The sequence below is a fragment of the Cryptomeria japonica genome, chromosome 5 (assembly GCF_030272615.1).
Source record: "Cryptomeria japonica chromosome 5, Sugi_1.0, whole genome shotgun sequence".
Classification (NCBI taxonomy): Eukaryota; Viridiplantae; Streptophyta; class Pinopsida; order Cupressales; family Cupressaceae; genus Cryptomeria; species Cryptomeria japonica.
In genome coordinates this window covers 799,155,355-799,299,533 of record NC_081409.1, presented here as the reverse complement: position 1 = coordinate 799,299,533, position 144,179 = coordinate 799,155,355, and the positions used below count along the sequence as shown (strand labels likewise).

The window sequence follows — 144,179 nt, the reverse complement described above, 5'->3', positions numbered from 1 at the left end:
CTAATGGGTTAGGATAGATATTCATTAAAGAATGTGTACTCAAAATTTAACTCATTTATATGAAAAGAATCATACTTGCGTTACACCTTCTTCTTATTTTTGTACTTAGTTAATTTATTTGATGAAATATGTTTGCTTATCAAAATTGTGAAATTGTTATTCTGTGAAAGATTGTTTTCAAATAGGTGAAAGTAATGAAATAGTGCTTTATTTATGAAAGTATTAGGAAAGATGTTAATCCTTTTAGTCAAAAGATTGTATTCTTCATGGAAATGTATTCTTGTTTTTTGAGAACAAAGCTAGATAGGCTTCTGTATGGAAAGTTACCTTCCGGGATGAGTGTCGAATATGGAGTTCTAGAGAGAATAGTTGCTTTTTCCAAACTATCTATTTTTGCTATGCATGGCATTATACTCAGCCGAGTAATGAATTGAATTATCCCTTGAAATAGATGGAATTATTTTATTTATGCTCTCTACCATATCCTTGATTGATATTGCTTGTTTCTTAAAAGAATTAGAAAATTGAAAATGCTTGTATCATCTAGGCACACACCAGGTTTCATCTTGTCTTCCAAATTCTTTTGTTAAAGCAATTCGTGCAGGGTCGGGTATTCTTGATTAACCAAGAATTCAAGGGAAGCGTAAGCTTCAAGGTTGGGCAGAAAAAGTGCCTGAATCTTGTTCTCGTCTTCATTCAATGGACTGAAAGGAAGTGACTCAGATTGGAGTTCGACGGATGTATCTCACTCTCTTTATGTTTGTTTAAAACTTAAGGCATTAGAAAGCCTAAGTATGATATAATGATATGTAATGAGAAATTTCTACCTTCCATTGTATATGAAAATTTTATTTAACTCCTTGATATCTATGATTGTTATAGCAATTTATTAAACTTGGTTTATATTATGTATGAAATAGACTTATTAACTGATTTGTGAGTTTATTTATGAATAGAGAGTATATTATTTCATATAGATTAATTTACGTCTTTACACATTACCTCAAGTGACCCTTGCTTGAGGAATGTAGTCTCTGTGAGGAACTACAATACATCGAAACTATAGAATAATAATCATCCTATCATTCTTAACTCATGCTTAGAATAATTAGATAATGATTATGCTCAACATCTCACAAAGAACACAAACTATATTATTTGCATCATATATTCAACTAAAATTGTAAAGGTACATTGATTTTGACTATAAGGGAAAAAGATCTAGACTGAAATGACACTTGCACTATTTAAAGCATTAAAAGCAACTACATCATTAACTTCTCAGAACTAACTATAACCAAATTTGGCTTCTCCCTAACATTGAGGCAACTTATTTTAAAAGGAAAAATAGAAACACTATAGGAGTCTATTTCAGAATACTCTTTTATTAAGCAGTTACACAAAACTGGGAACATTATAGGGATCAACTAGTTTGTGCATTTAGAACTCACATATTTGGTCTTGTGTGTTTGAATCAACTTTAGAATATGCAATTAAAAATGATCATGGTGATATAAGAAGAATTGACAAATTATTTAACAACTAAGTTGGAAATAAAGAAATTTTTCTTGCAAGTTCTAATCCTCGATTTTTGTTATTCGAAAATCTGAGGGTCCCCCACAATTTTTATGCTTATTTATGTTTTTGATGCTAATTACAAGCTTTTCAAGACATTATTGTTGTCATTAGCATGTCTTTTCCCCTGTTTTTTCCATTTACACCAAGTGTGTCCCTTTGGTGTAAATTAGGTTTACAAACTTGATTTATACTTCTTTTTCATGTTTTTCCCATCCAGGTGCAAATCGGGTTTATAAACCCAATTCACACCTTTTAGGTGCAAATTGGATTTACAAACCCAATTTCCACTCATTTATTGCACTTCAGTTATTTAATTACTTGTTTGAGTAATTCTAATAGGAGTCTTTTACTTAGTTCTTAAAAAACACCCTTTTTGTTTTAATCTTCATTCATTTTATCTTGTTTGAAGTTGGGAGAGGAGTTTTCATCGAATCTAGTTATGTTGTTTTTCTTGATTCTTAGGGTTTTGAAAACCTTTATTTATTTTAATTTATATCATTTTATCTATTGTTGTCCATATAAAGGTGTGAGGTGGAGGCCGTAGGCCCACCACACACCACACAGTGGTTAATGGCAGGTTTGCAACCTATGCCCTGCACCATAAACTTGCTTCCTTGTGTGTTATTGTTCTACGCATTGTGGTGTTTGGCAGAGCCCCCCGACCATCACACACCACATAGATGAACACTCTGATTACCACCACCATCATTTCTTTTTACTTGCTATACCATTCTGGTGTTGGGCGAGGTCATAGGTCCGCCCCACACCACATACTGGTGTTTGATAGGTCGACGACCCCAACCACAACCAATTTCAAAAACTGTTCTCTTAACTACCATCTCAGTGTTGGGTGTGGTGGGTCTACAACCCCGACCACCACTGTTTATTCTTTGCAAGTCGAGCTTGGTGGATGGCGGGTTTACAAACCTGCCATACACCAAAAACGGTGTTTGGTGGGTTCGTAACCCTGCCAACCACCATTTGTTCTTCCTTTGTCTTTAGATGTTTGGTGGGTTTCTAAACCCGACCCTCACCTATATCACATTATTGAAATTCCCAAGCATGGTGCTAGACTAGTTTATAATCCTGCCCAACACCTATTTTGTAATTTCAGTTTTCAAAGTGTAATTCGGGTTCATAAACCCAAATTACACCTTTATTTATTTTCCAATGTGTAATTTGGGTTTATGGACGGGAATTACACCTTCATCCACACTTTTTATTAAGTATATTTCTTAGATTATAATCTTGAAGTTTTACTTATCACACATGAAGGTTAAATTTTTATGATCAATTTATCTTAGTGATTTCAAAGATTTCAAAGAGGGTTTTCGAAACCCTAATGGCTGAATTGAATTATTTTTAAAATTTGTTCCGATCATATGAACAAAATGAGTAATGAAATGTATCAATATAATGTTGATGAATGTTTTTTTCTCTCAGTGTTATTATTTTATCAATGACAGAAGCTTCTCCAAAAAAAAGAGGGATGAAATTCAAGAAGCAAGACCCTCATCTGGTTTTTCCTCCTTCAGTCAATTCAAACATTGATCACAAAAAAGATACATAGATAGGTCATGTTGAACTAGCTGATTTTATTAAAAGGATTGATAAGCCACCCTCATACTGTGACATAGAAGTTGTTATCAACAGTGGAAATCATCTGGTGGCCACTTTTCCAATGTCAACTCAGGACCCCAAGTTCATAATGACAGTTGCAAATCACTTTGACCTTGTCAGTAGATGTGTAAAGGATGAAATTGGAAAGAAAATGATCAGGCTAGATGCAGAATTCTTTGACTCAATTTTCAAGTGTCCTAGTATTGAGAGATATATTGACATTAAAATGCAATTAGCCATAGCTTATTTTGATAGAAATTCTTACAAATGCAGAAAGAATATAAATGAAAAATTGACTGAAGACCTCAAGACCTACCATTGCAAGATGGCTAGAAACTTTTTCCAGATGTGACTTCATTAAAGAGGTCAATGATTTGATCTCTTTTGAGCAGAGTGAAAGGTCTACCTACCTCTAATACCTTTTATAAATGGATGTGTCAATACATTCATATGATCAGACAAAACAAAGAGAATATATTTTGGGGAAAACAAATCAATGATGCCATCTATGAACAACTCACCAAGGTAACTACCATGATCAAGTTATATATGACTTCATATTTGGTGCACGCTGCAAATTCAATTAGATATTTTCCTGGATTATCTACAATTGGTGGTAGGAGATAGATTGAGGTACATAAATATTATTCCCAGTTGGTTCTTCAAGATAGCTATAGTCATTTTCAAAGAGTAAATGATGTAGTCTTTGGTTATTATATGGTTATGCTGAACAAGAATTTATACAATAAAAGGGTGTCAAATCATGCTTGGGAAGTGGTTAACCAATATGGATGCATGTTCCTTAAATTTTTGACTATCACATATCTCAGGGTTGGTTGTTTCACTATTGAGCCTTTCATGCTCCCTAGGTATCCTTTTGATAAGATTGTATTGATGGAACTATCTCGTCATATGAATGTTATACATGAGGCCCAATCAAGTTCTCATTAGGCAGGTTTGAAATTTTCTCTTTCCATTGGTAGATACTCCATTACTACTATTTTCAAAGCTAGAGCAATGAAGGAGGAAATGATAAGGGTTCCCATGAGGTCCTTCAAATCTAGGAAGCACTTAAATTACAAAGGAGTGAGAAATAAGATGAAGAAGGCATATGTACATGTGCATCGAATTGAAGATGTTTGAGCTGATTGTAGGTCCGAGCATGATGTAAGGAAACTTGACTATTGTCAGCTGATCATTGAACAAATTGAAAACTTTGTCCTTGTTGATGTTCTTGATGATCTGGAAGAAGACAGAGATATCTTGGATTCTATGTGTAGTCACACAAATCTGTCCAGCTTAATTAAATAAATATTCGCTATTTATTTGATTAAAAAATCCACTAGCCATCAGTTAATTAAATTAATATTTAATTAATTCATCCCCAAACATTCTTCTATTAATTAAATAAATTATTCAATTTATTTTAATTAATTCATTAAATCAAATGCCAATCAATTAAATAAATAAAATCTATTTATTTAATTAAAATCCCCCTATTCCTCTTTTAAATAAATTAAACAAAATATTTATTTAAATCATTATCCCCACCCCACTTGCATTTTCCTACACATGCAACTTGCACACATTTATTGAAATAAATGAATTTTTATTTTAAATAAAATCCTATTTTCCCTCACCCACCAAATCCACTTGCAAAATCTAATCCCCTTCTAGATTCTTCTAACCCCTTCCTAATTAGCCTAATCCATCCCCTAATTATTGTCACATTCCTAAGCAAAGGGAAGTCACTTCTCAAAGCCTAAAAGTCTTTGATAACCATTAAAGGCTTTCAACCTTCAACCACTAAATGTCTCAAAGTCTTGGATAACCTTTGAAAGCTTCCAACCTTCAACTAATTAATCCACAAAGTCTTCAAAAACCATTAATGGTTAACCCAAACCCTCTTACATGGTTAAAACATTTGTTTTGACTCAACCTCTACCCAACCCAAGGGTCTCATCAAGCCTTTAATGCTTTGACCATGATTATCTCTTAATCATTTGCACAAAGGTTTATCCTTGGATTAACTCCTAATCCAGTGGGTAATCCTAATTTAGACTTGACCCTTACCTTCTAGATAACCATGAGGTCTTCTCAGGCATTCAATGCCTCCAACCCCTTTCTTTCAACCCAACCCTATGTTGACACTTGTCACCATTTCATTGGTAAAAATTGTGCACATGGATCCCCAACTTTCAAGCTTGACCCTTGATTAAACCTTTCAATCCTGGCCATCCATTGCTCCATTTTTCCTATAAATAGAGCCCATTCCTTCATAATCCAGATCCTGAAAACTTGTATGCATTTAGGCTATAGACATTTTTAGAGAGCATTTAACATAAGCAATCTAACATCTTATCATTTTGGTTAAAATATATCAATTTAGCATCAATAGATTAGTATTAGCTTTTCATTTCACATTTAGAGCTATACTACAATCTCAATCCTCCATAAGCATCCATAGTGCAAAAAGCTGCTGAGAGCTACACTATTTTGGAACTTGGAGAGGAGAGGAACAAGGGAGAAGAAGCTAAGGCCATGCTAAGAGGTAGTTGGAGATGCCTCATAATCTTTGCTTTGTTTATTAGATATATTAGCATGCTTTTACTGTCTCTTTTGGTATGCCTTTTTAGATTAGTTTTTGATTGACTAACACTAACGGTTTTGTGTCTTTTGTGTTATTTTATCATTGACTAACCTTGTGCCATTTTGTAGGGCATCACTATGTATGAGAAGAATAAAGTTTCTTCTACTCCTTTGCCTCTCATCCAATGTTCACAAATGGAATATACTTCCATTAGGGAATGATTTCAAAGTATTCTTAAAAATACTAATATTTGGTTATCTTTGTATGGTGTTCCCATGAAACCTCTCTTCAGGTTTTGATGATGATACTGTTGACCCAATGGGAAGAAAATCAGAGATTATAACTAAGAACAAGTGGGACCTTGCCACTCCAGCAAAGGTTCCTAAATTGAAGTTCACAGTTGGGTCTAAGAAAGGAAAATCTCAAGGAGAACCCTCAAGTTCTAATGTTAAGGAGATATCCGAGTTAAAATTAACAAATGAAAAAGATGAGGGTGAACATCCTAATGAAGAGTTAATCTCCAATCAAGGAGGTGATCAAGATCAAAATGAATTTGATGAAGAATAAATACCACGAGAAAATGAATCCTTACTTCAAGCATCTTCTCCTTCATCTATGTTACAATTTCATCTTTCTACTTTTGAGCTCGAGCCTCCAATGGTCACATGTATTTCCCCTTCAAGTTTTATTCATGTATCTTGCACTAGTGCTAGCGAGTCTACTTTAGACACACCTCATGACAATATCGAGAATGTATTCTCCAATTTTTCCTTATTCACTGAAGTGTCTGCAACCATGATAGATGATTTTGACAAATTCATGAATGAAGCAGTCCCTAGATCTAATGAATCATCCCTTGAGAATCCTCCTCATTTCATTACCATGACCTCTCCTCTTGTAACCACCACCGTCCAAGATTCTATCAATCTCTCTCAAGAGATGGTAGCAGGTGAGGATGATGATATAACTTTACCACCTTGGTTGATGCCAAATGCGCCTAAATTAAAGAAACAAGTCATTTCTCTTGAAGATTTTGATTCTAGTTAGCTTGTTCCTGTGAAACCCGAGACTGTCAAGAAAGACAAAACTTTGTTGAGGGTAAAAGTTAACAAGAATATGAATAAATATGATGAGATTGCTATTCCTCCACAAGATGCTATCATTGGACAGGTTCAAGACTCATATTTTATCATTCAAAGGATTGATCTAGGTAAGCAAACTCATTATTTTGTGGCACAAGATGCTCAATCCGCTTTGGAGGCTCTATTTTCCAGGTACGACAAGGACAAGGTCATGAAAGATTAGCTTAAGACACGAATTGAGCAACTCACCTCAATTATTATCAAAGTGACCAAGTCTTCAAAAGTATTTGAACCAGAGGCAACTTATTTGGATGACCAAGTTGTTAAGACAATTGAGCATGTCGCATCAAGGAGCAAAGTTGTAGGAGAATGGATGGTTTGAATGTTAAGTCAAGGTACACAACTCCTTATTTCAACTTGCATCATTGACAACAACCTTGATACCGTGAAGACAAAGGTGGATAACACCATATGAATTTTCCCCAAGAACTTGAAATAAAAGAAAAGGATTTTGAATCCTAGTTGAAGTTTGAATATTATGATCCTGATGACCTCATCCAAAATGGTGTCATTCCTTCACGACACATGTACATCAAGCAATGAGAAGCTTTAGAGCACCGAAAGAATATTCTTGAGCACCTAGTTAAGGATATGAGGAAGGCACAAAAGGAATGTGTTGATAAGAAAACTGAGATCGTTGCCAAAATCTCAAAAATCCCATGTGCTTTCCTTGATGAAAATGAAAAGATGCTCAATGAAGATGAAATGATCAAAGAGTTTAGCTTACTCTTGACTGTTGAGGTTGATAGGGAAGACTTCTCTTTGTCCTCCATTGACAAATTACTTGATCTTCAATTAATGTTGGATTTTCTTGATTCACTTCTTAAGAAACATAAGAAGTGTTGTATTGAATTAGAAGATTCTATCACAAGGGTCAAAGTCATCACTGGAAACACCTTGGGATTTGATAGAATCCAAATGAAGAATGCTTTGCAGAAGATCGAGGAGTTCCAAAAGTGAGATTCAGCTTAAGGGAATGACACTTAGTCATTTATGTGTTTTTTCAGTGGCATTTTATTATGTCTATCGACACCTTGGGTGTCATTTTGTAACTGTGCAAATACACATGTTGAGTGCACAAGTCCTAAGTCAAATCAAACTATTCTTTTGACTTAGTCCTATAATTAGTTATAATTTCCTATTTTTATGCTACAAACCTCTCCTATATATATGAGGGTTATCTTTGTAACAAGGATATTTTTTCTATCTTTCTTTATGCAACAAAACTCTGCCAAAGTGAAGAGAAAATTGAGACTTGGTGTTCATTTTGTAAATTTGCAATTTAATCAAGAAAGAGAGGAGCTTGGCATTCAAACTTTGTTTTGATTTCAATCTTTTATGAGGTATGAATGTTCTTATGTCATTGATATCATATGTTCTTGAATGATTAAAGTTGGTTATAGTTATTTGTTTTGAATATTGAAGAACTTTGAGTGTTTAAAAACAATCTTTGAGTTACTTTGGAAATTCAAAAATTTGGAATTAGCTGAGAAGGAATTGATTTATGTCTTTGAGCTTATATAGGTCATCTCTGAAAGTTGTATTTGAAGGATAGAAAGTAGAGTCTTTGTGCTATACAAAATATAGAGTAGAATATCATTTAATATATTTGTGAGTCTTTGATCTGACAATATATTTGGGTCACAGTGGTTGATAGGAATCTTAGTACATAAAAAGAATATTTGAGTTCTTAAGTGTGCAAATTGCCATCCCTAGGTTATTTTCAGAAAATGGAAGTAATGGAAGGCTTTGTTCTTTCACAAACAATTTTCTTTCCAAGTTAGTTAAGTACATGACATTATTACAAGTTTTCAAAGCTTTTTAAGTTAAGGAAAAGTCTATCCTTAAAAGAGATTTGGATATAATTGGTTTTGAAAGAAGAGAACCAAGGTGTTATTGTACCCTAGATTAGTGTAATGTTAGCAGGTAAGAAAAATAGGAAATAGTTGCAGTAGCAAGGGGGAGCCTTCCCTTATAATTAGGAGGAATTATATCATGCCTTATGAGAGATATCGTTCTGTGTGTTATCATGAAACACACATTTTGTGAACCTTCATCAGTTTACAAAATTTTCAGCAAACACAAATAAAGTACATATACCTGGGCAGGAGGGTAGCAACTTCTTAATTGATCAGCTAAACCAACCATCTGTACCAGATTAATGGTCAATTTCTTGACCTCTATAGATTTCTCTTCCAATTCCACATCATGCCTCTCTTTGAGCAACTATTTTTTCTTTTCCCATTGCAATATGTCATTCAAATTTCAAATATTTCTTTCATAATGCATAACCCAATGTAATTGTCGTGAATGGTGCAAGTGTGACATTGTTGATAATAGGAGGATATTGTTTCCTTTGTAACTCTATAATAGCCATGTTGGCTAAGTTTTGCAATTCAATTCCTTCTTGTTGTTGTATATTCAACTGTATTTCTAATTCTTGCACATTGCCCTTTAATCCACTTTCTCTTTCCTTGAATTATGCTAGTTGTTGCACTAAAATTTTGATTTTATCTAGAGTTTCCTATAGCTCTACTTTTTACTTACCTTCGAGACTATACTTAGGACCAACAAAAATATCAAGCTCCAATTCTTCTTCACTATGCTCATGAAATTCATTCATAGGGGGAATAATCCCCTGCTCCATATGACTGAATGGTCTTGTTGGTTATTTCCTAGAATTGAAAGGATCTCCATCCTCCATTTCTTGGTCAAGCCCATGTTGACCAAGTTCCCCTTATTTTTTTTCCTTCTTAGTTTTTGTTTCATGTTTTTTGGCTTTTGCTTTTGAACATATTTTCCCTCTCAAAATCTATATCTTCTACATGGGCAGTATCTTGTATTAGGACTTCCAACTATATTGAGGGTTTCTTTTTATCGAGATGAGTGGAACATCTCTACGAATCTTGCTTCTCTAGAATCCCCTTATCCTTCTATTTTTGTTTCTTGGACTGTCTTGTAGGTCTTAAAGTCTCACATTCTCCTTTTGACTTTTTCTTCTCTAGTTTTCCTATGGACTTGTTTTGAGATTCCTACATACCCTTCTGTCCTTTTTTCATTCATTTCTCATTTGATATTTCAACTGTCGACTCCTTTTGTTTAGAGGTACAGGAGGAGATAAATTCTTTCCTCTTATTCAGAAAATATTTTAGCTTTGAAGATGAAGTGTTAACCTTTTCAGAGGTTATAGGTGTGTCCAATGATGCCATGGGTGAAGCCACCGACTCACTACAACTAGCATTTTCTTGTTCTAAATTGTCTTCTCCATCCAAACTAGGGTTTTAAAAGGGTGAGGAAGAAGCATCTAAATTATCCTTTCCAACTCCTGAGGTTTCCCCCACTAACTCCATTTGGGTGCATTTTCCGACGAACATTTCCGATGAACTATGGGATTTCTTTCGTTTTGTCGGATCTTAGGAGGCAATTTGTGTCAAATTTTTTTTTTTTTTATGTTTCCCGATGTTCGTCAGACTTCCGACAAAACCAATTGTCATCAGAATCTTTCCCAACATTCGTCGGATATTAGGAGGCAATTTGTGTCAAATTTGTTTTTTTTTTTAATTTTGCCCGATGTTTGTCAGAATTCCGACGAAACCAACTATCGTCGGAATCTTTCCCAACGTTTGTCAAAATTCTGACAAAAAACAGAAAAGTAAAAAAGAAAAAAAAAAAAAAAAACCCTTAGGGTTAGTCAAGTAAATAATATAAAAAATCGTGCAGACAATGTTTTTAGTACTTGCGACATCATTTTGCTTGGTTTGTGAAGGTTATAGACCAAATTTTCCATAGCCCAATTTTTTGCCTATGAAGAAAAATCATGTCAGATAATATCAACGAAGAACAAAATAAGGAGACAATTGCTAGATTGTGGTCTAGCTTGAAAAGAAAAGGTGATGGAAAATGTTATTGTCCCTGCAAAAATTGTAAAGGCTTAAAGACTAGAAGACATTTAATCACAACAACTGAGAAACATTGTAGGAAACATGGTCACATTGAAGGGGGCATGATTATCGTCCATTGGTAAGTTGTTCATTATATGTGTTTATATTGATTGCATTTGTAAATGTTTATATCGTTTTAACAATTTATATACATAAAAAATCACATGTTAATAAGATCATGATCATGATCATGTTTATTTATGTTGATCATTTTTATATAGGTGGGGCACCCTAGGGCACATGATATGGACTACCATGACCCAGAGAATGTGGTTTTCCAAGTGGAGGAACATGGAGGTGTGAATATTGAAGCTGAAGATAATGATCCTATGGAAGAAGATGATCATGCACTGGAAAACATAGTTGAAGATGATGGTACAAATACATTGATCTATGACACATTTAGTACTGGCACAACTGATCATGATGATCAAGATGACTTTGATGTTGTTCATGATTTACCTGTACTTGAGAAGGCATACGAGCCCCTTTACGAAGGCTCCCAAACAACTCTTCTCTCTGTTGTATTGTTGTTGGTGAACTTGAAGGTTATGAATGGTTTATCCAACATAACAATCTCACGTATGTTAAGATATGTCATCTTTTTTCATCTATTTTTGTTGTTATTTTATCACTAGTAAATAAAAGGTGAAATGTGTACCATATTTTTTTTATATTAATAAATTGTTTTTTTCGTTCTAGATTGATAGATGATTTTTTGTTATCACCATTAAATATTCTACCTTGCTCATATTGAGAATTATCTACTATTATGAAAGATATTGGAATGGAGTATCAAGCAATAGATACATGTCCCAATGATCATATTATATATCATAAATAACATGAATTTGCAACAAAATGCCCTGAATGTCATATCAGTAGATACTGAATAGATCAACTAAAAAAAAAGGTGCCTCGCAAAGTTCTTCGTTATATTCCCATTATTCCACGTTTGCAATGATTATTTAGGTGTGAAAGCTTGGAGTAATTTATGGATTACCATGCACGCAATAGAAGTCAAGATGACATTCTTCAAATGCCTGCGGATGGTTTTGCATCTACGGACATAGAGTAAAAATGGTCACACTTTAAAGAAGAACCTCATAATCTCAGGCTTTCTTTGGCAGTGAAGGGTGTCAATCCATTTGGAGAATTGAGATCTATTTACTCGGCGTGGCCTATTTTTGTTATCAACAATAACATTCCTCCGTGGATGTCAATAAAGAGGGAGCACATAATGTTGGCAATGATTGTTCCAGGTATTTTTTTCATTTAACAGTCATGTACATTAAATTATATATATTGCAATAAAATGGTTAAATAATTATGTAATGTTTTTGTTCATTCAACTAGGTAAGTACCAAGTTAAAGATATGAATGTATATATTGAGCCTCTTATCGACGAGTTCTTGGAGTTATGGATTGGTATCACTATGTACGACGTCTCTAGACCAATAGGACAAAGACACTTTTAATTCCATGCAATACTTGTATGGACAATTCATGATGCCCTAAGGCTAACACATTTTTGTTGTATTTTATAATGTTCAACTTGTGCACTTTAATAATTAATTTTTTAAAGTATAAATCATGCATTTAAAAAAAAATCCATTCAATATATATAATTATAAAAATTAACATATTTAGTCTAATTATACATGATCTTGCAGGTCTTCAAACAAAGGGAAAATTTGCATGTCCAATTTGTGGTCCAAAGATAAAATCTTGTCATTCAACAAGTTTAGGAAAGCAAGTGTTTGATGCGTATAGGCACTTCCTCCACAAAAATCATAAGTATCAAACTACTGAAAAACATCTTTTCAATGGGAAAGAAGAGATTACATCAAAACCATAAAGAATGACACCTTGCCTATGGAAGTTGGAATATAATAGAATTAATCATCAAGGTAATGTCATTCAATCTAATTGTTTATCTATCATATATGATATGTTTAGAATTTATATTTTTATATTGTGTTTTGTTTACTCATGTTGTAATTGACGATGATTGTCGTTGTTAACTTTTTAAACTTATATGCTTCATGAAGGTCGTCAAGGCATTAATTACCACCTTCCAAAGGGACTAAAAAGTTATCTCAGACAATTTAGTAAGTTGCCCTACTATGAGCAACTACAAATTGTGCATTTGTTTGATACTATGCATATTGGAAAGAATATAATAGAGACATTATGGAAAATATTCGATGGAAGGCGTGACAGAGAAAAAAATATCAAAATTTGTAGTGATATTTAGATATCCAATCATGCAACGAAAAATGTCATTCAATTAAATAGCGATGGAGACCAAATTAATATAGGTTCCCTTCCTTAGTTATTAATGGAGCAACAAAGCAATTCTATAAAAGAGGTCATACAAAAAATTTGATTTCCCACAGGATTTGCTGCAAACATAAACAATCTCATAACAAAGAAAAGTAAATTTGGGTCAAGGATGAAAACGCATGATTGGCATACCTTCATTAAAGTAATTCATGTTCTTGTATATTTTCTATATATTTGTATGATGCATGTACTTTTCATTGTATTATGTTTAGTACTAGTTTTGGAAAAACAATGAAAAGATCATTTTATAATTGTTGCGGTATGTTCTACCTCCATCTCTCCCAGAGCACTTTGACAATGTCAAGTAAGTTATATACGATCTTAGAAAATACATGACGTAAGTAGTGTTATTTGTTCAATTTTTTGTATAGATATTATATTTGTCATTTGTTTTAATTATTATGTAATATATTATATATTACTTTGTTAATTCTCGTTAATATATTTGCGTCTTGAATCACTTGTAGATGGTTGTCATCTAAAGAAATCCATAAAGAAGATATAAAATATTGGAAGACAAAAATTCCTCGTCTAATGTGTGAAATGCAAAAGCGTCTACCTTCAACATTTTTCAATGCACAAGAACACTACCTCATATACCAATTTGAGGAGATTGAATTGTGTAGACCTATACACACAAGGTCAATGTGGATGGTTGAGAGGCACTTGAAATTTTTTAAAGCTTTGGTTCGAAAAAGAGCACATCCTAAGGGTTCTATGGTGGAGGGATATATGGTATACCAGACTATGGTTTACATTACCGAATATCTTCATTTGAGACAAATATCCATGTAGATCGCATTTGGGATCCCAACTCCATTAACAAATTTGAAGGGGAGTACCTGATGGGGAAATGTAGATTGAAGAAAGTGAGAGGTAATTATTGGATGTTCATGGACACTAATCTGAATACATTATATATATATTTTTATATATATTATAGTTAATTAATTCTTAATCTTCAATATACATCAGTTGTAGATTTCTAGTTATTTTTTCTATATTTGCTCGAGAGTGCGATGCCCTACATTTGTATGGACTGAACGATGTCAACAATCTGGTCATACATTAACGTGGAAATGTGTGGCTTCATTGGTTAAAGAAGCTCATCATAATGGAGGTTCCAATGTTACACCAAGGGAAATTGATTTGGCATATGGTTTAAGAGATAAACATGTATGTATAAATATATTAATCACCCATATTATTTAATTTTTTTCAATTGTAATGATGTATATATATGTGTTTGTGTGTGTGTGTGTTATTTTTTGCAAACATTTGACCAAGTATAAATATGTTTATCAACTGGCGATGCAATAATTTTTACATGTTTGACATATTGCAGGTGAAACACCACAAGTCTATGTGGTGCAATGGTCATAAATTTCACATCAAAAAGTTGGATGACACAAAGAAAACTTGTGATTTTCGGGTAACTACACTATTTCAGGTGACTAATGTTTCATCTAGAAGCGACATTCATCCTCAAGTCTCAGAAAATTGATACTATGGGATTTTGAATGATATACTTGAGTGTGAATTTGGGTCCTTCAAATTAATTCTTTTTGTCGTCTAATGGTACAAGCTACGATTGAATGAAAGTGATCCTGCCAGAACTGTTATTGAACATGATAATGGATTTACAATGGTCAATACAAGGTCGTTTGAGTGAGCTGGAAATGAACCCTATGTTCTTTCAAGCCAATGTGAGAAAGGAAGGCCGGTAAAGTATAATGTCATGGAAGAAGAAGATACAAAGGAACTAGAAGATGATGTACACGATGATCAGGATCAACAGTTAGTTGATGATGTGCTCGACAAAGATCTCGAAAAAGAGGAACACGATCACGATGATTTAGGAGTTAATGTTCATGAAGATGACCAATCCTTACAATATCAATTCTGGATCAGAAGATACATACAAAGAGTTGGATGAAGAAGAAGATCAATGACACAATTTAAATTTATGAGGTATGCGATTAGTATATTATCTATTTGATATTTATTTCTTGATATTTTTTGGTGAAATATAAATGTTGTGATTATGTGGGAGGTGTAATACCCCAAAAATGGTCATCTAAACCATGGGCCCCTAATCTGAACAACATCACCAAGGACCTAACCAAAGACAATTAAATAAATCTTGAGCACACAATTAATTTCTTAAATCATCAATGTCACATGGCAAATTAATCACTCAATATTAATTAAATATTTATTTAATTAATTAAATCATTTTAAACAATTATCTTATTTATTTTATTAAATATCCTAGTATATTTAATTAAATAAATCAATTTGCCATTAAATCATCAAAAAGAGGAAATAATTTAAAAATTAAATAAAAATTGTCATAAATATTCAAAAAAGGAAACAAATCAAGAAAGAGGAATTGGAAATTATGAACACAAATCTTCAAAACGGAAACAAATCAAGAAAGAGGAATCGAAAATTATGAGCACAAATCTTCAAAAAAAAGAAACAAATCAAAAAAGAAATTAATTGGGAAAAAAGAATTAAAATTTGAGAAAAGAAATCAAATGGAGATAATCTTGAAAATCAAATTAAAAATTCATAAATAATCTTAGAGAAAGCAATTAAAACAATTAAATATCAAAATTGAATGAAATAGAGAATAAATTAGTTTTTTTTTGTTTTTTTTAATCTTAATTTTAGTTCAATTTCTTTTAAAACTGAGAAAAGCAGCCAATCACATCAATTCACCTGGATTGTGCTTCTTCTGGGAAAATCTTGACCGCTCATCATAATTTGATCTCAGTTGTTGGTTTTTTTCTGAATTTTCTATAAATGCAGGCTCTCATCTCCTAATCAAGGATCCTGGAGAATATTATTATGTTGTTTTTGCTCTAGGTTCACTAACATTTCACATTGATATATTACGTATTAGTTATTGCATCCTTATTAAATCATCTAGCTTAATATTGCTTAAATTCATGTTAGATTAATCATGCATATCTAGCTTAAATCTCGCATTCATCTAGCTTAAATCTTGCATTCATTTAGCTCAAATTCATGCTCATACAGATTAAATCCTTCGTTTAGGTGTTGTCTAGTCACTGGTATAGCATATAAAAATCTGAGAGCAATAATAAACTCCCATCTACTAGAAGGCAATAGGTCACTTTGTGATGGTTTATTATTCATTGTTGATTGATTTACTAACCATGCATCTAATGATTTATTGAAGTGTTGTGTATTCTAGATACAGATACAATTCCACTTTTCACACACACATTTCTGGTGCCCACCCTAGGGCTCGAACCCACGACTACAAGATTTCTAATGTTGCTTGAACAAATTTAATGTTTGGCTTTTATAACTAATAATCATGTGTTAAATTTGCAAATAAAAATCTTTCTTTTTGCTTGTTCTTTTATGATAGTAAAAAATGGTCTCTATTCGGAGGGCATAACTTTTTATTGAACCGTTGGATCTAAACTGATTTTTAATATTTTGTTTCAAACCAAGTTTTATATATTGTCACTAAAGCGATTATCCTAATGTTGTCTTTTGTGAAATTTATGAATGACAGAGTGGAGTAGTATCATTTTACTTATTCTTTTGTGATAGTCAAAAATGGTCTCTATTCAATGGACATAAATTTTTTATTGAACCATTGGATCTAAACAAAATTTTGATATGTTGTTTAAAATTAAGTTTTAGACATTTCCACTGAAGAGATTTTCCTACTTATTTATGTTTGGAAAGTTATAAATGATGGAGTGAAGTACTATCAAAACTATCATAACTAGGATAGTCATAAAAAATGGAAATTCTTGTTAGATTAGTTTAATTTACAGTTTGCATGCTAGAATTTTCTTTTGATAAATTTTAATGTTATTTTGGCAACTAATTTTGGGCTTTTTATGTTTGCAGAACGCTTGTCAAAGAATCTATCAATCAAACATACACCTATCAAAGAATCAAAAGCAAAATGACTACTAATGTGTTGTTCTTGCAAGTTGCCTAAGGAGAATCGCCTAAACATTGTGTATTCATTTAGTATTTCCTTAGGCACTTAAATTGCTGTTTGGTTAATAAACAAATATGTCTTTCGTGTTTTTAGAAAAATTGGAGAGGTAGGAGAGTATGCTCTTGTCTTTTACAGACAATCAGAAATCTAGACCCTCGAAGCTTTTTCTAAATTTTGAGATTTTTATACCTTTAGCGGGCCTGTTAGAGTGGGAAAAAGTAATCACCCTGTGAGAACGACCCAAGTGAGTACATCTAGACCTGAGCATTCCAACTCACTATAACAAATAGGCCTCTGGTGATTAAAGTCTCAGAGGACGAGATTATTTGAGTTTTCTCTTTGAGATCTCTCATATCGAGCACTTTGTAGGGCCTCGTGGTCTCAATCACGTTTACGTGACTACAACTTGTTTTGGTACCTTGTCAGGCTATAGGCCTCAATCATGCTTGCATGACTTCAAGGGGTAATTTCGAACAAAATTCCTGACTAAGAACCATAAGATAGAAGCTACCTGATTCATCTCCGAAAGAGGGACACTCTTTGTGCAAGAGAGATAGTAACTCTCCTAAGACACTTGCCATATTGTGCCCCCATTAGCATTTGGAGTTGGCTAATACGGAAATGAGAATCCATTGTGTGAGACTCAACAGTCATATTTTGATTATCTATTAGGTGTGTACCTAAGTTTTCAAGCAAAGGTTTTCTTCTCTAAGCCAACTTCCGTAGGGTTAGCGTGTTGTGCTTGGAATTATTATACATCTTGCATGTTTTCTGTGTTTTCATCCCTAAAACTGAAACTGAAATACTCAAACTAGAGAAAAAAAATCAACAACTCAGTGATCAAAACTCTATTCATGTCCAAAACTGGTCTTTGTCAGTCATTGAAACTCTGCCTGTCAGAATGTCATCTCTGTCTAGTCCTCTGTCATATGAGTTTGTTGAATTGTCGTCCTGGTACATACATATTGTCATACAAGTTTTCATTGATCCTATCATTTTGTCATATGAATCTGAACAACTATAGTCTGGTCTTTTATAGTCTGTCGTACGAATATACATCACAGTAAGTAGATTATCATCTGGTGTTTGTCCAACTGTCCTACGAAATCAGGCAGCAACTCGTACGAAAAACTGTCTTTATCATCTATAAATTGCTGAATTGTCGTCTGGGTTTGCAAACTCTGTCATACGAATTCCTGATCTTGTCAGTCAAAATAGTCAAAAGTTTCCTAAACTAGTCTACAATGAGCATAAAACTAGTTATCATAATTCTGAGCATAAACAATCTCGATAGTGTACCCGGTCGTTGTGTTGCATGATTTTGTCGATCGTGTTCTAGCTAGTTCAATCAATAATTTATCAAACCTTAGTTAACTTAGATAACATATTACACAAGATAGATCGTTCCTGAAACCAGACCATATATTAGTTACTTCTCTCAATCACTAGGTTAAACGAACAACTAGCTTCAATTTGATATTGACTTCTGCATCACATCCAACCCTCAGTCATATCAGTCATAAATGCCTGTTCAAACCAGAAGTTCTCACAACAAAACTGAAAAAGGTAAAGGGGCATACTTTTCATCACAAGACAATTCATTCTTTGTAGAAGAACTCATCCCAAATAAATCTTCATCGTCACAAATAAACCTTCATCGACCCTTATCTCCCACCATGTCTGGAGAAAGGCAAGAGAGACAAGCTACTAAACGTGATACTTATGACAACCTCAAAAACCATGCTACTGACAGTGATTCCTCATCAGACAAATCTATAGTCTCTAAACCTACAAAAACTAGTATAAATAAATGTCTCAATGATAAACATTTCTGAAAGATGATGAAGGTCATCATGTCTAGAGAAAAAGAAGAGCATTTTCTAGAGCTAGCAAAGCAAGGCGCCAAACTTCCTATTAATTATGACATTGAAACCCTCATCACTAAACAGGAAGAGACACCTTTAGGGCTAGTAAACAAACAATTGCAAGTGTTACAGATTGAAATCACAGAACTGAAAAACAAGGATAAAATATCAAAGCAATATTCTCTCGACACGATATGCCCGTTTCCATTTGAACAAAACCTTTACATGCCTCCATTTCCTTCAAGAGTGGAGATTCCCAAGTTTGACAAATATGATAGAAATGCAGATCCTCAAGACCATGCTAGAGAATTTTGTGCTTTATGTATGCAATTCATGCACGAAAAACATACCTCGTGCGCCTTTTCCCGAGAAGTTTAGGAGGGCAAGCTATGGAATGGTTTTCAAGCCTACCTATGAGAATCAAAATTTTTGAGGAATTAATCTAATTGTTTCTACAATAATACTCCTATAACATTCACCATCCAGTCACTATGATCGAGATTTGCAACACTAAACAGAAAACAGGAGAACCTTTTCTCTTTTCTTCAACGTTGGAGAAAGATGTTCTCTAGATATTTGAGGCCTATTCCAGATTATGAGAAGTCAATAACCTAATCCCTAAATTGAAATACAGAATCCAAATGAAAGTGTACCCTTCAATCAAAAAAATGGTAGATAGCGCCCTCAGGATGGAAGATGTGCTTATAAAGAAATGAGATATTTCACTTTGGAAAGAAACACAACAAGGTTCTAGTTCTAAAGAAAAGAACAAATACTGGAAATATGACAAAGATAACAATAGAAATGTTGTTAATGATGAAGTGGTAGATACTGTTAAAGAAAAATCAAAGTCCACAATATTTAACCTAGCTAGCAGCACACAAGCACTCAAAGTAGTTGAAACTGCAGCAGAAAATCCTCCAAAAAAATCAAAAGCATGGTTTAAAGAGAAACCTTGGCTTTCAAAGCCCAAACGTGATTTCAGTCCTCTGGACAAATTTTATGAATCAACTTTTAAAGATTTATTGGCAAATGAACTGATAACATTGCCAAAATATTCTAGACCATATAACCCAGAAGTTAAACCCAAATGGTGGAGAGAAAATGAATACTGCGAATATCATCGAAACAAGGGTCATGCAACAAACAGTTGCATGAATCTCAAACATGAGATTCAAGAAATCATCGACGCTGGCAAGATCATTGTTAGAAATCACATGACTAATGTTGATCACAAAGCTTTTAAAGATCCCTTACCTTCTTATGAACAAGGTGATTCCTCAAAATCAAAGGGAGGTGCCAAAGTCAATTACACCTACACTAACAATGACAATGTGATCAACATGATTGAATCTGACCAACCTGAATATTGCAACATGATCATAATCAATGATAAACAAAATCAAGCACAAGCTGCAAATGTTGTGACCCGCACTCAAAAGAAGGTTACTCTCCAAGGAGCTAGTTCCTCAACTCCCGCTCAATCAAACCTACCAACTTATTTAAACAATTGAAAAGAACTAACATTCCAATCTCCATTTTAGAATTGCTTAACATCTCTTCTGCTCATAGAGAGATCCTGGACAAATATTTTCTCAATTCTAATGTCCCTAAAGATTTAGATATAGATCGGTTTCAATCTATGGTGGGTCACCTGACTTTGCCTCATTACCTCACCTTCTCTGAAGAAGATGATAACTCACTGAATCACCCGCATAGCCAGCCATTACACATTGAAGCTATGATCCATAAACACTAAGTTAAATATGTTTTGATAGATGGAGGTGCTGGGTTGAATATTTATACCTACAGTCTGTTGACATAGCTAGGATTATCCAAAAAATGTCATTAATCCAACAAAGAAAATAACAATCAAAGCTTATGATGAAGAAGAAAGAATCTCTAAAGGCCTGGTACTATTACCAATTAGTGTAGGACCCGTGGAAAGAGATGTTATCTTTCAGGTACTTGATCTTCTTCTTTCATACAATATCTTAATGGGAAAGCCATGGATTCACGAAATGAAGATGATACCATCTACATATCATCAGTGCTTGAAATTTCCTTATAACAGAGTTGAAGTCAGTATTCCTACTGATACAAGCTATACCTATAATGCATTAATGCAGAGTATTGATGCATTGCTCTTCATAATAGACCAACCTCTATAGCTGAAAGTTCAGAAACTTTGCTGAAAGATTTAGAAAAGAAATTGAAAATCACAAATACTAGCATGGATGGATACAAAATAGAACCTGTACTTTCACTAATGTCTCTTCCTCCATCACCGAGACAGTCTGGAAAACCATCAGAGGTTATGAAGCCACAAACTTCAACTCCAAATGTCATTTATGATGGTCTCTTTATACAGTCCTCTACTTCCCTTGCAGATGAGATAGAAGAGGGCGTTATTCTCAAATGGCTTTTCAAAGAAGATAGTACAAACAAAGAAATACGACATTGTGAAATTTCCTCGACACAATATGGTCTAGGCTATAAAGATGATTCAATGCATGGGATATTTAGGTACCGATCCTCTGGGAAAGCATCACGAAGGTATTGTTGAACCTATTCAGCTACAAACTAAGTTTGCAAATCATAAAGCTAGACTCGAGTACAATCCAAGAAAGTCATCAGATCAAAACACATACTTCTCACCATCAACCTAAGTGGAGGAAAAAGATACTACCTTCAACATCACAGGAAATCAATACTCAACAAACTCGGGAAGAGTATGGAAATGAACAAGAAGAATCAACAATCAAGAGAGAAGAAGCAGCTTGTATGCAAGTTCCAATTGTATCAACAATAACACTACAAGGAGTAGAAGTCCCAAAGGATATGAGAGAAGAGGTAGAAAGAATTAAAGAATTGTTTGCACCACTGAATATTTTGGTTACATACACTGGTAGAGAGCAAGTAGATGATTCAGAAACTGACTCGATTGAGTATGAATGGGGTCCAGATCATCTCTCAGATACACCTACTACAGAAACTCCCAAAGAATCTAGTGATATCATAGATGAAGCACAAGAGGAAATTCGCTTAAAGTTGCAAAAGAAAATAGAGGAAATCAGACTACAAAGACAAGAAGACTATGAACAACAGCTAAAAGAAGAAAGAACACAAGAAAATTCTTCACCTACTATATCTCCCTCTAATGAGATAGAACAAATCAAGTATGAAACTACAAAAGAAGAATTACAAGCTATAGAAGCAGGGCCAGTCATCAGTCCAGAGAAAGCTAAATGGAAAAGATGATAGGTATTATTAGAACTATCAAGGTTATGTCAATAGATATGTCAAATACAAGTGATCAATGAACCAAATCATGAATGAACTTGTAGCATCAAGGATGAAGGTATTGATACTATACATACTTTTACTAAATCACTTGAATAAGAGTCAGAAACTTCATTGTATCTCTAATGACTCTGACATAAGCTCTATTTATGACAATACCTATTCGACATCACACTATGACTACTCTATCATGAATGTCGAGATTTTGTCAGCTAACCCTATTATTGTCGAACCATGATATGTAGTCCAGTCTGATATAGAGGACGGTGCTAGTGGTGGGTCTGTTGATTTAAGTCCTCTAGATATTAACACGCGCTTCGATAATCGTGTTGTAACTCTTCCTAGTCTTGAGATGCTTACGCAAGGTAGTCTTCTAGAGCTCGACTTATCGATCCAAAGTTATGATGATAATACCGTGAACTCCCTTGAACCTGTTCAAACTTTATCCTTGATACATCCTGAACTGATTGACTATACTCTTTACAACCAACCTTTGAATATACCTACCTTCGTGAATGACTACACATTAGCCTGATATCTTAATGCAGTTGAACCAATGAACTCTTCCACCAGTGAGAAAAGTGAGAACATGACTGAGACAAACATCAAGTATCCCAGTCGCAAAAATTAAAAAAAATTTAAATTTTTTTTTGATAACGAAAACCACACTATGGTAGTGTCAGAACAAAGAAAAGTAAAAATAAAGGATGTACCTAAGGGTGAAAACCTCTCTGAGGCACCTAAGGGTGAGATACTTGATATGCTGCCAAGTCACTTCCAATTAAGGTCTTCAATATTGATTGAAACAACTCAACCAATAAATATTGGAAGTCAAGAGACCCCACATATCATTCATTTACCTCAATCACTATCAGCATAAAGATTTCAGCAACCTCTTTTCAAAAAAGTAGATCAACTTTGCATGGACATACTCTAATATGCTAGGACTAGATCTTGATCTCATCATGCATCATCTTTCTATTACATCAGGAGCTTGACTGTAAGATGCATCCTCATGTGGTACTGCTAGTCAAAGTTGAGCTAGAAAAATTGCTAAAAGCTAGATTTATTAGAGTTATAGACTATGCATAGTGGATATCAAACATAGTACTTGTATCAAAGACAGCCAAATCTATTAGGGTTTGCACAGACTTCAGGGATCTCGACAAAGCATGTTTGAAAGACGATTTTCCATTGCCCAACATTGATATGATAATAGATATGACTGTTGGATATGAGATGTACTCATTAATGGATGGATTCACTGGTTATAATCTGATCAAGATAGCTACTAAGGATCAAGAAAAGACAACCTTCACATGTGCATGGGGAACCTTCTATTGGAACGTCATGCCATTTGGACTAAAGAATGCATGAGCGACTTACCAAAGAGTAGCAATCACTATCTTCCATGATATGATGCACAAAAACATGGAAGATTATGTTGATGACACCCTAGTAAAAACTATGAAGAGATCCACACATATCCAAGAACTAGGCCTCTTACTGGATAGAATGGAAAGACTCAAGCTTCGGCTAAATCCTAAAAAGTGTGCATTCAGAGTAACATCAAGAAAATTGCTTGGTTACATAATTTCAAAGAAAGGAATTGAGGTTGATCCTGAAAAGGTCCAAGCCATCATGGAAATACCTCCACCCAAGAATATCAGTCAAATGAGAAGTTTACAAGGACGTCTCCAATCAATAAGGTGCTTTATATCTTAGCTAGCAGACAAAGCTCAACCCTTCACAAACTATTAAGGAAAGGAGTACAATACACTTGGGATGAAGATTGTGAATAACATCTAAAACAAATCAAAGACTATCTTTCTAATCCACCCATACTGATGCCACCAATTTAAGGTAAACCATTGATTCTATACATATCAGCTACCAATACATCACTGGGGGCACTTCTGGCACAACGGGATGAAAATAAAAGGAAAGAGCTATCTATTATATCAATGGAACCTTGGTGTCTTATGAAATGAACTATACTATAATTGAAAAAGCATGTTTGGCATTAGTCTTTGCATCACAAAAATTGAGACACTGCATGTTAGCACATTCTATCAAGCTAGTGCCTAAGATTGATCCGCTCAAGTACCTTCTCAGCAAAGCAACACTTACAGGAAGATTGGATAAATGGGTCATGGTTCTTACAGAATTTGATATTGAATATATAGAATGCAAAGCCATCAAAGGACAGGTTATTGCAGATCAATTTGTTGATGCTCCACTTGTAGATAGTCAACCTTTCCACATAGAATTTACAGATGCATCAATCATGCACCTTACTCAACGATCATGGAAGATGTTCTTTGATGGGTCTTTCACTCGGCATGGTTCTGGTGCTGGCATACGTTTTATTACTCCTCAAAAATATTCAATCCCAAAGGCTTACAAGATTATTTTCCCTTGCACAAACAACATTGCAGAATATGAAGCTTTGGTAAATGGGATCAAGCTAGCTATCTAATGGAAGGTTGTTGAATTACAAATATATGGAGACTCTTAGTTGATTATCAACCAAATCAATGATATATATCAAACTAGAGATGAGAAATTGATGCCTTATAACAAAATGGTTGATGATCTTAATAAATACTTTACCTTTGTATCATTTCAATAGATTCCCAAAGTAGCAGATGCTATGGCTACTCTGGTGTCTCTTTCGCAGCTACAAGAGTATAACTTTCGCTTTGAATTTCTGGTGGAAGAGTTACATTATCCTACCTATGATTATCCTAACTCCTAGATGGTTTGTTCTATTATTGGACATGACTCATCTCGCTACAACCACATTTACTCTTACCTGTGTGACCAAATTATTCCTGCCAATCTTACCCGTAATGAGAAAAGGAGCCTAATCTCAAATGCTTCACAGTACGTCATCATTGCTAATGACCTATTTAGGTGAGGTTTGGATAGTACTTTGCTTAGGTGTCTACAAACTGAAGAGTCCCAATGTGCATTATCTGAATTCCATCAAGGTATTTGTGGATCCCATTCAAATGATCTAACTTTAGCATAGAAACTACTAAGGGTTGGCTACTACTAGCCCGACATGGAGAAAGATGCTATATAATTTTCTAAAATTTGTGAGAAGTGTCAACTACATGGGAACCTCATACTTACTCCAGCAAGGGATCGCATACCCTTCATTACACATTGGCCTTTTTAATAATGGGCGTTTGATCTCATTGGCCAAATATATCTCGCATCATCTAATGGTCACAAATTTATTATAACTGCCATTGAGTACTTCACTAAGTTCGTAGAAGCGGTTCCGCTGATTAAAGCAACTGATAAACAAGTATCTTTGTTCATCCTTAACTATATCATCTGCAGGTATGGGATACCTTCATCCATTGTGATTGACAATGGAGGACAGTTCAAGAACAAAGATCTAGATGAACTCTGTGAAAAATTCAAAATAAAATAGCACCAGTCATCCATATACTACCCTCAAGGTAATGGACAAGCTAAAGCATCTAACAATAATATGTTGACTATCTTACATAGAACAGTAAATAAATCTGGAAAGGATTGACATCTGCAGCTCAATCCTGCACTATAGGCTTATAGAACAAGTATCAAAACACCTATTGAGGCTACACCTTTCTCTTTGGTGTATGGGTCCAAAACAGTCTTACCTATTGAGGTGGAAATACCATCTTTAAGAGTTTCTTTGCAAGGTCTTGTTACTAATGAAGACTACACAATATCTAGATTTCAAGAACTCAAGTTGTTGGATGAACATCAGCAAGTGGCATTTGATCATCTGAGAGCATATCAAAAGAGAATGTCTAGAGGTTATAACAAGAAAGTTCGACAACGAGAATTTCAGGTTGGTGACCTTGTTCTGAGGGAAAATCCTAAAAAATCAACAGTTTTGAGACAACAAAGAGAAGTTTGAACCCAACTGGCAGAGTCCCTACATCGTTACTGCAGTCTTTGGCTCTGGTGCCTATCAACTCTCAACATCGGAAGGAGAACAACTCTGTGAACCGATCAACACCATCCACTTGAAGAAATTCTTCACTTAGTATTCTCTTCTCCAACAACCTATACAACTAAAATGTCCTGAAGAAATTCTAAAAATCAGAAAATATCCTGAAAATATCCTAAAAAGTCATGAAAAAAATCATTAAAATCATAAAATGTCCTAAAAAAAAAAGAGAAGAGAAAAAAAAAACTTTGCCAAGCAGGTGAAAACCTGGTAAACAAGCGCCTCTTGTACTGAAGCACTCCATCTATCAATGCACAGTTGGCATTTCCTGTTTTCATTCCCACTTTCCTGCATCTTTGCTTTTGCTTGTACATATCTTTTACTCACTTTTGTGACATCTTGGTTCTTTTGAACCCTCATGGCTTGAAACCGATCAATGTCCTAGTCTTAGGGTAATCAACAGATCAACTTACATGTCCTAAGTAGTATCAACCAAGTCATCTTTCTGTCGGTAGTACCAGGTCATCCAATCTGAGCCAGTCACCTGTCTCCTAACTACTGAAGAGTTTTATCATTGAGTACACAAGCAAAACAAGACTATTGAAAACAATCACTAAACTGTTTGAGATATGTATGAAATTTTCTTTGTATGTTGTCTTTTACATTGGTTTTTGATTATTATTCCCTCAGAGTAACTCGAACAAGTCTATCTTGACTAAGAGGAGCAAGGATTGGGGGCATAATACTTTTCTTTGTTTCCTGCTTGTAGGAATGAATCCAATGATCTGGAAACATCTAAATCAGCTGGGTGTCTATGATAAGTGCCTTCACATCAAGGTGAAATTGCCACACATACCTCGACTCCGCTTATTTGTATGCTACAAGGAGGTTGAAGTCATTTCTTTGTTTGTTTGATGGAATTTCTTTAATGTGCAATCCGAATGCATGTGTAATCTCTCCAAAAATATGAATGAAAAAAGGGTCATTGCGAACAAGATAATTAATATTGCTTTTGAAAAGGAAGGAACTCTATTTTGCCTACTATGTTTGTAAAATGCTCAGTGATGAAAATTAAGCATTCTGAATCCAGTGGCCAGGTTTAAGTTGCATTCATTCCAAATTTTATGCATTTCGAGTGATTTCAACATGATAACAATGATCTCTTTATCTTCTAAATGAGAGTTTGAAGCATCGTCATTTTCTCAGCTAAATGGTCTCTTTTTCATCATCATTTCTCTGATCGAGTACTTGTATATTAAGATGTTAGCAACATACATGAGAATCTTATATAGATCCATACATTTCATTATATACATTCATTTGCATTCATATTATTGCATGAAGAAAAATAAACATTTGCATTACTCGTTACTCATTTTCATCATTTATTTGCATATGAAAAGAAACAAACAAACATCCATACACATCTCCATTGCATGCATCCATATTGAAAAGATATGCATACATATAGAATAAACCATATAGAAAGACATCTCATAATCAATCAACACAAGTACGATGAAATCAAATCAAGAGCTCGTATATCTCATCATAACCTCAGTGTCCAAGAGTACAAATGATATCAACTATCAAATACAATGTCTCATCGGAGCAAGAATCATATAAAATTGACAATGATGCATTGAACCCCTTATATAACCCAAACCCTAATTTTCAAACTTTTGAATAATTTTTTAATAATGTGGCTAATGTGGCTAACTTCATTCACACAAAATGATCATCTCCTCTACACCTTTGAATAATGTGGCTAACTTCATTCACACAAAATTTCCACTCGCAAGTACCAAACAAGCATCACAACCCCCTAACATTCATTTTGCTACCAATACCCATAATAATAATGTCACTGCATCTACCTACTGATACAATATTTCTAGCATCCCCCTACCTTTAGTTATCACTCATCTACATACAACACACATCCTTTGCATCATGAGTACCATCCCCTTCACCACCAATAAAGCAATAATCCTCAACTCATTGATTTTTCCAAAGAACTTCAAGACATAAATAATCTACTTTAAAATCTAAAGGAGGGACATAGAAAAAATCTTATATCTTTGAAGAAATATTTCCCTATCCTTTTGATAAATCAATCTTTGTATCTCCTTATCCTCCCACCTTTGATATTCTTAAATTTGACAAGTATAAAGGAAACAAATACCCTAGAGAGCATGTTAAGTAATTTTTCATAGCTTGTCAAGAAGTCTCCTATAGTGACATCTACTTAAGATGTATTTTCCCATATAGTCTAGAAGGCCCCTCCCTTGAATGGTTCACCAACTCACCTCAAAGATCTATTACCTCATTCCCAGATATCCCTGAGAAGTTTGTGGCTCATTACAGATATAACATTGAGAGTGAGCTATACATGATGTATCTATGTAATACCAAACAAAGGAATACCTTTGCCAACTTTTTACAAAGATGGTGTCACCTCATTAGGAGATTTCATTGGGGATGTTCTTGAAACACACCAAGTGGAATGTTCATTTGCAACATTTTGCTTGAAATGTCCTTTCAATTACATATATAATGCCTTGATGGATTTTAAGGTCACTAAAAAAGGCTTAGCCTTAAAAAGGGCACTCTTGGAACAAGGTATCATCAAACATTACAAAAGGGACTCCCAAGGTTCTTCCCCCAATGGCAAGCCTAAGTTTTAGGACAAAACAAATATGGTGAACGATGGTGTAACTAATGTTAAGCATGTTTAAATAATTCAAATACCATCTAATTTTCTTAAGAAGACCAATCAACCTCGTAGCCCCACCCCACAAAAAAAATCAACCAAAAAACAATGCCAACATTTCCATTCCCCATGCCCCACCCCGATTCAATAACAAGTCAAAACGTGAGTATACCTCGTTGTCCAACCCATTGACATTGTCTTGCAACAACTAGTGAAGGTAAATATGGTCCAATATACGATCACTTAGCATTATGATGAAAATCAACCCAAACCTGTGTGTTATAATGAGAATGAGTATTGTGAATATCACCGCATCAAAGGTCATGAGACTAAAAAGTGTCTGAAACTTACAAACTATATCCAATAATCTCCTCCACAATCCTTTGGATTTAAACATAAAAATACTACCAAAACATGCTCCCGAAATTTGAGGAGAAAAAGTAGGGACCAAGAGGCATCATCTCGGTCCGACCAACTTTTTCCCAAATTTTTAGGGAAGCAATGTATCATGATTCTAAAGTCAATTCCAGAAGGATGCGATGATTCAAGGTGTTTAGGTATGCGAAATCAATCCTTGAAGGTCGAAATAGGACATAATTAGGGCTTTTGTCAAACTAGTTTTTACCTTTTTTTTGCTTTTATTATTAATTTCACTCTTCTTTGTCATATTCTAAGTGGAAAATAGAAATACATGTATATGATTTAAGATTATTATAATAATTAAAACCTTACTTTATAATATATCAAAATGTATGTATATTTGTATATAGAATTTATTATGAAATATTATTAAAATTCAAAATATTATTGTTTTTATATATATTTGCATACACCTATTTTTATTGTTTATAGCGCTTGTTTAGTCCATTTCAATATATCTTAAATTTATATTTAATTATTCAAATATGAAAAGAAAAGAATAATCCAACCCTAATTATTCAATTGATTAGAAGGCATAATTTCTCTCATCTTTTGAAGCTTTAGAAAAATACATACCTAAAATAGTTTTTTAAGAAAATAAAATATTTGGTCATGGTGGGAATCATATTTGACAAGGAAAGTCAAGATGCAATAGAGGCTATGTTTATTCGATTGTCAAGGCTTCCGCTGAAGTTCTGGAGAGAAGATATTCTTCACTCAATCTCACTTCTTCTTGGTAAACCTGTGGGTTCGTCTTCACAAACTCAAGATCGAAAGGTAATTTCCTACGCTCGTATTTGTGTAGAAGTTGATTTAAATAATCCTTTGCCAGACTCTATGGAAATCTGTTTGGGGACATCTTCTTGGATCCAACAGTTGGACTATGAGACTCTGCCATTTAGATGCAAAATTTGTCATGAATATGGCTATTTACAACGGAGATGTCCCATAAATAAATCTTCTAAATTGGCTATTTCCGATCCTCCTCACTCTATTCTGGGGGAAGATAAGGGGAAAGCCCCTATGCCTAATGGTCCTGCTGATAAAGATGGCTTCATTCCTGTGAAACCTCGAAATAAAGACAAGGGAAAGAAAAGAACCTGGTTGGATAGGCAAAATGATGTCACCCTAAATAGGTTTGAGGTTCTAGAGGATTTGGTTCAAGAGGAAGGAGTTCCAGTTGAAATGTCCTTGGGTGCCCAATTTTAGCATAAGGTGCTGGATGGGGATTCCAAGAAAGAGGGTTGCGCCCTACCTTTGGAGAATCAACAGGATGTTCAAATGGTTACGGATTTGCCTTCCCATGTTTAGGACAACAGAGATCATAGTGAGTCATAGGTCCCTAAAGGTGCACTGGTCATGGCGTCTATTCCTCCTTCCACTATAGTGTCCTCAAGTTTAGTGAAGAGTAACAAAGCCCCACCTATTTTAGGCTTGCAGTAAAAGGTCCTCAAAAAGGGTTCTTTAGACAAACCTTTAAGGAGTGGACGAAAAACATATCAAGAAAAGGTTAAGTTTATTAGTGATACTTTGGTTGAGTCGGGGTCTGTGAAGCCCATTGATTCTCACTTCTCTCAACCACATAAATGATTGTGCTCTCATGGAATGTAAGGGGGTTGAGCAGCATCCCTAGACAAAAGGTTGTTCGTATATTAATTGACTTTGAGTCTCGTGATGTTGTTTTTATTCAGGAAACCAAGCTTTTAGTGGATGGTTTGGCCAGTTGTGCTTTGCATGTCTAGCCCCAGGGCCTTTGGCAGGGAGTGAGCTCTCATGGCAGTTCAGGAGGGGTTGCTTGCTTCTGGAACCCGAGGAAAGTTTCCCCTTTGTGGTGGTTTTCTAGCAGGTCTTCCATCTATGGTCGCTTCTAGCTTTGAGACTGGAGAAAGATGCCTCTTCTCTAATATTTATGCTCCTATTGATCTTGTGGGTAAGTCTCATCTTTGGGCTCACATCAATCTTGTTTGGGCTCAGGATCCTTTTCTCCCCTAGATTTTGGCTGGAGATTTTAATGTCGTTACTAGCTTGGAGGAAAAGCCAGGTGGGTTATTCAGGCTTGATCCTTGCTCAAATTTACTCAGAGATAATATTGGTCTCTTGAATCTCATTGATGTGAAGCCAATTAATGGTGTCTTTACATGGAATAATAGGAGGAGTGGTGTTGAGGCTATTTCTGAAAGGCTTGATAGATTTTTGGTTTCCTCCTTTTGGGTGCATGATAGGTGGTCCACCAACTCAGAAATTCTTGATTGGAGGGGTTCTGATCATTGGCCTATTAAGCTTTCTATTACATCTTTTAGAACCTCCAAAAATCCCTCTTTCAAATTTCAATTGATGTGGCTTCGTGATCAGTCATTGAGGGATCTTATGGTTGATTGGTGGTATGAAGGGGTGCCTACCCACAGGCGGGCTATGTACTCCTTTGGGAAGAGATTACAACATGTAAAATACAGGCTGAAGAGGTGGAATAAACAGTTTTGGGAACCTGCATAAACACAAGATGGTAGCTCAATCCAAGCTAGATGAGGCTTCGCGTCAAATTAGGGATCAAGGGATGACTGTGGAGCTCAGTATGGTCAAGTCCCTTGCTCTAAAGGACTTAGAAGAGTGGGAGTTGTGTGAGGATATTTTCTGGAAACAAAAGTTTTGTGTGGGTTGGCTCCAAGAAGGTGATAGAAACACTTCTTTTTTTCATAATTTTGTTAAGGTTCGTAGGTATGGTAACTCTATTACCTCTCTCATTTCTTCAAAAGGGGTCCATCTTTCATCTAAAGAAGAAATTGTTGCGGAAGCTATCAGTTTTTTTTCTAATTTGTTTACCAAAGAGGATCCTGAAGCTATGGTGGAAGAGAGGGCCATCTTGAATTGTATTCCCCCTCTTCTCTCTATTGAAATGAACAAGGCTCTCTTGCGCCCCATTTTGTTGTCTGAACTTGAGGGGGTTGTGTTTCAAATGAAAAAAGGCAAGGCTCCTGGCCCTGACAGGTTTTCTATTGAGTTTTTTCAATAATTTTGGGAGATTATAAAGTATGATCTTCTAGATGTGGCTCAAGAATCTCATAGGAATAAACAAATGCTCAAATCTATGAATTCTACCTTCTTGGCTCTCATTCCTAAGAAGGGGGGGCTAATAGCTTGGATCAGTACATGCCTATTGCTTTATGTAATGTTGTCTACAAGATAATCACTAAATTGATTGTTGAACGTCTCAAACCTCTCCTCTGCACTTTGGTTTCTAAGGAGCAAGGTGGTTTCATTGACGGAAGACAGATTCTTGATGGAGTTGTGATAGCAATGGAGGCTATTCATTCAATGGCTTCCTCTAAGGAGAAGGCTATGTTTATTAAACTTGACATGGCCAAAGCTTATGATAGGGTGAGTTGGGATTTCTTATAGAAGATCCTTTTGGCTTTTGGTTTTGGAGAAGAGTGGGTGAATTGGGTTCTTAGTTGTGTGACTTCTACCTCTTTCTTAGTTCTTATTAATGGGGAACCCTAAGAATTGTTTAGCGCTTCGCGGGGGCTTTGGCAAGGGGACCCTTTATCTCCCCATTTATTTATTCTCATGGCTGAATGTCTTGGCAGATTTCTCACTTCATAGGTGAGACATGGTCTTATTCAAGGCTGGAGTTGGAGTAATGCTCTACCTCCCTACTCCCGTCTTAAGTTTGTGGATGACATAGGTTTGATGGGCAGGGCCAAAATCAATGAGGTTGTGAATTTCAGGAGAGCTTTGGATATCTATTGCAAAGCCTCAGGTCAGAAAATTAATGAAGATAAATCATCCATATATTTCTTTAATACCCCTCGACTTATTCAGAATAGGATTGCCAGGATCCTCAGATTTCAGACAGGTCCCTTCTTTTGTTGTACCTCGGGATTCCTTTAGATTTGGGGGTTCAGTGCGGAGATTTTTGGCAAGGAATTTTGGATAAATTCCATTGTAAGATTAATCATTGGACTTACAGGTGGTTATCCTCTGCTAGAAGAGTGATTCTTTTGAAGACTGTGGTGCAAGCACTTCCCATTTATAGGTGTTTTGTGCAAGCTCCCCCCTCCAGCTTTGTGAGAAAGTTTGATGCTCTTTCCCGTTAATTTCTTTGGTCTGGTAGTTTTCTTTCTTTTAAGTGGAGTTTAGTTAAATGGGACTCTATTTGTGGACCGAGACATGCTAGGGGTCTTGGCCTCAGATCTATTGTTTTGGTTAGTAAGGCCTTGCCATCTAAGCTATATTGGAGGTGGTGTAACAGTCAGGATCGGGACTGAGCCAATATTTTAACCCACAAGTATCTCCCTGGTGCTAATGATCATGAGGTGCCACGTCTTAGTTTAGTGGGCAGGGGCTCTTGTATCTAAGATACTCTTAAAAAAGGTGCCCAACTTATTAAAGATGGCCTTTTCTAGATTTGTAATAGAGGCTCTGAAGCTCTTTTTTGGTAGGACTCTTGGGATGGTCACCCTCCTATTCTGTCTAGTTATCCACAGCTTCAGCCTCTTTCCAACATTTTCACTGATGCTAGATGGGTTAAGGTGGAGAATTTTAAAACGATTAGGCGCATCGGACAGGTTGAGGTGACTTGTTGGAAGAATCCTCTTGAATGGCCCTTGGGTGGTTCAGATGAAGATCGTGTGGTGTTGGTTAATATCTTGGAGGGTAGGATATGCAGTTCCCTTAAGGAGAGATATTCTGGCTTGGGGTCCTAATCCAAAAGGCAATGTTGTTGTTGTTGAATGTTATGCTCAGCTTGATAGGCAATTGCATGGCCTGACGGATGTTCCCTGGTGGAATAAGGTTTGGAATAGCTTCTCTTGGCCGAAATGCAATTTTTTCTTATGGTTGGTTGCTCAGAGGAAATGGCTCACGTGGGAGAATCTTCATAAGAGAGGCTTCCAGGGACCATCTATCTATTATCTTTGTATGCATAATGAGGAAGACTGCTCCCACTTGTTTTTTCTATTCCCTTTCTCTAGGGAGATTTGGCACAAGTGGTGGGAAGCTTGGCAACATGCTTGTTTTCATGCTACCTCCTTAATTGAATTTTGGGATAGCTTGGGTAGACCCCCAACAAAGACCTCTTTTCTTCAAGTGGCCTAGGCTATTGGGCCAACTCTTATTATCTGGAATTTATGGCTTGAAAGGTATCGAAGGGTCTTTTGTGATTCACATATAGGGAGTCCTCAGTTGTGGCAGAAGATATTTAATAGGCTTCAAGAGACCATCTCAGCTAAGTGCAATTTGTCTGAAAATGTTGATCTGGGTGATTATGCTATTGTAAGGAATCTGCAATTGGAAAACATTAAAATGGATTGTGCTGCTAAAAATAGATCTCGACATGCAAAGTAGCGGATAAGTAGAGATGGAAGGTGGATTCCCCCTCCTGTGGGAATCTTAAAAATTAATACTGATGGCTCTTCCCGTGGGAATCCTGGACATGCAGGTATTGGAGGTATAGGTAGAGGTGATGATGGTTGTGCAGTGTTTTTCTTCTCTATTTATATTGGGCAGCACTCTAACAATCTTATGGAGGCCCTAGCTATTAAGATTTTTGTTGAGCAAGGTTGTTCTTTAGGATGGAGGAAGATTATTTGTGAGTCGGATTCTCAGATTGTTGTGGACATGTTGAACAAACAAAATTTGAATGATGTGAGTTGGCAATTAGCTTCTGTGGTTAGACAGATTTTACAAATGTGTAATACATTGGAATTTGTCTCCTTTTGTCATATTCCCAAGGAGTGGAATAGAGTGGCTGATTGTTTGGCCAAGTGGGCTTTAGAGCATGTTGATGGTTGGGATTTTAGTGGAAGGGATGGTATACCTCCTGATTATCTTGAAACTTTAGACAGGTTAATGCTTGAAGACATGATGATGGAAGAGCACCCAGTGGTGTAGGATCAATTTCCTTTTTATGTTTGTTTCATTTTCATTGTCATTTTTGAGGCCCTTCGAGGCTCTAGATGAGCCTGGTTTTTAGTGTATTTTCAAAGTTGGTGGCCTTCATCTTTCTGAGGGCTTTCCGAAAAGGTATTATCATTGGAAATCTGATGGTTAGATCTATTGCTATGGTCACTGGACTTTGTAGTGGTGGTGCTAGTGGTTCTTTTAGGATCCTTTTAGTTTTTGTTGCTGTCTTGGTGGGCGTAAGGCCTGTTCTTTGTAATTCTATGATTTCTGAATAACTCTTTACCCCTTTTTTTCAAAAAAAAAAAAAAAGATGCAATAGAGGCTACAACACACAAACAGTAGAGGCCACATCAGTAGGATTGAATAGAACAACAATCCTATGGGTGATTTTTTGCATAAAATATAAGCAAATACACTTTTTATAAGGAATAATATCATATTGTAGATTTATAGGAATTGTTACAATAGTCATTTATTTTAGGTAAGTTGTCAGTAAAAAAATTATAACTGCAAGAATTTGTCAAATATAGCCAAGATCTAGAGCACAATGAATAGCGCAAAAGAGAGACAATAGATTTGATAAGAATAAATTGTATTCTAATCAAGATGCAAAATACCATCAACTAGATCATTTGATACAATGTAAGAGGAGTCTTCTTATAAAGGCAAGGCCATATGGATATGTGAGCACACAATCATGACATGTGGCTCAATGAGATACAAAGGTAGGTAGGGCTAGGTAAGAGAAATAATAAAGTATTCCACAAGAGGTGGATCACCCACCGAAGGTGGAATGTAACAGCATGATAAGACCACAAAAGGTGGAATTTATCCTACATGTATCATCCCTATGTGCACACTTCCCTAAGTGTTTCATATGCAAACTAATATGAGATGCATTATCGTAAGTCAACTTAAGTAAAGTGTAATTATGAGACATAATTTACACCAACAATAACTAAAAATATTTTTTACAATCTTTCACAACCTACTAGAAAAAAAGCAAATGAAATACAATCATGAGTCGTAAATGAATTTGATGTGACATTGCTTATATGGTAATGAAACTAAATCAAAGGGAAATTTTGTTTAGATGATTTTTCTATTAAATAAAATAAATAATAATTACAAATTACAAACAAAATGAGCCAAAATAGTTAAACAACCAAAAACTATTGACAACACAATATACAAGAGCAAACACAACATTCACAAATGTAGATATCCACAACAAGCTAAGCATTAAAGACCACAGCAACAATAATAAATATTGAGGAAAAAATTATGTGAATGAACTCCTTCGAACCTTGTCCACCCTCTTAGACTGAATAAAATTCCCATTAAATAGAGCTTCATTAAATGCTAAAAAATCAACTGCCACCAATCCTAAATTGTCAACAAAATAATAAAATTAATGGCAAGGTTCAACGGAAGCTAAATCAAACATGGATTGTAGAATATATTATCCCAAATCGCATCAAATATCTACACCAATGTTTAGATTAGAATATTTGGATTGTTTATAAGTGTCATGTTGGGTATCGAAGACTTCATGAATAAATTTTGATCTTCCATAGCATGTAATTATGCTTGAAAAGACCAAATAGATCCTTCAAAATAAGTTTTGTACTCTGAGATGGTAGTGAAATATGAAAGTCAGGTGGATAGATGATCTTGTGATTGTGTAAAGAAGCATAAATGATTTTTTTGAACATGTCAATGATGTTGCAATTGTCTAGGGTGATTTAAATTTCTTGTCAAGTCCCTTGTAAGGATGGTGTATGTGCATTAAAAACTCTCTAAAATACAATTACCTAATGTTGCTTGAATTTCCCATCAGACATGTTGTGTAGAACAATGTGAATACACTGCTAGCTCTCTAGAATCCACCTTATATGTATAGAAAAAATTGAGCTAGTTTAGTAAACACCCTCTGGAACGCACTTTAATGTCCCTACGACAAATTTTGAATTTATACATGAATTTGATCTCATTTAATGAATTTGACTTTGAGTTTTCCACTTTAAGACCTAACTATTGAACTAGAAATTTATAAATTAAAAAAATAATTGCAAGTACAAAAAAAATTTGGCTAAAGACAAATATTCTAATTACTTTTAGGTGTAGATGCTTGCAATAAAATCCTATCAATTAAAAAATAATATTATTTTTTCAAATGAATTAATTTAAGATTTGCCACTTTTATATTTCCCCACCTCTCCCAAGAGGGAAAACAATGCAAAGTTTGCAAATGTATGTTTCTCAAACATGAGACAATGATGAAAATATAGTAAGTTTCTTGTTAAAAATAAGATAAGAGAGCATTAAGTTGGAAAAAATTATCTTGATATGAATTAAAATTTTGAATTGTTGTGGTGATTCAATGCATATCTCCTAGATGAACTCAGTGTTGACATTGTGGCAAAATCTAATATACATATATTCTCATTGAAATTTGAACTTAAATATGTTGCAATGGAAACTTTTCTAGAGATAGTCTATGTTAAGTAAATCAAATGCATACACATCAACATAAATCAATGCTTATTAATTAATTTAAAACTTTAGAATAATAAAGCGTATACACTAGTTCTTTTAGGAAATAAAATGTAATGGGATATTGTATATTTAGTCCTTGGAATTACAATGAAGATAAAATCCAATATTAAACAAAACTTAGTATTGTAGGTACAAAAATTGGATATCCTTGCTATGCTTCTTTTTTAGAACTTTGTACAATTTTGTGCTCTATTGTGAGTTAATTTCATAACTTTAGATCAATATTCCACCTTGATAAATCAATCTTTGACATGTGGTATTGACTTGTACATCCTACACTTCTACTATTTGATTTGCTAAAAACTTTATTTTTTAATGACAATTAGGGATAAGTCATATTTAAATATATCTCAGTAAAATCACCAAAACAAAAAGCCAAGTTCTCTTAGGTTAACCCCTTTGATTAGAATTTCTTTACAATTGTGACATATATGGATAAATAATAGACAAGCATGCAAATGATAATTTTGATGCGAACTACTCATTCCTTTAGTGCTCTTATTCTAAATATTCCTCAAACCTGTTTTTTTTTAGTGGAAATGATTATTCAATGTTTCTTCAATGTGATTAGATGATGATTAAATGTTCAAATGAATTTCTTTAAATATCAAGACATAATGAATCATCTTGCAAATGTGTATCAAGTTGACTCCCAATGATTATGAGGAAAGGAATTTAAATTATAGGTTAAATGTGGATCATGTGAGATTGCTCCTTGATGTTTGAAAAATGACTTGAGACAAGGAATGTGCAGTGTAGTGACCACTAACCCATTCACCACCACTAATGTGTTTGAAGACATATCAGCACTTCTTTATTGTATTGTCAAACCCCTTACATATCAACACTTATTTATTGTATTGTTAACCCCCTTACATATCAACACTTATTTATTGTATTGTTAAACCCTTACATATCAATACTTCTTTATTGTATTGTACCCCTTAATGGGAGCAATATTGGTGCAAATATGTGAATGGTTATAGCATTGGAGCTTGTATCCCTATGTTGAACATTCATCTTGAAGAATTGAGGAGATAGAAATACTCCCTTAGACTTTTTAGGTCTTATCTAATTTGAGGACATTGGGGCTTTCGAGACAATAGCTAACAAAAGAATGGGTTCAATGTACACCTCCAAAGTTGGATTTCTTTTTCTTGTTCTTCTATAATAGGGAGATTTTCAAAAACAAATAAAGTCCAGGTTTATGTTTAATATGACGTAATTGGCCTTTAGTGTCTTAAAAAATTCTTGTGAGAATTATACTTGGTTGAGCTGAAAATCACTAAGGATTTTAGGTAGTTGAAAATATGAAAACGTTACTGAGAAAGATGGTACCAGAGCATGCCTCTCTTGTACTCTACGCATTATTGACAACATTAAAGAGGTTGTGGAAGGCAATATTTGTTAAAGAGGCCAACCAAGATTCATTTTGATGCTAACCGTAGCATAAACAGAAAATTCCATGCAACAAGTAGCCTTATATAGAGTCATGAATTCCCTAAGGGCAGTAGAACCCTCCCATATGCGCCCTATCCAATATTCAAAGAGGGAGGTTTCCTAAAGTCAAGTAAGCCAAGAGGCTATTGCCTTCCAAATGGGCTAGTTCTAGAGCTGTGGTACAAATATGTACCCTCCTAAAGAACATAAAGTATATCTTCATGTATTCAATCATCATCTGCACTATTTAAACTCGGTTTCCTATTAATCTTTAGAGCTATTTATTCTTCAACTTTTGCTGAAAAGGTACTATTTCCACCAAGCCCTGTAAAGCTTTCTCTTTGAATCTAAATCATGCTTACCAGAAATGATACTATGTGAAGAATTTGGTTACGCAGTTGGATGATTCTTGAGCTATAATCCATACAAACATTATGAAAACCTCTAAAATCTATCCATGAAGATGAAAGATCAATCTTACAAATTTGAGTTACTTAAGTCTAAAATCTTATATTTCTTCCATTTCATCATATTAAGAATATATTTATCTTAGCCACATCTACATCCATTTTTCTGTTAGATTTCATTCTAATTTGTCGAAATAAACTTCTCTCCCAATTCGCCTACAATTTTTATTAATTTTCGTCTTGGCATATACCATTTCACTTATGAATAACCCTTGGTTGTAGGATCTCCAAATTCTTCCCAACAAGCCTTGGTTTCCATCAAATGTTTTTTCTTGTTTTCATCCTTGAATTCGACAAGGATTTGAAATTCTGGCCTCTCCCAACCATAATAAGGAACCTACCAATCAACCACCACTTCGTATCATCCTTATTTTATGAAGCCGAGCAGTTGGCAAAAGAACAGTCCTATAGGTCCCCACATATATCATTCCTTGTAACAGAGATTATGAATCTGTACGTGCTCTAGCAAAGAGGCAAAGGATTATCAAATAGAGCACAAACATCTAGAAGGCGGCATAATACTGCTAACTTCAATTCAAAGAAGACAAGCAGTCTGTTTCTGTTGATTCATCTTGTACAGAGGTTCCTGGAATCTTGCTTTAATCTCAGTTTTGTTGCTATGCTTGGTGATAAGGCCAATAGTTTAAAATATTGTCATGATGAGTTTTTCTACTTTTATCGTGGAATTGTGTTTCATCATGTCTTGTCATGTTTTGTTTTGTGTTTATTCAGTCTGTGCCACTGTCAAAATGTATTAAATCTTCATACAAACTAAATGAATGATTTACATGCCATTTACAATACATTATCAAGAAGCAGTCATATTCAGAAATTTGAGGTATAGTGGAATTAAATATTGATAATCATGTTAAACAATAGATATACATAAGCACACTTTCCATGCTATGCCTCAAATGTTTCTTCGAGCTAAATTTCTAAGGAGCTATACAATCATATGTTACAATTTGGAGGCTCCATCACATATTAACTTCTTTATGCTAACTTGTTAATGCTAATTTCTTATACATCAGATGTTTACGACGTTGCAATGTAAGCAGAGTTAATATGTTGTCTGTCTCAACAACTTTATAGCCAGCTTTTGTGTACATATTGAATGGTGCCATGTCAATCATTCTGCAGTGCAAATACATTTCACCAGATCCCATTTGTGTTACAAGCTTCTCACTTGCCTTCAAGAGCTGCCAACCGATTCCTCTCCTGATAAAACAAAAGATAATTGACCATGAATGTCATCTTGAAAGGATTTTCTAATTACACATAAATCATATTAGAAATTCAGCTATTTTACTTTTGGCCAAGGCATTTTATAATTAAGTTATTTGTTAGACATGGGCATTCAATAATAAGAGTAAACTGCATCTTTTCTAGTAAATCTTTATGCTTACAATACTCATATATTAAAAATTGTCAAATTCATAAACGTAATTTGAAGAAATGCATTGACATATAGATGACATCAAACATTTTTGTTTGAAATTTTGTAGAATTATAAGATTCCTCAAAAATCTGAGTAAACAAAACCTTAAAAGAAATTGAACTCATGGTTAACAATAAACTTTTACGCTGGTTAAAATCAGCTGCACTCTAACTGGAGATATAAAATACAAGCAATAAAATAGTTATTACAATAGTGCTTATTTAAAATGACATCAATACTTACATGATACATGCATTTTGGGGCATGCCATATGATCAATAGCTCTTAAACTTCCCTTCAGCGATCAAATGCTATGGGATAATAGGCCAAGCTGCCTTTGACCTAAATGCACAGGAAAATACCTCACAGGACTCCACCTCATGGCCATATAACATTCAGTGATTATTTAGATCTTAACAATCCTTGTCATCGTGGTGTCAATTGCAATCATCCATGTCCAGGTTGACATTGTTAACCAAACAACTAATTTGAGATCCAAAGGATTAAACACCAATCACCAGGGTTTAGCACACAATAATTTTCATAATATAAAGGTCTTTCTTTCAACATCCAATTTCCACTCTGACTTTCCCCTGCTTACCATTTTAAATCATGCCACATGAAACAGTAACCATACAAGAGACTTTAGGCCTCACCAAGATTCACAACTATAATGGGAGTTCACACATGGCATAATGTATATTAAACCAGTCAACTCTTACACTAGGTAATACATGTTTTGTCTATGTCATCACAGTTTACAAATCACCTGAGGGTTTCAACACTGTAGCTTATGATGTCTTTTTACATGCATAATCCATCAATCCATTCTGCATGTTCACAGCCACCACGTTTTTACCAAAATCATAAGAATATCCATATGCTATACAGTGTTTCTGAACCCATTGATTATATATTGAGATGCATAATTCATGCATAACAGCATAAATATAAAAAGACAAGAAAATGTATGAGGTTTACTGCTGGCCATTGAACCATCAAACTGTGATATATTCAGGCAATAAATACTGAGTTAAGGCACAAATGTCAATAACAGAAGATTAAGCATGTAGCTAAATCAGCATATAAATGTCAAACGTATTGAAAATTATCAATACGCTAACTCCAATACAAATAAATTACAAAAAATACATGGGAACGCATGTAACATAAATAGCATAACAACCTCTTGATATAGCTAAATAGATTCTAATATGATAGGAAGATCATGGATTAAATATGACATAATGTTGGGTTAAAGAAGTTCTGCTCAAATAATTATTTGTACCTATCGGAGAGTAAATGACATCATAGCTATAATGGGTCCCTTCTTTCCTCCAATACCTAATTCATACATAACTAAAAAGTGGTTGGAGCATTTGTCAAGCCAAAAGGCATGATCATGAATTTGTAGTCTCCAAAATGACATCTAAATGTTGTCTTGAGCATGTTCTCATTCCGCACATAGATCTAATGGTTGATATCAATCTTTCAAAAATAGGTTGTTCCATGCAACTCAAAAATCCTACGAATAATGTACCTATCATTAATGTTCTTTTTGTTCAAAATTGTGGTTTTTGCACACCCTCATTGTACCATCTTTTTTCTTTAAAAGCACCATAAATGATGTAAAAAAACTCAAACTCAGCCTAATGTCATCCATCTCCAACAATTCTTTTATAGCCTTTTCTATTTCTTGTTTGTGCATCCACAAATGGTGGTAAGGATGTGTTTGTTGGGATCCAAGAACACTGAGAGGGGGGGTGAATCAATGTTCTACCGGTTAAAATATTTTTAACCTTATTATCAAATCCACTTATTAACCGGTATGCATAAAAGAAAGTAACAGCAAGTAATAGTAATGCAACCACAGAAATCAACACCATAACACAGAGATTTATATGTGGAAAACCTCAAAGAGGAAAAACAACGGTGGGATTGGTGCCCACAATATCTATCCATTGGCCAAATGAATAAATATTACAAGAGGGGCCTGCACATTCAATGCACATGCAGGAAGGCACACTACCTAGAGCACACTGCTCATCACAAAGGAGCCTCACTGACTACAGATATGAAATACTGAATTACAAACAAAATCTGAACTCTGAATGTGCATCTGACATGCTAGATGAGTTCCGGTTTATACTGTAACCTTCCTTACCGGTAACTTAGATCTCTCTCCAATCCTCTAGACAAATAACCAAGATCGACTACAAATCTTTACATTCGCATTCAGTCGATCAAGGTCTCGCTCACATAACATAAAATAACCTATCGCATCTCTATACATCCAAAATGACCTAACCTAACTGACTTATATACCCATTTACATGTATAAACATAAATGCCTTATGTCGGCTTACAATCATATTTCAAAAGATAAGAGACATGTCGGCCCAGACAAAATATAAACATTAAACTATATGACTGTTGCCGCTTCCACGTTTGCCGGATCAATCTCCTATGTCGGCCTTAGAATACCAGTTCCAAGTTTGCCAGTTACGTGCTTGCTGGTTCCCTAAACCGGTGATATGAATGTCAGTTACCTTGATTATCGGATCTTCCTTGAAGTGTGTTGCCAAAAATGACAACACCTAGAACCCGAATGAGTGTCAATTGCCAACAATCTCCCTCTCCCCCTTTGGCATTGATGGCAACACTCATGTGAAAAATGGATCGTTGAAGTTTTGTACCGGTTCCTATCCAAAATTTGATCCCCTAAAGCTAGTCTCAGAAGGATGCTCCCCCTGAGCTATACATTACTTCTTATGTCCCTTAACATTTTTCACATCCAACCTCTCCCCCTGTGACAGCAATGCCAAAGGCTGGGACAAAGAATAAGAAATGAATGAAATTCTGTACAAATCAAAATTGTGATTACCGGATCTAGATGTACTTGAAAATATCTGGATAAGCACCCTTCAAAAATGCCAAATAAGTATCCTAGCTGGTCTTTAAAGTTCCCAAAATTGATACAAATCCGTTTAGAATGTAAGCGTGCAATTCTTCTTCTATTAGGGTTGCCGGTGAGGGCATATTCATCTGTTCCATACATTCCCGCTTATGAAGTAACGAAGTATTAAGTCGGGGACTTACCAAACCTCTTAATTCTCTGGCCCGTCGGATTAACTTGTCCTTTTCTTTCTCCAAGGCTGAAATTTCCAACTCTAAAAGCAAAATTTGACCATCAACAGAGCTGGTCAATGACTCAGTACCATCAAAACTAACTACAAGTTGTTCCAACTTGTCCTTATCCGCCTTAATTTTATTGTCCATCTTTGCTATTAGTTTGGATGTATTAGTGCAAGACCGGTATATACGACTACATTGGTGAAGTGCTTCATCAATCCTTGTAATTTCTTTTGTCAGCTTAGCTTTGTTGGATTTGATCATAATATCACAGGTGACCTTCCTAGCTGCGTTATATCTTTCCACCAACTGTCAGTTTGACACTTGTTGAAGAGTTTTGTACTCTTTTGCAATGTGCTCAATCAAACCTTTCAACCCACCGAAGGGACTTGCAACCTGATCTATCTTGCATTCCGGTGCAAGCTGCTACAAAATTGGAATTGCCTGCTCAATAACTTGCTTATCCTTCGATCCTTCTTTCTTCAATTTCTGAGCTGCAACAAACATTAATTCAAAACTGCTCAGCTGCTCAATATTCTTTTTCTCAAAATGACCAAAATCTTCTTGACCGAATGAGTCAAGTGCCAACAATGAGGGACCAACAGCCGGTGAAGGTGTCAGTACCCTGACTTCAATCTGCTCAACCCGTTCTTTCTCCTCTTCCTTCTGTTCTACTTTATCCTTTACCTTATCCTCAGCGCCGGTGGCTTCGCCACTTGGTGCAGTTATTTCTACTGCCTCTACCTCATGAATTTCAATTGTATCAACATCAATTACTAGAGGAAAATTGTCCTCAATATTATCTACCGGTTTGTTGATCTCTACATCTTGTACAGGTGTTACTGCCAGAGGAATGTCTTCAGTTATTTTCTGTTCCAAAACCGATGGATCTTCACCTAGTATACCTTTACCCTTAGCATCGACTGGGATGTCTGGAATGTCAGACTTAGGAGGTACATCCGGTGATGTAAAGAAACCTAGTTTATCAACAAAGAATTTAACCCATGCCTCGTGAGTTTCCTTGACTATTTCATTCACTTTGCCCACCATAAGACTCACATGCCAGTGTCTACTCCGGAAAATTGTTTTATTAAAAAAATCTAGACATTGTTGCATCTCATCTCTAGTAATAGCACCACAAACAGTCAACAATTCTTGAACCTTTATATGTTTATCTTCCTCAATAGCAGATAATCTCCTAGCATCTAACTCATTATATAAATCTGTCAATATTTGCTTCTCAATCTCAATTAAAGCTTTCTTATATATATCTAAGTAAAACAAAACTGCTTCTTCTATCTCCTTTTGTTCTTTATCATCTATATCGACATAATAATGTTGTATATTACTCAAAATACCATCCTTTGTAATTTGATCAATTAATTTAGCAACAAAAAGAGGACCAATAACCTTAATACTTTTGCCGGATTCAAGAGCTATATCTAGATCTGATTTCTTCTTCTTAATGGAGGTGGGAGCAGACTCCTTGACCAGTTTTCTTTTCTCAGTAGACTTCTTCTCCTTCAAAATTTTCTTCTGAGTTGCTAGAGGAGTGACTTTGGTTTTCTGCAGCTTCCCTTCCTCAAGCTTCTTCCTCTGAATTCTCATATAGATCTTAGGAATCTTCAAGGGTTCTTCCTCAGTCTCAGAACCAAATGCAACAAGGGCAATGGTCTTCGGTTTCTTCCTCTTCATTATACCCTTGCCGGTTTCTTCTGCTGGAGGAGATGTCTCTGCTAAACTAATGATTTGTTTAATCTCAGAGGACATCTTCTAGACAGCCTGTCCAACCTTCTTTATTTGTCCTTCCCTTTTCTTCTTGCCGAAACCTATCTGCACTTTTGATTCCTTCTGCTTTGCAATTCCAAAAGTTTTCTCCTTCTCATCAACCGGGGCATCTATAAGCATCTTGGCATAAAGGTCCAAGATCTATGCATCAACCTAATAGCCCATTTCAGTAACCCAGATTGTTCTAGGCTGCACTGCCTCCATTAAAGTTTCATCCTTTTTGACCATGAAGAATATATCGGTAGAGTATTTATCAACTATATGCTTAGGAATCCTTTCCCTCTTCTTCATTGCTTTCTGGAATGCCTTGAAATAACCCCACATAATGGAGTCTCTGTCCAGTCCCAAATTCCTCAAGGCATCCTTAATCTGTTTTCCCACCAGTATATCAAAGGCCCATTGCCTCTTACTGGATTCCAGTATCTCATTTAGAAAGAAAAGCATTAAACCGACAATGAGATTTCCATATCGGAATGTACCTTTCTTTTCTCCCTTAATCTTTCCCAAATTCAAAATCAATTCATCGCACATCCATTGACATAGATCATATTTCTCATTTTCTTTTACTATTTTGTGTGCACAGTAGATACATGAACTAGAAACAGAGTTCACCCAATTGGATTGTGTTACCTTGTATCCGATTACCATGCTTGCAAATTGAACATCTTTGTCCCCGATGGTGCTAATCCGCATCGACCGGTAGTCAAAGGTGGCACTGGTTAGCTTGTTCACTTCATTGTTTGAAATCTTCCTCTTGCCCGGTGTTTGTCTGACCTGGGGTAAACCGGTGATAGCACGAATCGCCTCCTTGGTGATTTTGTAGGGTCAGTCAAGCCACATGAACTCGCCATGGACTCATCTCAGCATGCACTGAATCATCACATCCTCGAACTCGGGCATCTCCAAAATATTGGTGAAACCCTAATCCTTTAGAATTTGAAATTCCGGTTTGATCAACCCATTCTTGTTCAACAAAGTGGACATGTACACTGACTTAATCTCCGATGATCCCAGATCCTCCAAAGTACAGTGAATATAGGCTCTCACATCTTCCACATAGAGAACTCCATCGGGAACCCTAGAAAATGTGTCGATTGAGTCATTGACCTTTGCAATTTGGGGGCATTGCTTGAATTCTGGACGTGGACAATCCTTAATGTCCACCACAACAGGGGTAGCCACATCTGCCGGAGTGGGAGCAGATCCATAAGCCATTTCGATTTCAGAAAAGTAGCTTGAAAATAGAGAAAATACCTCTCAATCTATGCCAGTGAAAACCCTAGAAAATCCGCTCTAAAAATACTAGAAATTGCTAGAAAATGCTCTTAATAGCCTTTGATCACCTTAAACTCGCTTTGCTTCGCTCTGAGTGTTGTGTGATCAAAATGAAGCAACTTTCCCTTTTATTTTGCAAAACCCTAATTTCTTATTGACATTAATGCATGTCGGCATATCATACTGGATTCAAAATCCATTATCTCAACGCCGGTTATCCTTCAGATTGACTTCACCAAAGTCTGAAACAAGCTTTCAGACCACTACCGGGGGAAATGCAGGATCTGTCATTAGTTTACCTCCCCCTAAGGCTAATGCCTTAGTTACCAGATGAGTTTCTTGCCGGTGCAAGAAATTTAGCATGAACTTGCTGGATTTCATCAACCTTTTTGCTTTCCCTTCTCATTGGATGTGTCATTCCTTTCCGGTGTATTCTTTCTTCTGCAATATTTGGCAATGTGTCCTATTTTGTTGCATGCATAGCAAGTAACATTGTTCTTCGGAATTGCCTTATTGTATCCTTGATCATTCCTTGACCTACATTGATTAGCCATATGTCCAAACTTTCCACATGCATGACATCTCACATTCATTCTACAATCTTATGTGCTATGACCATACTTTTTACAATTTGAACACTGACCGGGAACTGAATTATTATTCTGATTTGCTCTATTTTTGCATTGACTTGCTCTATGACCAAACTTATTGCAAACAAAGCATCTACCATTAAATTTATGTGCATTGGGTTGTCTTACTAGTGATTTTTGATTCCGGTTGGCCTTCTGACCAGATGTGTCATCCTGATTTGTAGTACCGGAGCTTTCTCCATGCTTGAATCCAAGACCTCTAGTGTCTCCAGTGTCTCTTTGATCCTTCAATAATTCACCAAGCTTTGCAAAACTGGCCTTAAACTTGTCTTTGTATTCATTTGCAACATCCAGATCTCCTCTTAGGATTGTTATCATTCTTTCCAACTCTTGCTCATTGTTCTGTGATTGCACCAATTTAGTTCTCAACACATCGTTCTCATGCGCCAACCTAATGCATTCCTCAGATCTGTCTTTCAAAGATATAGCAAGATTTTCTTCATTCTTCTTCCGGTCTTCAATCTCCTTGGACATCCTCATGGTTATGGCTTGCATTCCATTCTTCATGACACCATTCTCCTGACTCGGCTTCTATCATAATTCCTTAAGGGTATTCTTCTCTTCATCATCCGGACTTTGTAAGAGTTCCTTCCTTTTAGCTTGAGCAGATGATAACCTCTCTTGCAGGGTAAGGATGAATTCCTTTGCAAAATTCAACTCATCTTGCAGCTTCAAGTTCTTCAACCTTTCAACATCATAGTCTTAAAGTGCTACTTCAAATTCCTTCTCTATACTCATCTCCATGGATTCCGGATTCAAGATCTTCCTTAAGTTGTTAGACTTACTTCCAAGGAACCAAGCTCTGATACCAATTGTTGGGATCCAAGAACACTGCGAGGGGGGGGTGAATCAGTGTTCTGCCGATTAAAATATTTTTAACCTTATTATCAAATCCACTTATTAACCGGTATGCATAAAAGAAAGTAACAACAAGTAATAGCAATGCAACCATAGAAATCAACACCATAACACAGATTTATACGTGGAAAACCTCAAAGAGGAAAAACCACAGTGGGATTGGTGACCCACAATATCTATCCACTGGCCAAATAAATAAATATTACAAGAGGGGCTTGCACATGCAGGAAGGCACACTGCCTAAAGCACACTGCTCATCACAAAGGAGCCTCACTGACTACAGATATGAAATACTAAATTACAAACAAAATCTAAACTCTAAATGTGTATCAGACATGCTGGATGAGTTCCAGTTTAAGCATTTTTTGTACCGGTTTATACTATAACCTCCCTTATTGGTAACTTAGATCGCTCTCCAATCCTCTAGACAAATAACCAAGACCAACTACAGATCTTTACATCGCATTCGATTGATCAAGATCTCACTCACATAACATCACATAACCTATCGCATCTCTATATATCCAAAATGACCTAACCGAACTGACTTATATACCCATTTACATGTATAAACATAAATAACTTATGTCGGCTTACAATCATATTTCAAAAGATAAGAGACATGTCGGCCCAGAGAAAATATAAACATAAAACTATATGACTGTTGCCGCTTCCACGTTTGCCAAATCAATCTCCTATGTCGGCCATAGAATATCGGTTCCAAGTTTGCCGATTACATGCTTGCCGGTTCCTTGAATGTCAGTGATATGAATGTCAGTTACCTTGATTACCGGATCTTCCATGAAATGTGTTGCCATCAATGACAACACCTAGAACCCGGATGAGTGTCAATTGCCAACAGTGTTTGAATCCCCTATCAGCTAGTAGTCCTAGAAGCGATTCATTAAATATCACACTATGATTATCCAAAATATTTTGAATACCAACATGATAAGTATGATGCTTACCCAATGATGAATTTGTAGGCATGTCTTTTGCCACCAAGCAGTTGGCTGCCCATGCAACTTGTTCTTTGTAGAAAGTCATCTCCATCCTCTTAGCTGTGACCACTCACAATGATCCATCAAAAATGCCTCTAAGCACCATGTTTTTTTCTTTTTGATTTGAACCTTAATTCAATAATTTGATGACTCAAGTGAAAATTCTCCAATCGAAAGCAACCGTTGTACTCCTAAAACCATTCCAATCTCTTCCAATCCCACAATATAAAAATCATCACATACCTTGTGATCACCAATGGATAATTTGAGTTGTTGGAATATCTACGTGCATGGATTGGTGATGAAGACTTAACTCGATTCAGTGTCAACTTATTTCTAAAGCAATTTTATATTTGGAAGGCATGCAATTGTGCAAATTGATACTTTCCAACTATGGATATGACTATTATATTTTAGACAAACTAGTTATAATTTTTTACTATACTTTGTTCAAAAGTCTACTGTTCAATCTCTCTTTCTGTGTGTGATGCAATTGTTATTCTATATGCAATCTTGTCATTTCCATTTAATATTATTCTATGTGAAGGATTTCACATATTAAATATTAGATTATAAATAATTGCAGGCTTCATTTGTGATTGTCGTTAATTCGGGTGTTAAGTGGATTCATCTACTATACTCGGGTATTTTGATTTGTGAACTCTTGTCTTGTGTATTTCTGAGATCTTGCCTTCTGTATGTAATCCAAATCTTAAATTCACCTCCTGTATGCACATGTTTTCTAAGGTCTACAATTTAACCAAAAAGATGTATATGTTTGAGTTGTAATAGGTAAACTAGTTCCTGGATTCATAGAAGATACAAAATCTTTTATATGTGCATGACCTGTTAAGTTGTATTCATACAAGTGAAGCTAAAATGGACATAACAGAGTAGCTTATTTTCTATTACATGTTGTAAACTCCCTCAAAAGAAAACATTGTAAATGTGAAATTGTAAGTTTGTCCATAAACAAGTCTTTTTAAGGTTTAGTTAAGTATTTATTTTACAAGTGAGTTTCCCCTTCTATTTTCAAGTAAGGTTTTATCTTCATGCTGTTTTGTTTTGTGTTGCCTTGAAAAGAACAAATTAAAACTCTAACAAAGATGGAACACAAATTCAATGGACATACTAATCTTCACAATTAAATGCACCTCTAGCCTGGAATAGTTTTGTCATTAGAGGACTTCATCCAAACATCCAAGATGAAATGATAATTACTGATAGCGATAGGAGTATCCAGTTCAATTTTGCTCATCATCTTTGTAAACATATACATTATTTTTCAGCAGTTTTCAACTTTTCTAAATTTTGTCTTTGTATTTGATGTTTTTGAGTTTATCTTGTATTTGTTGAGACTCATTGCTGGTCAACTGTGGATTGATCATCCTTGATTGGAAAGTGATTGCATCAAATTTCAATGATTGAAGTGTTCACTCTCTTATCTAATAAAATGACAATTGCCAGGAGGAACACAACAGTTGATTAATCAACTCCAACTAAATAACTCTTGTAACTACTCCAGAGCTAACAAAAAATTAATACATAGTCGGATTACCCATATTATCAAATATAATAATAGGCCCAACAGCAAGACCTTGTCCTCTGTGGCCTCATGTGGTCCTTAACCGATGGTTCCCATCATCATGAGGTGGCATAACTAGTGAGGACTTTGCACCGTTCCCCTCCATCATATCGACCTCTCACCTCTTATGATTGGTTCACTTCAACAATTGGTCAATGTGGAGATAGTAGGGGAGTTGCAATAGGGTGCCCTTGACCCTCAACCCTAGGCCCAAGGTTAGGACCTTATACTCCTTGGCCTCATGTGGTCCTTAACCGATGGTCCATCATCATGAGGTGGCCTCATGGTCCTTAACCATCTTTACGAGGCGCCATACCTAGCGAGGAATCTTTCACTGTTCCCCCTCCTTGCACTCCCTTCCTTCCTTCCACATGATCAATAAGTGTATGGATATTTAGATTCAAGCATATTTCTGAAGTAATCTAATAGATTATAACAGATTGCCTTGCTGTAGATATGATTGCATTTGCTGATGTAATTCTGGTTTGATTGCAGCCATAGTCCTTAAATTCTGCTCACAAGTCTGCTATATATCTGCTCATATTATCTTATCATTTATGCAGTAAAATCACAATTTTGACAGTATTATATTCCATAATTTAAATGATATTAGCCCTATTATGTGTTAGTAATATTGACTTCATATTAAATACCTTTTTGTCATATTAATAATGTTGGTTTCATATATTATCTTATTTCCTATCAGTAACATTATTGAATCAGATCTACTTTTTAATCTTATGTCTAAAATGATTGTTAATGACTGTTGTATTGGTTGTATTAATAATATCAAACTGTATTATTAGTATCAGTTGTATTAGCAATATCAAATTGTATTAACCTTATTAATTGTATTAGCAATGCTAAACTGTATTACCAATGAAACAGCAGAATGCGATGTTGTAAATAAGCCTCTTACCCGTAATGTTCCTCAGCCTTAGTGACTGCCGATCTCTTTCTTTCCCTTCCTATTTTCTTCATCTTGTCTCTCCTTATTTTCCTTCTTATTTACCCAAAATCAAGTTGTATTAATAATGTAAAACACCATCGTATGAATTTGTTAACCATCCTTATACCCATACCGTAATGTTTCCTGGACAGTATGACTGCGGAGTACCTTTTTCTGCCCGTATTCCAATCACCTTATCTCCCGTATTCCTCTTCCTTTTCCCCTCCCAAAAGTTTTCTTTCCAACATGATCTGCTGGGCCTTCTTATACACGTAGATGTTGATGTGAAGGGTTGTGTCTCCAAGTTTGTGTAATGGTACACAGCTTTAATAAGTATATAATGGATCGCTGCCTTTGTCTTATAAATAATATATTATTTAATAATCATTAGATGCTTAGTCATTATTTAATATATGGTTATTCGTTATTTAATAATTCATTATTGATAGAAATAAATGGTTATTCATTATTCAATAATAATATAATGCTAATAGAAATAAATGGATGATTAATCAATAGTAAATAAGTATATTGATATTTAATTATATTTTAATTTATCTTTTATTTTTATTCTTTTGTGTTTTAATTTTATTATTATTATTTATTATTAAATTATATTTCAAAGTGGGGACATTACACCGTACACCATAATTCATTAGTTTCTTTGCTAGTTTCTTTCTCCACCTTCAATTCTTTCATTATTCAGAGGATGTACCTCTCAAGTCCTTGTATTGTTCTCAATTCAGTGTCACTATTGTCATCCCTTCCTCTGTTTTTCTTTTACTATACAAGGACATTTTATCTTCACTTCCTGTGTCCATTGCCCGATTCTAGGCTTTTGCATAGGAAGAGGGTAGTCTTACCTTCATTTTTCTTAATAACGAAAGTAGACCTTCAATTAACCATCTTTTCTTGAGATCGTCATTCAGCTCTTTTTCTAACTTTACAAGCAATTCTTCAAGTCTACGATTATTAGCTCATGCTTTTCATGCTTACCTTGTTTTGTATTGCAAATTTCTACTACTATTTCATTATCATCATGAAGCAATTTAAACTCTTATTCGAAGGCCAACTTTAATCTCTCCCATATATTTCAATAGGCTTGGTCAATTTCTATATACCAATCAATCGTTACACCTTGCAAGGTGGCTGGAAAAGATCGTAGCCAAATTGCTTCGTTGTCTTGCCCATTTTCTATCTAAATTGTTTCACAAGTCTTACAATGTTTCACAGGATCCTCCAATCCATTGTTTGGGCAACTTTTGCTTTTCTTCACTAGGACTTGCCAAGATTTTATTCTGATGCAAACCTAGCACCTAGAAAGGCTTTTTTTGTGGTGGGGTTGTTTTTATTTTCTAGATTGAGGTTTCGACTTGCACTCTGACTACGTTCTTGGGAAGGGCTCCGACTTGGAAATGATACACTTGTATTTTGCTCGACTCTTTCTCATAATCTTCTCCTTTGTTTCCTTTGCTCTATGATCCTTAAAGGTCACCTATTCACTTGGTCTTGACCACCTTCTAGTCTCTTCCCACCTTTATTGGGATCTAAGGGAATGAATCTCTCAAATCTGATCTGATTTCTTTTATGGAAAAGGCACCAATTTTTACTCTCCTTTTTGATAAAATGAATACTTGAAATAATGAATAGAATTAATTTGCATAGCAAATACAGGAGTAAAAGTATATCTATATTTGCACATGAATTTGTTAAAAAAGAAGACCACAGATGGTTACCCGAGGATTAGATCAATCTGACTAGAATATAATGATTTCCTTGACAATACACAATCTATTTAAAGGACCCGATGGTTACCAAGAGGAATACAACCATTGACTAACCAACTCCGACTAACTAGCTCTTGTAACTACTCAAGAGCCAACAAACAGTTAATAAATAGTCAGATAACCAATATTATCAAATATAGTAATAGGCATCATTACACTGACTGCATGGAGAATGCAGATTTTCCATTTTTGGGGGATGGCCAGGGATAACAAGAAGCAAACATCCAAACTCTATGCCTCATAATATCAATTTCAACCAATCTTTACACGCATTGCACGCACCAGATTTGATATCTTGGATATTTGACACATGGAATAAATAATCTCCCAAATAAATCTATCAAACAATTCACTTGGCATGAGTGAAACAATAAAAGTGAAATTATCATCTGCAGATTATTTACACAATGAACAATGTAAGATATATAAAACTTAAAAAACTTCTCCATTACATTCTCAGAATACAATGTTGTGCATTTATAGATTCAAAATTATAGCTGAAAATTACAACTATTATAAACAAGTCACCAATTACATAAACTAATGTTCATTATCCTTCAGTACTGAGATGCAACTGCAAAAGCATGTTTTCATTCCAAAGAACTTTGAAGTTGGGGAAGTTGGCTAATGCATAAAATACTATATTTCTTAAGTAGGACCCCTCATATACATACAAACTAAGCTTGTAGAAAATCTCCATTTAATGAGAAAGTTATGTGCTCCAAAGTTAAGAAGAGCTCGAACTCAGCTCATGCCAAAGAAACAAATTCAATAACAAAATGTTAGCATATCAGCTAACAATTAGCCATGAGAGGTGTGAAATGTCTAAGTATCTAGGATGTGGCGGTATTGATTGAGTATTTGACAACCATGACACGTAAAAAGCTTTTATCATGATAAGAAAATCATCCTAGTGACAAATTACTCAGGATATCCAGTACTAAATCCAAGCATCAAAAATAGGTTGCTTGTACAGGATTTTTAGCAATTAAAAACTGTTTTTTGTTAGATGGGGGGCCATCCATGGCCTTGCATATATTGCTGCTAGCAAATGTGTCGTGAATCACCTCCGAGTGTAATCTCTCTCCATATAAAATTCCTCCAAATAAAACCAACCCTTGCCAACATAAGTAGAATTCAACAGCATCATAAAAAGGAAACCAAGTTGCATCCCAGGAACCTTTAGGTGCAATAAAATATTTTTCAAACGAGCCTCTAATACCTCCATTATTTGTCAATTATCGGCCTACCACCCGAATAAGACATTTCAAGCTAGCCTGATACCTATAATAAAATTAAGTTGTTCAGTGTTGTTCACATGTACCATCAAAAAGCAACAAGTTACTTGTGTCTTGCCGCATCAACCAAAACCAAAGTCTGACGATTCCATTAACTGATTGTCTTCTACTCAACATGAACATATTTGAGCTATCTCATGTTTCAGTGTCTTTTAATAACTTCAGATTAGAGAGGTTGATATCATTTGATCAAAAGAAAAAAATTCTGATAAATTTAAACATGCCTTTGCTTTAATCGGTTAGATCGTCAATACTTTTAGAATGGGTACCAAACACCAACAGAATAAAATGTCAAACATAAACTGTTGCACAGCAACACTATGCTGCTTACAAGTTGCAATTTTACTTGCTATTCTGTTATGAATTCTCACAAATTTCTGGCATCAAAATGACTCAACTACCCATAGAAATTAAAAAATTAGACCATAATCCAATGGCAAGTTTAATTTATTTCTTCCCTTCCCCTGGTATATTGGGGTTTTGGGTTTTTATTGAGACCAGGTTCCTTTAGAGTTTGAGATTGGAACAGAGATGGCGCAGAAACCACACCCCAGGAAAAAAATTAAAAAATAGAAAGAAGAATGAAACAATTGAAAAATGAACACAAACATTCCCTGATTTTGTATGAGAACAAATTCCTCTAAATACAATTTTGAAAATATTTCCTTTCTCAAAAATAGGCCCAATGGTGATTTTTGGCAACTTAATACTAGGAATAATTATTTAGAAGAAAAGTGTTCTGGGGAATTGCCAGAGCCAACCATGCTGACTTAAACATAGAATTCAATCTGTAAACCATTTGGCACATTTTCATGATAATAGACACAAAATAGGTGTTATCAATTTGTTTGTGCATAAGAGAAGCATACATTAAAGCTTGGAAATTGGTATGACTTGCCTGCACAGACTCACAAGGTTTGCATTTTATGCAGTGTTCTATAATAGACTAGAGTGCACATTTCATCTACACTATTGTATTCCTCTAATTTTCACAGATTTCAGAAAAGCTTTAACTATGCTCAGAAGCATGGTGTCACCAAACACCATCCAAATCTCTAGATTTTTCAGGCATGACAAATTGGTCCGATTTGATATAAACATTTTAATATTATTTTTTCAATTTCATTTCTCTGCAAAACACATTCCAGTCCGCTTGTTCTGCTAATACCAGCAATCAACATTATACATATATTTATGTTATATAATATTTTCACATATGCATATATACTTTTTCTTTATAAACTGGACTTTCCTAATTTCTTTTGTAGATGTTTTTGAAATTTTTTCCACTTTCCTAACAAATACAGATTTTGAACTCGGTAACAATGCTCAAGTCTCCCCAACACATAGTTAATAAACAGTCTTCTCGGATGAAACCTTCTTCTAGGTTTCTCAAACTCAACTTGGATAAGAGTTGAAGGGGATATCCCAGTCCAGCTAGTGCAGGTATCATGATTAGGGAATGGGACGACCTGAATGTGAAAGGTGACTCTTTCTCTTGGCTCTAGGACAAATAACAAAGCAGAGTGGGAAACTGCTGTAGCAAGTATTTCTTTGGCTTCCCCATGGCTGTAAGAGGCTTATTGTGAAATGTGACTCTTTGGTGGTGATTCAAAGGCTCAGCAATATGGACTGTCCAAGCTGGAAGAATAGGAGCCTTCTTGATGAGGCTTTGTTCTTATGTAAAGGTTTTGACAATGAATTGTTCACTCATTGTGAGTGTTACCACAGTAAAGTGGCGGACTTCTTGACAAATGTTGGTATAGACAAAGCTCTTTATACAGCCCCTTTGTACTGATCAAATAGAGTCATGCCCTGGATTAGATAGCTTATTTTTTTATTATCTCCAATCCTCAAGTGCTTTGTGTAACTCACCTCCTCCAGGCCCCATGGCTTGATGTTTTCATGACAAAGGGCTTTTATTAATTTATTTGTGATGTTTTCATGATGATGGAATTGGATAAGAAGGGTGAAACCTCTTATTGGGCAGGAAAGGAAATTCATTATTTTTTATTGTGAAGATGAATGCTTTCTTTACTTGGCATGTTTGTATAGGTTGACCTTTGCATTGTGTGTGTGTGGTTTTTTATGGCTCTTTTGAGGCAGTTCTTTGGCACTCTCGTCTTCTTTTCTGTTGTTAATTTTTGACTCTTTGTGGTTGCAAGGTGTTAAGGAAGGATGTCTTTTGGCTTTGGGGAAGGTGCAATATTGTTTGTTTGGTTGTTGTAGTTGATGGTTTGTAGGTGCTATCCTATTAAACCCAGGGACCCCTTTCTTAGGGGTTTGGTTTCCAATCGCTCTATCTTTCATTACCTAATTCAATGTATGTAAAATTTGGTTAAATGTGTACTCGGTTCATCTGGTTATGGTGACTCGGAGTTGCAAGATCTAGAGCTTCAACATGTGCAGATCTTCTAGCAAAATTGTCTTCTGTGCTTCTGTGCTTCTGTCCTTTGTGTTAGAGTAAAATAGAAAAATCACAAAATTAATTAATTTTTAGCTCCCCTTTTTAGTTTGGCATGCTTAAGGTAACTTAGGTCATGTGTTTTTCTTTAGAACCTCGCTGAGAGAGGAAGTGATTCATGGGGTGAAATTCTAGGCTCTGGATGATTGCTTTGATGGTGTTTGTTCTACAGCCAAGAAGGTTGGGTCAGTTCGTGAGGCTTGTAAGCAGTCAGATAGAGGTGTCAGTGGTGCCTCTAGGGGCATTGGTAGTTGGGGTATCACTAAGTCAAACTTGGCCCCTTCTGCTATGTAACGGTTCTCTGTTTTTTTGGTAGTTTTGTTCAGCCTCAGGTGGCATACTGTTTCTTTTACTTGTTTGGGTAGTTCATTTCACCTTCAGGCGTTTTGAAGTTTGGTTGGCTAGTTGGTATGACTTTTTTTTTATTGTAATTGTTGCGTCTTGTTTGACTGCTTGAGTCAGGGTGCCTAAAGAACCCTCAGTATATGACCAAAAAAACAACGCTCAGACATGGATGGACTACCTTAATGTAATTTGCAGCTGCTATGTGCAACATGCAAATTAGAATGTCTTCCAATGCGAACTTCTATAATTTCAAATTCAAATTTCATGGCATATTTACCCATTTAAAAATTTCTAAGCATCTAGACACCATGAACATTTCTTATAAAAATGAAATCATAATCAAAGAGCATGATTCCCTTACTGAATGCAAAAAAATTTGCAGGTAATGTCAGTCTAATTGGAAGGCATAATTTTCTTTCAAGAGTAAATAATTGTCATGATTAATGTTCCACCTGAGATAGAGATAGAAATAGAGCTCAAAGAGTTGGTGTTACAGATTCTTTACAAACGCAACGTGGTAGGAAGGAAAACTATTGTTCATTCTCTTTTGCCAAGACTTTGTGGTCATGGTTTCAAGCTAAACTAAATATTCTTGAAGTAGCACTCCTTCATGAAAACACCATCTCCTTGATGACATATTGATGATTGTTGATAATAGATATAATAGCTATGGTTGGATCCTTCAGGCTGACATAGCAATTACAAATGTGTGTATGGCCTTCAGCCTTACACATTTGTCTACTACAATTTAATTGTTATCTTGAATATTACAAATTCGTATTTAATAAATACGATTTGATCCTATCTAATAAATGTGATGGATTAACAATAATGACATAGTGTTATTGGTTAATGAGAATCGGTTATCACTTAACCCAACACATTTGGGAAATGCACGATTGAAGAAGCACAGCCGACTTGGTCAAGGAAGTCGTGTTGTTTAGATGATCCACAGATGGATACAAAAGAACGTCTCCCTCTCTCTAAGCGGACGATGAATATATGTATGGGCAGATTGAATCATATACACAGCAGATCGAAATTATCAGTGAATTTGGAAGTATACAGTTACACATACAGCGAATTCGGAGGCATGCACACACAGCAAGTTCGAACTGAACACATATACACGGGCAGATTGAAAATACACACAGCAAGAAGTTTGGATCCAGCATACATATAAGCAGATCGATTTTCTTCGTAGCAGTCGAATTCATTATTGGTGCAAGAAAGAATATATGGTTGATCTCCCTTCAGCATAATCGAATGTGATTTATACAGTTCAGATTTCATGTATTAAATTCATCTCTACAGTTCGATTATTATATATCACCTTGTGTGGTGAATTGTTGTATGCATAGAGCTTCAAGGAGTGAAGCGATTCACATTGGCCCTTGTACTTGATTATTGTAAAAGCATCTCGCTGTTCATATTTGATATATATAGAGAGAGAAATTACTTCGTGCTCGGGGGTGACGATAGCACATATCGTCTATGGTTGGGAGGGCAACAATGATCTGAATCATTGCCCGTGGTTAATAGAGCACTCCCTATGATTACTGTGCATGGTCATCTTCTTGTGATCCTAGTATTGTAATGGAAAATCAACATGGTATCAAAGCAGGTAATTGAAGAGCCATTGCCACAGTTAGTGCATTCCCCGTCTTGAGGAGGAGGTTGAGCTTAAGAATGGAAAGATATGACAGGGGATAGAGTTCATCTTTAGATTGAGTAGAGAGAGATTTTTGGATAAAGGTCATAATTGAGGACGATACCGAGAATAATGAGAAGGAAGTCGGGGCCACTTCTTTCCAGCTAGACTTTGATGATTCTCTTCATAGAAGTGACATTTCTATCTTCAGCCTTGGAAACTTCACAGATTTGCATCTGTCAATGGCAACTAAAATACGAGATCAGGACCTTCATTGGATGATAGGACCAAACTGATAAGATAAGTCTTCTCCCTACTACTTGTTGTGACGTACTCACACATCGCCCCATTACAAATGGGGACCCCTACTTTTTGTTTTCTAGGTTGGTTTTCTTGCCTTGCTCGTTTGTGTCTTGGCTATTGATCTTTGCATTAGAATTGCCAGAGAGCTTATTTGAATAGGATGCTCTCGTTAGGTTGAGATGAACCAATGGGTGGCCCAAGTCAGGGTCTCTTTGAAAGCCCTCTTTAGGTCTGGCCTTGGTCTAGTTTTGGGGTTAAGTCTTGATTAGGATGATGAAGTAAACATCAAGTGCAATCATGAAGGAGAGAATGGACGGAGTTAAAGATTTCTTCACTTAGTCTGATGAAGTCCTTTTACTTCTAGGCTTTGATTGGCATGGAACTAACCTATTTGCCCTTAGAAAATGCCTAATGACCAAGTCTAGACTTGAAAGTTTGACAAGATGAAAGAAATTTGTACTAAAAGGCCAAATTCGCTCTTGACCCTTCCAAGGGTACAGGAGCGAATTTCTTGCACTTCAAGGTCTTGTTTGATACAAATATACTTAGTCTATCCATTAGGAGGAGCATGATGTTGAAACTTGAACATGAAAACTTGAGCAAAGGTGGAGAATTTGAGCTAGAAGGCCAAATTCGCTCCTGACCCTTCCAAAGGTACAGGAGCGAATTCCTCCTAAACTCCCTATGCCCTCCTAATTTGGATGAAAGCCCACTCTAGAATGATTAATTGAGAGAGATTAGCATGAATTCACCCTTGGGGATGCCTTTGGACAAACTTAGACTTGGTAATTTGAAGAGAAAGTCAAGAATTTGAGCATTATTGCAAAATTTGCTCCTAAACCTTCCAAAGGGACAGGAGCAAATTTCCTTAGACTCTTCTCTTGGCCCAAGTTTGGATCACGAACCTTCTTCCCATGGTTTGAGTGAGAGAAAAAATGATCTATCCATGCCTTTGAAGGTGAGTTGACAAGAAGTTGAGTGAGGAAATGTGAAGAATTTGAGCTCTAAAGCCAAATTCGCTCAAGACCCTTCCAAAGGGTCAGGAGCAAATTCTCTTGAAGCCTCCTTTTGTTCCTAATTTGCATCAAGCTTAGGCTCCAAAGCCTTGATTGAGGTCGATTGAACTTAAAGGTACCCTTAGACAAGCATTGGATTGAATTGTGGTTGTAAAATATTGAGAATTTGGGTAAAAACACCAAATTCGCTCCTTAACCTTCCAAGGGTACAAGAGCGAAATTCTTCAAAGACCTCCTTTTTCACCCAAAGCATTGAAAGAATTTCATTCTAAACAAAGTAGAAGAGCAAGGACATGAGGCTTGAACGTGAAGACTTAAGGTATATTCGAGAATTTGAGCTAAAGAGCTAAATTCGCTCCTGACCCTTCCAAAGGGATAGGAGTGAATTTCCTTAGATCTCCTCCCTTGGTCCTAGCTTAGACCATTACCCTTACTTCTCAACCCTAATCGAAGGAGTGACCTATCTATGCCTTGTGAGCGAATTCAAACAAGATTGGATGATGAAAATTGAGCCATGAAGCCAAATTCGCTCCTGACCCTTCCAAAGGTACAGGAGCGAATTTCCTTAGATTTTCCTTCTTGCACCTAGTTTGAACAATAAAACCTTGATTCCATGGCGATTGGAAAAGGATTCATGACTTAAAGTGAATTGAGACCTAGTTGAATGCCCTTGGACCTTGAAAGAGTTAGGAATTTGAACATAATTGCCAAATTCGCTCCTGACCCTTCCAAAGGTACAGGAGCGAATTTCATTAGAGGGTCATGTACCTTCCAAAGCTACCAAGGCGAAATTCTTGAAAAAGCTAATTCTTCACTTCAAACAATTGAATGAATCTCGTTTGGAGTAGATTTGAGGTTGAATTAACATGCTCTTGCTGTGAGAAGGATTCAAGGGTCAAGTCTAAGATAAGATCATGAGAAATGAAAGGTAAATTGAAATTAAGAAGAATTTTGCTCAGGATCCTTCCCAAGGTGCCAAAGCGAAATGCATTCAGCTTAAGATGAAGTTTGCTCATGTACCTTCCAAGGGTACAGGAGCGAAATTCCTTGGGAGAGAGGGTTTAGCTAATGAAATTGTGTTGAAGGTCTTCTTACAGGTGATTCTAGTGTTCAAGCAATCCTAAGAACTATGAATTTGAGAGTGCTTTCATTTGAAAAGTGAGAAAACTTGAGACAACTCCTAATTCAGTCATGTACCTTCCAAAGGGTCCAAAGCGAAATTGATCCTAGTGCCTTCTTGTTGATGGTTTGAAGTGAGAAATACCATGTTAGGATGAATATATCATATTTGCTTGACACCATCTTTTGTTTGTTTTGCAGATCTACAAGACCAAGTTGGAAGGAGATTAGGCAAGGACAAGGACGGCCTCTTCAAACCTCATCATCATTAAGGACACCTTAAATGCATGGAAGGAGACCCAAGGTGCTGCTAGGGTGAAAGGACTTCGAATGATCAACAATTACAAGCAATAGAGCAAGATATTCTCAAGGACCTCATTCTATCACATGGAGAAATCACAAGATATCAGAGGAGAAGGAGTGACTTGACCATGACTTCCTATCACCACTACGTGAAATCAAGAGGAGGCCTCATCAAACACAAGAGAGTCAAGGAAGGGTACACCATTCATCAAGTACAAAGACGAAGGAGGATCAACCAAGGTCAGTGCAAGGGTAGGTTGAAGAAGCAGATAGTTTCAGAAGAGTTAAATCAAAGTCCTCTTCTCATCATCACCACATTTAGTATCAAAAGAGATACGACGTTCCTTGACTAAGCAAGTGTAGGATAAGGTGGCATCCTAGTCACTATTCCTCTGATCAAAAGGCTTCACATCAGCGTGTCCAGATTCGATGAACCACACTCATGCATGGAGGCACAAACTCCGATGTACCTACCACTGTTTCCTATTGGTTCTCAAACATTGAATGTAATTTTCACATTGGTTAAAGGAGTTTGTTGTAACAAACCCTAATTAGGGTTTTCATCTTGTAATCCTAGCCATTGATTGTAAATCAATATGAGCCATTGAAATGTAAAGAGCTCTCTATATAAGGTTGTGGCTCTTCATTTGTAAAGGTTAATAGAGGTTAGAATAGCTAATAGTCAATAGTGAATAGCCAGTAGAAGAGAAATAGTGAATAGAATAGCAATTAGAGTAGAGTAGGAGGAGAAGGCAAGAGATTGTTGCCCAAAATTGTAAATAAACTTCATTTTTCATTGAAGTTAAGGTGAAATGTGTTGTTTCTTGCAATATGCATGGTTTCTTGTTGGATCTTCATATTATATGGTAGATGATTAGATTGAATGAACGAAAGTTGTTGAATGCACTCGTGTGGAATCGGCCTAGTCCATACCACTAGCCTCTTACTGATTGTAAGTGCACCCTGCATGGTCAACTACCATTGAATGAGCTTAACTTCAAATTGTTATGCATCCATTGTTTATGCATTAACTTGAATGGCGATCAGTGTTTGATGGTGATGATTTGAACATCTTCAAAATTTGCTTAGAAGATTGCACTTAGCTGGTGTCGAATTGTTCAGTTTGATGGTGAGACCTAGCCTAGTAGGACTCCACCTAGTCATTCATCTATCTTCTTGCATTCTAGGTCTTAGAGTAGACTTCCTGAACCCTCAATCGTTTGCTCTTTTTTTAGCTCCCAGCTAGAAGATAGGACTCAAGTTCTAACAGATCAAAGCATTCTGGCAATAGAATGTAAGTCCCCTTGTGAATCCAACATAATCACATCACACCAACAAAGCTTATCCACACGTAGAGACCCTACATACCTGAACCTTGGAATTATTTCGATTGATCCTTAGGCAAATCTTCAGCATTTGAATAACTTTGTTCAAGAGAGGATAAGATACCTTGGTATTTTATTCTGTGTTTGCATGTGCATAAAAAACACATCAACACTACTACATTTATCTAATAGTATATGGTGCATTGCTTATGCTCATGTTAATTGTCTATTGTATGCATTGGACTAAATGATTGCCTTCCTATTCATGCGACAAGAACTGCCCATGTGTAAGGTTGAGTCTTGTAGCCCTTAGCTATGATTACATACAATTTAAGACATCTAATTTATCATTATCAATTTTTGTTATGAGCTATGTTTAACAGCAGATTATTACAAGTGTATGTGCAAGTGCATGTGTGATTGCAGGGGACACTTGAAGACCTTAGTAGTTAAGGCTTGCCTACTGTTATGTTACTTGCAAGGGTTGCAAGTTTATCCAAAGCTAGATGGAGCTTGGATAATGAGATAAGTATTTTTTCTTGGTTATTATCTCTTGAGTATTACTTTTATTTGCTTGTCGTAGTCAGCCTCTTATCCGTATTCCTATATGTACTATAAAAGTTGTGCTTTTGTTCTTCTCCTTGGCCCTCGGGGATGGGTTTTGCAAAAAAAGAACGATACATTAGGAATGTTGCTGAGGCATTTGTGTAGGTAATGGCAGCATCGAGGATTACCAAGCAAAGTCGAGACAAGAGGGCTCTCCTAGTAAGAGGAAGCGGACTTCGAAGGGTATGCTTCTGTGACAAAGGGAGCAGCTAGAGTATCTGCTTCAATTGACTTCCGAGGATCTTGGTCATATTTGTTCAAAGGGAGTGGACCATGTCGAGATAGTTTCTCTAGTGATCAGCAGTCGGAGGACTCTATGATTCATGGATGGAGTTCCATGTGTGTAGGCTGGAAGGTTTTATGTTGTCACCTAGGTCGTGATATTCCTGGATAGATGGATACTTGGTGAACTTGGGATTCACCAAGAGTGATGCAAAGTCCAACCTTTACATAAAGGTTGTTGATGGTGAGGCATTGATTTTGGTCCTTTATGTTGATGAATTATTTCTCACTGGGGCAGAGAAGCTCATCATTCAGTGTCAAAGGGAGTTAGCCTCTGAATTTGAGATGAAGGATCTTGGTCTTATGCACTACTTCCTGGACTGGAAGTTTGGCAGAAGACCGCATGAGATCTTCTTGAGTCAGGGGAAGTACACTATAGACATCCTGAAGACATTTGGCATGATGGATTGTAAGTCCATGTGTACGCTGATGGATATAATTCTGGAGAAGTTGAGCGAGTCAACTTCCAATTCAGATCTGGTAGATTCCTCTATGTATTGTCAGTTGATTAGATCATTGGTGTATTTGGTCAACACCAAACCACATATCTACTTTGCAATGAGTACTCTCAGTCAGTTCATGTGTGAACCAAGATAGATTCATTGGGTTGCAGCATGTGTGGCAACTCGTGAAGCAGCGTGGCTTCAGAACCTCCTTGCATAATTGTTTGTACAATCATTGGAGCCTAAGATTATTCAATGTGATAAACAAAGTTGTGTGAAAGCTTTATGTCAATTCTGTGTCTCATGACAAAACGAAGCATGTGAAGATCAAGTATCACTATGTTAGAGACGTGGTGGAAAGGAATGCTATTTAGTTAAGATACATTAGTACTGATGAGCAAACAGGAGACATTCTCACCAAGCCTCTCTCCAGAATATAGTTTTTTTACTTTCGAGGTAAGCTTGGTATGGTAGAAAATGTAGCCCTAGCTGAGATTGAATCTCAGCAACATTGATCTGTTTCAATAGTATTAATGTATTCTCTAAGATGTTTAAAGTGTGAACTCTTATTATGCAATCTTATTAATCTGATATGGTTCATGATTAGTATCATGTGTGTGACTCCATGACAACATTGGTTCAGTGCTTGATGAGCCCCTGTGAACATTATTGTGAGGTGACGATCTCTCAATAGTGAACACTTGTACATTTGATCATTATCACAAGGTGACGATCTTACGATATTGATTGATCATACCATTATGATGGATATCATGGGACGTGATATCTATGGATATGTCATAATGGTTTATATCTCTAGTAGTAATATCTATGGATAAGCCATAATGGTGGATATTACATAAAGAGATATTCATGGTGGATTTCATGTGACGTGAAATCCGTGGACATGCCATGTAGTAATATCTATGGATAAGCCATAATGGTGGATATTACATAAAGAGATATTCATGGAGGATTTCATGTGACGTGAAATCCGTGGACATGCCATGTAGTAATATCTATGGATATGCCATAATGGTGGATATCATGTGAGGTGATATCTATGGATAAGCCATAATGGTGGATATTACATGAGGAGATATCTATGGTGGATATCACGTGAGGTGATATCCGTGGATAAGCCATAATGCTTGATATCACAGTGAGGTGATATCTTTCTCTTCCACATATGGGTGTAGCCATTGTGGTCAACATCATGATGAGGTGATGTGTCTTGTAGACATCTAGAAGGATTCCTCCCTAGCTAAGAGGGAGTGTTGATATAATAGCTATGGTCGGATCCTTCAAGCTGACATAGAAATTACAAATGTGTGTATGGCCTTCGGCCTTACACATTTGTCTACTACGATTTAATTGTTATCTTGAATATTACAAATTCATATTTAATAAATATGATTTGATCCTATCCAATAAATGTGGTGGATTAACAATAATGACATAGTGTTATCGGTTAATGAAAATCGGTTATCACTTAACCCGCCACCTTTGGGAAAGGCACGATTGAAGAAGCACAGCCGACTTAGTCAAGGAAGTCGTGTTGTTTAGATGATCCACGGATGGATAGAAAAGAACGTCTCCCTCTCTCTAAGTGGACAATGAATACATGTACGGGCAGATCAAATCATATACACAGCAGATCGAAATTATCAGTGAATTTGGAAGTATACACATACAGCGAATTCAGAGGCATACACACACAGCAAGTTCGAACTGAACACATATACACAGGCAGATTGAAGATACACACAGCAAGAAGTTTGGATCCAGCATACATATAAGCAGATCGATTTTCTTCATAGCAGTCGAATTCATTATTGGTGCAACAAGGAATATATGGTTGATCTCCCTTCAGCAGAATCGAATGTGATTTATACAGTTCAGATTTCATATATTAAATTCATCTCTACAGTTCGATTATCATATATCACCTTGTGTGGTGAATTGTTGTATGCATAGAGCTTCAAGGAGTGAAGCAATTCACATTGGCCCTTGTACTTGATTATTGTAAAAGCATCTTGCTGTTTATATTTGATATATATATAGAGAGAGAAATTATTTCGTGCTCGGGGGTAACAATAGCACATATCATCTATGGTTGGGAGGGCAACAATGATCTGAATCATTGCCCGTGGTTAATAGAGCACTCCCTATGATTACTGTGCATGGTCATCTTCTTGTGATCCTAGTATTGTAATGGAAAATCAACAATGATCAAGGACAATGGAAAAGTTTTATGGCACACGGTTTGGTTGACTAGAGTTGAATTCTTTTAAAGGTCAAGGTCTAGCGCTGCTTCTGTTGAGGACCCTTCCCTTTGCCTTACAGAGAAGTATAAATATTCATAGAGATGTGGAGTCACTGCTTATAGGAGCACAGTCTCAGAGGCTATCTTTTGCAGCTTTTCTAAAAAGAGACTTCAGCAGTAGCCCTCCCGTTAGATTGGTCTATCTATTATTTTATGAAGTAATTAAAGATAAATTTTTTACAGTGTAGACATACAAAAGCACAAAAAAAAACTTAAAATCAATGCAATGAACTTTAAGAGATTGAATGTAGTACCTGCGATACATTTTTTACAGTGTACACATACAAAACCACAAAAAACAAACTTAAAATGAATGCAATGAACCTTAGAAGATTGGATGTAGTACCTGCGAATGTCTTTATTCACTGCCATGTTGAAGAGATATGGAGAACTCTTTGGAGGAACCGGTGTGGTATGAAACTTACTAGCTCCTTTAGAATTCAAAGAAATCTCTACAGTGCCACAAAAGGTCCATTCTCCCTCTCTTTCTGCATACAGGCCTTAATATAAACAAAGAAATATGATGAATAAAAAATTCAAAAATATAGAGGAATATAATATAGAAAAGAAATTGAATAAATTTATTTCCAACTATATATTTAGGAAATGGGAATCTATCTCCTTTTCTGGAGCAGAAATATTTACCATTCCTCTCTAATGAAAAGCAAATTTAATAAGATTACAAAGTTGTTTACAGTAGATTCTGAAAAAATGTGTTCACTTTATGACATCAGCATTTTCCATCAAGATGAGAAACAATAAACAATAAACCCCAATTCAAAACCTAAAGAGAAAACTGGATAAAAATAATAAATCAAAATTCTTGCAATGTCATAACCCAGTGGACTAGGTTGGGTGAAAAAATCAAATTGACCAAAATCGAGGAAAAGAGTACAAAATTATAATATACAGATTGCTCGTGCAATAGCCTACCTATAAGTGTGACGGCATGTGGAACAAGAGCCCTCCTCTCCATCATATGCTCTCTGATTGTGAACTTCAACAAAGGCTTATAAGTCAAAGGCCCCCACATAAGTTCTGCAAAGGACTCTGTCAAAAGTTCTGATGTATCCTCCATGTGCTCATTATCCATAGCCTTAATCACCAAACAACCATGATCAAACCTATGCTCGTACACAAAATTTTCCAAAGATTCCAACTTTTCTAGCTCTTGATCATCTAGCAATCCCTTGTCCTTCTTGACCTTGACTGGATCTAAGCTGGAGGGACTTAACACTTTTCGAATGACTTCATCGTAGAATGATTCTTTGTTGGCATTCTTCTCAGAAGTACTCTCTATTCCTTCTTTTAAAGCATATCCATTTCCCAATTCAATGCAAGCTGGACTGTTTTTATCCAAATTTGTGCACCCGTTGTAGTGTAGTCTGGTTCTGCTGTTGCTTTCGAGTACTCCATATTTTAAGATATTAACCTTTAATTTGGCGCCAGCAAGAGCAAATGAATGGGCGTGTGAAGTGAATCCACGGCAACAATCAGAGATAATTGTGAAGGCTAATCTAGCTGAAGGATGCGGAGCAATTTTTAGGAAGTTCATAACTGAAATAATTGGGAAAAAACAAGGGCGTGAATCCTTCCCACTTCTTGTTGTCGAGAGGAACTGTGCATGTCATGTTTAAGCTTGGGCTGAGACTGGTTTAGGTTTAATTTTACGCTACCCTTATCACATACGTTGCTTCCTTTCGTGGACATATTTAAATCTTTCATTCTTTTAATCTAGAATCTCAATGAAAGAGTGTTTAACTTTTTTTAACTTAAATCTTTTATTTTTTTCATTGTTTTATAAAAACAAGTGTTATTACTGACTGAGTACTTTTTTATAATGAATGAATGAAGGAATTTTAATGACATCTAAAGATACACAAAATTAACATATTTTCAAATTTCTTTTGATGTCAACTTTTCTATTATGAATATCGATCAAGAGGCATTTTCAAATAGCTCATTTAGACTACCCACCTTCAATTTGTTTTTGAACTAGCTACAAATATCTGTATGTGCAGCACACTCTATGAAGTGTCATTCAATTTCAACCACCCCTTTGTTATAAAAATTGCAAGTTCTTTCTTCCCACTCTTCCTTGGGGACTATCCATCGACCCATTTTATATCTAAGATGTTGAGAACCGATCCTCAATTGTGTTATCAAAATTCTAGTCTTTTCCTTAAATGCAACCCTCAAATAGGCTTCTTCATCACGCTTCCACATGCGATTGAATTCGTTAACATTGTGTGCTTTTTTCGGCCAATCTATTTTATCCACATGACGGTCTTGAATTTCTCTAACACTAACTTTTTAATCTCCTCATTAGTGTTAGGACATTCTCGCAAGTTAATGTCATGCTTGTCCATCCACTTATTGTTATGTTTCCTTCAAGTCTTCTTCCTACGCTTTAATTCCTCCCCAACAACCATTTTGGACCAATGGTGTTTATCCATGTTTTCAGCCTTTTTTAATTAATTGAACAAAAGAATGATCATTGTGCCTCCAATGGGAACAAACTAGTACCATTGATTTGACTTTGAGGCTAGTAGTGATTAAATGTTTTTGAATTCTTTCTAATTATCTCCACTCATGGTTTGACAATTAGAAAGAATGCCAAAAAATAATTTGTATAGAAGTGGCGAGTAGACTACCAATAAAGAAGTATAGTAGTGGTGAGTAGACTACCAATAAATAACTATACTAGCTATGATATAATAATTAAGGAGTAGACCAAATAATAGCTTGAGATGAACAAATCCTTGCAAACCATAATTCAATTCATGTCAAGTACAGTTATGACTAATATAATTGAAGTTGAGTTTGTTCTTTAAAACAAATATTTGTCAAATTTTGGTGAACAAATAATTAGTTAGGAAAGAACCTTTGTAGATTATTTTTTATTGAGGTAAGCAAGGATTTTGAAAGGGCCCTAACCCTTGTACAAGAGTAGAAAAGATAGACATTAAGCACAATAGGACAACCTGGAATTTAAGAGAAACAACAACAAACAAAAAACTAGGACACACAAATCCTTACAACCAACCAACCCAAAGTCGAGGTGATAAGGAGCAATAAAGACTCCACTTGCAAAAACAATGGGTTTCGAAAGAAACCTCGAAACCTTATACTAGAGAGAACACCACCTTGAGACTACTTCTAGTCATAGCCAAACCCATGGTTGAATCCACCTCTATAGGGAAAGAAAGAGAAAAGGTTGCAAACGAAAACATCGTAGCATCAACCCATAGACAAAGACCTTCGACAAGATCAAATCTACAAGCCACTTCCTTCCAACATAGAGACTGGTCCCCAACAAAACCCTTAGTTGAATCCACCTAAATTAAACACGCAAGAGCAATATCCATATTAGCAAAGTCCTCCTTAATAGGACCTATGGGGGTGTTGACTAGGGAAAAAGGAAGCAAAATCTCCCTCATTGTAGCCATCCAAAAAAACAACATTTGCCCCAAGACCTCTAAGATAGCAGACATAGTCATAGGGGAACCCACAATAGAATTCCCCCACTGTGGATCTACAACAACTTTACACAACCAAGTGACCAACAACTCCCCACACACAACCTCGAGGAAGCTCCAGAACTAGCTCCAATTAGCAGTTGACAAGAACTGAGAGGGGCCTCCAAAGCAAACTTGGTTATAGATCTAAACTAATCAAAGCCCCAAAAACCAATCCATGGAAACCAAACCTTCATGTAGGCAACACCTAAAAGATCATAAAAGTGAAAGACATAGTTGTTGCTACCAAAGAGAAATAGGTACAAAAGAGCGGACATCGAGCAACTCTTCTTCATAAACACTATTGACCTCCCAACAAGGAAAATGCAAGGGGGGAATCACATAACCCCCCTAAGAAGCCAGATCCAACAAAGGGAAAGAAGAATCCCCAAAGCATTGAGCAAAGAGGAGAAACCCCAACCCAATGATAGTAGCAACTTCCACAAAATCCCAAGCCACAACCCAAAGGGCAAAAATCCCATCAATAACAACAAGCACAAACATGCACTCCACTCCAATAACTCTTTCGATTCTTCCTCCCATTTAACCGCAATAGTGTCATTGACAAAACCTACACCATAATCTAAAGCAAAGTCCACATCAATAAACTTGAAACCAAGGTAGGCAAAGCACTCCACAAAAAACCACCAGTTGACTCCAGCTTCATTCACAATTGCAAAAACTAGAGCCCACAATAGCTAAAGAAAAATTCATAAAGTCATGAGCATGAAGCCCAACTGTCAACCAAAACATGGGAAAATGAAACCATCAAACATAAATCCTATCCCACACGTAGAGGGCATGACACACCAGCCAAGACAAAGGCCAACCAAAGAAAACACGCTAGTCCCCACACAATGAAAAATCATTGTTGTTGATCCATCCCCATCTGTGTTGGATCGCCATCTCCACTTGTGTCTCCAACTCCCCCCAAAAACCTATCTCTCTCCCTCTACGTGTCTCCATCCTCTTTCAATATTAGATTTTGGTGTGTTAACACCAAGGTAAGCTACTCTCAATTGTTGACATGATAGAAAGTGAAATTGTGAGGTTTGAACCTAGGTTGTTGGCTCTATAGGCAAGAAGACCCACCATTTCACCAAAAGGTCTCCCCATAGCCTTTGTATAATATTAGAGGTAAAAAAAAATACTTTGGCACCTTGATTCAACACACAATTGTCATAGGGAAGGCTAAAGCTTGCCCCAAACTAAGATTTGAATTTTAAAACTAAGGTCTTTTGTGTGAGTGTTTCATAACTGCATATCTAATGTAAGATGTGAAAGGTTAGAATATGGACCAATATTAGTACTTGGGAATGAGTGTGGATAGGAGCGAATAAGGCTCATTCTTAATTGAAAACACATTATTTGTTTGCTTGTTATTACATATAGGTCACTCTAATCAAATTGGACTAAAAACATAAGGGAGAAGGACAAGAGTATGCATTTTTTACCATTAGAATTGTAAATTCTTAGTCCTAATTTTTAAATAGGAGCCAATGTTTTTGTCCTATATTTTATGAACTTATTGGTTTCACAAAAATTAATTTTGATTGTAATGAATGGCCTACTTATTATTCATTACACTTACGTGATTCTTACAAATTGATTTTTTTGATCTTTTCTTGGCATTAATTATATCTAGGCAATGCTCACCTACTAAAGTCCATTTGATCCTTTTCCCATTACCACAAAGAGATAAATCTCATCCAAATCACGTCATACACATTTTCATGTGTAGAAGCTAGATATAGCTTGTATTCCAAATAATTGTGACCTTGGATATAGCTTTGCATTAAGAGCAGCATGGACCAAAAATAAGTTAGATATAGAAATGTCTTAACAAAAAATTTGAAATGCAATAAGAGCATATGAGAACTAATATGTCCTTAATGGATGAACAAATATCACTATCTATGCTAAGGAATGTGCATTATTTGATGTACGTGTGTATTTATATGCAACAAATAATATGGCCGTACTCTGTAATAAGAAAATGTTAAATTTGTTAACCAAACCACTTATATGCAATGTATCTACATATATCAAGCATGTCAAATCACATAAGGATGATCATCATCATCTAGACAATGAAATACTATTGTGTTTCCCAATGCATAATGTTAAACATTCAATTTATAGTTAGATGCTCGCCTAGTTAATGGGGCACTTGTTATAGTAGTAATTATAGTCTATTCTAAAGGTATTAAAAGATTTGACTTCATATTTTATGTGATCATCAAGTTTGTTGATTATGTAGGTGTGACATAGGACATGGATAATTCAATAGTTTATCATATCACAAACATATTAGACGTTATTAGATCATTCTTGAAAAAAATATTTTAGCCAAGACAACCAACACAAAGTCAAACCATTTGATGAATTTTTTTATTGATGATTACTATTAAGTTTGGATAAATTTGGATAAATTTGGACATAGTTTTTTGGAACAAAAAATGAGATTTTTTATAATTTTAAGGTTCATCTAACAAAATAAATTTATTGACCTATTTAAAAATCAAATCTCTATTATATTTGACCATGTGCTAAGTTGGACGGAAGCAATTTTGGGTATTGGTGTTCTAAGATTGTTGTTGTTTACTCAAGGAGACAAACTATCTTGCTTCATATTTAGAAAAGCAAATATTTAGTTGTTTTTCCTAATCACATTTCTCATCAGGAAGTAGAAATCCAACAGTTCTACTATGGTGTTATGTTACAACTTGTTTCTTTGTGCTCTTAGTTGAAGAAGACCACCTACAACAAGATTTTGGAAGCGATCAAATTTCAGTTTGTTCAAATGCATGCAAGAGATGTGCAATGTTCTAGACAACTCCAAAAACTCTTCAAGTTTCACATGTAATTTAAGAATAGTTGATGCATATTCCTTGCTTTTGTACATGTTGATTCTGGACACTTGTTTTATAGTGTATGTAATTTAGTAACATTTGATATATCTATATCTTCCCTTGCTTATTATACATGCTTATTTATACAAGATTTTAGAAAGCAGAAAATTTAATGAACACAAATAGAGATAATAGGTGTTGCAACTACAAAATATATTAGTCACTTAGGACATATCCCCAGCTCATGACATTGTTATGCACATGCCCCACATGTCCCACTCTGTTCAGCTAACAACTTGAGGCTTTAATATGGATTCTCCAGTTTTGAATAGCATTTTCCTATGGTTAAAAACAAGGGCCTAGGAACAAGGTGTGACATGGATTTAAGCTATTGGTAGATTTGAATAAGTTTGTTAAGAAGTATATGACAAAATTAGTATACACGACAACACATGTTAAATTGAATGACAAAATCGGTATGAAAGGAGTCATTTGTAACATAGGCACAAAAGCATGAAACAATACAAAATTTCATGGTGTAGGTGAAGGTTCAAATTATATATTCTCACTAGAATTGATGTATTATATGTAGGTATCTCCCCCATAGTTGAGCGTTGAAGATATCTAGGTTTCCAAAATGAATGGGGAGTTAATTGTCATATAATGCTACCTACATTGGGTTGGAAAAATCGACATGTACAAACAACTGAGTGGGAAGTATACATGTCACTAAAATTTGAATTCACTCATTAAATCATCTAATGATCTAGACCATGGTTAATGGCTACCAAGTTGTATACTACATCCTACAATGAAATCCTATACATATCTACAACCTACAATGAAATCGTATACAAGACATATCTGCTTGCAACAAATAGCACTCTCTTCCATTGGACGAGTATGTTGAGGAGGAGATTTTTGGCTCAAGAGTTTGCCAATGGTGAAGTCGTTTGGGATTTGAGAGGATAGTCTCTTCACTTGAACCCTCCTTTAACATTTTGGCATAATATGGTTTAACCGTCATTAGCATACTATATCCACTTAGACCACACTTAAAATCTTGGAGGAGAAATCAATTGGCAAAGCCAATGGAAAAAGCACAAGGACTTTTCCATTTCCAATAAGCCTTCAATACTTAGGCATTTTATAATCCTTCCATTGCCAGACTCGTTAGCAATCAACAAATCTCATCCTTTTCAAATGGAATACTGCAATCTTGATCACCTTATCAAAGTAGTCAATCAAAGATCACCTTACTAGAGTCGTCAATCAGAATACAAGGCCATTACCACCTGGCTTAACCAACACACTCGAAGCATTGACCACTTTGAGTGGCTGGTGTGGGGCCCTCATAATCTATTCTCATCACTAATGCCCGTTTCCGTTCTTGTAAGCTAACTGTTAACCACCACAGTCAGTAGCTAGCTATAGTTAGAAACCCAGTGTATAAACCAAATCGAGTTTAAATTCACTATTCTCGCATTGTGGAAGATGGGACGTGCTTACAAAATTAAACTGTAACCATTCGTTTGAATTTCAAATTTGAATCCTGAATCTCCCGCCTTACTGAAAGGAGTTGGAAGAGTAAATGGGTCATCCTGATATTTGTACATGGTTGGAACTATATTCATTATGTAACATCTAGAGAGGAGCTTGAAGAGGGCTTTGTTGTGGAGTAAAATGAAAGTGGACTTGGTAACATGCACATTTGAAGGTTGTAGGAAATAGATAAAAAGTTATAGGAAAGGAAGTGAAATGGTTGCCTAAATTGCAATTAGTGTAAGTAGTACAAAACTTGCTTGGAGCATATATCTACATATCATGGCTGCTACAAGTGTCCAGGCCAACGTGAACTCCACAAAGTACCAAGACTATTGGTATGGCAGGTTTGAATAAGCCCCTGCATAGCAATTTCTAAGGCCTATGTAAGTTAAAGTTTTATTGTCTTTACAGTTTTGTTAGAGGAGATTTAAATTAAAAATATGATACTGCAATTTAGTGGATATTTCAACGAATTTTGGGATAGGAAGCAAGTGGAGTTAACAAATTTCAATGTGAGGTTGTTCTTATGCAATGCACTGGCCCAATAATGCATGGGTATAAATATCCTTCTTTAACTTTGGCCTTGCCTACTGTGTTTGCACACTTCAATTCCAAGGAGTGGACTAGTCTATGATTGCAGTAAGTGGATGGGTGAAGCAGTAGTTTATGATGCTAGCATACATGTTTCAAGAATATTCTATGTTGTGGAGGATTTCTGAACACGACTCATTATGGAGTATAAACACAACTGAAAAGAGGCAACGACTGAACCGGGCTTCCTTCATTTAGGGAGGTTGTGGTCGCAAGTTTTCTCATGGAGATACAAATTTATTATGGTTTTCTTAAGTAAAGTTTGTTAGTTTTGGTCTGCAATCATCAAATTGTTTATGCGGGATTCTAATTATTCACAACTATTTTTATTATATTTTTAATTTTTTTTGTCAATGTTATTTAGGGCTACCAACTCTGTAAAAGAATTACTCACATGGGCAGCAAGATTGATGATATTAAGGTGATATGGCTTGAAATTATAATTTAACTATTCGTCTAAAACTAATGTAGATTATCTTATGTTTGTCTAGTATTATTGTTAAATCAACTTGTAGATTTGAGTGAGCTAGATCATTTAACATGACAAACATTTATTTTTCTTTACATTGTTGATTACATATTCTTCTTGATAGTTACAAATGTTATTGTGCCCAAAATAGAATAATAGTGTATGGACTAGATAGGATCATTACTTTATCAGACACTTACACCATTAGAGAAGACAACACCATATGACATAATCATGTATTCTACCACCTCTAACAATATTGTAAAAAAATGTATAACCTTTGAAAAACATGCACAATCTTTCTTCCCTCATTCAAATACTTTATAATTTTACTTAAAATAAATAATTTCAATATCAAATCTACAATTTTTTAGTTTTAAATATCTTATTGAATTCTTTATTAGTCTAAAAAAGAAAAACTTGAACTACATCTACACTTCAACTTTATTTACATTATTATAACATCCATAAAGAAATCAAGATTCAATAAAATAGCATTTAATTAAGTTAATTTAGGTTAAGTAAGCAATTGGATATAATTAAAAAATGATAAAAATGTATAGAACAATTAACGTTTTAAAAAATAATAAATAAATAAAGGGACTATAAATTATTTAGTTTTAGGTACAACATTGAAGAATAATTTTGATGTAATAAATTATTATATTGTTATGTGTAAATAAATTCAAGATTATAATATGAAAATTAATTAATACCTTTTAACAAATTTATAATTCTTTTTAGGTCAACTTTTGTGACTTTAGATTAATGTTGTATGTCATGGATCTATTTTATAATTGGTAAATCTAAACTAGTTTAGTGTGTGCATTGGATAACTAATTCATCTTGAGTTTTACTTTTGTTTACCATTAGGATTTGTGGTTTTTAAAACAAATTGGAAAAATTGTTTGATCACAAGGGCTAAGTTCTCCTAGGTTGACCACTTTATTAAGTTGGCTCTCAAAATTTTATGCCTTGTAACTCTAAATAATGCACACAAGACTTAGACCTAGGGACATATGTTGAGCTAGAATATAAGGGTGATAATCATCATTAGACTATAAAGAGTTAGAGGCCAACAAATGGGAGTGAATTTCTCTTTTGCACTTTTGACATTATACTTGACCAAAGGGGTCATCTTAGAAGTAAAAAAAGACGAGTAATTAAAATAATATGCCTTCAAAAAACCATAAGTAAAACCCAAATATTTATTGAACTATTCTCACATTATTCAACATAGCACGCAAAGAAGTAATACAACTTAGAGGTAAATATTTTTTCTTTAAGAAAATTTTGTCTAAATTTGATGAATTATATATAAAAACAAGGGTTCTTGGGCCTCTTGGATATAATGACATAGTTCATTTGGCCTCAAAATATTCCAGAAATGAATAGTATGTTAAATTACAAAAAAATATAATCTTCAAACTGTTACAAATTTTCTCTTTGGTGTCTAAGACAAAATACAAATTAAATTTAGCTTTCCCAATCACTCTAAAGTCAATGGTGAAATATATTCTCTCTAAGAAATTCCTATAAAATACTTATAATTGGCATGTTTAAAAATGAACCCACCAAAAATCTAGTATTTCTTTCACACAGTTTTAATTCTCTAGATCATTTAAGAAAGAAAGAGAATAGCGTACTCATGTGCTTTGAAAAATAATTGATCTACACTCCCATTTTTTAAAAAAGATAACCTAAAACTCACAACTATCTTTTAATATAAGATTTGATTGTGAAATCATAAAAAAATATAAATGAGTGAATGAAAGGTATTAATAAAAAATCATAAATGATAAAATAAATTGTATTTTAGAATTCAAAAAGAATGAAAATTATACAAGCATGAGTGATTACAATAAATGAAATTTGCATGTATATATATGATATATGACTCAATAGGCTAATGCATAACCGATGTGAGATAAAGTGAATTAATTCCTAATTAAACTTAACTAAGTTTGGAAATAGACTAGGTAGGAAATATAACTCATTCACTTAAGACTTATCTAACTAGATGGGTAGAAAGGTCACCAAATCTACTTTGCAAGCCTTGGTTATTGGTGTGAAGGATAAATAAAAAGGAAGGGCAAGAAGAAATATGAAAATATCTAAATCTCATTAGATATCCAAACCTCTTGCAAAGTTTAAGGAATGGAATAATGCATTTTTTGATTTCGAAGGGATACATACATTTTATGTACATAGTTTGTGTGTGTGTAGACTAATATATATAATTGTTTAGAATTAACCATAAAAAATGGGCTATTACGTAGAATATTTTATTTTATAAATGAAAAAAATCTAGGTAAAAGGTGAACATTTATTGTCTTCCAAGATAGTTATTTCTATGATCAAATCTAAATTCTAGGTTCTGTGAGATCCAGGTAATAGTAATAGCATTACTAAGTAAAATTTATTACTTAAATTATCCTTTCCTTTTTATAGTATGAAAATGCATGCATTTCCCTTGCATTTCAACTATAATATAAGTGACTTTAGAAGAGAGTGGAAAGAGAAGAAAAAGAAGATAAATGCTAAATTTGATAATTAGTATGATAAATATTTTTATTATTATTATTTAATTTGTAACCAGATGTTAAAGCATGTCCTAATTGAAGTGGTGCTTTATGACACATCTAATTTGTAAGATGAAATTTAACACCCAACAAAAAGAAAAGAGGAAAAAATAGGCAAACCTAAGTTTTAAAGAAATAACTATTACACTATTTTGAACACAACAAGTTTGCATGTCACTTGTTGCCACATACAAAACCACATGAAGATAACATGTGTGGAGGCTAAATATTGACAATGTGAAAAGAAAAAAATAACATGAAAAGAAACACATTTGTGTAAATCATTGTTATAACTAGACGTCTAATTATGAAGTCAATAAACTTAGCTAAGGTATATCCTTACAAATAAGGATTGAAAGGTACCACTAGATGAAACTCCAAAAAGAGTTGACTAGTGTATTCAAAGACACCACTAGTTAGACTTCAAATCCTAATGTTGATGATAAAATAAATCATTGCATTATTAAATATAAAATTTTCAAAAGGAACAAGGCAATATAAGATTAGTTAAATTTAATAAGTCATTTTGATTATAATATTTACCATTAATACATTTAACCAATTATAACTAAATAATGTTTGCTAAGACATATGAGATAATAAATAAAATATCTTAATAGATACATTGTGAAACTCTTTAATTAATACATAATGATTTTAAGTCAAATATTTTTCTATAGATAAGATTGTGAAATTTGTATAAGTAATTATTAATAGATCAAGAAAATTTAAAATTAAACTAATTTTTAAAGTTTTAATTATAATTGGAGTTATAGGTCCCACACCTCATGGTTCCCATAACTAAACTTTTTAACTACATCTAATTAACTAAAATGGGTTTAGATAATTTGAATTATTATGGTTTCTATATATATTAAAAATAGAAAAAATATATATATAAAATAATTTGCATAAACAAATATTCGTATATTATACCTAGGTACACCTTCAATTGAGAAAAGGCATGTAAACAAATGATAAAAAGTGAACAAGATTCTATCAAAATGAACCTTGTTGACCAAGTGATATGTTCAAGATGGTTGATTATGGTTGAGAGGGAATGCTATTATTTAATCTAACAACATAACCTTTCCTTTTATCAAATTTCTATTCTTGAAAATAATTTATGGAATGATTAATTTATAGATTTCAATTGAGGATTATGGATAAATAAGATTTTATATTATTAAATGTAGGGATGGGGTTGGTTTTACACGTGACATCTTATGATTGGTGCATGTGATTAGGGAAAATATTGGGAAGAAAGGATGGTAAAGAATTTCTCATAGGATGATAATTTTAAAACGGTATTTTTGGAGACTTGTGCACTTGGGGTCATGTGTAAGATTAACTTTATTTATTTGAAATAAAGTGGCGGAGGACTGTGTAAATGGTTAATTAGTTGAATAAATATGGTGTGTTTATTTAACTAATGAATGATGAGGGAGATTTTAGAGTTTACAAATAAAAAATATAATGTATTTATTTAATTTATTAGAGGATGTTGAGGTAATGATTGATTTAATTATATATAAATTGGATTTAGTCAATTAAGGTGGGAACTGTAGTAGAAAGGTTGTGTTGGTTAAATTAATTAATTAATTAAAGGTAATTTATTTAATTAATGTTAGAGAAATTGTAAGGTTACTTAATTAAATAATTAGAACTTTTTAGTTGATGTAAGAAAAAATCTAAATAAAAATAAAAGAATTTATTCAATTAATGTTGGAAGTAGATATAGGGATATAACTACTGTGATGATGATGGAAATGTTGAAATGTATTTTAGGTGTCTATAGTTTTCATAAGAATTGAGAATTGAATCTCACCCATTAGATGATATATATGTCCTCCGTTAAATCTAGGTTAGCACTATTGTATTTCCTAAATATTAAATATTAACATAAAATATTTTTTCCCATTTCATTGTCCTTTTTTGTAAGTTCTAGGGAAGGAAATGGGCAATAACATTGGAAGGTCAACTCGATCAAACAAGAAAAACATATTTATCATCTTCAACACATTGTTTGTGTTTCTTCATTTATTTACTTGTTCAATTATTTTATTTGTTGAATCTATCTTTCTATCTATCTAAGTCCCCCATATGTTAATAAGAGGTACTTTCAAACCATTCTTCATGAATAATGATAAAACCAGCAAACTTAATGCACGTCAAATATTTATGAATTAATATACCTGTGCACTTTCCACTTTATATTTCAATATTTTAAATCTATGAATTATTAAATGAATTTCACTCTCCCTTTTTGTATATGTAACAAAAATAATAATTTTTGCTTTGTTACAAGTGTGATACATATAAAACACATTCATGTGAGATTTCTCACATAAAAAAGAAAGTTTCTATCACAACCCTTCAACTAACAACATGGTCCCTCAAAAGAGACATAATATATTTATAAATGATAAATACATACAATTTATGATATTGTTTATTGATTTTTCTAATTATAATTCAATCACTTCAACATAAGAGAGAATCCAAGTAAGTATCATAAGAATATCAATGGGAAGAAAATTATCTCCACCCAAACACTATGTTGCATAAAATCATATAAGGATCTCGCCATTACTGAAGAAAAAGAAAGATTAATAATCTAGTTTCAAATAGGATAGTGTAAGGCCAACAAAGTGATAGCAAAGGTGATAGGGATTAGAATCACCAAAAATAAAATGGAGCGGTTGGTCCCATTCTCATCCCACAAACAACATGAGGGCACTCTTTCTCTTCAACACACACACACACACATTTATCAAAAAGGATATAAAAGTCATACATTTTACAAGAACAAGTGTAGATCAACTAAAATTATTTGAATGCAAGGCTTATTTTCTATTTCATTAAAAACAAACAATAATGAAAAATAGTAGGTGATAAATTTTATCATTTAATGAGCTTCATGGATATAAGAATGTTCTCTTCCTTTAAGCTTCCACATTTTCAAATCTTCTCCCACTCCTAATGCTAATTGCCCTTCAAAAAAAAAATCTATAATGAAAGAATAAATTGTGAAAGTCTACAATGAATGGTTTCATGGGTTTTCCATGTCACACGTTGACACATGGAACCCCACATGGGTTTTACCAAATTCCATACATATCATGAATAGAAGGCATGAGATTGCACATGCAAATCACATGGGTGTGAGTACCTTCCATGGAAGAAGAATTGGTCAAAACATTATTCCACATCTATTTATACTAGTCTTTTAAATGGGATGGTATATATACTATATTCATTTACCTCATTCAAATCATGACTTAAAGGAATACCTTTCCCGTAGGAGTCCAACAATATATAAACCATAAAAAAAAAACAATTTTTTGTCACTTCTAGATTGGATAAAATTACATATTTACATTTGTCTAATTTACATTATATGAAAAGACATTAAATACATACCTAAGATAATAAAAAATTAATGTGGTATAATATCAAGAAATATACACTATAGTTGATCTTGAGGCTTAAATAATAAATTTTAATCACTCATGGTCAATATAATTGATTCACCCTTAAGGTCTTAGTTTTCATTAGGCAAAGGTGTTTATTTCTCTATGATACATAGTCAAAATCCACATTATTCACAATGTGAAGTGGTTAAATGATAAGGTCTGGATGATTGTTTTGTTCTTTCATTGGTAGATGATTATTTTGATCTTTCATTGGTAGTTGTTCCTTATTGTAGATATATCAATAAATACATACATGTAGCTAAAACAAAAGAAGTATAGTTATATAATTTTTTTATCGATGGTTCAATTAACTTCACATACATTAGAAATATAATTCAATGGAAACTCAAACATCAATGTCAAATAAATTACCAATCTCATAGATTGGTATGTTCATATTTTGTATATTAACATTATACAAGTTCATATTATCTAATTCTAAAATTAAACTTGTAAAATAAAATATTTCCATTTAATAAAAAATTGACAATTTAATGAAATTAAATTTAGAATCCATTGAACCAAAACATAATCATATGTAATCTTATTATTAAAAAGGTAATAAATCACTTTAGCCATAAGCCACATGTGTAGTTTACTAATAAAATACAGTTAAAATCACTATTCATGTTTAAACTAATTTTAATATATAAATATTTAAGAATTAAATTCATAAAATCTAACATTCTGCATCACATAATCATATTATTAAAATAATTTAGAACTTAAGGATTCATCTTCCAATTTAATGGTATATAACCTAATGATATTTCTCATCACATGAAACTCAAATTCTTTTCATTTAATTCTCTTATAAGAGTTGTATAGCGCCAACGTATACCAGACAAAACTGAAACAACGCAATGGCGTCTCTGTTCGAGAGAACGCAGGCTGCAAAAAGATCGCAAACAAGGGAAACAAAACATGTACTTATTTTATTTCAATGTTGGTATAACTGCTCTATAAACATTAGGGACACCATGTAAAGATTGTCACTACAGGAAAAAAAGGCGATGTTAGCACATCCTGTTACGATTTGCGCCATTATGTACCATGCATCCTCATCACCCTCTTTATACCACTCTCTGAAATGTTGTGCAGAGGAATAGCCATGGTCTCTTATGGCTGATCCAGTCAAATAAATCCTCTTAGTTCTTATTCCTTTAAGTGGAGTGGGAGATTCGGGATTCAAGTTTGAAATTCAAACGAATAGTTGCAGTAAGCACGTCCCTTACAAGAACAGAAACGGACATCAGCGACGGGAACGGATTATGAGGGCCCCACATCAGCCACTATAAACAGTCAACGCTTCGAATGTGCTGGTTAAGCCCAGCCGGCCATTACTGGCAACATGACACAGGAAGAATATAACTCACATGACTCGATATGCAGAACCCCATAGAATTCAACTGAAACAAACATGAGAATTTGCACGCTAAAGATTGTAACTAAAAACTGCCACTAGAATGTTCAGTTTCTACACTCATTCTAACAATTTAGAATCAGCACCACTTTTCTGATGTGCCCACTGCTATATCCATTAACTTCAAATTTGTTTAACCACAGACTATATCCATTAACTTCAAATTAGTTTTGTATGGGGGCCGCGCGAACGCTAGCCCCCTGTTACAAATTATGACGTGCACTCTCCACAATGGGAGATGCTAAACAGAGCCCCCTTCCAATGTGCAATGAAGGTGCTCTCTCTAGGCCATCGGCCTTCTTCATCACCCATTGACCTCGCCCAGGTAAGCATGCCTTCCTTATTCCCCTCTCCTCTTTCTTATACTCCCCCTTCTCCCTTCTTTCCTCCTCCTCCCGCATGTGGGATCAATGACACCGCCCCTAAATCATGTAAATAACAAAATACCAGCAGCATTTATTCTATTGGGCAGCGTAGCAGTACCAGCTGTTTAAAATGCAATAAGGGCGTGATATTTTCAGCTTATTGTCTTGTAAATTGCAAAATCAGTCACTGAAATCTCATTACTCTGACCATGGAGGAAAGCTAGGGCAGGACGTGGCTCTCATTATTTGGCTCATAGGCACAAAAGGATCAATGTGCTTTAGAAAGAATAAAACTTCATGGCGTAGGTGAGGATTCACACGTATATTTACTTGTACCCCAGATTCTTTTGAGTCATCATAGTAATTGATGTATTATATATGGATTTGTAGTGACTTTCACATTATTGAGTGTTGGAGATGTCTAGCTTTCCAAAATGAATGGAGGAGTTGATTGTCATGCTAACTACATTTTGGGTTGGAAACTAAAATTTTGACATGTACAAACAGCTAAGAGGAAAGTATGTATTTTATTAAAATTTGAGTTTAGTCGTTAAATGATCTAATGGTCTAGATCATGGTTAATGTCTATCAAGTTGTAGACTACATTCTACAATGAATCTTATATGGGACAAATCTGCTTGCAACAAGCAACACATAATCTTAGAAGAGCTTCTCAATTTTCTCCTTTCCCTCTCTTCCATTGGATGACATTTTTAATAGATTTTCCAAAAATGAAATTAGTATCTCCAATTGATCAAACTAGTCAATGTCCAACCACAAGCCAAAAAATTGTTATTTTTCATGTATGAGAGAAGCAAAGATTAAGATAACATTAGAAAAACTATGAATTTTTTCTCCTACATGCCAACCAAGAGAAAAATGAAAGATAAAATGAAAATGTAAGTACCCATGTTGAAGACGATAATAATCAAGGATAGATGTTGAGTATATGTGTGTGTGTGAGAGAGAGAGAGAGAAAGTAATGTCATATATGTATTTTAGATACTTTTGATTTAAAAAGTTTTGGTTGGATCAAATTCAACTAGAACATATTTTTGACCAAAAATATGACGTTTCATCATTTTTGACTAACAAGAACATTTTAGGTGAAAATATTTAAATTTATTAAAAAACTGTCCTAAAGAATAACACATTTCTTTCATCCTGTCAGGTCACCTTGTATATTGTTACTACTACAGTCCTAAGAAACCTCGAGGGCATTTCATACTTCTTCTATTGCCACACCTCATCCTTTGAGAGCATTTCATACTTCTTATTCCATTGACATACTCGTAAGCAATCAAGGAACCTCATCCTTTGAAAGCATTTCATCTTCCATTGCCACACTCATTAACAATCAAGAAACCAAGAAACCTCGTCCTTTGAAGATTTTTATACTTCTTTTTCCATTGCCACACCCTTTGAAGGCATTTCATACTTCTTTTTCCATTGCCACACCCTTTGAGGGCATTTCATACCCATCCAAAAATGCCCCATCCTTTTTGGAGACTTCTTGACATCCCATCCCTTTTGGAGAGCATTTCATACTTCTTCCATTGTGAGACTTACTAGCAATCAAGAAACCTCATCCTTTTCAAATGGAATAATCCTTCTCAAATGGAATATTGCAATCTTGATCACCTTATCATAGTAGTCAAACATCCTTCTCAAATGGAATATTGCAATCTCGATCACCTTATCAGAGTAGTCAATCATTGGGTCACCTTACCTTATCATAGTAGTCAAACATCCTTCTCAAATGGAATATTGCAATCTCGATCACCTTATCAGAGTAGTCAATCAATGGGTCATCTTACCAGAGTCATCAATCAAATATAACTGATATGACTTCAGATGCAGAACCCCATAGAATTTAATATGTGACAAGAACGAGTTTTAACTCCCTTAACACTATAGATTGCAAGAAAGAAACCCATAGAATTTAATCTGTGACAAGAACTAGTTTTTCCTCCCCCCATAGAATTTAATATGTGACAAGAACGAGTTTTAACTCCCTTAACACTATAGATTGCAAGAAAGAAACCCATAGAATTTAATCTGTGACAAGAACTAGTTTTTCCTCCCTTAACGCTATAGATTGCAAGAAAGAAACTGCCATTTACATGTTTCAGTTTCTGCACTACTCAGTAAGCTATTAATAGTTAAGCACACACTGATAGTTTCATTAACTTAGATTAGTCTTAGGTGGGGGCCGCGCGAACGCGAGCCCCCCGTCACAAATTATGACGTGCGCTTTCCACAATGGGAGATGCTAGACAGAGCCCCCTTATAAAGTGCAATGAAGGTGCTTTCTCTAGGCCATCGGCCTTCCTGATCACCGATTGACCCTGCCCAGGTAAGTATGCTTTTTCTATACTCCTCTCCCCTTTCCTATACTCCCTCTTCTCCCTAATCTCTTCCTCCTCGCGCATGTGGGATTAATGACACCGTCCCTGAATCATATAAACAAAATACCAGCACTTTTCACCAAACCATTTTCTCCCGCACTTCTATGTCACGGGACTGCAATTTTTAGGCTGAATTAAAGTAGGCTTACAATATCTGGTCTTCATAGCACAAAAACAAAACAGTTGTCAGAACTCGAATAATTAATTTATTTTCCGATTCAAAGCAAGTTTACAGTTTCTGGTTCTAAGATCAGGAAAACAAAAACGGCCAAATTAAAACTTCCGTTTTATAAAGTCGTAGCTTTTTAAAGGCCCAATCAAAAGCAAATTTACAGTTTCTAGTTCGAAAACAGAAATTAAAACTTCATATCAAGTACATTTATGACTATCTCCACCTGTGTGGTTCCATCCCCATCCACCATCTCCACCTGCGTCTACATCTCCCCCAAAACCCTGTCTCTCCCTCTACGCTTCTCCATCCTCTTTCAATACTAGCAGTTGCACGTTTTTTATCCATGCAACGGAAAGCCAATAGGCAGGAAAGGAACACGATGTGAAGATTGGAAGAAATGAGAAATGCATGAAACTTGTAATTTCCATAACAATGACATATAACAGATATATCGAGCTGATAAAAGCAAGGGCATGTAATTTGGCGGCGATTTGTAACATTCAAAATGCATAGAAATTTGACAAAGACTAAATGAATGTGGTGTGGTATTTCTGCAATGTGAACTGTAGAACCATACATGGCCAAATTGGAGAAGAGTTTAAATTAAGTACAATAAATGTAAGAGATATATTTAGGCGTTAAATATGATATAGAAGGAATTAATGTGCTGCAATGTGAAGTTCAATGCAAGAGAAGGGAAGATGTAAATTGTTATATGGGTCTTTTGGCAATCTGAAAAAAGAGAGGCAATTTGTAATTAGTGTAGTGTGTATGATATCTAATCATGTAGAGAAGAGTAAAGAGCAACCTTAGAAAATGTGTATGAAGAATTGAATGCAGGAAAGAAAAATCGTGGAGAGCACATTAAGAAAATTTCCCAAAGACAATTTTTCCTGCAGCGAGAAGGGAAAATAAATTAATGTTAGCATTTAAAATGGAAGAAAGGAAGTGGAAAGCAATTAATTATTCAAGTGAAATGGAAAAGAAAACAAGAGAGAAAATGAGAGCAATGTAAAATATTTAATTGAAATTTATAACTCACATATTTAGTGTGATAAAATTGGAATGCAACGAAGTTTTAAGCACAACGCGGTCATAGGTTTGTGATATAGATGGATGAACTACATGTGGCAGACAAATTTGTTAAAAGAAGAAAGCTTATAATTGTTTGAAAGGAAAATTAATTTGAAGCTAAGAGTATACCTTTTTGAGACGAAATATTGCTTAACACTTACAAGTGTAGAGGGCTCGAGATAAATGGGAGACTTGAAAAATTGCATACTGTTATGTAATGTCTGTCAAGTTGATGAAGGGTTGAAGAATGTCAATGCAAGTGAAAAAGCAAAGTGGTGAGTGGGGAGTAGGAATAGTGCATAATAAAGGAAATGCTCAAGGAAAACAAAAATTAAAACTATTTGCAATGGATAGATAAATCACCTGAGTAGAGCAATGATGAAGCATAGCATTGTGAACAATTTGAGATATTGAAGGAAAGGACAACAATATGATCGAAAGTTGAAAAATAGTGTATGCAAATAGTGTATGTAATGAGCAAAGAGTAAGTTACAGAGAGTTTTGAAATATAATGATGATTAAAAAGGTGTAAGCAATAGAGTTAAAAAGAAGAGAGTTTACTGTAAAATTATTATGTTGACAGAGGTGGCCGGCGAAGTTTGGATATGAGAGAAATATAAAGTACCTATTATGTGTATTTCAGTGACATAAAAGCAAATTGTATAAGGATGAGAATGTAGACAATTGATAAACAATGAGAAGAGGAGTGTAGTATCAAAACGAGACAAAATAAATAATGAACTAAGAGGAAAGAAGGTGCAAAGAAAACTTACAATGCATGAGAGTCAAGGCTTGAAAGTGCAAGGTAACCAATGGAACATATTAGCAATCTCGTCTATGAGATTAGTAACGTTTGGTATAGCAACATAGAGGACGTCCAAAAAAAGTGGATATAGATGTTAGAGTTGAAGATGCAAGCTAACATATTTAAAAATAGTATATTATAAAATGAAATGCACAGAATAAGAATCCAATTAAATTGAGTAAAAGGCATATATTAAAAAATTCACATTAAAATGTAATTATATGTTTAAACTTTGAATGTTTCATAGGTAAACTGCATTGAACAATTGATTGACAGTGATTGAAGTGGACAAGCAATGGGTTGCAACTGTCTTATAAAGAGGTAAGTGAGATTAAAGCGATATAAAGTAGTTAGTGAGTGAAGTGGATGGGTAATGTGTTGCAGTTGTGTTATACCTGAGATAGTTTTATACTTACAGGTGTAGAGGCCTGGAGAATGGGAGACTTTAAAAATTGTATATCGCCATGTAATGATTCTCAAATTGATGAAGAACTGAACAATGTGAATGGAAGGGAAAAAATAAAGTGTAGAGTAGTGAATAGGAAGAGTGCAAAATTAATTAATTGTTGAAGGAAAACAACAATTAAATCTATTTGTACAATGGGGAGATAAAACACTAGAATAAAGAATGCAAAAAGTGGCAAACACCTATAATGAGCAAGTTAAAAATATGTTAAGAAAGTAAAAGGAATACGTCCTGAAATATGTGGAACAAAATGAAATGATATTGGTGAAATAGAAAAACTCATTTAGTTTGCTTGGCTAAAAGATTGTGTCTGCATTGAAGGAGGGGACTTTAGAAGGATTAATTTTGTTAAGTTGCAAAGAACATATGAAGTATGAATTTGGAAATGACTTGAAACTGTTGGCTTGTAAATGGTACCAAATGGGAGCATGGGTATGTTGTTTTCTGTTAATAGTTATCTTTGTAACAAAAAGAAGATATATGTGCAAGTGAAAAAATGCGCCAACGTGGAAAATTATAAATAGACAGGAAATGGACTGTTATCAAACATAAAAACCATAGATTATATAATGAAAAGTAATAAATAGAAAAATTATTACCTGACAAAAACTGCATGACATATGCACAGAAAAAAATCTTAAGTATTGGTGAAGAGAGCAAGATGCATGTTTCAAATTATAAGCTGTCTTGCATTTGTAACCAAACTTGACTTCAGCTCATAAGAATATAAAAACATTAAAGAGTAGTGCTCAAATAAAAGATAACTCTAGGCTCTAAAAACGAAACTAAAATTTTAAACATAGACAATAAAAAAATTATTAAATAAGGTAAATTTGAACTATAATATATGTTAAAAACAAAATTTGCCAAATCTATTCAGTGCCAAATGGGTAGTGACATGACAAGATGATTTGAAAATGTTGTATTTCTACAAAAGAGACCAATGCATTGATAAATTACATATTAGTTATCATACCTCATTGGCAACCTTTTGTAGACAACATGGAGCATTCAAGCTATCTTCTGGTATATCATGAAACACTACAGCAAGTGAAGTGGCGTGGCAAACAAAACTATGATTATTAATTGATTTCATTGGAAGATTTGTTATAAAAGTGTCTGTTGCATTCAAAAGAAACAGTACAATTTACAACGAATCTACAATTTGCACTTATTGTCTAAAGGAATCAAAGTTTAACCGTTATTGTAAATAGTACTTCTTACCCCAAGGGAGCACATCCAACCTCTGCCTTATTTGGCTTTAAAATAACCACATCATGAGTAGAAAAGTGAAAAAAGAAAAGAATATTAGGTAATACACAACTTCCTCTAACAACGGCATAAATAAAAGCTCTTAAACTTTGCATAGATATATAATGTTGGAGCAGCAACACAACTAGGATGATGTTTCAAATTAGATTGTGTCAGAAATGTTTGACTAGTATAAAGTTTTAAAACATATTAGAAATATATTTATTTTAGTGTCAAAAGAGTTACAAAGTTAATTGAGGGTTGAACAACACATGTTTTGCAGACAAAAACAACAAACTAAGCATATTACTAATTTTTTTGTGTACAGCTCTGTATAATTGATATTGACAACACATTTTAGCTACAACCAATGATAAGTTGAAAAGTGACAAAGAGTACATCAAATTGGCCATCTATGATTTAATATGTTCCAAGGATACATTTAAAAAACATATGTTTCAGTAACCTCAAAAAAAATGACACATAATAGGGTTAAAGTAGTTTTGGAGCATAAAAAATCATTAATAGAGTATACCTGAAGCAATAAAAGTAAAATATTATACCTGCAATAGTTGTATATGTTCGAGTAGTGAATAATTGATGTTGTAAAAAGTCATTGGTAAGGGTTTGTAATTTTTTTTTGCATATTTTTCTCTATTTTTTGTACTAGGTATCAATGTATATAGAGAAACTGAAAAGAAATTTTGAAGACAACATTCAATATGCCTTGAAAGAATTGCATGGCCACATAAAAAGAAGAGAATGTAAACTTTGTATGTTTGATAGGTATGTATACCTGCATTGTGCAGTAGGAAACTGCATTGAACGGTTAATTGACAACGAGTGAAGTGGACGAGCAATGTATTGTAGCTATCTTATAAAGAGGCAAGTTAGATTAAAGTGAGATAAAGTAATGTTGGAGCATAAAAATATATCAATGGAGTATAATTGAAGCAATAAAAGTAAAATATCATACTTGTGATAGTTGTACATGTTGGAGCAGTGAGTGATGTGGATGGGCAATGTGTTGCAGTTGTGTTATACTTGATATAGCTTTAGACAATCATTGCAAACTGTGTAGATAGGAACACTTGTGTGTAGTGTTCAATGCAGCATGGAGGATGTCTTAGAATGAATGCAAACCAAAATGAACAATGAGGTTAAAAGAATTAGTACTAGGGACGATTAAGAATGCACATGTTTTGAAGAGATAAGACCATGTAAAACTATAATTACCTTGTTGAAAGCAGAGGAATGTAACAAAGGTGGTTTTGGACTAGAAGATTTTAAGTTGAATAGATATTTGTTTGGCTAGAGAGAAGCTGCAAACAAGTTTCTTCTTTCTTTCTAATGGTTGTATAAGCATTATTTTATAGTTTGGAATACCTTTCAAAAGAGAATGGTGGTTCGATCCGTATCCTATCAATCGACTTCACTCTTGAAATAGTTGTGAATATGAGTCCTTGCTTTTCAGTATTACCTATGTCTATTGTAGCTCTGTCAAATGTAAGTCCTTGAGATTTGTGAATAGTGATGGCCCATGACATTGTCAAAGGTACTTGCGTACGCCTGCCTCGTGTTATTGGAAAAATGGGTATGTCTTTTGGATGCACTATATCCCATGGAGGTCCATAATAATCCTTGAATTGCACGACCACATATTTTGGCAAGTCTGGTGGTTTTGTATTGTTTTCATATACAATTGTTTTTATGAGACCAATATTGCCATTGACAAGACCAACTTCAATCCACAAGTTAGCTATTAACAACACTTGTTGATTTATAGAAAGTAATGCTTCTAATGATAGTTGTTCATCGTTGTCATATTTAGTATTTGTTTGCTTGCCAACTTTAGCTAAACTTAGAGCGACAGGCAAATTTATTTATTTGAGCATTTTCCTGTTATGCAACCGTGCAGATTCATTTGTTGCAAATAAATGAATTGATGAGTTGAAATCCTTCTTCTGTTGAATATTTAATGTTGCATTTGTCTGGCGCATAAGAAACTGCCAATCATTTTGCAGTGCTTGAGCATTTCTTAAGTTCTGAAGGAGTGTTCTAAATTGTTGTTGTCTTATAGATGCACCTTGTTGGCAGAAAATAGTGTCCAATATTACGACAGTAGTAAAAGAATGCCATAAAATGAGGGTTGCAGAGTGTGATGCATATATAGGTTTATCCATTACAGGGGGAAGTTGAGCAAGATCACCTACAAGAATTATGGACACCCCGCCAAAGATTTCATGTTGATTGTCAGGAAATGCTTGGCGCAAATGACTATCTATCTTCAGTAGTAATTTTGGGCCTAAAAAGCTCATTTCGTCTATCAAAATATATTTAATATGTTTCAATTGTTCTTGCAATGTCATTAATGACTGCCCTGTCAAAGGATGCATTTCTCTTATAGGTATGCACAACCCTGCATGGATTGTTGTCACTTGTATATTAAATGCAGCAACACCTGTTGGTGCCAAAACAAGAAATGGGTTTGTCTTGACAACTGTAGACATGTTTAATTTTTTCCTAATGCAATCTATTAAAAATGATTTACCAGTGCCTGTGGTGCCTTGAACAATCATTCATAGAGGTGTTGTTGTAGATTGTTCTTTATGATGGTGTAGAATAATATCGAGTGCAACTTTTTGTTTAGACAATAGGTGAATTTTCTGTGTGTCCTGAGTTGAGATTTTCATGATAGCGTATTGGAATTGTAGCTTGCTTGTAGCTATGAATTGAAGAGTAGTATAGTCTAACTGATCATCCACAACAATTTTACCCCACAAGTAGTTAATATGTAATCACAACGACCTAGCATTTGCAGATCATTCTGGGCAAAGTTATTTGTAACTCCCATTTGTGATAGTAATTCCCACTCTTATAGATTTGTATCATCTTGATTTTGAGAACCATTATTGTCATTGTCATCTTCATTTGGAGGGCTGCAATTATCTATAATTTGTTGACTGTGCAAATGACTGTAATTAGTCTTTTAGAAAAATTTCCAATTTGCTATAATTTGTTTCTTTGAAGTTCCTATTTTTGTTGGAATGTCACGAAATGGTTTGTATAGCACTAGTTCAAACCAATAAAAAATCTCAAACTCATTGGTATCTTCATTTGGAGGTTCACTAAACTGAGGATATACAATCACAATTGTTTTTTTATCCCTGATTTGCCATTTTGATTTTTTGCATTGAGAATTATATGAGAACCCTTGTGTTGATTGTAACAGACTCATTGCATTTAATTCAATAGGGTGTTGCATATAAGCATGGATACAAGTTGTGGACAGGTCAGTTCCATTATTTAATTTTATGACACGGTGCAATATTTTTCTGTCAACATTTAGAGAGACAAATTGTCGGCTACAACTTATGAGAGGCAATTTTTGTAACATATGACAGGTTTCTTGTGTGTTGATATCACGGTCTACTACTATGCCCATCATAAATTTTTGATATGTTAATAAGATGCTCTCTTTAGATTTAGTTGTATCCACTATGGTTTTCAGCATTTCAATATAGGATTGCGATTTGTTTTCTGATTTGGAAGCATACTTTGAAATGTATTGGAGGACAAGTTTTTTTGAAGTGACTGGTTGACAATCAATATTAGCTCTCCATAATGAAAGAATCCAAGGATTATGAATATTCAAATGATCATCATTCCTTGTAGGTTTATAGCATGGGTTGTTGTCATTGTCAACTGTCAACGTAGACATCTCTTGTTGAACCCATGGAGCTTTGTAATGACATTCGAATGTGGGACCTGTTTTCTTGAGGCATTTATGTTCTGTGCATTTTGTGTGTCTTTATAAAGTATTAAGTAATGCCTCATAATCCAATGTAGGGTCTATGGAGAAGATTTTTTTTGTATTGGCTAGGTATGAATCATCCAATGCAGCGTAGTGTATTGCATTCATTCGGTCTGATGCGTTGCGAGGATTCCAAGCAGAAACATATTTGTCAAAGAAAGCTTTTGCCATTTGGACCTCATTATGATCCGTCCAATCAATGGTTTCCATATTTGGTGCTCTAGGGAGCCATAAGAAGCCATGAATATGTCGTGAGCAACGATGTTGCCATTCATACCTATACCAATGATCCTTTGCTTGGAACAACTTTTGAATAAATTATTCACAAAATATTGTAAATCTATTGTGAAGGTATAATGTTGTTATATGTGGATTGCAGATCACATGGTCTATAAGTTATTTTCTTATAAATTGTGTGTTTTGGCCATCATTTTCAGAGAAAAGCCCATGCAAATCAAGGCATTTAGTCTCAGTTGAGCTCAATGTAAAGAATAGTGTTGGGGTTCCCAATTGGAAGATCATTGTAGTAAGCTATTTTCTAGATTTACTCCAATATGCATGAGTGCCTCAGAGTGTTGTACCAAATCACAACAAATGATTTGGCAATTGATCATCAGGAGTGTTTTGCAATCGTTCATGAAGCGCTTGCATAGTGGTTGGGATAGGCTCTCCCAAATTAGTTATAATAAAGATAGTTGCAGATTGTTGCGAACGATGTCATGTACTTAGATTGTAAATGTAATAGTGAAATCTAACATGTTGTCCAAATCTCTGATAAACATATCTCATTAAGTGGAGAGCATATTCATGTAAATGAACATGTTTGATACATGGCTATAGCGAGAGTGCAACTCCAAATGGGAAAAGGGTTGGGAATTCCATGCTTAACAAGCCTATCGTATTATATTCATTTATTGGGGACAAGTTTATTTCAGGCCAAGGCACACTATTATCAGTATCAACATCTAACTACAAGGTTCTCTTAATTGTGTCTAGTTCGCGAGTTGGAGCAGGTAGTTTTGGAATAAAAGATGATGAAATGTCTGCATCATATTCATTGCAATTGTCAAGAAGTTCTTTTGTTGGTGGAATAGCTGTTACATTAGTATCTTCTTCTAAATAGTGCAACATATTTGATATATTTGTTGTAGTATTAGGAAGCAAGTTGACAACATCAAAGTCTATGACAACATCATTATAGTACTGGTCATGTTGAATTTTATAGCTCAATGCATCCATAACATGAAATTTATTTACATAGCAATCATATTTTTTGCCTTGTATATTACTTTGGTGGACAATAAGGACTTCAAGGTCTTTTTGTTTTCGTGGCAAAAGCTTTACAATTTCTAAAATATCTTGGGGAAAACTTATAGTGTGACCAGTGTATTTGTATTGGCCACCTCTTGCATGTCTGACTTGCAAAACAAGAGCAACCCTAGCTATAAGCATCTCCTCTACTTGGGTAAGTTTTTTTAACACAAGGGGTTTCTCACCCGAGTCTAAGTTATTTGCCAAAGAGAAATGATGAACACCGTTTTCAGAAAAGTATCTTGAACAGATAATATGTTGTTGGTTCCTACGTATTACTATTCCAATATATCTTTCCTTACAAACACTACATGTTTGAAGCATGGACAATGAATCAATGCGACGATGGAAGGATTGCAATGTTTGAATGTACTCTATAGAAGAGAAACAATTTGTTGCGCATTGATGTGTTGTTGTAGTCTGCAATATTGTCTAATGGTATAGAGGTTGCATGTTCTATGTTGCATGTTTCTTCTGTAGTTTGCTACTATTCAAGCAAGGTTGTTGTATTTGACACGATACAATGTTGGTCGGGCCACATGATAAAGCAAGGTTTTGATCCAGAATAAGTGAATCTGAATCCATCATCTGTGGGGTTTCGCATGGTGTGGGCATAGGTAAGAGCATTTTGTGTTTCATTTGTTCCAGGCGACGCTTTTTAGAGATTTATTCTCTATGTTTTGCATAATAGTGACAATTTCGTTCTCTTTTTTTCGCTTTCCTAAGATGGCATTCTTGCATTGTGGTCTACATTAATATTTTAGACAATTTAAATGAACAGAGCATATTAGATTCTAACCGTGCAAGAAACAACTGTAAAAAATAGTGTGTATGTTCTAATCTATGTAGTTTTATTTGAAACTTCTATTTGATGCAATCTTTGAATTGCATATGTTAAATACTTTTGCACAAAATTTAAGCACATACCCATACATATAGCCATACATCCATTCATACATGCATGCACATAAAATAATATGGATGGACACTGGTTTACTTACATATGTAGATACAACGTTGTGCATGTGCATATATATGTTCCATGAGTGTCTGCCTTTGTATGTACATGTATATAGGTGCATATGTGGTTGTATGAATGGGAGTTTGCAACTGTACAGGACCATATGTATGCATATGTAGTACATGTGTGGAAGTTTGTAGCTATGTAAAACTATATGCATGCATGTATGTGTATGCATATATATATAAATATATATACCAGTTTCTATGATATACACATACATGTGTACATATATCTATACAGAAGCACAAACCCATACATATAACCATATATGCATTGATACATGCATGCACATAAAAGAATATGGTTACACACAAATTTACTTACATATGCAGACACACAACTTTCAAGATATATAAGGTTTTGCATGTACATATATATCTATTGTGAATGTCTACCTTTGCATGTACATGTATACAGGTGCATATGTGTTTGTATGTATGTGAGTTTGCAACTATGCATGACCATATGTATGCATGTATGTGTATGGAAATATATGTAAATGTATATAGCAATTTATATGTATCTTTGTATATACAGAGAAGGAGATGTATATGTTTATGCATACCGGTAAATGCTGGAGAGAACATATAAGGCAATAAACATTTGCATAAATTGAATGAATATAAAGAAATTATATGAAAGTTGTTGTTTTCAAAAGAGGAAAAGGGCGATGAACCTAAATTTTAACTGTATGCGAATTGGCAAGGATGCTCAAAATTGTAATTTTAATTTACAGTTCAAAAATAATGAGAAGCAAAAGTGTGTCTAGACCAAGCATTGGAACACATCTAAAAGGATTCAAAATATTACAATAAAAAAGAGAGAGGTCAACTAAATGCTTTGAATATTTAATAATAGTAAACATAAACAACATCATATAAGTCATTGACATTGGACATTATAATTTCAATTGGACAGATATAGTGTGGTGGAATAGCATAAATTAAAAATCATGATTTGGAGGCAAGGAAATTTGTTAAAACAACATAGATTGAAGCTATTGGTTCATGTTTTAATATTTGCCCCAATGTGCAATCTGTATGATTTCTTTCTTATTATGTTTTTACAACATATTATAAATATAGATATACAAATTAAGAATATTTGAAAAACATGGAAGTTCAATAACAACACAACAACATAAAAAGGTACAAAAGGATATAAAACAACAAGATGCAAAGAAGCAAGACTGCATTTGATATATTTTAGATGCATGGAAGCATGGCGGAACAAAACAACAATTGGTTTGACTAGGTAAAATGAACAATTCTAGAAAACATAAACAACTTGAAGTAGAAGCAACTATTGGAGAATTTTAGATCAAAATCAATGACAAAAAACAAAAGTGTGTGACAGCCAAGAAAATCATGAGTTTAGATAGTGTTGATATACACAACCATCGATAATTTAGTTATGTTTGTGGATTACCAACAAAAACCAGTAATAAGTTATCTATACTATGAAGATCAAAAGGCCCATGAAAAGCATCACTATCTAATTGGTCTAGAACTCTGCAGTTGCACTCATTCGAGCAATCTATGCAAACAGAAGAGTACATTCAACTTGGAAATCAATATTTACAACTTTGGTAATTGTTGCTTTGAGCCTAGGCTATGAATTGTACATGTTTGTTGTAACAGAGAGTGTGAAAACAAAGCAAGATAAAAGGACACCCTTGATAATAGTCTGAGGTGTTTTCTCTGTAGTCAAATCATACTGCAACATGTAAAGGTCCTTGGCAGATATTTGCAGTACATTTGTGCCAACCTCATCAAAGGCAGTATCCCAAAGAGTGCTCATATAATCTTGGAGCTTCATCTGCAATAAGTATTTGTAATTGCATTCTGGCACATGAGTTTGACATCTTGAATAAAACCAGACATTATCATTTTGCTGGACGCATTTCTTTTTACACTCTTTGTCATTAATTTTCAAAGGGCAGGCTGGATAGCAAAAAGAATTAATTTTAATGATTCTCACAACAACCCTAATAGTAGTTTCAACTATTTCAGAGAGAACACTTGTACGTTCTAAAACAACTGTGATTCTCATTCTGTTGTATTGTGAGTTAAGTTGTCCAGCATTACAAGACAGTGGTAAAAGGTCATCTGGAATCTTTCCTCTTGACATAAGTGTCTCTGTTTCAGGGATAGAAGGGTTTATATTCAGAGTTGTTCTTGTGTTGATCACCTTTCCATTGAAATAACCAACATGAGCATTTCTGACTGCAAGGACAACAACTATTTGGGTTGCATGCATGTTCTTCAAATCTTCACCTAGCCCTTGCCATGTTGCTCCCCATAAGTTAACATCGATAGTAAAAGTTGAGACATCATTTATTTTGACAATTCTCTTTGTTACTTCACCTCCATCTTTTCTACGAATTAATGAGGGTTCTCCAACAACAACTACAATACCAATAACATCAACTAAAGCATTGTTGGTGCAGTATGTAATTTCATTGATCGATGTGAATCGAGAATTATTTCCTTGACCATCAACAACAACATCACAACGCTTCAATATTGAATTGTTGTCCAAAGTTATCTCAAGATCACTGTTAAGCTTATTCCATTTTGTGTCAACTTCTATAATGCAACCTTTCAATACAGTATAATATGTTCTTTCTTTAACCCTATGATAATGCATCTCTGCTACATCGCCAAAGCAAGTTATTCTAATTTCAGTACCTTCATCATCTATCATGTCAAAGCTAAACACTTGGCTAGTGGAATTTGGTGTACTATATTGATTCATCTTCCTCTTGTTTGTCACACGCCCCTTTATCGTCCATTTATTTTGATAAGGGTTCAAGGCTTTAATTGGGCTGATATTAATAGAAGATTCATGTTGCATAGGTGGGAGGTGTATTCCAAATTTAAGGGAATGTTTAGTTGTGGTAGGTGTGTCTCAACCCAACATTTGTTGTTCTTGCTCTTTAAACATGTATCTAGGTTTTCCAAGTAATGGAGAATTTGTAAATTTGACAGCAAGGCTGAATATTACTATAGTCTTGTAAAAGGAACAAAACAAGAGGTTGAATAATTTGGATAGTGTGTAAAGGGAGATTTCAAAAGCCAAGAACAAACTATCAGAACATATAGAGGACCCTACCTCGAGTTCCAAATATTTCTACAAGCATAAGTTGTCAATGATAGTATAGAGTCTATCTTTAATGTCTCTGAAAGCAGCAAATCATTTTACTTAGGCGGGAGGATCGCCAATTGCATGTGCGTGGCATTAGACAAAACAACCCTATATCGAGCATTGTCATCTTTATCAGCTGTCAATTTTTCAAAAGACAAAAACTGAAGCACTAGAGAGGGGACATCATCCTCAGTGTTGATGCACAAGATTGCATGCGGGGTCAGTTGTAGTTGTGGTTGCACTTCCTACAAAGATAGTAGAAGACAACCAAATAGATACACAAGGTCATGTACATTCATATGCATAGGCATGGGTATGGTAGCCTTTTTTTTTTATTTTTGAGCTTCCAATTTGTATCACTATCTATGTGTGCCTTTCTTTATAGATGTTCTTTTGTGTGCATGTACAGATTATATATTTATGTATTCACACATGCAAATGCACAAGGACAATGCAGAGAAAACCTCTGTCAATTTATTTATATATATAAATACATAAATAGATCTAAAAAAATACTTGGTATATGCACTTGCATTGATGGATGACAATGCTTTGCAAAAGAAAAGAACAAATAGAGATATACTGTTTGTAAATAAGATGAATATGAGAAAACATATGAATAAATAAGCTCACTGAAGTTTCTACAAAAGGTTGTTCTGAGCCATCGGGAGAGCTGTCACAGACGACATAGTGGTAACTGTTCTCCAAAGATGAGGAATGGGGTTTTGTACGGTGAAATAGAAAGTCTATGTCACAACAATAAACATAAGTGAATATATTTTAATGACAAACACAACTCATATTGCACTTGGGGACAAGAGCAGACAATCCAAAAAAAAACACAATACAAGTTTCAGCTAAACCAATTTGGATCAGCAACAAAGATGAATGGATACATGCAGAAGATAGCAGCTGGACAGACATATACAACCACAACTAAAAAAATGGATATAGACATTACACAAGTGGAAACCTTTGAAAATGCACACATATCAATGTAGATGCACACATACATATAATAGATATATATACACATGTATATATATGTATTGCCTTAGCATGAAGATGGTCTCTTAATGAAGCAGCTAGAGAGGAAGCAAAAGACTGAACATATATATGTTTTGTTAAATCATTCATTTGTATTGGATGAAATGTTGAAGTGTATAAGTTTGAACCCTCTCAACATGTGTCTAATATAGAGATATAAAACCAACTCTTCAGTCCAACCAAATCGCGATGAAAATTTAAAGTTACAAATCTAAGGTGTGTTTGAAATCTAACTTGAGTTATTTATTACTAGGAGTCTAAATAGAGTTATGTATTTTTAAATTTCACGTTGCCCATAACCAATGCTTTCATTTAACAGATAACAACATAATTGTTTTAGAATGACATAAAACACACCAAAAAGTGATCTGGTTGTGCATGGATTCCCCAAAAAAATTACTAAAATAATGGCAAATGACTTATTTCAAGATTCTGCACAAAATTGTGTCATGCTGTCAATGATGCTGATGAGAAAAAATGGGCACAGTTTGCACGAAAAATATTATGAAACCCTACCAAAGCAGAATTTTCTAAAAAATGAGACAAACCAAAACCATTCTCCCTAAGCTGTTGGATCAATCTTCTTACAATAAATGGAAAGTAGATGTAAAAATATTGTGGTTTTAGAGCTACTAGATCCTTGAGCTCGAGACAAGATTTTTGAAGCGTTTTAAATTTCAAACACACACAACCATGTATATGTATATGTATATGTATATGTCTACATGTATATAAATACACACATAACCACTTTAGCAAACATGTATATGGTTGTTGACTGAATTGCATGTACATGTATATGTCAACTTATATGGCATCTATGTATATGGTTGTATATGTCAACTGAATATACATATGGTTGTATAGAAAATTCCAAGGAACTTCATATGCATATGCATATAAATATACATATACATATATACGTATACAACCATATGTCTATGAGCAATTATAATATACATATGCAGCCATATGTATATGTATATGAGCAACTATAATGAACACCATAGCAAATTCCATTGAATATATATATATATATATATATATATATATATATATATATATATATATATATATATATATATATATATGGTTGTATATGTCAACTATATACATATGCATATACATATAAGTTGATTGAATTGCTATTGATTGTATATTGTTGTATATGTATATTTTTGACTGGTTGTTGACACAATGTATATGACTGTTGACTGAATTGCCAAGACGCTTGCTAAAGTGGCTCCAAATTCAAAACATGTCAGTATCCCATAAATTAGATGTAAGTATCCCATAAATTGATAGCATCAGAGGTGGTTGCTAAACATTCAATCCTAAATATTTGTGTCAAGAGAATTGTCACAGAAATAACCTCAAGAGCAATGAACATAAGATTCATTTCACAGTTCAAAACATCTCCTCGTGAAGAAACAAATAAGCATCTAACACTAGGTATTGCAATAATAGCATATATGAAAACAACAACATATAAACCCACAAAACCAATGCTTTCATTTAATAGATAAAAACATAATTGTTTTAGAATGAAATAAAACACAACAAAAAGTGATCTGGTTGTGCACGGATTCCCCAAAAAATAACTAAAATCATGGTAAATGACTTATTTCAAGATTGTGCACAAAATTGTGTCATGTTGTCAACGATGCTGATGAGAAAAAATGGGCACAGTTTGCACGAAAAATATTATGAAACCCTACCAAAGCATAATTTTCTAAAAAATGAAACAAACCAAAATCAGTCTCCCTAAGCTGTTGGATCAATCTTTTTACAATAAATGGAAAGCAGATGTAAAAATATTGTGGTTTAAGAGCTACTAGATTCTTGAGCTCGAGACAAGATTTTTGTAGCGTTTTAATTTTCAAACACACACAACCATGTATATGTACATGTCTACATGTATATATATACACACACAAGCACTTTAGCAAACATGTATATGGTTGTTGATTGAATTGCATGTACATGTATATGTCAACTTATATGGCATATATGTATATCGCTGCATATGTCAACTGAATATACATATGGTTGTATAGAAAATTCCAAGGAACTTCATATATATATATATATATATATATATATATATATATATATATATATATATATATATATATATATATATATATATATATATATATATATATATATACGTATACAACCATATGTATATGAGAAACTATAATATACATATGTAGCCATATGTATATGTATATGAGCAACTATAATGAACACCATAGAAAATTCCATGGAATATGTAGATGGTTGTATATGTCAACTATATACATATACATATAAGTTGACTGAATTGTTGTTGATTGTATATGGTTGTATATGTATATTTTTGATTGGTGTAGACACCCAAAATTGTCATGTCTAATTAAATAAATATTTTATTTATTTAATTATCTAAGCCTAATTCTTCTATTAATTAAATAAATCTTTATTTATTTAATTAATTCATTTATCCTCTTCTAGCCTTATTTCTCATTTAAATAAATACATTTATTTATTTAAATTATCCTTTTCCTAAACTAAATAAATATTTTTATTTATTTAATTATCCTACTTCTTCTATTAATTAAATAAATCTTTATTTATTTAATTAATTCATTATCTTTTTCTACACATGACACATGCCATTCATCTCTTAATTCATACACTACCTACCCCTTTCATTATTTTATTATTTCTTTTACCTACCCTCTAATCCTAGCCGACCTCTCTTTTTACACCTCTCAATCTTATCCCTCCATTTCATATTGTGTCTTCTATTTAAGGAGATGCTTTCTTCATTGTCAAACCCTAATGACTGATTTTGGAGTACTTGGCTACACTACGATCCTACTTGCAACCACATTCCGTTCTTTGTTGAGCTCTTGTGCATATAAAAATCTGAGAGCAAATATATCAAGCAAGATCAATGGAGATAGGAAGAATGGAGATCAAAACCCTATTGGACATGTGATGGTATAATCTTTGTGATTTTGAGTTATTTGCATTGTCTTAGGTAATCTTCATATGTTATGGTGGATCTTTGTTCATTGTTAGGCTAGGGTTTGGTGGTTGAATTCATTTAGCCTTTCAATATTGTTATTATTGTTATCCATTTTCACCATATACATTTTGGCACGCCCGGTGGGACTCTTGTCCCTTTGCATTTAACATTTTTATTGCAGATTTGGCATTTTTGAAGTTGCAGATCGGACAATTTTCGACGACATTTTAGGTTTTTTCCGTGTCTGTGAGCGTTCGGATCGCGTTTTTGTGTTTCAGAAGCGTCTGTATACTCTTGAATCGCGTCTGTGTTTTTGCCAATTTTTGTTTTGCAGGTTTCCGAAAGGTGCGTCTGTGATTCCAAACCGCGTCTGCATTGCATCAGATCGCGTCTGTGTCATTTAACAGCGTCTGTAACCTCTGATCGCGTCTGTGAATCACAGAACCGCGTCTGTGTCATGAAGACGCGTCTGTGTCTAGTATAGCAGCGTCTGTGCTTTCTGTTTTGCAATTTTTAATTTTTCTTTAATTCGGGTTTTCGGATTTCGTACTTAGAGTTTCAGATCTGGTTTATTTTCGGCTAACCCTTGCAGATCTAGCTAACCAAGTTTGTGCAGCTTGCTTTGGAGGCAAAAATCATTTTTGTTGAAGGCCCCTTTTCACAAAGTCTTTTGGGTTTTCTAAAATTTACCTAACTTGTGTGCTTGCAGGAAGGGGTTATCATTTGAAACAACCCAAACTACTAACAATTTTGTTGCAGGGCCTTAGCTAGGGTTTTGTAATTTTGTTGTGTGCCTTGTTTTCATAGCTTAGCAAACACTTCCTTTGGTGCACTAAAATTGAATCATTGTCTTTTGTGTCTTGAGCAATAGGCTCTTTTTGTTTAATCTTTAGAGGGCCTGTCTTCCCGTGTGGTCATTAGGACTACTAGTGAGAAGAGAACGACCCAAGTGGTAGCGAGGAAAACCCACCTCTTCCGAACCACTATAATCAAATGTATTCATGGTGAAAACTATGAATAACGTGTGCTGATTAGTTCATACCGACACTATGTCTCCCCATAAACCCGTTTGATCAAATTTATTTGATCATTTGTAGGGCGTAACCCCTACCGGCTGGGAGCCTTCTGTATTTACAGAGCTGAAAGTGCCGCATGTATGGCCACATGAGCGGATGCCCTTACTAGCACCTTTTTGTTTTAGAAGCCCAAATCCTTCTAGTTGTTGAGGCAGGAGGTCGGACCTCTGGTAGCGGCCCACACACATACGGTTCTTAGTAGAGATACAAAGTTCACCATGGGGAGTTTTCATGGGGACTGATGCTTGGCTGACCCGAGAAGTGAGTGCCGAGGGTGGAGCCAGTGAGGTCAAGCATCTAAGTATCCGCTCTGAATAGCGTAGCCTCGGGGGTAAAACCCTATGTGGGATCAACAACTATTGTCTTGGCCAGCCCTAAGATTTGTGCTTGTCTTATGCTAAACACTCAAACATCAAGACAAAACAACAAAACATTGTGTCTTTTGTGTCTTCAAGTGTATGCAAAACTTTTTACATCAAACAACACACTTTTGGAGTCTAAACAGTTTGCAGACATTGAGTCATCAACATTGTGTCCTCTTGTCACGAAAAACAGTCAAACAGTCGGATTTGGTCACAACAAAACAACTTCACATATTGGAAAAATTGCACTAAGGTTACAGAAACGCGTCTGTGTCTGTTTTAACCGCGTCTGCGTCATATAAGCACGTCTGTGAAGGACATAATAGCGTCTGTGTTTTTATCAGCATCTGTGTCAAACAGAGAAGCGTCTGTGTCTTGGAAACGCGTCTGTGAAGTATACAGAGGCGTCTGTGTCAGGAATTGAAAACTTTAACAGTCCAGCGAACAAAGAAAATCAGTTTCGGCATACTTGAGCTTCCTAGGTTGTTTCTTCAGGTTTCATCTAGCATTCAGCCTGTTCTAAGGTCTCACACAGTCTATCATTGCTTTACATCTCATTTTACATTCATACTTGTCTAAAAACTTGAGTCAAAAAGGTCACTTGCTTGTCCTCATCATACTTTGTCAACACACTACATACAACTACACTTTGCTAAGTGGTCCCTCATCAAGGTTTCTTACCTTTGGGTCTCATTTGGTCTTACTTAGAGTCAAGGTCAGCTTACCTCATCAAGAGAAACTATCCTCTCTTTGGAAGTCACACCTACTCTACTATTTACATACTTGGTCTTACACTTTGGACATTGCAAGTACACCTCAAGATTCACTTACACTCCATACAACTCTTGGTCTTCCATACTCTTTTCATTTTTCATCTAGTCTTTCACATCTTGGTCTAACACCTAGTTCATGGTTGAAACCCGCCTTCAAAAATCTAGGAGAATAGCTAAAGAAGCTCAAGAATCCGTAAACATGAGTTCTTATGAGTATGAAAATGATCTATTCTACAATCCTGAGCACACTACATTACCAGACATGAATGTTTATAGAAACAATCCAAATGTGGAAAGCGCAAATACTATAAACAACAATGCTACACACAATGACAATGTTGACAATTCTTCAATACTATCAGCAGACATAGAAGAATCCATAATGAATCCTGAATTCAATAGATTGGTTGAAGAGATAATGAGGAGAGATCGACAATACTTTTTAAACATGATGGCACATAGTGGAGCTAAAATACCGCATGATTTTGACTTATCTCAACGTATGGAAAGTCGACCCTCACAGCAAACTCAACCCAACATGGATCAAAGGAGACCAAATAGTGGAGGAAATAGAGGACCGAATATGATGCCGGAGTCACCATCAGCTTTGCTTCAAAAACCAGCAATCCCACATACACAAACTCAAATATATGATACTTACACTCAAAGACCATCATGGAGGCCTTATGCTCAAATACACGCTCAAGGTATGGATCAATCAAAACAAGTGGATACTCAAGGACATCCTCAAAATTTTGACACAAGGAGACCTCATGTCAAAATTGGGGGCAACACAATGGAAAATGAAAGGCCTATTGAATATGGTATATATGCGCAAAACAGATATGGGGTCCCTCAACAAGAAGTTATGCCAAGTGCTCCATATATGCCACAACAATATAGACCTCCATATGGACATGTCTACGATCAGTATCATCCATACATGCAACAAGCTCTTCCTCAAATGGGTGTTTCAAACATGGGGTATGCTACAAGAAATCCATCTCCTCCCAAAAATAAGTTGGAGCAACAAATTAGAGATCTACAGAAGAAAGTGGAGGACATGAGTACATCAAAACCTACATACACTATGAGAGATATATGTCCTTATCCCTTTGATAAGAGAATTCCAATGCCTCCATTTCCTCCACACTTTGTAACGCCAAAATTTGACAAATATAGAGGGAGAGGAGACCCCAAGGCACACATAAGACAATTCTTCACAGCTTGCATTGAGGTAGCGGCATAAGAAACATACTTGATGAGGTTGTTTCCACAGAGCTTAGGAGATCAAGCTATGGAATGGTTTTCTCAATTACCTCCTGGTATTAAGTCATGGGGCGACTTAGCAGAGGCATTCATTCAGCATTTCTCTTACAACATTGAAACAGATGTCTCAGTTACTACCTTGTGCAATACGAAACAAAAGGAAGGAGAATCTTTCGCAACATTTTTACAGAGATGGAGAAACTTAGCTAGCAGATGCTCTTGTGAAATCCCGCAAAAACAAATGGTAGAAATGTTCACACAAAATGTTAACAAGGCTATTGGCTATTATCTCAGAAAAGCTTGTTTGTCTACATTCAAGGATGTTATTGAAAAGGGCCTAGCAATAGAAAAGGTCTTAATTGAACAAGGAGTTATCAAGCTATTCAAAGAAAACAAAGAGGACTTTAAGGGAAAGGACAAACCAAAATTTTGGAACAAGAACAAGAACATAGTTAATGATGGCGTTGTTGATGCCAATACAGTGAGACCAAAGTTCGTCTTTTCTGGATCAAGTTATACCAACAATCAGGTGAACAATCAAACAACTTCTAAAACACGAAGGAAGTACACCCCATTGGGAGAACCACTTGAATCAGTATTCAAAAAGCTTGTAGCAAACAAAGTGATCACAGTTCCAGATTTTCCTCCATATGAACCAAAGGTCAAACCAAATTGGTGGAATGATGATGAGTTTTGTGAGTTTCATAAGAGTAAGGGTCATAAGACAAGTAATTGCCATCGATTGAAAAACATTGTGCAAGATCTCATTGACAGAGGTGATATTGAGATTGAGGGACATTCATCTAACCAAGAGCATGAGGTGTTTAAGGAACCATTCCCAAAACATGACAAAGGAAAAGGCAAAGTCATAGATGATCAAGCCAATTACACTAGAGCACCTTACAATTATGATTCTACTATCAATCACATCTCGATGGACAATCATATTTCTACTATCACTATCAAAAACAAAAATCCTGAGAATCCTTCTCAGTGACCTAAGATTGTCCTAAAAGGTGTGGGATCTTCTTTCGAATCTACCTCTGAATGTCATGTTACAACCCGTCGAGGTAAGATTACATTGCCAGGTACCTCCACTAAGAATACCAATCCTTCATCTACCAAGCCTGAGTACGACCTTGTAGAACAACTAGGGAAGACGCCCGCGCTCATCTCCATTCTTGAGCTCTTACGTATATCCCCTGCACATAAAGCTATCCTTGACAAAATCTTGAGAGACGCTGCTATCCCTATGGATCTGAATGTGGATCAGTTTCAAGCCATGGTGGGATACCTATCCGTTCCACACTCCCTCACATTTACAGAAGCCGATGACGCCTCCATAAGTCAGCCTCATAATGCACCTTTACACGTTGAAGCCTTCATACATAAACACCGAATAAAGCGAGTCCTGATAGATGGAGGAGAAGGTCTAAATATTTGTACCTTGAGTACCATAAGACAATTGGGATATTCTGACAAGGTTGTGAATGCTACAAACCAAATCACCATCAAGGCTTATGATGATGAAGAGCGCTCGTCCAAGGGCACAGTCACCTTACCGCTAAGAATAGGGCCAGTCACAAAGGATGTGGTTTGTCAAGTCCTAGATCTAGATCTCACGTATAACATATTGCTAGGACGTCCTTGGATTCATCAAATGAGGGCAGTCCCATCAACATACCATCAATGCATTAAGTTTCCTCATAATGGAGTCGAGGTAACAGTCAATGGTGATCCAAATCCATTCATATATTGCAATAACTTGAGGTCACATACTGAAACTATCATTCCTAGTAATCGTGAGGCTACTCCTTCTTCAGCATACATTGATCCTGAGTCATTAAAACCCTCGACATCCAAACAAGGTGAACTTAGAGGCAAGTTTCAAGACAAAGGCATGGGAGAATACACTTTGAATCAAACAATGTTTTTACGACAAGTCATGAGCTCTCCAAAAGAATATGGGAGGCCACATCCTAACAAGCAAATCTCCGTCATGATACTCAAATGGGATCCTACCATCTTTCAAAGATGGGGCGAACTAGAAGAGGAAAATTTATACAAAATGCTTTATAAAGATAGTGAAGAGGACACACATGATCAGACTATTATACTCTGTGAGAACTATGGCAAAGGCTTTAAAATTCTACAAAAATTCGGGTATGATGGAAAAAGCCCTCTCGGGTTACGCAAAGAAGGTGTCATGGAGCCCTTACAACCTGAGCTAACTACAAGAAGAGAACGCTCCAAGGGACTTGGTTTTCTGAATTCCAAAATTCACAATAAGAGAACAAAAGAAGTATGGCGAATCAAAGTTGCCGAAGTTCAACAAGAGGATTATCCTTCCACAGATTCTAATGAGTGGGAATGGGGTTCAGACAAGTCCTCCAGTGACTATGAGCTCACCGAAACATTCAGAGAGCCAGATGAACCCACAGAAGAAGAGGAATTTTACAAAAAGTTTAGAGTGGGTCAAGAACCAACCCATAAGGATCCCGCACAGTCTTCGTTTCAAGGTCCTAGGTTGAAATCACATAGGATGAGGACACCTGTCCCAGAAGGCTCTACTAGTGATGACAATTTGGATTCGCTCACGATCGAAACTGATGAGGAGAGTGCCATCAATGACCTCGATGATTGCCTTGACATACCTGAATATAACCACATCTTCACTCTTCGTCCAGCAAATTCTGAAAACACTAATGACCTTCCCCTTGTTCATCCCCAACTCATTGACTGGGATCATGAAGGACCAGCACAATTTGATACATTTCATAATGACGAAGCTATTGTCGACTATCTTGGCATTCGAGATGATCTTCCCCCTGGAGACCATAAAGCAGGATACGCCATAGAACTCAATAGCATGGCATACTTTGGTGAGGGTGTCGGGCCTTCTAGTCGCAAAAATGTGAAAATAAAAACAAGGCAAGGGTCTTATGGCGAAAACCACACTGTGGCGCTATCTGACCCCAAAAAAGTAAAAAGAAAGGACGTATCTGAGGGCGAAAACCTCTTTGAGGCACCCGAAGATGGAAGGCTCGACATTCTCCCAACATCATATGAGGAAAAATCATCCATGTTGGTAGAGGAGACTATAAAGACAAATATTGGTACAGAAGAGGTTCCACACAACATATTCTTGGCGCAATCATTGACAGAGGCCGAAAGGGCAAAATTTATAAGCTTCTTCAAGGAACGACAAGTCAACTTTGCATGGTCATACGCTGATATGCCTGGACTGGATCCGGATTTGGTTATGCATCATTTGACAGTCAAACCGGGGGCAAAGCCAGTAAAACAGAAAACTGAGGAAAATGCACCCACAAGTGGCATTACTCGTCAAAGCAGAGCTGGAGAAATTACTGGATGTCGGATTCATACGACCAATTGATTATCCCGAATGGATCTCCAATTTGGTACCTGTCAGCAAACCAGATCGCAGTATCCGAATATGTACAGACTTTAGAGATATCAACAAGGCTTGCCCAAAGGACGATTTCCCATTACCAAACATAGACTTGATCGTTGATCTCACAACAGGTCATGAAATGTTATCCTTAATGGACGGATTTTCTGGATATAATCAAATCAGGATTGCACCTGAAGATCAACATAAAACATCATTCACTTGTCCATGGGGAACCTTCTGTTGGAACGTCATGCCCTTTGGGCTGAAAAATGCAGGCGCCACTTATCAACGAGCGATGACTACTATCTTTCATGATCTCATGCACATAACCGTGGAAGATTATGTTGACGATCTTTTGGGAAAGTCAATAGACAGAGATACACACTTGGACATACTTGCAGTTGTCTTTGATCGGCTGGAAAAGTACAAAGTAAGACTAAATCCAAAGAAATGCGTCTTTGGAGTAACCTCCGGGAAGCTCCTAGGATTCATTGTGTCTAAAAGAGGAATCGAGGCCAATCCAGCGAAAGTAAAGGCTATCTTGGACATGCCGCCACCCAAGAATATCAGTCAACTTCGATCTTTACAAGGGAGACTCCAGTTTATACGAAGATTCATCGCACAACTTGCAGATAAGTGTAATCCTTTCCAGCACCTGCTACATAAAAATATCAAGTTCCAATGGGATGAGAACTGTCAACAGGCTTTTCAGACGCTCAAAGACTATCTTTTGAACCCACCTGTCTTAATGCCACCCATTCCAGATCAACCATTGCTACTTTACATATCAGCTACTCCAACGGCACTGGGGGCACTCCTAGCACAACAAATACCTGACGGCAAGGAAAAAGCAGTCTACTATATTAGTCGCACATTGGTGGGATATGAGCTAAACTACACTCCAATCGAACGTGCATGTCTCGCTGTGGTCTTTGCTTCACAGAAGTTACGACATTATATGCTCACTCACAAGACTAAGTTAATTGCCAGAATTGATCCACTAAAATATCTTCTCAACAAAGCTACACTTACTGGGCGGCTAGCCAAGTGGGTAATGTTTTCTGAGTGAATTTGACATTGAGTACGTGGACAGGAAAGCAATCAAAGGACAAGCCATTGCAGATCAATTGACAGATGTTCCCATGATAGATGATGTTCCTCTACAGTCAGAATTTCCAGATGAGTCCATTCTAACAATATCACCTGCAAAGCCATGGCAATTATATTTTGACGGCTCATATACACAGCATGGGGCAGGAGCGGGTATACTCTTTATAACTCCCCAAGGCGATTCTATACCAAAGTCATACCGCTTATCATTTCCTTGCACCAACAATATAGCGGAATATGAGGCATTAACAACTGGATTAAGAATTGCAGTTCAGTGGAAGATCCAGGAACTTCGTGTTTTGGGGGATTCTCAACTTGTCATCCGTCAAGCAACCGATGATTATCAAACAAAAGATGAAAAACTAATGCCTTACAAACAATTGGTAGATGATCTGAAACAACACTTCGCAAAGATAGAGTTTGAGCAGATACCAAGAGAACAGAATTGTGCTGCAGATGCCATGGCTACAATTGCTTCGCTCATTGATCTGCCGCAAAATGAGACCTGCTATGAGTTCCTGGTAGACAACTTGCTGATTCCATCATATGAGATCACTCCTACGGAAATGATATGCGTTGTTGGTCCTGAATCCCAGTTATATGGTTCCATATTCACATATCTTCGCGACAATATCTTACCTCCCGATCTATCGAACAATCAACGCCGCACTTTCATTCGCCAATCCTCTCGATACATCATTCTAGCTGATATCCTATACCGATGAGGTCTAGATGGCACCCTTCTTAGATGTTTAGAGAGTGATGAAGCTCAGATTGCGTTACGAGAAGTGCATGAAGGGATATGTGGCCCACATACTAGTGGTCCTACCTTGGCCAAGAAACTTATTAGGACTGGATACTACTGGCCTACTATGGAAAAAGACTCATATCAGTTTGTCAAGAAGTGTAAGCAGTGTCAAATTCATGGAGACCTCATACATGCACCAGCGCAGGAACTACAACCACTTGCATCTCCTTGGCTCTTTTGTCAGTGGGGACTCGATCTCATAGGCAAGATTCACCCTCCTTCTTCCAATGGTCATAAATTCATTATCACAGCCACAGAGTATTTCACAAAGTGGATTGAAGCCGTGCCTCTCACACCAGTTACTGGGAAACAAATCGCTACCTTCATCTTGAACTACATCATTTGCCGATATGGGATTTCTACTTCCATTATTACTGATAACGGGCGTCCCTTCAAAAATCAGGATGTTCGTGAACTTTGTGACCGCTTCCATATCTCTCACCGTTTCTCAACACCATATTACCCCCAAGGTAATGGCCAAGCTGAGGCGTCTAATAAAACAATTCTCAAAATCCTTAAAAAGACAGTCGACGACGCTGGCCGTAACTGGCATATCCAACTCAATCCTGCACTTTGGGCCTACCGCACAAGTGTCCGCACACCTACAGGAGCTACACCCTACTCGCTTGTCTACGGCGCTGAAACCATCTTGCCTATTGAGGTTGAGTTACCTTCTTTACGGGTCTCTTTAAGAAACATAATCAACGATGAAGATTACAGGGTCTCTCGCTTACAAGAACTAGAACTGCTGGAGGAACGAAGACACACTGCTTTTAATCATCTCAAGGCTTACCAACAAAGAATGAGTCGCAGTTACAATCATAAAGTTAAGCCTCGTACATTTGAGGTAGGTGACTTAGTCCTCAGAGAGAACCCCAAGAATCAGCAAGACAGAGATAAGAAGGGCAAGTTCGAACCAAACTGGCTTGGTCCTTACATCATCACAGCGGTATATGGATCTGGGGCATATCAGCTCTCAACTACAGAAGGTGAATCTTTGGAGGATCCTATCAACAGCATGCACCTTCGCAGGTTCTACACATAGCTCTTCAGAATATCCTAATTCAAAAATACAAAAAAATCAAAAAATTTCAAAAATACAAAAAAATTATAAAACAAAAAAAATCGTTACTTGGTGAAAACCTGGCAAACAGGCGCCTTGTGACACAAAAAACATTGAAAAATTGAAAAAAGTAAAGAGAAATAATTTCGTCCAACGGTGAAAACCACTTCGGTGGCGCCCTGGGCAAGTACCATGGTGAAAACTGGGTCACCAGCACCATGCGTAGAGACTTTGCTCCTCCCTCCTTCAGGATTCACTTGCATCCTTCCACTTTGCACACACTCACAACCTATTCATCCACAATAAACTTACCTATTCCCATCATGGCTTGTTATTGATCTACCTAAGATTGGTTAGCCATCCATAACCCTCCCTTTTCACTCCCTTTCCATCCATAATAAATCAGATCCTATCTGTGGCCAAGGCAAATCCTACGTCTAGTAATGGGTGTGGAACTAAGAGCATCACATGTTTCGAGGAGTACGGTTTCTTCCAGCCTCCTTCAAGTCTATCCGCTCACAATTCGCAATAAAGCAACATCTGCATCGCCAGTCCACAATAAAGTTCCATCTTCTCCACAATAAAGTATCAGTTTCATGGATTCAGTCAGTTTCAAATGAGACACAGCAGCAACAATGGGCTTCAACAAAATCAAATCTTTCAACAGACTCAGACAACATATGGTTCAGTGCTATCTATCCTTTTTGTGAAAGTGAACATTGTGACCACAATCGAATAAGACTTAAACAAGTGACAAGAGACACTAAACTTGAAGACTACAGTGGATGTTGGTGTCGAGTCTTGGTTTTCTTTTGATTTTATCTTTTTGGTGACATGTCTTTTAGCTTTTCCAGGATGTCTTTGACTAGAGATTCTATCTCTAGGATGTCTTTGACTAGAAAGGCGAGGATGGGGTATCGTCACCTATTTGCATTTGTTGTCTGTGGATTGTCTTTTAGTAATGCTATGACTTGTCCAAGGATATGAGGACACTGTGAGTCTAGTATGAACTGGGGCATTCCTTGTTTGTGACTGTCTTATCTCCATGCAAACAGGTACAATGACTTTCTGGGCCGAACAAATGCCTCGATTGTCATAACCTATTCTGCCATAATAAAGCTCAATGATGATAACGCACAAGAAGCTCTTTCACGTTCATATCTTCTGTCTTCCATCCCCCTTTCTTGATTGACTTCCATTATCCTTCTCGAGCCCGCGTAGCCCGCTATTACATGACTAAGTATAATGACACACCAAAAACATTTGCATTTCATATAGTTACACCTACATCACCACATATAATCATTTCATACATACATATAGATATCACAATTGCATCACATCCTGCATACAACACATGTTAGCACATCTCACATTTTCATTATGTAAATAATCATTTTCATTATCATATTCATTTACATTACATACATTCACATTTGCATCATGCATCACATATACAACATAAAAGAACAAAAAATTATTGCATTGCATCATATACATATTTACATTCATATTATAAGCATCACATAAGAACATTTCATCACATAAGGTACACATGCATATAGCTACCGCAAAAATGGATCATCTCTCATATATAATCAAAATGTGTCATGATACAATGATGTCAAAAATCATATGGCTACAAAATCACCCGCAGGTGTCTACAATACAAAAATGGTACATATATTGATATAAAGGGGAGCCCTCTATGGCTATGATGAACTCCCTCCCTCGGAGCCGCCTGGCCTCGACGGACGCTGAGCTGTAGATGGACCTGCTCCAGGATCTCCCTGCCTGTCTGGTGGTGGTGGAGGACCCATGACCCCACCGCTAGATGCCTGCCTCCTACGACTCCCTCCCATAGCCGTCGCTGTGCGCGACGATCTATGGAAGCTCCTCGCCCGCTGATTCGCTGGCACGACACTATAGTACAGGTCTCTCCAATAGCCAATCTCCTCTCTGGCTCGCAGCACATATGCGTAGCCTGCTCCTGCGTCCTCCGCCGTCTGCCTCCTTGCCCTCAGAGCTGCCTCAGCCTCGGTATATCGCTGGATGGCCTGGTCTCTCTCTCGCTCTGTGTCCCTGAGCCTGATCCTGAGGCGATTCCTCTCCCGCTCCAAATCCATAATCTCGTCTGCCTGGCCCTGGCAGATCTCTCTCAGCTCTAGCAGCTCATCCTCCTCAGGATCTCCACCCTCAGCCTCTGCCTGTGGCTCCTCCTCTACAGGCGCCTATACCTGTGCCTCCCCCTGTACCTATCTAGGTGCCTGAACTGGAGCCTGTCTCTGTACATGCCGGGGAACCAGTACCTGTCTCTGCACCTGCTCCTGTCCCTGTCCCTGCACCTGTCTAGGTCCCTGTGCTCTAGGACCCTGTGCTACTGGTACCTGTAGGGGCAATCCACCTCGACCCCTCACCACCTGAGCTGCTCCCTCCTGTCCTCCCTCCCTCTGAGGTGCCACTCGCCTCTCCCCCACTACTCCCCTCTGCCTCCGTTGGCCCCTACCTCCATCCCCTCCACCATCATCATCATCCCCTCCACCCTCTCCCTCTAGTGGCTCTCCTGGATCTGTCAACCTCGAAAACGGATGCTCTGCCCAATATGCAGAGTACTCTGCGTCCATCCTGCATCCTCCACCTCCGGCCACATGTCCCAGGGTAATGGCATCATCTCTGCCATCTATGTGATGGCCTGATCATATGATAGCAAGGGCCCGAACTGTGCCTGATCCTTGACTGTACGGGCATACATGCCCGAGCCTCGCGGCATCCTCTGAATCTGGCCGAACTGTCTGCAAACCCTGTCTACCAGCTGTCTCTCCAAAATGTAGGGCGTCCGCCCAATCAGGTATCTGCTCCTAAATGTATATGGCAGCTCCATGGCATCGTCCTCCCACTCCTCGCACCCTAGGTACAGCCTCCAGATCACCATATCGATGTCATCTATGACACGCCTCCAGTGCTCCAGTCGACCAATCCGAGGCTGTGATGTAATCATATCGTACAGGTGTACAAAACTCCGTCCATGCCCTCTGCCTCTGAAGTGGATAGGCCGTGTGATCAGAAGGTGCTCATAAGCCCATACCTGTAACAGTGTCACTCTGCAGCCCAAGCCCACTGATCCATGGTAAACAAACTGATGTAGCTCATAGTACAGATGCGCCAAGACACATGGCCCCCATGCATATCTGGTGTGCTCAGTCACCAGTGTCTCTAGTGCTCCTCCTCAGCCCACTGCCAACCCCCGTGTAGCCCTGTCTGGACATAAGAAACCACTGATGGCTCCTCCAATAACAGTTGGTAATGCTAAACCTGTCGCGGTCATGGTATCCCATGCCACGTGCCCTGCTCTCATCTCCAACCCAGGATCCTGGAATACTCGTCTCAATGCCTCCCTATCTCCATCTCGATCATATGGAATCAGCTCTCCATCGATCGGTATGTGCAAAATCCTGTAGACGTCCTCAAGGGTCACTGTCATCTCCCCCATAGGCAAGTGAAACGTGCAAGTCTCGGAGTGCCATCTCTCCGCCAGTGCAGTCAGCAAACCCATGTTTGCCCGAAACTCGGGCACATATAGCACATGTCTGAGGCCCATCTCCTCAATAGCAATCCTGTCCTGAATCGACAACTCTGGTCGCAATCTCTGAGTCGACGGGAATCTCTCCCGTGACTCCAGCATAGGCAGATACTCCTGCAGTCAAACAATCAATCATGTCAGTTATCGTGGCATTCACTGTTTATCACAAAATGCTACTTGCTATTCAAAGGCATATGGTTATCTATCCTAGTGACACTCACTGTTCATCACAAAGTGTTGCTATCTATCCTAGTAGTGCTCCTTGTTCATCACAAAGTACTACGTGTGTGACATTCCCTGTTCATCACAAAGTGTTACTCACATTCGCACTCCCTGTTCATCACAAAGTGCTGCCTATCTTGGTGCTCCCTGTTCATCACAAAGTGCCTTGATCTATCCTAGTCTTCCTAGAGGACCTGCTTGAGTGTATCCTCTCAGCAGCTTATCCAATCGACAGCGTATGTTCATCACAGAACTGCCGATTTGACCTAGAAGACTTAAACTATGCATTTTAAACTCACAAACGCGCTTTACCCTCATAAATGCGCTTATCGACTGCACAAACGCGCTTCTGCAACACAGACGCGCTTTCTGAACACATACGTGCCTAAATCCTTCATAAACGCGGCCAGGGAACACAAACGCCCCTAAAGGGCACAAACGCGTCTGGAATTCGCAAACGCGCTCGCATTACTCACAAACGCGGTCCCAGGCATAGACGCGCCTGGACCCGACACAGACGTGCTTGTTGGACACAGACACGCCTGGCACAAACACAGACGCGGTTGCGCGTTTTTGCATTTTTTAACTACCCTATTCCTAGCGCATTTAATGCTACCTATTGAGCATTAATGACAAAACTTGAAATGCGTGAAAGTACGAGGAGGTTTTCTGGTACTTACCGGCTCTCCTGCATCTGCTGGTCTCTGGAATCGGCGAACGCGGTCGAATCTATGAATGAAGGCCATCGCTGCTGACTGCTGCTGCTCTTTTCTCGCTCTGCACTGTGATCTTGTAAGGGTGTGGATGACAATGAGGATGTCTTTTGCCCGTGGTCTATCTTATAGCCTACCCTAGCCCTCGCCCTCATTTCCCGAGTCAGTCTTCTTTATCCCGTGACTTTGTCACTTTATCTGATCAACCCCTTCTATCCCGTCTTTCTTATCGAGAGATTGTCTGCAATCTTTTCAGACATTTTCATCCAATCTCTCGAGGGGGCATATAATTCCCATACTGGGGCAACTCTGTATCAGTTCATCTTATCTTCTTTGAAACAACGCGACAAGCCGCATTGTCTCAAAGAGGGGCAAAATGTAGACACCCAAAATTGTCATGTCTAATTAAATAAATATTTTATTTATTTAATTATCTAAGCCTAATTCTTCTATTAATTAAATAAATCTTTATTTATTTAATTAATTCATTTATCCTCTTCTAGCCTTATTTCTCATTTAAATAAATACATTTATTTATTTAAATTATCCTTTTCCTAAACTAAATAAATATTTTTATTTATTTAATTATCCTACTTCTTCTATTAATTAAATAAATCTTTATTTATTTAATTAATTAATTATCTTTTTCTACACATGACACATGTCATTCATCTCTTAATTCATACACTACCTACCCCTTTCATTATTTTATTATTTTTTTTACCTACCCTCTAATCCTAGCCGACCTCTCTTTTTACACCTCTCAATCTTATCCCTCCATTTCATATTGTGTCTTCTATTTAAGGAGATGCTTTCTTCATTGTCAAACCCTAATGACTGATTTTGGAGTACTTGGCTACACTACGATCCTACTTGCAACCACATTCCATTCTTTGTTGAGCTCTTGTGCATATAAAAATCTGAGAGCAAATATATCAAGCAAGATCAATGGAGATAGGAAGAATGGAGATCAAAACCCTATTGGACATGTGATGGTATAATCTTTGTGATTTTGAGTTATTTGCATTGTCTTAGGTAATCTTCATATGTTATGGTGGATCTTTGTTCATTGTTAGGCTAGGGTTTGGTGGTTGAATTCATTTAGCCTTTCAATATTGTTATTATTGTTATCCATTTTCACCATATACAATTGGTTGTTGACACAATGTACATGATTGTTGATTGAATTGCAAATACGCTTGCTAAAGTGGCTCCAAATTCAGAACATGTCAATATCCCATAAATTAGATGTAAGTATCTCATAAATTATAAATGCCACCAACCCTCACTATATATGTACAACCATAGAAAATAGAACTATCATCTCTTCTTTTCCTACAACTTGTATGCCTACAGTTTGAATGTCTCTGTAGCATCGTAAATTGTACGCACTTGCTAGGGTGGTACAATTTCACACCTAGTTTAGCACCCGCCTTGGCGCATTTTGCATTTTGCATTACATTTCCCCTTTAGCACTTAATTAATCAAATTAATTAGGTCTAAGGTTCTATTTCATCATCGTCCACATCATAAAGTTGGGCCCTTTCATTAAAGTGTGCCCTTTTCATTTTATTTCTCCAATACATCATTTAATCAAAAACCCTAATTAGGTCCTATTTTGAACTTGGGGGCTTGATTTCGGGGGTCAAAACATCTTGAAATCACCTATAACTTCGAGATTCTCTCTAAAATCATCATATCCGACGGCCCTGAAAATTTGGTGAAAAGTTGTCGGGACCGTGGCGCCCGGAGTGCACACGGTCCCGGACATTTTTCCCGAAATTTTAGAAGCGTGATCCAATCATAAAATAAAGCTTAACCCCAAGAAATTGGTGGGATATTCAATCTCTAGGTCGGCCAAAAGTTGAAATTAAGACCTAGGGTTTCATATATAAGAGCTCTCTTTCTTCATTTGAAAGGATCAGAATTTTTGGCTTTCAAAGACCTTCTATGCAGCGAAAGAGCAGATCTTTGAAGACTTCAACAACATTCAACATCCATCAATTTCATTCATCCATTTAGGGCTTGGAAGACATTGAAGAGCAATAGGAGATTATCGACTGAAGATTGGCTTGTACTCCTCCCTTGAGGGTTGGGTATGATTTCATGTTGTTTTCACGTCTTTGCATAAGCTTCAATATATCCTTTATTCATGCTTTAGATCACTTTGCATCTTGATTTAGAGCATTTACATTATCATTTACAAGCAATTAGGGTTTACTTTCTAGGTTGCTCTAGTTTGCTTGCTTGCATTTTAGGACCTTGCACACACACTAGGTCTGCACACACAATACATTTTACAATACAACTTGGCTATTCGTGGAGGTGGAAATCACCGAAGTGGGGGTTTGACTAAGGCAAAACCCTATATAGCCGCCCATACCCTTTTCAGATATAAGTGCAGGTTTCGAGACTCGGACGACGCGCAGGTGACAGATCCGGGAGAAGCAGACAGAGACAGAACTTCACACCAAGTTTCGGAGAAAAAGACCAGGACAGGGGCGTGGGGCACCCTGGTCCTGCCAGGATAGGGGTGCTGGGCGCCCTGGTCCCTGGGACAGGGGCGCTGGGCGCCCTGGTCCTTCTGTCATACAGCGGTTTTCAACATTTTTGACAGTTTTTTGGGTTGCAAAACAGCAGTTTCAGGGGCAGAATCAGGACAGTGGCGCCCACGCCCCCGTCCTGAACATTTTCACTCAGATTTTGACACCAGGTATGCATTTACATTCTTTTCTTGTCCTTGTGTTTACAACTTTCCATTGTTTAAGTTCAATTCTGCAATCTTGTTATTAGTTCATACTTGCACTTTGGTGTTAGGGATTGAACTTGCATCATTTTATCTTTCAATTGCAACAAAGGAATAGAAATCCTAATAGGTAGCCCGTGGCTCTCTCTTCCACAAAAAGAAGTAGCCAATTGTGTGATACCTCTAGGCTCTTTCGTATTCCACAAATGTGTGATTGAAAGTGAGATTAGGGCATGTTTGCTTAGTGTCACTTTTTCCCCCACACATTTTGGTGAACCTGACGTGAATTCCAATCTTCTCTAATTCTGATTTATGAGTGTTTATGCTATTTCAAATTCAAATTTACAAGTTTTTATTTCTTGCAAGATTCAAAAATTTAGAGGAAATTTTTGCTAAAACCCTAATTTTTCAATTCAAAGTTGAACTTGTGGATAGCTTAATTGGGATCAATAATTTCAAATCTGATTTAGGAACTCATTTGAATCATAAATTTCATTTTCTAAATCTACATTCTAAGTGCTTGCATTGGTTAAAATTAAACATTTCCTTCTATTTTGCATGTGTTATCATTTGAAAGAGGAAAATTGATGTCATGATGCATTCATTTCATCGATGTGATAGTGGGTTAGCTTCCCTTGTTTCAATTTTTCATCCTCCTAAAGAACCTCCTCCCATCTATAACAACATTTTAGTTCCTAAAAGAGTTGCTACCAATCCCTTTGAGACTCTCCCATGCTCTAAGGATGAAGACTTTAAGAGTGATCTTGACAATTCTCCTAAAATGTGCCCTTCCTATTTAGCTATCCTAGAAGAAGAGAATGATATCATAAACACCTTTCTTAATGTTACTTCACCTTCCCTACATGATGCCTCTCTAAGTGAAAAGTTATTGATGGACATTGACTTATTTTCTCCTAAAGTTGGTCCTTCCAATGGGGGCATGTTAGTGCAACAAGAGGTTATGAACACTTCTTTCAAAGATCTCCTTCCTAAGCATGAATCTTTGGAGAAATATGTTCATGTTCCTCCTAAAAAACACTCCCCTCATGAGGATCCTTTTGTGCAAGAAGATGACATTATCCCTACATTTCCTAGTGATGGCATTTCCTTTTCCAACAAAATTCCCACTAGAGATGATGAATTAATGATAAATGCTTACCCTTCTCCTAAAGTTGGTCTTACCCATAAGCATCCCTTAGAGAAAGAAGATGAAATAATAAGCAATTTCCTTAATTCTCTCTCCCCTAAAGATCATATTGAACATATTTTGAGGAAAGAGGATGAGTTTAACACATCTATTGATGCTCTCCCTCCTAAGGATGAGGAATTAATAAACAATGTTATCTTCTCTCCCGAAATTGACAATACTTCAAACATTCCTTTCAACAACCTCACTATTTGGGATGAACCATTAGAAGAAGGTGTAGATTATTCTCTACCCCGTGAGAGAACCCTAGCCAAAGGGGATGAAATCAAGATTGAAAACTCCCTTGATAGTTTCTCACCTTCCTTGAATCTCAATTATTCTCCCTCTAAAAATAAAGCATCTCCTTCTCCTCAACTTGGTTCTACTCATAAGGAAACCCTAGTTCAAAACAAGATGGTTAACATCTCTTTCAAAGATCTCCTTCTCAAAAGAGAGACTTTAGAGAGTAATGTTGATCCTTCTCCTAGAGAGTTTATTCCCCATGAAGATCCTTTGATGATAGAGGATGATATGACCTTTCCTAGTATTACTTTTCCTAATAGAACATCAATGCCTACCCCTTGTCTCTCTCCTAAAATTGATTTAATCCGTGATAAGATTTTAGTGTAAGAGAAGACTATCAATAATTCTTCCAACACTTTTGTTCATTCCTCTAAACCATCCTCAATCAATTTGATACATGTGAATGAGATACCTAACAAACCTCTCTTCACTATCCAAGGTGCTTGTCCTTCTCAAAATTCTCAACCTTTAAATAAGCCTATCTTAGTGGTTCAAGGTGGTTATGCTAATGATTCTTTTTGCACTCCTAAGAAACATATTATTACTGTACAAGGAGGTTATTCTACTAAGAGCCCTTATGAGTATGCTAAGCAACTGACTAGAGAGAGTTATCATGCGGTTTTGCCCATACCTATAATACAAGAAACAATAGGCAACCTAATCCTCCTCCAGTTATCCCAACTTCACTTCCTCCTTCTCAACCAATTCTTCCGCAAGCTCCTCGTATTTCACAAATGCTTAGTAAGGACTATGATCTCATAGAACAACTTAAAACTAATCCTGCTAAGATATCCCTTTGGGATTTGATCCAAACTTCTTCCGCTCATCATGGAATGTTACAAGATGCCTTGAAAGATTTGAATGTTCCTCCACCTAATACATCTAGTAATATAGTGTCTTTGGTTAACTCTATGATGAATCCTAAAGCTCAAATTGTGTTTACTCAAGATGAGTTGCCTACAAGTGAAATTCAACATCAATATGATCCCTTGATGATTGTGTTTATCATAAATGACATTGCTATAAGACGAACACTGGTAGATAATGGTTCTGGCCTTAATGTGTGTAGCATTAATCTATTGCATAAGATGAATGTGGATACATCCCTTATTGAGCCCGACTCTCGTCCCATTCGAGGCTTTGATAATGTGGCTAAGTCTTCATTAGGTATTATCACCTTACCTATCACAGTGGGACCTGTTACTTTGCCTACTCCTATCCATGTTATGTCGGGAAATCTAACATACAACTTGTTACTAGGGAGACCTTGGATTCACAGTATGCAAGCTATCCCCTCTACATTGCATAATCAAGTTAAATTTATTTATAATAATAAGACATATACCTTGATAGGTGATACTAATCTTCAGGCTTGTTTGCAAACATCTACTTCCAAAGGGAGTTCTTCTAAATCTTCCTCTTCTAATGATGACTCTTTAAACAAGATACCTATGAACAAATCATCATCCTCTGATAGTCAAAATTCTTTGGATGAGTCTAAAGCTCCTAAAGAAGATCCTTCTCGACTGGAATCTACACATGAAAAGGCTTTTGATCCTGAGAAGGTTCTCGCAGAAGACGATTGGGGATCTCTTGATTTTAATCCCACCTTTGTAGGTGAGTATAGGGTTCCTCCTAGAGAGCTTAAAGTTAAAGAGAAGGAAGAAACTAAAAATCAATCAGTCTTACTTGAACCTATGAGCAATAATTTTGTGGCCGCTTCTCAAACTTCTTCTCCTCACACCTCTAGTTTTGAGGAATTTAATTCTTTGTCTTATGAAAAACCACCTTTTCTTTCTGAAATGGCTAATCGTTATGGTCGTGGTTTTCATATTTTGGCTAACAGTGGCTATAGTGGAAATGGTTGTGGCGCAAATGAACAAGGAATTAAAGTTCCTTTAGAACATAACATGCATGAATATTCATTTGGACTTGGATATAATCTTTCTAAGCCCACCAAAGCATCTAAAAGACCATCTCTCAATGCGAATGCTATATTTAGTAGTGATGATGATCTCACTTCAACTAAATCATTTTCTACTTCTATCAACTCTCATTCCCCTCATAAGGAAATATTGGCGATGAAGAAATCTCTTTATGAATCCCCTCAAATTTCTAAATCCACTTATGAATCTTTATCTCCTATTCATCATAAAGTCCTTTCCTCTAGGGATAAGGCTCTAATAAATTACACTCATCCCTCTTCTAAGAGTTCTTGTGACTTTTCTTCTTCAATTTTATACATGTTTTTGATCTCACTTATAGTTGAGCATTTAGCATGTCATATTCAAATACCTCATTCAGTCTATCATGTCTTTAAATAACATTAATGGCTATTATGTTGCTCATCATTATGTGACATTGGTAGCTCATTTACTGGGGGCTCATTGTCATTCATGATGGTACAATTTCAAGTGCAATCATATTTTTGAAGCAACATAATAGCCTAATTTTCTATGTTATCTCTTGTTCCTATGGGGACAAGAGTGATTTCATACATCTCTTCTTTTTATGGTTAAAATTTCCCTTTGGGGTACTAGTGTGGAAATATTGATCATCTTTTCTTTAGAATTCTCTTTTCCTAGATATGGGAGAAGATATTCTCTTCCTTATCCTACCCACTTCTTGTGAGGAGCATTTTACATACACTAATGTCTTGCTTGCATGAACTCATGTGAGTATGTAGTACATTTTGCTTATGTCTAAATCTCTCCCTAGAAGATTGTGTAAGTCCTTCTCATTGTCCTTATCCTTGGGAGGCAATGATCTTTCCTTATTTTTATCTAAGGATCCACTTTTTCCTATTTCGTGGATGGTGTGAACTTTATTACTTGATGTTATTCCTTGTATGCAGTTGTTGTTGTTTGTTCAAGGATTCTCTCTTACAAGAGGTGTAAGTCCTTGACTACAACCTCTTTTGCACTTGGTAGAATACATCCATAATGAATTCACTCTCCCAATTGGGTTAAAAAGAGCATCATCCTTCATTAAGAATCACTTTCACCTCACAAAAGAAGGAAGTATTGCATTCTTATTCTCTTCTTTGTCTTATTCTAGAAGATGTTATATTTGTCTAAAATAATTCCTCTTGGGGATAGGTGTCTTTTGTACAAAGATCTCTTCTCCTCTAAGGATCTCCTTTACACATACTACAAGATATCCCTTTTCAACTATCTTATCCTTGCTTAAAGAGTGCAAAACTCTCTTGCTTGGATCTATGACATTGTTGCATTTTTGGGGTATCTTCTTTTGTGATGAAGGTAGGTATCCTTGTTCTACTTTACTCATGATATAAACATTACACTTTTTGAGCAATGGGTCATTCTCAGAACCAGAGCACAGACTCTTAGGGCGAGATGTCACGCTTTTGTACTATACATATACAGGTTGTAGCATACTCGGGCATAGACTCCTATGAGGTGCTTCTAACCTCCCTTACACACACATGCACGAGGTTGAGTGGAACTAGCGGCATAAGGGTAGACTTTCTCACTCTCCTCCCTTACATGGATCACCTAGCCAGACTCTAGGGGCTAGTTTTCCATGTCCTTTTCCCATGGATCACCTAGACAAGATCTAGGGGTGAGAAGTCCATGTTTTCTCTCTCACTATTCTTCTCATGGATTACCAATGTGTGTATTCATGCTTTTTTCCTTTCTTTTCTTCTCTTTGCATTTTGTTTCCATTTACATCCTTCATCTTGTGTTAGAGAACTCTCAAATCCTCACACTCTTTGATGTGGTGGAATTGAGATTTAGTTCTCTTTCTTACCAAATGATTCTCCATTAGTTTTTGATCTCATATCAAATCTTCTTGTGAGCATTTGTCATCAATATTCTTTAACAATTCGAAGTGGTAAACATGATACCCTGTTTCAACTCACTAAAATTAGCAAGCCGAAACAAGGGGGGGGCATATAGCTACCCTCGAATTTTCATCACCTTCCTTAGTAAGCATTAGGTGATTTTGTGATCTAACGTGTGTTTTGTAGGGTGCGGTTCCTAACTGTGTACTACAAATACCGCTGGGGGCTTCGTTCGACAGACTTATGGATATATCCTTTTTCAAATAATGTTTACTTTTCTGTACTTTAGCTTGCATATGCACGTAGTGTTCATATGACCGCTAAAGTGGGGGCTAAATGTAGCGTCGTAAATTGTATGCACTTGCTAGGGTGGTACAATTTCACACCTAGTTTAGCACCCGCCTTGGCGCATTTTGCATTTTGCATTACATTTCCCCTTTAGCACTTAATTAATCAAATTAATTAGGTCTAAGGTTCTATTTCATCATCGTCCACATCATAAAGTTGGGCCCTTTCATTAAAGTGTGCCCTTTTCATTTTATTTCTCCAATACATCATTTAATCAAAAACCCTAATTAGGTCCTATTTTGAACTTGGGGGCTTGATTTCGGGGGTCAAAACATCTCGAAATCACCTGTAACTTCGAGATTCTCTCTAAAATCATCATATCCGACGGCCCTGAAAATTTGGTGAAAAGTTGTCGGGACCGTGGCGCCCGGAGTGCACATGGTCCCGGACATTTTTCTCGAAATTTTAGGAGCGCAATCCAATCATAAAATAAAGCTTAACCCCAAGAAATTGGTGGGATATTCAATCTCTAGGTTGGCCAAAAGTTGAAATTAAGACCTAGGGTTTCATATATAAGAGCTCTCTTTCTTCATTTGAAAGGATCAGAATTTTTGGCTTTCAAGGACCTTCTATGCAGTGAAAGAGCAGATCTTTGAAGACTTCAACAAAATTCAACATCCATCCATCAAGCATCCATCAATTTCATTCATCCATTTAGGGCTTGGAAGACATTGAAGAGCAATAGGAGATTACCGACTGAAGATTGGCTTGTACTCCTCCCTTGAGGGTTGGGTATGATTTCATGTTGTTTTCATGTCTTTGCATAAGCTTCAATATATCCTTTATTCATGCTTTAGATCACTTTGCATCTTGATTTAGAGCATTTACATTATCATTTACAAGCAATTAGGGTTTACTTTCTAGGTTGCTCTAGTTTGCTTGCTTGCATTTTAAGACCTTGCACACACACTAGGTCTGCACACACAATACATTTTACAATACAACTTGGCTATTCGTGGAGGTGGAAATCACCGAAGCGGGGGTTTGACTAAGGCAAAACCCTATATAGCCGCCCATACCCTTTTCAGATATAAGTGCAGTTTTCGAGACTTGGACGACGCCGCAGGTGATAGATCCGGGAGAAGCAGACAGAGACAGAACTTCACACCAAGTTTCAGAGAAAAAGACCAGGACAGGGGCGTGGGGCACCCTGGTCCTGCCAGGACAGGGGCACTGGGTGCCCTGGTCCTTCTGTCAGACAGCGGTTTTCAGCATTTTTGACAGTTTTCTGGGTTGCAAAACAGCAGTTTCAGGGGCAGAATCAGGACAGTGGCGCCCACGCCCCCGTCCCAAACATTTTCACTCAGATTTTGACACCGGGTATGCATTTACATTCTTGTCTTGTCCTTGTGTTTACAGCTTTCCATTGTTTAAGTTCAATTCTGCAATCTTGTTATTAGTTCATACTTGCACTTTGGGGTTAGGGATTGAACTTGCATCATTTTATCTTTCAATTACAACAAAGGAATAGAAATCCTAATAGGTAGTTCGTGGCTCTCTCTTCCACAAAAAGAAGTAGCCAATTGTGTGATACCTCTAGGCTCTTTCGTATTCCACAAATGTGTGATTGAAAGTGAGATTAGGGCATGTTTGCTTAGTGTCACTTTTTCCCCCACACAGTCTCGTTTGCTTCTCCTGTCCTTTATCTATTTGTAGCATCGACTTTCAACTTCTCTATCCTTTGCTTTTATAGCTTGAATGTTTTATCCTTAAATCACTCCTAAACCTTTTTTCTCCTTTCACTCTTCCTTCATTACCTGCAGGCTTAAGATGTTTATTGGGGAATCAGATAAAACCTATTGGGGGTGCCTAAAAACTTATTATAGGAGACTCAGGTACTAAAACCTGATACTTCAAGGATAGAACTGTCAATAATGTCTAGAATTGCTTCTAAAAGGATGTTTAATTATTGAAAATTGATGCAAAAGCAAAGATGTTAATTCTATTTGTTTGTGGAAAGATGATCTCTCAAATGTGGCACCCCTATTTTTGTTGAAGTAATAGACACGTGGTTTCAGAAAAAGAATACGATAATAGCTAAAGCATATTGGTAACAAAGTGGACCAGAGTTCGAACTAAGTAACTAACCATGTGAGAGAATATATCCATTTGGAAAACAAAGTTGTTTGTCACTTAGTCAACACAATCTTTTAAAAAATTAGTCATTTGCGTCATGCCAATCCCATGCCTTGTGTCATTTTCTCTTAAAAGTACAAGAGCCAGTATAATGGCACAAAGCTGTGAAGAAATATATTGTACGATGTATGAGCTTTGTGGAGAAGAATGTATTGAGTTTAACATATGAAGATGATCCAAATTCTGCTATTCACTCTATGTGAAAATAGCTTTGGCAACAATTACATTTGATAGCGTCAGAGGTGGTTGCTAAACATTCAATCCTAAATATTTATGTCAAGAGGATTGTCACAGAAATAACCTCAAGAGCAATGAACATAAGATTCATTTCATAGTTCAAAATATCTCCTCGTGAAGAAACAAATAAGCATCTAATGCTAGGTATTGCAATAATAGCATATATGAAAACAAAAACATATAAACCCACAGAACCAATGCTTTCATTTAACAGATAACAACATAATTGTTTTAGAATGAAATAAAACACAAGGAAAAAAATAATCCAGCCGTGTACAAATTCCAAAAGATTAAACTCACTGAAACAATGGCAAGTGACTTACCTCAAGATTGCATCAACAATGTCGATGAGGAAAAATGGGTAGTGTTTGGATGAGAAATTTACCAAACCCTAACACACCATAATTATTTTAAACTAAAACAAACAAAAACAAATCTCCCTACGGTTACTACTTCATTCTACTCAATCCAATTTGATTTAGAGATCTGACAGTGAAATTTGTTTTCAAGCATGAAGCAAGGAAAGTTTTGTCTGCTCAGGGAAAAATACACAACAATATATGTATCGCCAATAAAAAGGGAGACTAGAGAGGCCCAAACCGTAAAACCAAGTTATACATAGTTTTGAAAACTAATATTGCACATGCCCTAGCCATGGCAAGGTTTTAAAGAATTTTGATCAAATAAACACATTTCTTGGTGCATTCGTGTTTGAAAAAGGCAAAATTCTTACCCAGATCTCCAAATGATGTTGTTAGCCTGTGCTGCTTCGCTGGATTATCTGCCCTAGCAGGAACAATTTCTTCGCTAGCCTATGCTGCTTCACTGGATTATTTGCCCTAGTAGGAACAATTTCTTCACAAACCCTAACATGGCAATATGTTTAAGCATGACCTCCGTTAACAGTATGGAGCAAAACGAACAAAACAAATTAAAAATAACAACAAAACAAAAACCTCAAGTTCTGTCAGCTCACCTACAACAAATGTGAATGCTCTTTTCACAACATTTTCAAGCCAAGAAAATATAGTAGACCAACCAATGAAACCCAAATGCAGATAGCAAAAAGTCTTTGAAAACCTTCTTTGCAAAGTTATCAATGTTCAAGGCAAGTCGAGATGTTTACCATGTACACAATCATAAATGTTCAACTCAAATGAATTAACTTTACTGACAAATAAGGAGTACTATTTACATCTTGTTGTGCCTTCGAATTTGCAACCTGTGAAATATCATTCTAACTGACAATTATAAATGTGTGTTCGATCAAATAAATGTCATTGTCAAGCAAGTGGCAACTTTCTGAACTATACGCCAGTTTTTATTTCCGATTCCTTTTTCAGATGGCTAACACTTTCCCGGCAAAAAAAACCTCATACTAAAAGCCTATTGTCTTAATGAAATTTTGGTGTATTAACATTAAGGTAAGCAACTCTCAATTATTGATATGATAGAAAGCAACCCCTCGGGTTTGAATTTTGATTGTTATCTATAAACAAGAAACCCCATCGTGTCATCAAAAGGTCTCCCCATAGCCTTTGTATAATACTAGAGATAAAACAAAATACTTTTGCACCTTGATTCAACACTCAATTGTCACAAAGAGAGCTAAAGCTTGCCCCAAACTAAGATTTGAATTTTAAAACTAAGGTCTTTAATGTGAGTGTTTCATAATTGCAATATCTAATGTAAGGTGTGAAAAGTTAGAATAAGGACCAATATTAGTACTTGGGAATGAGTATGGATAGGAGTGGATAAGGCTAGCTCTTAGTTGAAAACACATTATTTGTTTGCTTGTTATTACATATAGGTCACTCTAACCAAATTGGACTAAAAACATAAGGGAGATGGACATGAGTGCGCAATTTTTACCATTAGAATTGTATACCCTTGGTCTTAATTTTTAAATATGAGCCAATGTTTTTGTCCTATATTTTATGAACTTATTGGTTCACAAAAATTATTTTTGATTGTAATGAATGACCTACTTATTATTCATTACACTTAGGTGATTCTCACAAATTGAAATATTTGATCTTTACTTAGTATTAATTATATCTAGGCGATCCTCACCTACTAAAGTCCATTTGATCCTATTCCCATTACCACAAATAGATAAATCCCACCAAAATTATGTCATACATATTTTCATGTGTAGAAGTTAGATATAGCTTATATTCCAAATATTGTGACCTTAGAGATAGCTTTCCATAAATAGTAACATGAACCAAAAATAAGTTAGATATAGAAATGTCTTAACAAAAAAAATTGAAATGCAATAAGAGCATATGAGAACTAATATGTCCTTAATGGATGAACAAACATCACTATCTATGCTAACGAATGTGCATTATTTGATGTTCATACATATACATTTATATGCAACAAATAATATGGTCATACTCTGTAATAAGAAAATGTTAAATTTGTTACCCAAACCACTTACATGCAATTTATCTACATATATCAAGCATGCCAAATCACACAAGGATGATGATGATCATCTAGACAATGAAATACTATTGTGTTTCCCAATGCATAATGTTGAACATTCAATTTATAGGTAGATGCTAGTCTAGTTAATGGGGCACTTGTTATTGTAGTAATTATAGTTCATTCTAAAGGTATTAAAACATTTTAATTTATAGGGGAGACGACCCAGTAGTTGAACGTGTTCCAATTGTTGTGATAGAAGTTGTTGATTTAATGTCGAATTTTTTTGACAATATTGCACCAATAGTTGTCCTTAAAGTTGTTATTGTTGATGATGACTGCCCATAATTGAATGAAATGTACCCTTAGTTGTAAAAAGCAACCAACCATGTGATTACACATCAGCTGCACAAATATGGGGGCCTTTTTTGCACAACTATTGGTCTCTCCTTTTTTTTGGTTGTTTTGAACACCTTGGCAAAAAGCATGCTAATGTAGCATCATATTTTGATGATGTGGCCTTGAAACCTTAGTTATAAGGAGGGGACTTGCCACATAAGCTATTGTAAACAATTGAATGTGATTTGAAATTTTCACTTAAGATTTTGAGAAGCGCGAAGTTAGGGTGCACAACTATTGGGTCCTTAGCTATGGTGAAAAGTGGAAACAACAATGTTGAAAGACTAAATGAATTCAACCACAAAACCCTAGCCTAACAACAACAAAGATCCACCATAACATATGAAGATTACCTAAAACAATGCAAATCAAATGAAATCACAAAGATTATACCATAACATGTCTAATAGGGTTTGAATCTCCATTCTTCCTATCTCCATTGATCTTGCTTGATATATTTTCTCTCAGATTTTATGTGTGCACAAGAGCTCAACAAAGAATGGAAATGTGGTTGCAAGTAGGCTTGATCGCATATGAAAGTTCGAAAGCATAGTCAGATAGAATAGAATGATTAGAATGTGTAGAGTTGATAATGAAGGAAGCATCTCCTTATATAGAAGACACTATAAGAAATGGAGGGATAAGATTGAGAGGTGTAAAAGATAAATGGTCGGCTAAGATTAGAGGGTAGGTAGAGAAAATAATAAAATAATAAGAGGGTAGGTAGTGTAGGAATTAAGAGATGAATGACATGTCATAGGTTGAAAAGGTTAATGAATTAATTAAATAAATAAATAATTAATTAATTAATAAAAGAAGTGGGATCAATTAAATAAATAAAATATTTATTAATTTAGGAAAAAGATTATTTAAATAAATAAATGTATTTATTTAAATGAGAAATAAGACTAGAAGAGGATAAATGAATTAATTAAATAAATAAAGATTCATTTAATTAATAGAAGAATTAGGATAAAATAATTAAATAAATAAAGATATTTATTTAATTAGACAAGACAATTTTAGGTGTCTACATTTTGCCCCTCTTTGAGACAATGCAGATTGTCGCGTTGTTTCAAAGAAGATAATATGAACTAATACAAAGTTGCCCCAAGATGGGAATGATATGCCCCTGTAAAGCGGAAAATCGCGAGCGAACCCTAAGTGTTCCTCCCACCACTCCAAGGAGAGAGAAAGGGGGGTCACTTAGGATTGACAGTTTTCACTTAGGGGAGACTTTACATTCAAAAGAGGGGTTGAAACCCACAAGATCCAATCCCACACAATGCAAGATTGGATCCTAAATGAGTTTCAAGGGTTAAGACAGCAAGGCTACCCTCTTTTGTAAAGAATGTAGATAGAATGATTAAGCTAGGAATGCATGAAAAGTGAGAAAGATCCACTTATAAACTGAGATAGGGATGTAGGATGAAGCTGCGGACCTGGAATTAGCAGTAAAATGTCGAGACAGTGCTGTCCTGCAAATTTGAGCGAAAGTTGACGGGATGATGGCGCCTAGCGTGCACACGGTCCTCCGAAAAATCCGCGAAACGAAGGAGGATCTGTTCATCTCTGCCCAAAGATTCCAGATCTTCAATTACAGCCGCGTACCTGCAACCTACACAAAGAAAAGCGAAGACGATTGGGGGGTTAGGGATTAGGGGTTTGCCCTTAGGTCAAACCCCAGTTTTGGAATTAACCAAGAAATGAGAAATGCTGTAAATGTTAATGATTGTAATGTAAAACAAGTACTAGTACCTTGTTGTAAGAATGTTTGTATTCTTACATGCGAAGGTGTAGATGTTGTTGTATGTTGTATATTGTATGTTGTATGTAGTATGTGATCTCCTCTTCAATGGTTGAATCCTTGTCTTGAATGCAACACTTAGCCTTGAATGGAGACTTAGAATGATCAATTGCTTGAAGGAATGCTTGAATGCTTGAATGCTTGAATGTTTGAATATCGCTTCTGCCTTTTTTCCATCTTACCAAAATGGGAGAGGAAATGTAGTTTATATACTTGTCAATTAGGGTTGATAGACTGATTTTTCCAACCTTAGGCCGACTAGGAAAGCTTATTTTCCAATTTGCAAACTTAAAGACCCGAGACCCAAAAGAGACCGGGCCCAAAAATAGGGCCAGGGACCAGGGCGCTAGGCGCCATGGTCCCACCTCCCAGGACAGCAGGGTGCAAGGAGAATCAGGCCAGGGTGCTGAAAAATACAGTTTTTGATGTCGTGGACAAGTTTCGGGGTCTCCATTCAGGTTCAGTGTTGCGTCACCATCGTGAAGACCCAAATGCAGTCGAAATTGCAAGTGTCACAATTTTAGGACGCTACATTTAGCCCCCACTTTAGCGGGAGTATAAGCGTACGCTCATACTTCCGGTAAAGTACAAGGAAACAACATTGAAAGACTTTCACCAAGTCAAGAAGGCAAGACACACCAAGCCCCCAGTGGACTAAGGATCTTATGACTTCGATTGACAAAGTAAAAGGGAAGACCACAAGGGAGAACCATGACTGTCAGTAGTAAGGTTCCCTCACTATGAGTCATGCAAGAGAAATACCAAAAATTTTCAAGGCAAAGCTAAGTTCGCCAAGAAATTTTCAAGTATCCTGAAGGGATAGACGGGATGTATGCCCCCCTACGTTAAAGCGATCGCACAAGCCTCATCGGGGGTGATTGTTTTAAGGTAGTGATACACATAAGAAATGAGAAGGGAAAGGAGCACGTTATCACAAAGATTTAGCCCCCAAGTGTGAGACAAACCCAAGGATAAAACACAAAGCACGAGGTGACTTTGCTTTCCTCGGGGTCAGTATGCTGTATGATAATTCATGTATATCATATGTATGTATGCATAATTGTTCTTCATTCCCCAATCAAGGAAGGTCACCTAGAAGAAGGGAACACATGTGTCTTTTGAGTCAACATGAAAGAGACCAAAAGAGATCTCAATGCTTTGCATCGTCCTCAAGTAGACAACACTAAGGACAACGAATAGAAGAATGAGAATAACACATAGAAGAAGTAACAAAAGAGAGGAGGAGAGAGTCTGCTATGCTAATGAAACTAGTCTAGCACGTCATCTACCCCCCGATCTTGTTGATCAATGTTTCGGGAAGGCAGGGAACATGCTAGAGGAGGAACATTCAACACCGCAGATGGAGCTATCACAAGATCCAAACAAGGGCTATGTTCATGTTCCAAGCCACGTTGTTCTTGTTTAGGAGCTAGGATAAGTGCTTTAGAAAATTCGTTAGATAAATGGTTATCAACATCAACAAGTTCATATTCACTATCAGAAGCAAGAGAAGTAACATTTTCATCATGAATAATATTTTCATCTATATCATCATCAAGATTTATAAAAATAGGGTCTTTAACTCGCACAGGATCAAGACCATCATGCATCTTATGTTTTGGAGATTTTGGAGAAAATGGAATAATGCTTGTTGAAGGTGTTTTTGGGGATTGCAAAGTTTGAGAAGCAGCTGCCTGAGCTCTAAGACGACGCTTTCGTCGACGTTCACGTGCAGAACGATTTTGTCTAGTCTTAGTAGGAACTTGAGAAGATTGAGGAGGAGGAATGTTCTCATCCTTATCACTTGGGTGTTTAGGTTGTGGTCTCTTAGGTTGGATAATAGGAGAAGAGGAAGGTCTCTTCTCTTTATAAAAGGAAGGAGGAGGAACTGCTCCATATAAAGAAGGAATATTTGGTTTAGGAAGGAGACCAAGTCCATCATGACGAGGAGGTATAGGTCTACTTTTAGAAAGTTTATTAGTCACATCCATGGGAATGGGTTGGGAATCTTCTTGAGGAAAGACATTAGTTTTATCTTTCAAAGGAAGAACTTCCTTCTCAAGAACGATAGGAATATCCAGTTTGGGTGTTCTAGGTTCACTTAGAGATAGGATCATATCTGTTTTCCACTTTTGATAAGATTTGAAAAGATGATCACTTCGCGGAGGAAGAGATTGAAATTGTTTAGGCCAAAAATAATCAATAGGAACGCTAGAAGTTCTTTCAGCTGGTTTAAAGAGACTATGATTGACAGTAACAACTTCACCATTATGGGAAAATTTCAAACACTTGTGAATAGGAGAAGCAATTGCTTTCATGGAAGATAGCCAAGGATAGCCTAGCTTCACACGAAATTGTTCGGATGAAGGAATAATAGAAAAGTTCACATCAAGGGATTTGTTATGAACTTCAATAGGTAATGTAATAGAACCAATTGCAGGAGAAGAAAATGCATCAAATAATTTCACAATCACATCTGTTTTGTCATAGATCACTTGATTCAATTGCAAAGTAAAAAGAAATTCTTCAGTAATAACATTAACCATGCACGAAGGATCAATAAGCACTCCACGACAAGGTGTATTCTTGACTTTTGCAACTATGTATAAAGGACCATCAGGTGCCCTAATAGTTTCACTAGAATCAAATGTGATGGAAGGTTCTTTAGGGTTTTCTTGCTGCTCTACAAAGTTAATCACATTCGGAGTCATAGACACAAGACCATCAGATGAGAAAGAGGAATCATTAGTCTCAATCACATTAGAGGTATGAGAAGGTAATGGCTCAGTAAAAATCTGAAGATTTTGGTTAGGAGGAGTTATAGATGTATTGCCTTTATCATTCATATCAGAAACAAAGATAGTATTATTATCAATCAGATCTTGAATTTTACCCTTTAAAGCAAAACATTTTTCAGTATCATGCCCAGGTTGATGATGAAATTGACAAAAAGATTTGTTATCAAAATAGGGTGAATTAATCTTTGCAGGATCTATTTGCCTTATAGGAGGGAGAGTAAGCACATTTTGTTCCAATAACTTATTCATAATTCTATGCAATGATTCATTCAAAGGAGTAAACTTTCTTTCTTTCTTGAAAAACTTAGAAATAGGAGGCACACCTGATGCTGCATTCACATTGTTGTTGATGATGTTTTCATTGAATTTAGCGGACTCTCTATTCGGTTTAAACTTCCCAAATGGTTGTTGACTACTATCACCCTTATCACTTGGAGCCATAGGATGTGATTGTTCCATTTGACTCACAGTCAGTTGATAATTGTGAAGAGTTGCACACAACTATTGGAAAGAAGTAAACTCAGAAAACAGGAGTTTATCTCGAATATCTTTTTGTAAATTAGAAATAAAGATTCTTTGAATATCATTGTCAGGCACTGGAAAAGAAATTTGAGCATACAAATGCTTATATCTACCAATGAAATTAGTCACTTTTTCTTTAACACCTTGTTTACAATGCATTAAATCAATCAAAGTAACTTGAGGACTTATATTGTTTTGAAATTGTTGAATGAAAGCATTTGCAAGTTGTTCGAAAGAAGTAATAGAATAAGAAGGCAACGAGCAATACCATTGTAGGGCCTTATCTCTTAATGTCCTAGTAAATAGTTTCGCAAGCAACCTTTGGTCATAAGCAAAATCGGTACATATTGTTTGAAAAGTCTTAACATGTGTTAGAGGATCACCTTTACCATTATAAAGCTCCAAATGCGGGATTTCAACATGTTTAGGAGGGATAGCTCGAACAATGTCAAGAGAAAGTGGGCTCGCAACATCAAATGTAGGCACACTAAACTTAGATTGATTCATAGAGGCAATTTGTTGCTGTAAAGAAGAGACAGTTTGTGCAAGATTGTTAATGGTCGCTTCAGTCGAAGAATTCATATTAGACGTGTTAGATTGTGATGGAGGTATTATGTTATTGAAAGAAGGTATTGATTGAGAGTAAGGTGGTGGGACACTATGATAGTTAGTCATAGGAGATGATTGGAAAGGAGGAACACTACAAGGAGGAATGGAATGGTTAAATGAATTGCCCCCTTGCGTTACGTTCATTTGTGGAGATATAATAGGAACACTTATTGAAGGAATGAATAAAGAAGTCGGATTGAATGAAGGAAGAGGGTTAATTGAAGAAGAAGGATTGCCCCCATGACTGGTGATCATAGGAGGAATGTCTTGTATAGAAGTAGTCATTATGTTTGATGTAAAGGTAGGTATACTAGCAATAGAAGTTGTCAAGGGAATAGAATGATTAACTTGAGTAGGAGGTTGTGTATAACCTAAAGTTTTGGCACAACTCTTCATAGGCATCACATTCGAATCCACAATGTGTGCAATACCATGCAAAATATCAATTCCATTCTTATCACTTTGAAGCATATGTTTTAGACCCTCAATTAAAGGAAGAGCTTGACTATCGGGGTATTCTTGAGACATCCATTGTCGAAAATCATCAAATTGGTTATCCAATTTCGAAAGTTGTTCTACAGAAACCTCATGGAGAGCTTCTTCATCATTAGGAGGATTAGAGGAATTACCCGTGTCCTCGTTAAAAAGGCCATTCAAATTAGGTTCCATCTCCTCAGTAATTAAACTTTGGAAAGACTTAATTCTAAGGCTTCGTCTAACGGGAATAGTGTAAGTAGGGCTTATTGTTGTAAAAATCATGCACTAGAGAGGGAGAGAAGATTTTGAATTTAGAGGTAGCAAATTTCAATAAAATCAGCCAATCTTCTAGATTTAAGCTGTTCGATGCAATCACGACAATCTCCCGAAATTTCGGAAAAAATGTCAGGGACCGTGGCGCTCGGAGTGCACACAGTTCTCGCAACTTTTTTCGAAATTTGCAGGGATGACAATAATGATGATTTTAGAGCTAATCTGAAAAAATTGAGTGATTTTACGATCTGTAGATAGGCCAAATTAAAGTTGCAATCTCAAAATTGTACCCTACCAAGACTGTCGAAAAATGCAAAATTAGAATTTTGAAAAAGAGAGGGAAACTGAAATTTTGAATTTTATGATTTTAGAGGGAATACCAAAAGCAATGCAAGTTTTGAATTTTAAAATTTGACTCAATTTCACGTAAAATTCAATTTTGAAAGCGGAAATCAAATTTGGTGTAATTAAACACTTAATAAAAAAGTCACAAATTGCAAGAATTTGAATAAAGCATTGAAATTTCGAATGAATGCCAACACACTTTTCAGATTTAGGACAGTAAGAAGCACAATTTTGACATGAATTTCAGTTTCAACAATTTTTGAATGATTAGGAGCCTTAATCCAAGCAATCACTAGACCAACTTTGACTTTAATTTTGAAAGTGTTGTAATTGATAAAATCAGCCAAAATTCTGGATTTTAGCAGAAAAATACAGTAAGATCCAGCTCCCGAAATTTTGGAAAAAATGTCGGGGACGATGGCGCTCGGGGTGCACACGGTCCTCGCAACTTTTTTCCAAATTTTCAGGGATGAAAGATATTATGATTTTATTGCGGAATCCAAAGTTACAGTTGGTTTGGAAATGTTTTGATCAGTGAAATTGTCGGTCAAAGGTTGAATCAAGAGGGTTTTAAAAATTAGGGTTTTAACACTTAACCACTTAATTTTCAAAATTAAAGCACAAATATGGATTGATAATTTGCAGTAGAAGAGTAGATCTGAAACAAGCATTAACAATTAGACATTTCACAAGCTCAATTACTAAAAAGAAAATTTAGGGTTTTCATTTAATTAACCTCTAAAATTTGCAAAAGATCAAACATGGAAATGTAATCAAGGCATCCAATTTTCAGATCTAACCATGAATAATCAGAAAGGATGTTCACGTCGGGTTCACCAAAATGTAAAGCAGAAAATCGCGAGCGAACCCTAAGTGTTCCTCCCACCACTCCAAGGAGAGAGAAAGGGGGGTCACTTAGGATTGACGGTTTTCACTTAGGGGAGACTTTACATTCAAAAGAGGGGTTGAAACCCACAAGATCCAATCCCACACAATGCAAGATTGGATCCTAAATGAGTTTCAAGGGTTAAGACAGCAAGGCTACCCTCTTTTGTAAAGAATGTAGATAGAATGATTAAGCTAGGAATGCATGAAAAGTGAGAAAGATCCACTTATAAACTGAGATAGGGATATAGGATGAAGCTGCGGACCTGGAATTAGTAGTAAAATGTCGAGACGGCGCTGTCCTACAAATTTGAGCGAAAGTTGACGGGACGATGGCGCCCGGCATGCACACGGTCCTCCGAAAAATCCACGAAACGAAGGAGGATTTGTTCATCTCTGCCCAAGGATTCCAGATCTTCAATTACAGCTGCGTACCTGCAACCTACACACAGAAAAGTGAAGATGATTGGGGGGTTAGGGATTAGGGGTTTGCCCTTAGGTCAAACCCTGATTTTGGAATTAACCAAGAAATGAGAAATGTTGTAAATTTAAAACAAGTACTAGTACCTTGTTGTAAGAATGTTTGTATTCTTACATGTGAAGGTGTAGATGTTGTTGTATGTTGTATATTGTATGTTGTATGTAGTATGTGATCTCCTCTTCAATGGTTGAATCCTTGTCTTGAATGCAACACTTAGCCTTGAATGGAGACTTAGAATGATCAATTGCTTGAAGGAATGCTTGAATGCTTGAATGCTTGAATGTTTGAATATCGCTTCTGCCTTTTTTCCATCTTACCAAAATGGGAGAGGAAATGTAGTTTATATACTTGTCAATTAGGGTTGATAGACTGATTTTTCTGACCTTAGGCCGACCAGGAAAGCTTATTTTCCAATTTGCAAACTTAAAGACCCGAGACCCAAAAGAGACCGGGCCCAAAAATAGGGCCAGGGACCAGGGCGCTGGGCGCCATGGTCCCACCTCCCGGGACAGCAGGGTGCAAGGAGAATCAGGCTAGGGTGCTAAAAAATGCAGTTTTTGATGTCGTGGACAAGTTTCGGGGTCTCCATTCAGGTTCAGTGTTGCGTCACCATCGTGAAGACCCAAATGCAGTCGAAATTGCAAGTGTCACAATTTTAGGACGCTACAGCCCCCTAGAGAGATTGGATGGAAATGTTTGAAAAGATTGCAGACAATCTCTCAATAAGAAAGGGAGGCTAGAATGGACTGACAAGATAGAGTGACAGAGTCATGGGATAATGAAGACTGACTCGGGAAACGAGGGCTAGGGCTAGGGTAGTCTATAAGATAGACCACGAGGGGAAAACATCCTCATTTTCATCCACACATCCAAGAGATCAGAGTGCAAAGAGAGAATAGAGCAGCAACAGTCAGCAACGATGGCATTGGTTCATAGATTTGATCGCGTTCGTCGATTTCAGAGGCCAGCAGATGCAGGAGAGCCAATAAGTACCGCAAAACCTCCTTGTGCTTTGTTGCAATAAATGTTGTCATAAATGCATGTTAGGTAGTGCATTTAAATGTATTTTAGAATATGTCAAACAAGGTCAAAAAATGCTAAGGCGCGTCTGTGCTGGTGCTAGGCGCGTCTGGGTTGGCTAGGCGCATCTATGAATGAAATAACATTTATGTCTTCAAGGTCGAATTGACAGTTCTGTGATAAACATACGTTGTTGATTGGATAAGTTGCTGAGAGGATACACTCAAGCAGGTCCTCTAGGGAAGACTAGGATAGCAGATAGGGATAGGATTGACAATTCTATGATAGAACATACATTGCCAATTAGGAAACTACTCAAGAGGATACACTCAAGTAGAGGCCCTAGAATAGGATAGCTCAAGGCGCTTTGTGATGAACAAGGAGTACCAAAAAGATTGACAATTATGTGATAGAACATACGTTGCCAATTGGATTAGGTTGGAATTGACAATTTTGTGATAGAACATACGTTGTCAATTAGATAAGCTACTCAAGAGGATACACTCAAGTAGGTGCCCTAAAAGATAGGATCAAATCAACACTTTGTGATGAATAGGGAATGCTACTAGGATAAGAAATAGTACTTTGTGATGAACAAGGAGTACTAAAAGGAGCAGCACTTTGTGACGAATAGGGAATGCCACTAGGATAGAAAGTAGTACTTTGTGATGAATAGGGAGTACCACTAGGATAAAAGGCAACACTTTGTGATGACCAGGGAGTACCACTAGGATTGACATAGTTGATTTAATTGACTGTAGGAGGACCTTCCTATGCTGGAGTCATGAGAGAGATTCTTGTCAACTCAGAGTTTACGACCAGAGCTGACATTTGAGGACAGAGCAGCAGTTCAGGCTATGGGCTTGCAATATATTCTGTATGTGCCTGAGTTTCAGGCGAACATGGGACTACTGACTGCATTGGCTGAGAGATGGCACTCAGAGACTTGCGCATTTCATTTTCTGATGGGTGAGATGACAGTCACCTTAGAGGATGTGCATAGGATACTGCGGATACTGATCATTGGGGAGTTAGTTCCTTACGATCGAGACAGAGACAAGGATGCATTGAGACGAGTGTTTCAGGATCCAGGACTAGAGATGAGGGCTAGACACATGGCTTGGGATACCATGACATGAATAGGATTAGCACTACCAGTAGTACTGGCAGGAGTGATCAGTGGGTTCCTCTGTCTGGATAGGGCGACACGAGGATTGGTTGTGGGATGGGGGAGGACTCTGGAGAGGGATAAAGCTAGGCTCAAGAGACAGCTGAGGTACACTGAGTGGGAGAGGGATCAGGCTATTGAGCAGTATATAGAGGTTGAGATAAAAATAAGGGAAGGGAGGCAGGCAATAGAGGACACAGGAGTTGGATACAACTATGTTCTGCGAGTCAGGGAGGAGATAGGTGATGGGTTGGTGCTTGGGATAGACTAGCCTAGTCTATGCTCTTGGATCCTTTCCTTGGATCACCTGGTGTTCTCCTCACACCCTAGGGTCTTTAGGACTTCCTTTTCTTGAGGAATCCCTTGACCTTGCCCAATCCACCCACCAATGAGTTGCTATGCTGCTCCTAAGGTCTCACCTACTCATGAGACTCAAAACCCCTTAGTATGGCTAATAAGGGCTAGGCTTGTTCCCCACCTTCCAAGGTCTTAGAAAGGTTATAACAAGTCTATTTCATGGTCTTTCTACCCATTCATGTTCCCCCAAGAAGTTTCAAGACTCCAACTCCTTACCGATTACACTATTTTGTGTTTTTACTTACAAAATAGGGCTATAAGGATTTTGACCAATTAGGCCTCCTACCCGGTCCTTTAGGGCTCCCTCTCACAAACGATGCACAAACAACCCTAACTCCCAAAATGGACTACCATTAATTTGGCAAGGAATCGAGTATTTTCTAGGTTTTAGGCCTCCAAGTGTCCATACAGTGCCCTAGGTAGATTTTAAAGTTTTAAAGGGTTTTTAGGAGGGTTTTTAGGACCTGCCAAGGACACAGTGCAGTTTTGCTATTCTTGCCACCTTGTCTGGATTGTTGGAAGCTTCTCTTTCACACCAATGGTACTTTACTTACCCCTCTCCAACTTCTCCAAAGGGTGCTCTCTTCTCTGACCAACCTTGCTCTCCAAGACCTCTGCAACTTAACCCTTCCTAGCTGGGCACTGTTCAGTCTCGCCTAGGATTGGGTCTCTTGATGGCCTCCCTACATTTTCAAGGGCCCTTCTTGCTTTGTAGTATGGTACAAGGTCTTCACTCTCATTCCCCATGGTTTCATGGTGCTTCCACAATGGGGAATGGAGTTATGCAGCCATTTACACAGTCCTGCCCAAAACTAGACAGTAAGAAGACAATTTACAAACTATTTACAAACACACTCAATCTGAAAATAAAAACCTAATCTAATTTCTCTCATAATTAAATTATTTACACCATAGAATAAACTTCACATAGTTTTACACACAAATCAATCCTTTAACCAGTTCGGTTGCTTCATTCAAATTGACTGGTAACCAAAATACAATCATAGTCAGGTCTCCTTGCTTAGGCCGTACAATATCTGACATCCAACCCATTAACTTAGGTTTGGAAATACTTATACTACCCATACCTCAGTCTGTGTGCCCATACTAGGGTTTTCCACGCTAACCTAAAGAATTTGACATCATGGTGGAAAAGTTACTTGACAACTTTTAAAAGTTGTCATGCAACTTTTGAGCAACTTTCCCAATGTTGCTTTTCATGACTCCTAGACCTACATTGGGACAACCTAAGGACACCACCATGTTATAAAGGACCCCTAAACACCTCAAAGACACACATTCCCTCCATTTTCAAGAAAATC

The 144,179-nt window shown here is 36.0% G+C and overlaps 3 protein-coding genes and 2 non-coding genes across 7 annotated transcripts; all 5 read right to left on the bottom strand.

The window, feature by feature from the left end:
* Positions 1–40,653: 40,653 nt before the first annotated feature.
* LOC131075586 (GCN5-related N-acetyltransferase 5, chloroplastic) lies at positions 40,654–69,475 on the bottom strand. 3 transcript variants are annotated; one of them, XM_058012437.2, is made up of 3 exons: positions 68,709–69,475; positions 68,122–68,263; positions 40,654–41,049 (listed from the first exon to the last, which is right to left on the bottom strand). In XM_058012437.2, exons 1-3 carry the CDS (start codon positions 69,328–69,330, stop codon positions 40,830–40,832), a joined length of 984 nt encoding a protein of 327 aa, XP_057868420.2. In that variant the 5' UTR covers positions 69,331–69,475; the 3' UTR covers positions 40,654–40,829. The 3 variants fall into 3 exon arrangements, with proteins under 3 accessions (XP_057868420.2, XP_057868419.2, XP_057868421.1); XM_058012436.2 differs by having other exon boundaries at positions 68,122–68,275; positions 68,709–69,473; XM_058012438.2 differs by lacking the exon at positions 40,654–41,049 and adding an exon at positions 55,337–55,578 and having other exon boundaries at positions 68,122–68,275.
* A 14,930-nt stretch (positions 69,476–84,405) lies between these two features.
* LOC131075603 (U1 spliceosomal RNA) lies at positions 84,406–84,564 on the bottom strand. Its single transcript, XR_009113230.2, has one exon. It is a non-coding gene; the product is annotated as a U1 spliceosomal RNA (small nuclear RNA).
* A 2,237-nt stretch (positions 84,565–86,801) lies between these two features.
* LOC131075602 (U1 spliceosomal RNA) lies at positions 86,802–86,960 on the bottom strand. Its single transcript, XR_009113229.2, has one exon. It is a non-coding gene; the product is annotated as a U1 spliceosomal RNA (small nuclear RNA).
* Positions 86,961–92,655: 5,695 nt separating this feature from the next.
* LOC131075546 (ATP-dependent DNA helicase RRM3-like) lies at positions 92,656–93,282 on the bottom strand. Its single transcript, XM_058012390.2, has one exon. It carries the CDS (start codon positions 93,280–93,282, stop codon positions 92,656–92,658), a length of 627 nt encoding a protein of 208 aa, XP_057868373.2.
* Positions 93,283–98,532: 5,250 nt separating this feature from the next.
* LOC131075544 (replication protein A 70 kDa DNA-binding subunit C-like) lies at positions 98,533–99,627 on the bottom strand. Its single transcript, XM_059221013.1, has one exon. The coding sequence runs from the start codon at positions 99,625–99,627 to the stop codon at positions 98,533–98,535; it is 1,095 nt and encodes a 364-aa protein (XP_059076996.1).
* Positions 99,628–144,179: the final 44,552 nt, after the last annotated feature.

Excerpts from the sequence above, each read along its gene's own strand:
- LOC131075586 (XM_058012436.2), bottom strand. The coding sequence starts at position 69,330 with ATGAACTTCCTAAAAATTGCTCCGCATCCTTCAGCTAGATTAGCCTTC. Across the intron at positions 68,276-68,708 it reads ACATGCCGTCACACTTATAG|GCCTGTATGCAGAAAGAGAG; the intron begins GTAGGCTATTGC and ends GTTTATATTAAG. Across the intron at positions 41,050-68,121 it reads GTGAATAAAGACATTCGCAG|GAGAGGAATCGGTTGGCAGC; the intron begins GTACTACATCCA and ends TTGTTTTATCAG.
- LOC131075544 (XM_059221013.1), bottom strand. The coding sequence starts at position 99,627 with ATGATAGATGATGAAGGTACTGAAATTAGAATAACTTGCTTTGGCGAT.
- LOC131075546 (XM_058012390.2), bottom strand. The coding sequence starts at position 93,282 with ATGTCTACAGTTGTCAAGACAAACCCATTTCTTGTTTTGGCACCAACA.